We start from the raw sequence: 144,179 nt of genomic DNA, 5'->3' as shown, positions 1-144,179 counted from the left end.
GCATATGGTAGGGCCATCAGAATGCTGGCATACCCCTGGTTGGGGAGACTGAGGCAACAGAGTGTGTCTTTTGTGTTATGATTGGGAAAATCAAACCCATCAAGAATAGTGATGAAATTCTAATGTTTAACATATAGGCATGAATTTATCAGTGTTTGTTTTAAAGTTTCAGTGAAACATATATATATATATATATATATATATATATATATATATATATATATATATTTGTGAGGGAGCCAAAAGTCTCACTGAGTTTTCACGTCATTTATTGAAGATCTTTGTGTAATACTAAGCAGAAAAATACAATAACTGAAATGGCTAATATAAAATTTCAGAAACTCTTGTTTCTTATTTGCAAGGACTGGGGAGTTTCCAAACCATCTATATTTGCCAAGGGATTTATACTGGTGAATGAAAAGGGAAATTGTCCTTGTCCTCATAAAGAGATTTATAAGGGCATTTTCTCTCAAGATTTATATGTAAGTTATACATATAACAACAGTTCAGGTTTAATTTAAAAGAAAGAACAATGAACTCATATTAGTTTAATAAGTTGTCCATTGGCTCTTGCTATGTGTATGACCTTCATCTACGTTTTTTGAGGAGTGAAAAATTTGAGAGGCTGTTTTGTACTCTCACAGAACTGAGGATACTGGACGAGGCTATAAACTGGTCTGAGACCACCAGGTCCTGACTGATGAGTAGTCAGATGATCAAGGCTAAAGGAACTCCATGGTGCACGTTACACTGACCTACCATTCCTGACTCTCTGTCAACTCACTGCAATAAGTTGATCTCAAATGAAGTACCTCCCCATCCTAATGTTCTTTCTCCAGTCAGTCACCTTCTTCAGATGGGAAATCAAGACTCTCCCATGTGACTCCCAAGGCACTTTACCATCTGCACCATCTCCCAGTGTCCTCCTGGCAGCATTAAACTGACTTGTGATTTTGAATAATTGACTTAGACTCCTCAGTTTAATTATCTAAACAGTGAGGGTAAAAACAGTCCACTATTGTTAGTGATGAGACAGTTACAATGTATCTGCTATATGGTTACTAAACAGTCCACTCTTATTGGTGATAAGTCATCCACAATGTATCTACTGTGTGGTTACTAAACAGTCTACTCTTGTTGGTGACAAGTCACCCACAATTTATCTACTGTGTGGTTACTTGTGCCCTCCATTCAGTAGCCAATTAATTATTTCTATCTGACTTTATTGACCCTTCTCCTGCCCGTACCAAGACTGCAAAGCATAACTCCAGATAAGAAAACCAAGAGGAATAAAAACACTAGGAGGAATCCACCCTTGACGAAACAAAGCAGATGACCAAAATGAACTAAGGGAACAAGATAGAGGCTGACTTCTGAGCTAACACTGAGTAGCAATGTGTAAGATTATGTTAAGCCCCAGGGCCTGCTTCCCTACTTCTCTGGCCTATTTCTCCTTCCTTTCCCTTCTTCTTCTTCCTTCTCTCCCTCTTGGCCCTTCCTCTCCCCCTTACTCCTCTTCTTCCTCTCCCTCTTGCCCATTTTGGTTCTTCTCCTCCTCTACTCTCTCCTCCTTTACACATGGGGTCATTTAAGGCTTCTCAGACTAGACTTACACAGTGAACCATGATTCAGATCTTGACTCATTGACACTTGACTCGTACATGATTTCATAACAGTTATTTGACCCCAGAGGCATTTGCAAGGCGTAGCTACTTGAGTACTATCAGGCCCAGACCAGCACAGTGCAAACGTTTCCACCCACTCCTTGATACTATGAGTCTGCAGGTAAGAGGCAGAAAGGCTGAAGGTCTGACAGGTTGAGCAGACATAAGCAATGGCAGCGATATCTGCTGAGTGGTTTCTGTGCTTGGAGAATGTATCCATTTCCCCCTCATACCCCCATATCCACCACTGGTCCCATCACCATGTATTCCATGAACAACAGTCAGACATCAAAACATTCTGGGTAGCTTCTTTCTGTGGTCTGACCTCCCAAGCCCTCTTTATTGAAATGGCCAACACACACTCAGACTCAAGATTCTTCTTTTTATATGACAAAGGCTACAAATAAATAACTGAACCCTGGAGAACAGTGGCACCTGCCTCTAGTTGGATAAGATGCCTGGATTTGGATTGATAGCGAGAGGATTGAGTGTGAGTAGTGAGTGTGTGTGTGTATTGTTTGTATGGAGACATGTGCACATATGTACATGTGTGAGAGATTAGAGGTCAATCTCAGATGTTCTTCTTCAGGCATCTCCTATCTTTTGTTTGGGACAGGATCTCTCAAAGCCTCACCACAGAGGCTAGACAAGCTGGCTAGCAAGCTCTAGAGATCCATCAGTCTCTGCCTCCCATCTCACCATCTCTGGAATTACAAGTGTTCACCACTGCACACTGCTTTTTATGCGGGTTTCTGGGATCAAGCTGAGGTACTCATTCTTATAAGGCAAGCATGTCACCTAATGAGCTAGCTCTTCAGTCTCAAGGGAGTCTGTGTTATAGAAGGAACCACAGTTCTGTGGGCCTCAGTCTTCTTGCTCCCCTTTCGAAGTTATTTTCATCTCACATGGGGTCCAGTCACTCTGTGGAAATTACAAGAGTGGAGTAGGCTTTGTTCAGTGGGCAGCATCTTTTATTTTTATCTAGTCCGTATTTCAACAAGGACCCTGTCTTCAGAGATTGTCTTCTTTAAAATAATAAGTGTCTTTCTACAGTAAACACCACAGCTGCCATTTTTTCAAGAATCTAGCATGTGTCATGTCTAGAACTAAGAAGCTTAAATGATGGTATTTAAGGTCAAGGGCAGGATAATTAATTATATTGATATGATATTAATATTTATTATGTTACATATTTTTAATTAATTTATTTTTATTTTATATGCATTGGTATGACAGTGTCGGATCCCAGAGTTACAGACAACTTTGAGCTGCCATGCTGGGAATTGAACCTGAGTTCTCTAGAAGAACAATCAGTGCTCTTAACTACTGAGCCATATCTCTAGTCCCTTATCATGTTATATTAATATCAACATTTTACAAATGACAAAGCCAAGTTAATAGATATAAAGAACAGCTATCTGGGAGGAGTAGAGAACTCTAATAATTCTATTAGCTCCCTTCAAAGATTTATTCTGAGAACACCCATGCTCTTGCAAAACATACAAGGCCTGGTTTCCCCAACCAGGCATTTCTGCAGCTGTCATATGCCCCCTCATATGACGTATGAAGATCTCTAGGTTGCCAGGTCATGCATCACTTGATTCCCCCACTTCTGCCTTTTGTTATGTGAGGTAATATATCTACAAAGGTTCATTATGAAGAGTCAAAGGTAGGGGTGTCTTTGGAGCATGGTTTCAAGACTGCCTATCACAGTGAGATTATACTTGCTCTTAAACCAGTTTCAGAAAACAAATTCCTGAACATGTCTCTTAAATTGATGTCTGTGCCTTAATGGCCTACAGGTTTCTAGTATCTCATGAATGCACAAGAGGGACAGAGAGACGGGAGGGGAGAGGCTCACTGAGTCACTGGCCTGTGGTATATGCATAGAGAGTATCAAATCAGGATAGAGCTCCAAGATGTGTGTCCTGGAGAAATGAAAGCAGCTCTTGGAAGGGACTGCTGTGCTAATTCCAGAACCAATACTGGATTCTCTCGTTGGAAGAACAGGGAGACAGAATGGTTTGCTTGATGCTGTAAGGCCTTCTACTTTCCCTGCCCTACTGCATCTGCTGTGTCTATTCTGTTCTGCTGCATCCCTTCTACTTGCCTTGATGTACTGGAAACGGAGCCATGGGCCTCTGCCTCTCTCATCAGCCTCTCCTCAATGCTCACTTCCTAGTGCCTGTTGGGTCTCACGGATCTGCATAGCCTTTTGGTACCAGCCTCTAGATTCATTCCTTGGATTTTTTTATTTGCAGAACCCCTCCTGAGAGTCAGACCATTCCTCAGTTCAGGTGCCTGGATCGTTTGCGACATGACCACTCTGTAATTGTGATGTGCCTGGGCTTGTGCTTTCTGTATGATTAATCGAGTTATGACCTCAGCAGCACAGACCTATTCCAAATTTTATAAGATGCCTGGGAGTTTCATGATATTCAAGGGGAAGGTATAAATAGGAATTGTAAATTTAAAACTTGTCCCAGGTGTTGAAAAGCAATCACCCAAAACACCAAGGCACTGTATTAACATTTTTGCCAGAAAGGCTCTATTTCTACTTGCAGAGTTACAGAGCTCATGTTTTATAAGGCTGGATGGAAATCTTCATACATCCATCAACACTTATCTTTCAAACAGCCTCTGGACCTGGATCAGTGGAAAATTAATTTCATAATAGAGCCACCACTTTCTTCTTGGGAATCTGAGATGTTTGTCCATTGCCAAGATCATGGGGCTATAAAAGCTACTCCTTCAATATTACAGATCCTACTTCATAAATGTGAGCTTTGGGTAATCCTGTGGAATATGGGGAGACATTTCCAAAGCAATAAGGCTAAGAGCCACCTGATGTTCTCTTTCTTTGGGTGATCGTATGGGCACCTTGGCAATGACCCCTTCAGCATCTGTTCACAGTTGACCCTTCCCATCTATCCATCACTAGATGACTGGTAGGTTCTTTCTTTCAATATATTGAGAGCCTCTGATATGCTCAAGCTGCCCAAGCAACTGGTCAGCAGTGGCTTTTGCTCCAGAAACTGATGGTGTTTTCCTCTCTAGCCTCCTACCTGGTCTTCTTGTCAGGCAGCTTCAGTATCTCTTTTAAGTCCAACCTTCCAGCCCTTGGGAGCGACAGTCAGCTTAATATCTTGTTTCCCAGGTGCCTCTCTGATAACATCTAAACTCCTAAGATCAGGAACTTTGGCAGAGCATAGAGCATGTACTTGCCCCAGTCATATGGCTTGTGTGTGGCGGACCTTGTCAGATTCAGATCAAGCAGGGATGTAACCACTCCATCCCACTCTCCTCGCTGCTGGGCTAATGAATGTTTTCCTCCTCAGCACTTCCATAGCCTAGGCCTTTCATGATGGGTCACAGCAGCCCATCTGTCAGGTTTTCCCTTCTGGTCCCTCCAGGAAAGCTTCCTTAATTTTTTTTTTTCTGTCCCAACCCCACTATAGGCACTGGGTCCATTCATAATTAAAGTTGACTAGAGTAGAAGTGCTCAGCCTCACTGTCTCCACAAAAATAATGAAACCATGAAAGGCCTCAAAGCATGGTGTCACTGGGTTTCTGAGAGCCCACGTGCATATAGAGCAAACGAGTTGATCTCTAATATGGACTTTATCGAAGTCATTGCTGGCTATTCAGTTGCGCTTTGAAAATGGAACCTAGTGACTTGGGAAAACAATGGAGCACTTATATTGAGCGGAAGTCCCTCTTTAAATGCAACACTGTGTAATACACATCGCCAATTAGACCTGTTGAAAACAGACTTACAGTCATCAATTGAGCTGCCTTCCCAAGCAGCTGCCAGGTTTCATGCTGCCAATTTCTAATGTTCTCTTGCAGACTGTAATTAACATTAAAGCAGTCCTAAATTACCATAATTTATACGGGGTGAGTTAGTGAGTAAACCTGAGAGTGGACTCACCACAAGCATCAGGTTGAACAACTTTTATAGTAGCCACCGCCTAAGGTACCCATGGGAGAGACTTGAGAGACATGGTGCCCTGACATTTGCTGCTCTGCAGCAAGCACAGCAGCAGGCCTGCCTGCAGGTTGAATGCTCAGGTCAGGACCCTGAGCACTGCAAGCTTCTTTGTGATGGCCCATGCCTAACTGAAGGTGTCAGCTAAATCCTTTCTCCGTCAGAACAAGAAACTGTGTGATCTTGGTTTCTGGTTCTTCCAGGGTACTTTTGTGCATTTCTCTCTCCTGATATCGCACTGCTCTTGTGTTATTGCCTACAACGATGCTAAAATAATAGTTTTCATGGGCAAAGCCAAGCAGAGCTCTTTGACTACATGACCCACCTCACACTAGAGTCACTTGTCAGAAAGAGGAGGAAGGAAGGAAGACGCAGGGGTGTTTGATGACCTGCTGGGATGGTACTATTGTTCATCAGTGGCCTCGGGCACAGCTCCCTTTGGTGCCCTCATGTCATTGTGCAGAAGAGACTTTGAACACTTCAGCAAAGTGTCATCATGCTGGCAGCTGTTGACTCTAAAAGAAGCGCTGAACTGATTGTTTCCTTTCTTCTTACTCTGTTTCACTCTAAAGAAAAAGCAGAGGATAATGAGGAAGTGATTGGGTCACAGGATGGCTCTGTCATGGGTGGGATTAATGCCCAGATGTCAGGCAAGGTGGTCAAGGTGTTTGCTGTTAAATCTGACAACATAGCTTTGATTTCAGGGACCCACAATGTAAAGAGAGAACCAATTCCTACAGATTATCCTCTGATGTCCACATGTATGTGCAACATAGACAACCATGCCCTACACACACACACACACACACACACACACACACACACATGTATACACAAATGTATGTAATTAATTTTTTAAAAAAGAGACCACAGGGAGCTCTTTTTCTCTCTTTCAGCCATTCTTGCCAACTGGAAGACATGAGTCCTTGGAACCAAGTTCTGGTCCTCTGCAAGGGCAGCAAGTGCTCTTAACTACTGAGCAGCCCAGACCTTTCAGCCCTTTCTTTTTGTTTAGAATAAAACAAAGATTCAACAATAGGAACCAGAAAACCTTGGCCCCTCATTCAAATCATGTATTAGAAGGTTAATAGGTAGTGAAGGCTTGTTGAGGTTTTACAAGCTACCTTCTGACAACATTCACCATGGACAGCAGTGAGCTGTGGCACTCTAAACAGGTCAATGAAAGTCACTAAGTTCCCTTTTATTTTTCTTGCTGACAAGTTGGGTTGTCATGGGGATAAGGGTTAACGCAGGCAAAGTGCTCAGCCCTGTGTCAACTCATGGCAAGTGCTCAACTCATAAATGATTTTACTTAATATTGATATTAACAACAAAGTAACAAAGTATACAGTTCTCAAAGTATCACTCAGGTAAAATATTAATTTTTGAGCTACTTTAGTCAACTTTAATTATTCCAGCACCTGGGAGGTAGATCTCTGAGTATGAGGGTAGCTTGGTCTACAGAGCAAGTTCTAGGACAGACATAGGAGATTCTCTCTGTCTCTGTCTCTCTCTCGTATGTGTGTCTGTCTGTCTGTCTCTCACATACACACACACAAAACCATACATTTTTGTTGTAAGTCTTTTTGTTAATGAAGAAAACAACACTAAAGCTCAATAAAATCTTGTCACAAAGCATGTAACAATAGTCTATGCAGGGCTCTAAGCAAGCAGATAGTATGCATTATCTAAAGTCATCTCTTCCCAGTTTAGGGAGATATCTCTTGAAGAACTCTTCTGTGCTTTTGCTGATCAGGATGAGCAAAGGAGGTCAAATGAGTTTAGACATCTTGCACATGTGCACATGTGTATGTGTGTGCAGGCAGACATGTCCTTGTACCCCTATGTATGTGTGCATGGGTTTCTTTTGTCTGCCACTAATATGATGAACAGAGCTGAGTTTACTCTGCCCCGTAGTTGGTTTTCTCTCCCAAGAAACTTGGAGTGGCGACTGAGAGAAGGGAGCAGGAGCCTCCAGGATGGAGGAAATGAATCAGGAAGGGGTACATTGTTTCACTTCTCTTCAGATTAGTCTCAATTAAGTAGCTTGGCTTGAGGAGGGGCTGGGCTTGAGCGGAGTGGGGGGCAACCTGATACCGAAACTAGGATCTCAGTCTATCAGTGTACTAAATTGATGGCAATGAAAAAGATCCTCCAGAGACACAAAAGTACACTTGTTTTCAGATTAATGTACCCTGAATGTAAGCTTTTCAGGCCTGCCCTGAAGGAGTTAACATGTGCCTGCTCCAGGGCAGCTTCGGAGCCTGGTGGTATTACTTTGTGAAGTATTCACTTGCAGGGGTGACCTGGCCACTTGCTCATGAATACACTGAAGGGTTGTTCTTTCCTAACATCTCACAGTGCACACTCACAGGGACACTAAAGGGTTTGTTTAAGTCAGTGTCGACAGAGGGACAACCCAGAATGTGTGCTGGGTGGACCTTACACGCTTCCCCAGGCCAAGTCCAAGTCACGTTGACAGAGCTCTGTTTCCTCCTTCCCTGGCAGCACGGCATCTCAGTTACCTGCTGTTAAGCATCTTGGCCTTATCTTCATGTAACCAATGCCTGTTTCTCTTTTCAAAAATGACTTAACAGGAATTCAGGGTATTGTGTTGAATCTTAATGGCTTATTTTGTCTCTTGTGTGCTGGTTTCTAAAGGCCCCACAGTGGCTTCCTCTCTCTCTCCTGCTCCTTTAAAAATACGAACAGGAATCTTCCTGTCAGGTGATGGTCTGAGTCAGTATCTTCTTAACTGCTAGGGAGGCTCAGTGGTTTAAGACTCTGGGCTAAAATCATATTGTAATCAGTACTTTAGGTTCTTTGAAGTTTTGATCTGGAATTTACTTTAGTTAGGAGGTTGGCAAGGAACCATCCTGTACTTCTAATTAAAGCAGCCTCCAAACTTGAAAATGCTGGTAGAAGACAGATATGGCTTATAGACATGCAGGAGCCAAAGGTGCCTCCCTCCCGTCTTCTTTTTTCTTCCCTCCCTCACTCCCTCCTTCCTCCCCTCCTTCCCTCTCTTACTGCTCCCTGCCCTCTTATCCCCCTCTGTCCTTCCCATCTCTTCTTTTTGCTCCCCTTCCTCTCTTCCCTTTTCTTCCTTCTCTCCTCCATCTCTCCTCCTCCATCATTCCCATCTCTTCTTTTTCCTTCCCTCTCTCCCTCCTCCCCTCCCTCCCCTTTTTCTTTCTTCTCTCCCTCCCTCCTACCTGTCTTACACCTCCCTTCCCTCCTCCCCTCCTCCATCCCTCCATCCTTCCCATCTCTTCTTTTTCCCTCCCCCTCTCCCTCTTCCCCTCCCTCCTGTCCTCCCTCTCCTCTCCTATATCCATTCTTTTTCCTTTCCCCTTTTCTCTTTCTCCCTCTCTTCTTTCTCCTATTCCTTCTATGTCATTTTTTTCTTAATAATATAATTTTTACACACTTGCTTTTAAATTTCAACAATCATTTATATTCTGTGTTAGGAGAGAAATTCTACATTTGGTGGCCTTGGCTTATATGGAACTTCCTTTGAGCATGCCAATATGTCCAAGTTCAAAGGCCAGCTGTCTCCTTATTGCAAGAAGGGAATATGATCTGTGTGTGCACACACTAAGCACTTTTTCTTTCCACAGAAATTGGTCTTGTCTCAAAAGTAGACTTCTTCAAGTTTTAAAGGTGTGCTGTGAGTCTTGCTTGGAAAGGCAGGGGTTAATAGAGTTGACTCTACACTCAGAGCTTTTTGAGGCTTTGTCATAATTGGTACATATCATAAAATGAATTTGTGGTGGGCCCCTTTGTTTTTATAGACAGCAGATTCATATGATTTCCAAGGCAACGTCCATAAAGGCAGAGAGGCCTGACAGCCCAGCAAGGCTGAGCAATCACATCTTAAGCTTACAAACAGGAAACAATAACAATTAGTGAAAAACAAGGCAGTGAATTGGAAGGAGGTGACATGGAAAGGTTTATAGGGAGGAAAAGAAATGGAGAAGTATAGTAATTACATTACAATTTCAAAAATGTAAAAAAGAAAAGTAAATTTCCTATCAAGTGGGGAGAGGCTATAAAACTCAAAGCCCAGCCCCAGTAACAAGCTTCCTCCAGTAAGATTTCACCTCTCATCATCTCCCCCAGACAGTGCCACCACTGAGGCTAAATGTTCAAATACCCAAGCCTAGGGGAGAAATTATCATTCCAACAACCCCAAATACTTATTTATAAGCTGTCTTTTCATTTCCTATTGTGTGTGTATTTGTGGGACAGAGACAGATACACCCAGAGTCAGAGATAGAGAGACAGAGATGAACACACACAAAGAGAGAGAGATGAAGACAAAGACATACATGCACACACAAAGATAAGACAGACAGGCCGGCAGAGAGACGGAGAGAGACAGACAGAGACACAGAGAGAGCCAGACACCAAATACAGAGACAGTCAAACAGACAGACACACTAAACACACACACACACACACACACACACACACACACACAGAGAGAGAGAGAGAGAGAGAGAGAGAGAGAGAGAGAGAGAGAGAGTTGATCTCTGCTTCTCATCCTTATTCAACTATTTAATTGGAATACTGGGGAGTGGCCAAGCCTACCCTGACAGGAAACACTGGAATGAGAGAATAGATGGAAGCCATTCTTTCCCTAAGCCTTTGCATACATTATAGTATTAATTGTAAGGTCTCTGAACCTTTATATTTATTTATGTTTTTTAAATGTGCAGTAATGCCATTTAGCTACAAACACTTCCTTTCCTGTTGCTCCAAACCTTGTGTGGATAAGTACTTTGGACAAATACAAATATATTTTAAGAAACATTTTTTTCATTCATTCAAATTATGATCAGGGACATTAAGTCCCAAGTCCTGTCTATAATTCTTTCTCCTCCCCCACAAAATTGTCCTGAGTCTGCATCCATCATGAGAAGGCTGCTCACCTCAGGAATCCACTTCCGGAACTGTGTCAGTTCCACTTGCCAAGTAGAGAATATGACCTAATCCTTTTTTTTTTTTTTTTTTTTTTTGGTCAAAAATAGTCAACATGTTTAATCTATTCCTAGAAAATTAACTATTGAGACTTGGCTATTTGCCATTCACAACATTTGTAATTTGGTCCAAAGCGCCCTTTCTACCCATACTCCCTTTCTTTCTCTGTGACTGGAATGCTAGTCATGCTTTAGACAATTTTACAATGTTTTTCCCCCCACCAAAGGTCTCCTCTCCAGGTCTCTCTTCTGTTTTCTAGAATCCTCCTAGCCATTGTGCATACCCCACTGGTCCATAAAAACTTACCAGCTCTTCAAACAAATGCCACTTTCCCTCATTTTATCCCTTCAGTGAGTCTCACAACAGGATACAAATCCCATAGGATTTGAGAGTGATACCACTCCTATGAATCACACGCTTGGAAAAAAAAAGGCAAAGTGGCCATCAGCTTTGTAGTCCAGGAATGCTTTCTACCTGATAAACACTCTGTCTTGGTCACATTGACCTAAAGAACATTTTAGGACCACACTTGCCAAATGCTAGACTTACAGACATAAACATCTGACGAGACCCTAGGTTAGTCCAATTAGACATCTGATGAGACCATAGGTTAGCCCAGTGGTTGATATTCCTATTCGATCAGAATCACCAGGGTGTTATTCAAACTTCAGCATCTCGGCCTAGCTTCCTTCAACATAACTCTATTGAGATAGAGAAGTCAGAGGGAAAAAAAGGTGCCAGTGGGGACCAGGGAAGAAGTCTTGGTTATCACAATACGAGATAGAAAAGAACCTTAATATCCCATAACTACTGACCCACAGTTTGCCCCCTAGAAAATTCCTCCATCTGTCTTAGCTTCTTCACTTAAAAGGTTTATCAGACATCTTAAATATTATATATTACATGTTATATAACAGTTATTATATAAAATGGATGAGAGAATGGGTGGAAATCATCTGACAGCAGAGGGAGACTTTTAGGTCTTCCTTCCTCTCTCCTGCTTGTTACTTCACAGCAGTACCTGACCTCAATACTCTGCCACAATACTCAACTGAATAAAATTGGCAGTGATTCATAAAAATGTATGGAGATTTTCTATGAATCAGGCACATTATTAAGCCTTAGAATGTCCTACTTAAACACCAGCATTGACAGAGTATATTTTAAATAATTACATACTATGTCACTTTCTGGAAATGAATGTTGGGCTCAGTATTTATCAAACACTATGAGAAATGTCAATAAATATCACTGTGACCCACACCACAAGGGAATAGAGAAGCACAGTTGGTTTCTTTCAGCTCTCCATGCTCTTGCCAATATCATGATCCACTGTAATGTTAATAATAGCTTTGAAAACAGGAATAAAAGCAAGGTATAAATTCTGTTTCAGGGAACTACGAGTTTGCTTCTTTCCGTGAGTTGCAACTCAAAGTGAGCTTTTCAGTTGAGCATCTCTCCTTTTCTCCTCCGTCTGATGTTTAATAAAAGGCTTATACATTTCTGGTTTTCTTAGTTGGGAGACCAGGATAAGACTAAAACTACCATGTCTCCTTAATCCACTGTGGCATATGTGAATAGCTTCCAAACGTGACGACGTGGTGTGTTAAATAAGCAATATTTTTCACTGCTCTGTTATGGTTTGAATCTAAGATGCCTCGGTAGACTCATGTTCTTGTATATTTGATCCTCAGCTAGTGGTATTATTGTAGGGGGGGTATAATGGTGGAAACTTTAGGAGGTGGGAGCCTAATTGGAGGAAGTAGGGAGCTAGAGGTAGGCTTCAAGAGTTATGGCAGGCCTTATTCTTGCCCTGTTCTCTGCTTCCTGATTTGGAGTGTTGTAAGAGCTCTTTAGCACACACTCTAACAGCCTTTCCTACTACAGTGGAATGCAGGGAGAGCTTCCCTAATTGTTTCCCTGATTTTTGTTGGTGAAATAAAGATCGAGGAAGCCAAGAAGGCAGGATTTCTGGGCAGGACAGGAATAGAAGGATGGGGAGAAGATGGGAATCTGACAGTTAAGAGATGCAGACATGTATGTTTCTCGGGGCACAGGTAGTTTGTGGCCTCTTCAGGCAACTGAGAAGGCCAAGAAAGATGGGGCAGGATATTCTTTGCCCAGCCTTTGAGTTATCTGATCAGTTTTAAAATATAAAAGTGTCCAGTGTTTTCCTCTCATGGGGTTAAAGGGAGCTGGGTGAGACCAGAGCAGTCATTGGTGGTCTGCAGGGCTAGCCACGGGGTGGTGGGGCTGGGGCATGGGGTGAGGTGGAGGCTGGCTGGTCAGTCAGTAGAGCATGAGCTATGACTCTGGGTGTTCGCAGGAGGGGCAGCACTGAGTGGCTTGGCTTGGCAGGGACAGCTGGAATAGTGGGCAGTGAGGGAACCATGGCCGGCAACATGGCAGAGGCTGCCCTTGGAGCATAACTGGGAGGGTGATCTTGGTGTTTGTGGGAAAGGTGTTGGCTAGCAGGCAGGCAGCTGCTGGTCCCAGGGCCTAGCTGGACCAAGCATGGGTGTTTGTTTGTTTGTTTAATTATACACAACAGTGGAACAACAACAACAACAACAAAAAACCCTTAACTTCCCTTAACCATTTTCTTTCAGGTATGAGACCCCATGGTGAGGAAGTAACTAATATACTAAAGAACCTGGATGCATTCCTCCCAGGAACGTATATTATAGTTACAAGTCCAACCATGCTGAGGCCGTCCCTCAGTTGTAAGGCAATTGCAGACCAAGCATCAGGACCCAAGTTCAGATCCCTGGTAAATACATAAAAGCAAAGCAATAGCAGCACACGACGGCGATCCCAGCACTTCAGAAATAGGCAAACAATGGTAAATTCTGGACAGATAATGGAGAGGAAAGCAGGAAAGCGGGGGAAGGAAGGGACTCTGCCCTCATGAAGCCTAGTGTGGGTGAAATCAACCAACCACTCATCAGCAAAGCCCCACATAAGGACGGTCACCAATGTTCAATCAAGCCACAGGAGGAACCTGGTTGAAGACTGACATCTTGTCCAACAGAGACGTAAGCTAAAGACATCAACGAAGGAAGCTTCAACCAGAAGTCAGGCTCTAAGCAAAAATCACAAACCATGAGGCACAGATCTGAAATGATACAACTTTCAAAAGAAAACAATTTGATTTAGGATTGGGTAAAGTGTTCTCAGACATGTTCTTAAGTCTATTCTCCATTAAAAAAAAAAAAGATAAACCAAGTTAAGCAAGTTTCCTATGAAAAATACCACCTAAGATTTTTTTTTTTTTTAAGGAAAATTGTAGACTGGGACAATATGGTAGAAGACCTGGATTCAGACCACCTCAGGAGTATTCCATGGATTAAGTAGACAACACTGTTAGAAACCTAACAAGAACTTTCTTCTTATTTATTGTTTATTTAGTGTGTGATAGAGAGAAAAAAGGAGACATAGGGGGAAGGGAAGGGGGGGAGAGAGAGAGAGAGAGAGAGCACAAGCGCATGTGGGTGGAGAGTCTGAGAACAATTTTATGGAGTTGCTCTCTCCTTCCACCTCTATATGATTTCCACGGATGGAACTAAGCTTGCCAAGCCTGTGTGACAAGCGCCTGTACCCACTGGCCCATCTCACTAACCTCATAAAGCTGGCAAGATTTAAGTAGACACTCTGTAAGAGAGAGAAAGAAGGAAGGAAGGAAAGAAGGAAGGAAGGAAGGAAGGAAGGAAGGAAGGAAGGAAGGAAGGAAGGAAGGAAGGAAAGGGAGGGGAGGGGGAAGGGGGAGGGGGGAGGGGGAGGGGGAGGGGGAGGGGGAAGGGGGAGGGAGGAGGGGGGAGGGGGAAGGAAAAGGAAAAGGAAAAGGAAAAGGAAAAGGAAAAGGAAAAGGAAAAGGAAAAGGAAAAGGAAAAGGAAAAGGAGCACGTCAAATAAAAGCAGGAAAACCACACAGCACTGTCAGGTGTTAACACAAATCAAAGGTGTGGATATTATTGTGCTCTTCCGGAAACAACTCACAGGGTAAAGGACCAAGTGTAAGTGTCTCCATGCTGCTGCTGAAAGTGGAAAGCAATGCTGTCATGCCACAAAGCAGTTGGTTTTTTTTTTCCCTCTCATTACACACTACATAACCCAACAATCACACTTAATGTTTATCTAAGAAAAGAATATACATAAAACTTGTATGTGGATGCTTGTGGGGCCTGTATTTGTAGTAGACCCAAACTGGAAAAAACAAATATTCTCTAACAAGTGAATGAATAAGGAGCTAGGATCTGCCCAGACAGAGAATACTGCTGAGACATAAGAGAGACACAGACAACTGATTGATTCCTACAAACATCGTGGGTGAGTCCCCCCCGCCCCCCAAAAAATGATAAGAGCTTAACACCCACTGGCAGAGGCTGACATTTTAGGATTCTGCTTGCATAGCATTCCCAAATGCACCACATTATAGAGATGGAGAGCAGAGCAGGGTTCACCACGAGTAAGGGCTGAGGAGGGAAGGCCCCTTCGGGGAAGGAAAGGTTCTGTATCCCACTTTCGATAACTGCTACCAGACTTCCAGTCTCCTAAAACAACATCCATGTGCATTTATGTAAACTTCTAGGTTTTTAGCATTTTTACTAGAATCAAACGTAACATAACAATATTTGTGTGCAAATACTTGTGCTCCTGTGCATATTCATGTTGGCACAAATACATGTACACATGGAGGCCAGAATACCTTGGATGTCATTCACCAGGGCATATTCACTATGGAATGTTTCTGAGATAGAACATCTCACTGACCTGGAATTCACCCAGCAGGCTAGGCTGGCTGTCCAACTATCCCCATGGGTACACTCATCCCTACCTCCCCAGTGCTGGGATTATAAGCCCTCTGCTTTTCCTCACATAGGCTCTGGGGACCAAACCCAGATTCTCATGAGTTCATGGAAGCCAAATAGTTTAGAGACGGAGATATCTCCCTGTAGTTTATAGACTGAGCTATCTACCTCCCAGGCACCTGCACCAGTGTTTTGACATCATACTGTGGTTATGGCCAACGAGTCTAGGGTAGGAATCCGAGTCATGGCCACACAAGCTTTGGAGTTCTAATGTTCCCATGAATCTTAACTATTTCAAAATTAAAGGTTGTATTAGAAATAGAACATGAATGCACATAAAGGCACAGTTCTGTTCGGTCCCATGAGAACCATACATGAGGCACCAATACCTCTGACACAGGGATGGACCTGGTCTTACAGATCAGCAGAGGCTTAAAAAGTAACTAAGACCTGAGGAAAGGGTGAAGAGAGTGAGCAGAGAGCCAGAGGGCAACATCGATCCCTGGACTTACACAAAGTTCAATCAAGCAATACAACGAACCCCGAACCTTCAGAGTTGGACACACATGAAGATGCAAACAAGCCAAGGTGGCCTTATCAAAGATGGGCTTCAACCAAAAGACGCCAAGATCTCAACTCCCCCTAAGCTGCTGAGTAAATTAGAGTGAGCTTTCCTCTAATGCAGTGGTTCTCAACCTGTGAGTCACAATGCCCATGGGGTGGGGGGGTCTAATGACCCTTTAAAGGAGTCACCTAAGACCAGATATTTACATTGTGATTCATAAGGTAGCAAAATTACAGTTATGAAGCAGCAACAAGAATAATTTTGTGGTTGGGGGTCGTCACAACATGAGGAACTAAATTAAAGGGTCGCAGTGTTAGGAAGGTTGAGGACCAGTGTTTTTAATGCCATTCTGTGCACCATGGTTTCCAGTGATGGTTGAGTTAAAGGTATACTCTCAAAATGACCTTGATAGGTCAAGTAAGTACAAAAAGTGTTTCATTCACAATGGAAATGAAGAATTAAGTACCAAGATCCAGCCTTCCAACTGAGTGAGTGAGAACTTAAACTTCTTAATAGTGGTCTGACTGAGCTAATATTTATACATTTAACACAAATTTCAACATTTTAGTTAAAATGTCCTTTTTACAACAGTTCTCTGAAGAGAAAGATTGAAATTATAGTCATTAATAATATGTTCAACAACTGAGGAGGCAGTAGAATATATCCAGCTGATGGGCCAAAATATATTTGCTTTAAAACCACACACATACACACACATACACACACACACACACACACACACACACACACACACACACACACAGAGAGAAATGTAGCCAAGAGCAAAAAGGTCCCTCCTCCTCCCCTCCCCCTCCATTTGATCTCCCCTCCTCCTTCCATTTCCATTTCTTTTCTTTCTTTCTCTTTCTCTTTCTCATTTTCTCTCTTTTCTTACAGCTCTCATTTCTACACTGACCTTCCTTCCTCCCAAGGGCACCACTATCCCTTACGTTTCCATCCTGTCTAATAAAATAATCACAAATATTTTGAATGCCCACATTGACAGATGGAATTAGAGCATTCCATGCTCACAATGGCCCGGTCTAAGGGTGAAGAGCAGTGTTGCCTGCTTCCCTGCTTCCATTTTTAACTCCCAACCAACCAAAACATGAGTGTTTATCTTTTAAGCCTGAAGGGCTGGGGCATCTGATTGATCCCACTTGGGAGACAGACTGTGGAGAATGAATGGGCCATTCTATTTTGACTGAGACACAATTGCCTTGAACTTGTGAGGAGTTCAGGTGTGGGGTTCCAGCTACCTGGGGCAGCTGCTGGAATGTGATGGTCTGCACCCTCCAGATCACGCATCTGCCAGGCCACAGCCCTTGTAGGGCCCAGCTCCATTTCACGGGAATAGCTTACCTATTCATGAACAATGAGGGTCAGATTGTACTTTTCCTTAACACAACATTAACTCTCAAAGAGCTGGAAATTCAGCCCCGGTCCTGTGAGCTTAGACTCCAAATCAGTCACTGAGAACATTATATGAGCGGTAATCCCATTAAATATATCATCTTGCAAATATCTAAATCCAGTTAATTAACTTGTATTGCAAAAAAGGCTCAGCAATAGAGTTTTCAGAGAACAACCACACATTTTAGGGGCCTAATTATACTTAAAAACAAATTTGGGGCTCTACATTTTTGCATGAAGTAGGAGGGGAACTATCTGTTTGGGGAGTAAATGAGTGTGTTAGATTTAGCTTATGGGACTTGCATGGCAGACAAGATATTCAAAGATCTCAAAAATGAACTGCTGTCTTACACGTACTTTTTTACTTGCATTGTGGGAGATTTTTTTCTTTAATAAAAGGATTAAACAAAGTCTGCTATTTTAATTAAAATTCATAGCAATACAATGTCATCTTTACAATGGTCACAGAAATTAAGCAGCTCCTGGATTTAGCTACCTTCAGAGTTCAAAATCAAGTGACTTTAGCATGCTCCAACCCCCCTCTCCATGTATGGATTGTAAATTCATCATAGAAGGGCTTAAAAATAAAAATAATGACTCTACTTAATAAAAATCCCCACTAATGGATTAGAAATGTTGCATAGTGGTTTGATTAGAGAGCTGTAAAACCAAATCTTTACTTAGGATGTGATGTGACTAGTGTGTATTTTGGAGAGAGGGAGACAGAGAGAGGGGAGATGTGGGTTTGGAGGCAAACTGCAGACAATTCCCTGGCTACACTTGCCTCACCCCACAGTGACACTGGATCTTCATTCTTATTTGTTAGCAATATCAATCCCCTCAATACAATCTTTTCGTTATGCCTCACAAAAAAATCCACACCCTTGAAGTGTGAAATTCAAGACCGATTTATTTTACAATAGTTGAAATTGTGGTTTCTCTAGGCTATTGTTCAACACAGACCAAAAAGAATCACCATAAAGAATAAGAATAGTTTAAATATAAATAGTGCTATTCTTTCAAATAGTTCACATTCTTCTCTTACATGTAAATCCATTTATATGTATGAAGAGAATATGTGAAATAAAATCTTTTTTTTTGAAATCTCAGTGCCAACTGAAGTCTGGGGCAGATACAGTTTTTCAAAGATGTCAACAGGATTGGATTTATTCTCGCTGAAATCCATGACCCCATTTGGCGCATTGTGGTTCATTGTTCTGAAGAATAAAGTCCTGAAAATATTCTGAGACTTTTTCTAACATTATCATTTGAGCTCTCCAAATGTCACCAACACAAAACATACTACCCTTATTAGAAAAATGTGTCTTATTGGGCATTTATACCAAAACAGTTTTGAGGAGCTTGTACTTAGAAGCAGACAGGCAGGCTTGGAGAACAAAGAATTCCACTGATATCCAGTCTTCTTCAGATACATTTATCTAGAGTCCACAGAAATTACAAAAATCCAACTCCAGACATACAGGCTTGGTCAGGAGGTTCTGCATATCATAGGCAGGAATGGCTGAGTGTCTAGTAATTTCAGGAATGTGTACACTCACCTTACTGAGACTTCAGCTTGGGGGTTGGGGGAAATGGTTCAGTGGGTAAACTGCTTACTATGTGAACTTGAGGACTTGAGTTCAGAATCTCCAATGCCCATGTAAAGGCCAGGCAGATATAGCAGTCTGCTTTACATAAGTCTGCTTTATGTAAGACAGGACCCTTAGCTGGCTAGCTGAACCAGCCAGCTTTGAATTCAATGAGAGACCTGGCTTCAGTATATAAGATGGACTGAGGTGAGGAAGAGTCCTTGCGTCAAGTCTCAGGCCTCAATATGCAAGTGCACACACATGTGTAATATGGATGTGCACACAAAAGACTTAGCAACTACGTCATCAATCGTTTCCCAAAGCTTGCAGTGCACTTTGTGATATCTAACATTAGAAACGAATCAGCAAATACCTACTTTGCCTCCTAACAGCTCTGTGCACTGAGACACAACTATTTGTTTCCTTTATTGGTGGCGGGGGAGCAATTGTTTGCTTGTTTGAGACAGAATCTCTCTATGTAGTCCTGGAACTCAGGACTCAGGACCATGTAGACCAGGATGGTGTCAAATGCAGAGAGAGCCACCATCTCTGCTTCCCAAATGCTGGGATTAAAGGCCTACACCACCAAGTCCAGCCATAAAGGCCTGAGCCACAGTGACCCTCCAATCATTTCTGCCATTTAACAGCTAAGAAACACAGAGCTTAAACATGTTCACTCAAAGCCATGGATATAATGAGTTATGAAGCTGGGATTCAACTCCAGGCTATCAGACTCCCAAATCCAAGTTTTCCATCAAAACTCCACTGTTTTGCGAACACTGTTTTGCGAACACATTGCCCTATAGCCAGTGCCTTAGTTCTTGTACCCTCACCCTGTGAAGTCCTGCTGGTTGGTCACAGGTCTCCTAGAGGCTGACATATCCTATGAAACAGTATGCCCCCTGGCATTGAACTAGTACTCAACTCTGAACAGGAATGGTCCAAATGACTCTTCTGGTTGATGTAGGATGCACTAACAGTTTGTCAGTAGCAAGTGCTTAAGTTATACTCTGGGGACTTAGGTTGGACTAAGTCTGGTGAAAGGGTTAACCATCTCCCAGGCTTCCTTTCTTCCCTATCCTGGGTCATGTTGTCTAAAAGCAAGGCTCCCTGCACCACTGCTAACCCAGGATGTATCCTAATGACAGTATAATTAGAAGTATCATTGTGGTAATGATTCTTTTCATCTGAAACACAGGCTCACAAAATCGGGTTCTCATTCAGCTAATCCCCCCCACCCCCACCCATCCTTGAGTTTTCCTGACTGAAGGTCAGCAGCACAGGGTTAATACCAGGTGTTTGACAAGTCCTCAGACTCAGGACTCATCAGACTAATTAAAGAGAAACACATCCAAAGTCTAGTGAATTATTTTACCTTTTAAATGCTTCCCATTCATCGGCATGGTGGGTTTGCTTAATGAAGACGACAATGGGCCCCTTGTTCCTGTGACCTATAGCCACTTGGTTCGGGTTCAGTGGGCCCAGGGAGAGGCATCTAGGCCTTAATCTGGTCTTTCTTTCCTACTTAAAAATCCAAAGAGCAGAGAAGCTTCTGATTTTTATCAGACCCGTCAAGGCAGGAAAAGAAAGACAGAAACCAACTCCATGCACTGAGTTGATGTAGCCAGAACTTATTTGTTAGACTTAAAATGCTCTCGGTGACGTCCATTGTTCATTCGCCACATATAGAATAATACGAGATATTAGGGAAGCAACCCAGACACCAATACACTTTCCAATCCCTAAAACCAAGAAAGTCCAGAAACCTGTCCCTTTGAGAAAGCTTTTGTAGTACACTGAAGCTCAGGGCTCTCCCAGGGTGTCCCTATCTCAGCCCCTCCCCTAGTATCCCCCTTGGAAATGAAGGAGGATATTGAGAATATCTGGGGCTGGATGTGAAAAAGAAATTAGAGTTTTGGATTCTTTACAGGAGTGATTATTTTCTTAAGTAAAAAAAAAAATTTCTTTATCAAGTGCCAAGTACATCTTAGATGGAGCTGCTCTCTGCAAGAGCAAAATGACACATACGTATAATTAACTAGGTAAATTTGGAGGAAAAATTGAGCATTTAGGACAAACTTAGATTAAAATGTGTGTGCTCCTGACATGTTAAAAAGAAAATCCAATAGACAACGGTACTAACAAAGTTAATATTTTTAACAAACCACAGCTGTTTAAAACCAAAAAAAAAAAGATGTGGCTTTTTTAATAATGTTAACCAAATTCATCGTGAGATTACAGTTTTAAAACTCATAAGCCATAAAGAAATACCACCTCTAAGGCTCAAAATCTTAAAATCCAAATTATTCAATGTAATATCTTCTCATTTGGTATAGAGATATTAAATGACATCTTAGTCCTACAGTTCAAATTATCGAAGCATTTGAACATCACACTGAAGAACCACCATTGTTTATTAGACTAAAATTTAAATGAGCTAGTTTCTTTCAGAAAGTTTCTCTCACATTTTTAAACTTATGTTTATGGGCTCAAAGTGTTGGTACTTTAAACTTTCCGGAAACTGCCCCTCCCCCCCCTTTTTTTGCCTCCTCTTTGCAGGCTAAATGTTGATCAGGTCTGGGCAGTACCACCTCACCAACTCTTTGTACCTGTGACAGTTTATTGTTTCCAGGCTGAAAGTTATTTGATTTCATAAGAAAGTCCACATTCAAATGATTTTCTTGTTTATCAGAATAGAAGAGAAGCTGAATAGCCAGTTAAGTAGGGTCCCTTCAGGAATTACTTCCTTCAGTGTATTAAGACACACTAACTCCATGACAGACGAAAAAGGTGGTATTGTTGTTGTTAACCCATTATCACAAACATTTAAGAAGTATACATTGTAGCAGAGTAAACAGCATTCAGCAAATTCCCTAGCCTCCAGGTAAATAAAGCTGGCAGTTTTCTACACACTAGGACGTTTTCCCTATGTCAACCTGCCCTGTTTGCCTAAGAAAACAGAAAGTGCACTCTGTTATAAACTAACTAATTCGCAGCATCTTTCATTTTTGCTGGCCCAATGGCATCTTTTTAAAAATGAAGTTTATGACAAACGTGGAGCCCCTCATTTCTCTGAAATCTCATTTGTGCCAAATAAGAAAGATATTTTGGGAAAAAAAATCATGATTTCCAAATTCACCAATATGTGTAAGGCTCACAGTATCAAAAGAACAAGGGCTGTTCTGAAAACCAGCTGAATCTCAGGCATTAATTCTCATGCAGTTGGTTTTAGCATCATTAATCAATGCACAGGGGCTGTTCTGAAAACCAGATGAATCTGAAACTGGAAAGAAAATAACCCAAGTTAATAAAGGTCTTTCTTTAAAAGAAAAAAACAAACAAAAAACCCAAAAACCCCGACTACTATCTTAGAAAGTCCACTAAAGAAGGTGAAATATAGCAGGTAGACTTTTTCAATTTAATGTGAACACTGATGTAGAGCTGACCTGAGGGCTCCAGGTTCGCCTGGAGTTACTCTGAAATCCTTGCTTATTTCTTGCTCAACAGGATAGACACAAGTCATGTGAAATGTCAAGTTCTGTGTGGCTGCATTTTCGTGCTTATTATTTAAGGTCAAGAACTAGATTTAATGCATGGGCTTTCACATGGTAATATTGAAATTAAATTCATTTGTGAGTGGGGTTTAAGACACAATAGGAAGGCCATTATTAAAAAGCAGCCACAAACTTTTTTTTTAAATGGCTTCTTTTGTTTGTCTTCTTCCTATACTCCCAAATGTGCACAAATTCTCTGCCTACAACAGCTCTTAAAGAAATAACTAATAAGTTAAAATGTAAAGCTATATTATATTTTTCTCTCATTTCTATCCCAAAATAACTCCCCTCCCTGATTCAGGATCTTCCCCCCCCCCAACCCCCCACCTAGGGAATTAAATCCCAGCCATGGATTTGAAATGACAGATTTTGTGGGTTTTACTTCTCAGCGATGATGTCATTTGCTGGGAATTGTTGGGTAAACCATACACTCTTTTCAGAAACCTGCAATTACCTCTCTGAATAAAGAGATCAATGTCATGTTTCTAGAAATAATGGCTAATGATACGTCTCCCGAAAGGAAGTGGCGTTATTAATTACCTCATTGTGAACACACAGTTTATAGACAGCTCAGAGGGCCACTTGCCCAATTAAGTATAATGACTAGAGCTTCGGTTAGTCCAACTGCATCTAGATTAACAAGTCCACAGCTTTACAGGCAAGGGAGGTAGGCATGTGCATTAGGAGTGCTGCCGGACCATACCAGGCAATATGCAGTTAGGAGTGCTGCCGGGCCATACCAGGCAATATGCAGTTAGGAGTGCTCTCGGGCCATGCTAGGCAATGGAGGTAGACATGCGCACTTAGGAGTGCTCCTGGGCCATACCATCCAGTGGAGGTAGACATAGGCACTTAGGAGGGTTGCCGGGCCATACCAGCCACTGGAGGTAGACATGTGCAGTCAGGAGTGTTCCCAGGCCATATCTGCATGGCCAGAAGTGGCAATGAGAAGGAAAAGCTTTCAACTATTATTTTATGATCAACTCCTTTGTTTCTTACATCAGCTGCCTCAGTACTGACCCTATCCCCCAATGTCATTTACACTGTATAGTTCACCTTATATGCTTAACTACATTCCTATATGTGAAAATATTTTAAATGAGTTCAGATATAAATTTTTAATAATGCATTTAAATTATATTTGAAGTGTATTCATTTCTGTATATAGTCATAAAATGTATAAGATTTATATATGATCATTTATGTGTATGTATATAATACACTTACATGCAAAATATATGGGTAATTACAGAACTATATATTTATATAAAATACAGTATTTAAAGATATACTATAAAACTTAAGACATTAAAATTGACAAAAGAAAATGAACCATGACCCAAGGGGCTACAGTTACCGACTAGAATTTAGCTCCGTCAAGAATAAAGTCCTGATGTTGGGTGTGGTGACATATTCTGTAATCTTAGTATTCTGGGACTATGTTCAAGACCACCACAGGACTGAAATCTAAAACAGAACCCCCCCCCCCCGTGTGTGTCTGTCTCTGTCTCTCTCTCTGTCTCTCTCTCTCTCACACACACATATATACACACACACTGCTGTGCTGTGATTAAATGTTCATATTCTTTTAAGTTGCAGAAGAGTCTGGCTGGGGAGATCCTTGCACAAAGGCCCATGTGCTAAGATCAGTCTTCTTGCAGATGACGTCATCTTGCTCTTTCAGATGAGGTCATCCTGCTCTTTCAAGTGATGTCATCCTGTTCTCTCAGATAATGTCATCCTGCTTTCCATCAATGGATTACCCCAGCAGTCCTGTGATGTTTGTTTCTCTTAATTTTCTAATTGTTATAGGGGCTCCATGTTAAGTTCTGGGGAATGACCTGGGTCATTTATCATGTGTTCTGTTTGTCTCATTATCAAAGATTAGTCAAAGTACAGAGGCACCAAGGAAGGACATATCACACTCCTACTCTGGACACACTCCTTGACCCCAGAGGACCAGAGAGGATTCCTCTCTTGTGTATGCTTTGGTGTCACAGAAGAGGAGCTATGGATGCTGAATGTCCACATGCCAGCTGTATTGTCTGTCTGAACATACACATCAGGGAATCATGAAGTTGACTCCCATATTGTCCATAACAGACTGTGTATAATTAAATTGCCACATTTAACATATATGACAGAAGCATGCCTAAGTTCACTCTGAGAGAAATCTGGACATATGGATACCAGGAACATAAACAAGATGTTCACAAAAATTATAAACAGTGTACTATACAGCAAGGAAGATCAAGGGCATGTGTGTATTTATACATGCTTAAAATGTGTATGAAGAAATGTCAGGCACAAAATTCAGGAGAAGAGACTAAGTCTGGAGAGAGAGAGGCCAAGATGAAGAGTCAGGAAGGTCAGGAAAAGGCAGGAGTGCTCTGCAAGAATTGACAGTCACTGGGTTCACAAGTGCCAACTTTACAACCACCTTTGCCCATTCAGATATTTAATTTATAAGCATAAATATTATATATCTTATAGAAAATATTTTTATGTTTTCTGTTAGATCTGAGTTCTGGAAGCCAAATATCCTTGAGAAACAATACATATGGGGATGTTCCAAGAAATGCCATTTGTAGAAGGGACAAAACAACAACAAACATAAAAAACAGAAAACAAAACAAAAAAAACCAAAGCAGTATCCAGATTTTGCAACATGACAGTGATTAAGTCTGTCGTGGAGTGGTCATTATCCAGAAAAAGTTCCCAGCTATTGGCTTATAAGAGAAAGCTAGAACTTGCAGAGGCTGAGCAGTCAGAGCTCATAAGGTGGGATTCCTTTCTGCACTATTTGTTGGTCAGAAATAATCACTGAGACTTGAATTTCACTGGCCTTCTAGATAGTAAGTGGTAGTGGTGTCACATTTTCTATTAATATGGCTTGTAATTCAAAGAGAGCCTGGAGGGCTACACTTTCTGGATAATGACCATATACATGACTATGTGTGCACTTATTAATGTTGGTCTCATGTGTGGCTGTGTGTATAGGACCGGGAGTCAGTGCTGGGTATTTTTCTCAATAGCTCTCCCACCTTATTGTATGTAGTTGTGAAACAAAGTCTGAATTCAACTAGATTGGCTGGCCAGAGCTCTGAGGGACTGCCTGACCCTCCCCCATCCAACACTCTCCCTATCCCAGCACTCCCCCCACCCCAGCACTCCCCCACTCCAGCACTCCCCCCACTCTAGCACTCCCCCCACCCCAGCACTCCCCCCACCCCAGCACTCCCTCCCCCCACCCCCAATCCATCACCCTCCCCAGCACTCCTCCCACCCCAGGACTTCCCCCACCCCAGCACACACACACACACACACACACACACACACACACAGCACCACGCCTGGCAAGCACTGGGATAACAAGAGGAGCCCTGAGTCCTCATGCTTTCACCCCAAGCACTTTACTAATGGAGCTCTCACACCAGGAACTGAAAGAGATTTTTCTAAAAGATTTTCTTGGAAAATATAGGAAAGAACTATTAGGGTTTTAATTAAGCTTCTTTAGCAAGAAAGATAGCAGCTAATAATCCCATCAAGGGCAAGGTGGTTAGGAACCCCAATAGGGGAGAACCACATCTATATAGGCACCTTTACTCTACCCCTGTACCTCCTTGGGGTATTCAATGTGGCTGTTAGGCTTGGGCCCCTCAGAGCTCTTGGCATTCAAGTGTCCATTGAGGCTGAGGTGGGAGCCCCTGATAGACAGGCTGTCTCCATTGTGACACTCTGTCTGCCATGGTCATCAATGATTTTCTTCTAACTGCACAGCTCAGTTTTCAATTTCCTTCTCTCTCTCTCTCTCTCTCTCTCTCTCTCTCTCTCTCTCTCTGGAAGAGATGCTAGAATGAATTGGTCCAATAACCACTTATAGTCAGCAAACCTGAATGAGCACTTCTCCTGTTCCCAGCATGCCCTTCTCTCTAGAACTTCTTTCAGAAGTCTAGCCATACCCTCATCCAGAGTTTGTGTTCTACTGCTCACAGCTACTGCTGTGGCTTGGGATTTGACTCAGAGACTTAATGTTCTCTGAGGCAAAATGGTAGAGAGCCTTTGAGAGGGTGCTCCCTATACACACACACTTACACACACACACATGGATGCACACCTGGACACCCACCTGGAAAAACACCTGCACACACACACCTGCACACAAACTTGGACACCCACCTGGATACACATCTGTCTGCACACCTGCACACACTTCTGGACACACTTGCACACACACCTACCTACACACACACACACACACACACACACACTTGCACTTTTATACCCCACAGGCACGCATACACACACTACCCATTGGAAGCCAGATGGTGTCTGAAGCCTTTAGCTGGGGATCAGATAACTCCAGCAAAGCTGAGCTGTAAACAGAGGTTAATAAAGGGATCTGTCTGGCCCTTGGAGAAAGTAATGGTTTTGCCCTCACACTCAGACTGCTCTGGCCTCTGGGATGTAGTTAAACCCCAGCAGGCATCTGAGATCACTTGAACCACAAGCTGGCATTTCTGATGATGAGATGCACATAAACACTCACAAGAAGTTCCATTTTCTAAGATGCCATTCCATTTTATATGGACACATATAAAATCATCCTGTGAAATAAAATGCAAGAGGAACTTTCAAACCACTGGTAATTCACTACCCCCCGGCATAAATATTTCTTGTGTATATATTTACTTCTATTTTTGCCTGTTCCTGAATTTACATAGTTCTTGACATGTGTGTGCATATTTACTTGTCTTTCTAAATTTTATATCATGTACAACTTTCCCTACTCTTCATAGTTTATATAGCCAATACTTTACTCTTGATATCATTATACCACCAGTCTAATAAACTGTAATTTATCTAGTCAATTCCTCTCATTGGGGCATTCAGATGATTCTCTATTATCTTACTATTGTGGATAAACCTAATTGCTATCATATGCAAACCCTTTTTCCTTCTCATCTTCTCATGAGTTTGATATTAATCATCATTGTATTTGTTACTAATCTCATTGCTGTGGTCAAAATACCTAACAAGCAACTGGAGGACGGAAAGGTTTATTTTAACTTACTTACAGTTGTAGGGGTTGAACTCCTTGCCCAATCTCCTGGTATTAAAGGTGTGTACTACCTTGCCTACGCTTTTCATGGTCACAATGCCTAAAGATCTCCACACCAAGATCCAGGTCAGAAACTTGTATCTCCCAGCCTCAAGATCTGGATCACAGGTGAGCTTTCCAATTCTAGATTGTAGTTCATTCCAGATACAGTCAAGTTGACAACCAGGAGTAGCCATTACAACAGTGGTGGTTAGTTTTCATTGTTGATTGACCAGCTTTAGCATCTCCTAGGAGACACAGGTCTGGGTCTGCATATGAAGATCATTCAAATTGTGTTATCCCAAAGACATCCCTAAATGTGAGTGATACTATCTCATGGGCTGTGGCCCCAGAGTAAATAAAGAAGAGAGATTGAGCTGATCATTCCTCTCCTGCTTCCTGCTGCAATGGTTGTGATGTGGCATGTGCCTTTCACTCCCGCAGTGTTTCCTTCTCCTCCACGATGGACTGTCACCCCTACAACCGTAAGTTAAAATAAACCTTTCCGTCCTCCAGTTGCTTGTTAGGTATTTTGACCACAGCAATGAGATTTAGTAACAAATACAATGATCAATATCAAACTCATGAGACGATGAGAAGGAGTCACTTGTGGGACTGAGCAACTATTTGATTCTTAGATTTCCTGTTTACAACTGACCATTGTTGGGTATTGAACTACAGACTGTATGTCATCATAACAAATTCCCTTACTGGGCTGGTGAGATGGCTCAGTGGGTAAGAGCAGCTCTTCCAAAGGTCCGGAGTTCAAATCCCAGCAACCACATGGTGGCTCACAACCATCCATAAGATCTGACTCCCTCTTCTGGAGTGTCTGAAGACAGCGACAATGTACTTACATTAAAAAAACAACAACAAAACAAAAAACAAAAAAAAAAAAAACTTAACAAATCCCCTTACTAAATAGGGACTATCCATAAGTTCTGTGACTCTAGAGAACCCTGACTAATATAATAGTCATTTGGACACATTTGCTCATGGCTATGATTCCATTTGGCCTTTCACCTATCCAGTATTTTTCTTAGAATCACTTCTGAACATCTGTGATGCCCTGTTCTTTCACCCCAGGGAAGACACCCTCTGACAAAGGCCCTATCCAGGCTCAGTTTTTGCAACAATATCTCTCTCTCCCACCTCTCTTCCACCTATGTGTATGTATATGTGTGTGATCTGTGTATGTGTGTATATATATATATATATATAATATATATATGCATGTGTATGTATGTGTTGTGTCTCAGTTAGGGTTTTATTGCTATGAAGAGACACTATGACCAAAGTAACTCTTATAAAGGCAAACATTTAATTGGGGCTAGCTTCAGAGTTTTAGCCCATTATCATCATGGCAAAAAACATGGCAGTATGCAAGCAGATATGGTGCTGAACAGGCCTAAAGTTCTACATATTGATCAGAAGGCAGACAAGAGAAGACTGTGTGCCACATTGGTCATAGCTTGAGCATAGGTGACCTCAAAGCTTGCCCTGACAGTGGCATACTACTTCCAACATCCAACAAAGCCACACCTCCTAATAGGCCAAGCATTCAAACACTTGAGTATATGGGGGCCATATACCTATTCAAACCACCACAGTATGTGTATGTGCCTATGTGTATGTATATGTATTTCTCATACACACACACACACACACACACACACACACACACACACACATCCTATTTATCCTACCTCTTCTTTATTTGAAGTTTTATGGAAGGAAAACACGGGATAGCAGTCTTTTGAGAAAGAGGCCTTTCCTTACACAATACCCTGATGAAAGGGCCCAGTGAGGAATGGTTTGGCAGATAGAGACTAGAAGTCCCTTCAGCAAGCCTTGTGTAGTCATGTGTCTCCGTCTCATTTGGGTGGGAAAAACAAAATACCATTAACTGGATGACTTCTAAATTAGAGAAATGTGCTTCTTACAGTTACGGAGGCTGAGTGAAACTTAAGATCAAGGTCAAGGCACAGTGTACAGCATGGGTGCACTTCTGACTTGCAAGTGATACCATCTTCTTGTGTCTTCACATAGTGGAGGGACAGGGAAGCTCATAAGACCTCTTTCTGAGATACAACTGCTATTCATGAAAGCTCTGCCCCCATCATTTCCCCAAAGCCTCTCCTTCAATATGTTACCTTGGCAGCTAACTGTTCAAAATATCAGTTTTGGAGACCAAAAAAATCAGACCCCATATTTTCTCTATCTTGCTATACTGGAGTGGTCCCCCAATATAGAATCAGACAACAAGTTGGAAGCTTAAATATGCATTTAACTAACCTTGGTATGAGCCAGCAAGGACATCGAAGTATCTCTTCAGGGGATCCAGATGAGGCGAAGCTTCTCTCTTGTTGTTATCTTCCCTTTTTTTTGTTTTCTTTGGGAAGACACTTTTAAAGGGGGGATGAGGCAGTAGTTAAGGGGCATAAAGTACTGGCCTTATGAGTCTCACCTTTGACAAATTCATTAAGATTGCCTATAACAGCTTCTACCTCTGCTAAGCATAGTAATGTAAGACTTCCCAGCTGTGGTTACTGATCAATTTGAAGATTGTCATTTTTGAGAATGATTTTTATCAATCCAGCCATAACTATCGATAGAGAATTCATGTGACTATGAAATACGAAATGCCAAGGAATTTAATTCTTTGCTGTTGGATTGAGATTTGATGGAAGAAACAGCCAGGCAATTAATTCTATTTAGGAACCATGCATCTTGGCTTTGAAGTGAAATGGATTTCCCTGTGGCTTTATATTGGTTACAGCTTTTATTAAATTCAATTACTTTTCCCTCTGGTCTGCTCCATAAAGGTACATTCATAGGGTAGGATGACTCTTAACAGAACTATTTCCACTGGAAAAGATGGTGACCGACTGGACTTGCCACTAAAAAAGTTGGCTCTTTATAAGCAAAATAACAGAAGAGTGCCTGTGTTTGTTACTGATGGTCCTTAAGTCTCAGCACGTTCTCATCAGCTAGCAAAGCAATGAAGAAGCAAAAATAGATTTCACTTCCCATTTGCCTCTTTCTTGCCTATATCCAGATTCAACACCTTTGTCTCTTAACTGTCTCTAAAAAGATGAGACCAGGGGACTCTTCTCTGGAGACTTCTGGAGGTTCAGATTGTTGGCATGGGGAAAGGTCAGAATAAATTATCTGGAAAGATCACTGGAAAGCAGGGTCACCAGCCCTAGTGTCTCTGTCTCTAGCCACTGGAGACTGGTCATATCTATTCATGATCCCTGTCTTCATATGACCAAAAGGCAGGCCTGATAATTCTAAGTTTCCCTGACATGTCTGGTTGTTGTGTGACTCAAACAGGAGAGTGATTTAAAAGTTATCATAGATATTGGGAGGGTTGTTCATTGTAATCTATGAACTAGAAAATTGCTGTTTTAATGTTACTTTATGCAAACCATGGCTTGCTTGAATAATATTCCCTTCCAAATGTGCTAGGATGTATCTCACCATATGGAAAGAGTGACCTTCTCTCCCTAAAATGCACGCTCAGAGATATTTCTAAAATCTAATATTTGGCTAGAAAGAGACTGCAAACATTGACTGCATCATCAGCCAATCAGGTGGCAGCTCCCAACGAGGGCATTTTCTGACTGCAAGTCCAATGTATTTCTCTAATAAAATGACCAATTTTACAAGTCCCGGGCACTGCTTAAAAATGGTTGTATTAGGATCAAAAGCTCTGGTGCCACCTGGGACCAATAAGTGGTCTGTTTCTTCCAGAAACATCACCTACTTCAGCCCCAATCCTGGCTCCATGAAATTAAGAAGCATGAAAAACATCAGGCAAGCTCAAAGAGGTTGTTGAATTATGTAGGTAAAATTCAATATTATGAGCTGGTAATTTTCCTCCAGGTTTGTCACCAAAAGGAGCCAAGTCTAATCTGCAATCAGCATGCCTTCCGCCAGTAAAATACTTCCCAAGTGAGAGTCAAACTCAGCCGCAAAATCTGCAAGAAGTAGGCGAACTGCGTTGAACTTGTTTAATATCTACACTGCCTTCCCTCACTTCTCATTTTGAAGTTGTAATGGACCTGAGTTCCAGGCAGAGCTGGTTTCATCGGATGTATCCATCACAGCTGCCTTAGAGAGAGCATCCTTGATACAAAAGATTGTTATGTGCCTCATCTGAACTTCACACGGGAAGGATTCTGAGTTCTGGTACTTTGAGTGTCTCATGTTTGGCAATTCTGTTGACTTATAATAAGTGGAGGTGTTAGAATCCTGATGTGTTAACATTAAATCACTGAAGTTCCCTACACTGATTTAGACAGCAGGGTTAATGTGGGGGGCATTGGATGTAGTTCTGAGCTTAATGGACTCTAAATGTAGTTTGACCAACATGTAAAGACAGTTGCATAGATTCAATCTTATCAAACGACACATTGATTGTCTACTAGAAGGGCACGGTATATCTGCTCAGACAATGGGCCCAAAGGTAAGTCTTGGAAAAATTGCTGAAATTACTAGACATCTACATGTGTTCAAAGATCTACTTAGATGAGACCTAGACTTATCACAAAAAAATTAACACAATGAAAAAAACTAAAATTTGCAACACAAAATTATTAAATTATTTTTACTAAATACAAAGGAGGAAAAGTTAGATGTTACAGCTACGGTGAGAACTTAAAAATCACAGTAAAGATGCTGTCTATGAGAAAAATGACTGATATGATGAATTTCACTAAAATTGGAATTTTATGGTTCACAAAAGACACTATAAACAGAATAATGTGTGTTTTCAAAACAACAAACGGAAGGAATAAAGACATGAAGTTGGGAGGATCTGGGGAGAATTAGAGAGGAAAGTGTGGCGTGGACATGATCATATTTCACTATACATGCACTGAAATTCTCAAAAAATAAATAAAAAGAATAAGATTAGAAATAAGTTTACAAAAGATATACTTTGTAAATAAAGATATATTCCCCCCGCCCCCCCCCCCATTATACAAAACACTCTTAAAACTGGCCAGTAAGAAAGCTAATTCCTTAATTAAAATGTAGCAAAAGAGGGATTACAGAAATGCCTCAGTCAGTAAAGTGCCTGTTTTGGAAACACAGGGTCCTGATTTCAGATTCCCAAAACCCAAGTAAAGAGTCAGGCATAATAGTGAGACCTTGTTTGTTTTTGTTTTTGATTTTGTTTTTGTGGATTTTTTTTGTTTTTGTTTTTTGTTTTGTTTCATTTGTTGTTTGTTGTTTTTTGGGTTTTTTTTTTTGCATTTATAAGATTCATATTTATTCCATCCATCAGAACTTTTTATTCTCCCTAGAAACAACTGCTAATGTTTATTGTAAGTTTGTGATTGAAGCACTAGGGATGTGGGGACTGGCCAGTCCCTGGAACTCATTACCCAGATACTCTAGGTTCAGTGGGAGACCCTGTCTCAAAACATAAAGTAGAGAGTGATTATATATAACTTCCATAAACATACCTACCTAGGAAGAAGCCAGTGAGCATCTGAATGGCCCTCATCTGTGCTCAATTTCCTCTCAGGAGAGTCCTTCTGCTTTAACTGAAACTCAGCCACCACCTTGACAAACACAAGTGTGGGAGAAGGAGTGAAACCCCTTCCTGTGAGCCATTCTGATGGGAGGCTCTGGCACGGCTGCCTTTCTTTACATGGTGTTGCTTGCTTTCTACTGATACCATTCTTTAAAGTCCTTCTGAATTACATACCAAATTCAGATCACATGACATCAGTGACTGTTTATCATGCTTATGTGATTACTATCTTATGTGAGAACATGTAATCTTTCACGATTCCTCTTTTTGGAATGTGTGCAAAATCATTCAAAGACAATTGTTCAAGCAAACATAATTGTACTTCAGAGAAATTTTTTTCTGTTTAGAAGAAAGAGGGGTGGTGATAAAAAGAAAATTTGATAGCAGAGTTTTAGACAGGCAAAGGCCCAGATGATGTAATCAATCATACTCTTATGCTTCAAGAATTTGGAAAATTATATTATTATATGTGTAATAATGAGTCAGAACATAGATATGAATGCCATCTAACAAGGCCTCCTAGGTCTTTATTATTGGTCTGCAACCTAACAGAATCTATTGATGTTCATGAATTATGAGTCAATCAAAACAATCTTGGCAAGGCCCAACAGCAGTGTCAAAGCCCAAGCAAAAGTCTTTAGGTCTTCATCAAATGTTTCTAGCCTTCTCCTTCCAGGCAAGTAAGTGGTAAAGTTTCATTTCCCAACCCTCTTCCTTTGGTATAGAGATGGTTTATTAGTACTAGTCAGTAATTTGTGGTCAGAGATAATTTGCTACTTCTCAGCAGAGGATTTAACTAGGTCTCCTCAGAGATCTCTTTCTTAATACCAACAAGATTCTAAAGAGTATCAGCTCTACTCCCTAAGGCACTAGAGATGTCTCAGAGAAGAGTATCCAAGCCGCACTGCAGTGCATATGCAACATGAGAAATAAGACTATTTCAAACTACTGAGATTTTGAAGACAGTTATATTTGAAGCAAAAATCTTGCTAATTCTGACAGATACAATACCCATCTCCCCAGGTCAGAGTCCTCCAGCTTAAGGACTTCATTTGTACTTAGATTCTATTTGGATTCAGGAATAAAACCTAAAAACTTAAAGATACCTAAATGAGGAGGCTAAGTGGTTAGGAGTCCATTCAGATCTTTTAGAGGACCAGAGTTCCTAGCACTAACATTGCGTGTTCCACAACTGCCTATAACTCTAGCTCCAAGGGATCCACAGCCCTCTGTGGATCCATGAGCACCCACACCCACATCCACACATCCACATAAAAAGAATAAAGTAATTTAGAAAAACTTACCTAAATGCTATTGAACATACAGCTCATAAATAACCCCATGGTTCTGATCTTAGACTTGTTCACTAACATTCTAGAATTCCAATTTAATTTCCATTTCTCCTGTCTATTAGCTACGTCCCTTATGCAGTAGTGGTGAACACTGACAGACACTGTATGTCACTCACTCTCTGATATCACATATGAGTTTTCTCTAGGGTTTATGAGGTTGTCTAGGATGAGATAGATTTTCCCTCAGGAGTCAAAATATTTGACCTCTAAATCCAGAAGAAGCTAGATAGTGGAAGAAAAAGAATAAAACAACTGGCTCAAAGTGTTTAAATAAGAAAGGGATTTATTGTTCCCATGACTGAAGTAGTTCAAAGCCAGCCTCGAACAGTTTGTTCCAAGGCGTCATGGTGTTCTCCAAGAATGATCTATGTTTATTCAAAGATTTCTACCTCTGTTCTCCTGGGTGTGATAATTTCCTTCAACCTGGCTATCCTCATGACTAGAAATATGGCTACCTCTACCAGTGGTCTAGAAGGGGAAAAAAAGTTTTATTCCAGAACCACGAAGCAAACTTAAGGTTAACTCATTGAACTAGCTTGGCTCACACGGTTATTTCAGGATGGAGCCTTACAGGAAGAGTAGAGGTGGGTGGAAGGCGTTGAAGTTTTTCTAAGTCACAGTTCTGTCTAGGGTTGGCAGCCAGAATCAGCTTCTCTGAAATCCCAAGAAATCCTTCCCCCAAGTGTGGGCTACTAGTAAGTACTATAGAATAATGTCATAATGAGGGAGGAAACGAGGTGGAGAGAGTCCAGTAGATCATTTGGAAACACGAAAGGGGTCAGTGAACAGTCCTGGCTTTGAACCCTGGTCTCTTGATACCAAATCTCATAACACTGCCCACTAACTTGAGGAAAGGCTGCATTTTGGACTTTTGGTCAGGCATCTAGGTCAACAGGGAGTCACCGTCCCTCATGTATAATCTGTTTGTTGCCTATAACCTCAGGAGTTCATAACACTTGGCAAAAGGCCCCTGGTTATCCAACATGTCCTTAAACAAATACATCAAATGCATATCTTATTTATGCATTTGTCCGGTATATGTTGGCATGCAGAAGACTTGACATCGGTTGATCTAAGAAAATATGCAACCTTGAACCAGTTTCAAGACCAAATGTCAATCCTCAGTCAGCACAAATTATCGAGGTCCAAGCAAGATGGGAAGACAATCCTTATTGGGCTCAAGGCTGACAGTTCCATCAGGAATGGGTCAGTTACACAGCATCAAGGTTAAGCTCTCTGCCCGTCCTAGTGTTTGTGGTGGCCTCGTGCTTGGTATACTCTCAGCCCTTCTGATTTGGAACTCTTGTTGACTGTGCTCTTCAATCTCCTTCCTGCTCTTTTCCTCCTCACATCAGGAACAGCTCTTCTCACTGTGATTCTGATTGAAAAAAAAAAAAACCAACAAAAACCAAGCCATTCTGGGTGTTGGTCTTTCTCCCTTATGGTTTTCCATCTGTAAGATGCAAGTGAGTGAGGATAGACACTCCTATCTCATGCTGACAGCTGTATCCCTCCCCTGCAGTCCCCATCTTGTCTCTCCCCACTTCCTCTCCAATCTCTTCTCCACAGTATGACTAGAAACATGATATTTTTAGCATTAAAATTTTATCTCCCTTTTTTTTTTTTTTTTTGTATCTTGAGGCTAGGTCTCACTATGTGGTCCAGATTGGCCTTAACTCACAGTGATCCTCCTGCTTCAGCCTCCCAAGTATTAAGATTACAGATGTGATCCACCAGATCTGGCTTCTATGAGCCGCTTGCCTTATTATGTTTCAAATGTTTTGCAATATATAGATACCTTACCAAATTACAGTGGCTCAATTTTGTATCTTTTCTTTTTCTTTTTCTTTTGATTTTATGATAACACAAACATACCAATGAAATGGAAACTTACTGAAGTTCCATTTAAGAAGTGAACTGATGTCCCATGGATACAACTGTCAGGATGCCCGTGAGAAAGTTCTGGGAGATGACTGTGTTTTCAGGACCTGTTTGCTTTGTGCATTATAGCAGGAAGACTAGCACAGACAGTCAATGGCACCAATTTCTCATGGTGCCAGTGTACACAACCCACCAGTAGAGAGGAAAAATGGGCCAGCAAGATGGCTCAACAGGTAGAGGCACTTTCTGCCTAGCCTGAGGACCCAATCTTGGTCCCTGGGAACTACAGGGTCAAAGGTGATAACTGCTTTCCACAAATGGATCTCTGACCACCATACTACATTGTGTCACACACACACACACACACACACACACACACACACAATGTGGAGAGAGGAAGGGAGGGAGGCAGAGGGGCGAGGAGAGAGAAGGGAGGGAGCGGGAGGGAGGGGAGAGAGAGAGGGACGGAGGGAGGGAGAGAGAGAGAGACAGAGAGAGAGAGAGAATGTGTGTGTGTGTGTGTGTGTGTGTGTACGTTTGAGATTTACTGTGGCTTTTAAGGCAGGGCAAACAATACCTCACAAAAGCAGGGAGGCTACAGTTTTTGTGCCAAATATTTCAAAATGCATTTTTAAAATAGCACTTGCTGGTAGGTAGGAGTTGTTTCTGGGATACTGAGATGATTTGTGGAAAGCTGTGAATAATATAGCCAACGTGGATTTGTGCCCACTTATCTCTAGGACAGAATTCTCTAGAAGTCTTCTGGATTGGTTCTTGCATAAACAAGAGCCAGCTCTTCCTTCTGCCATCCCTGAGGAGTTTGACTCCATTAAGCTTCTTTTCTTCATTGGTTCCTTGTTGCTTCATTAAAAGCAGTCAACAGTCCTGTGGCGTTGCCTGAAGAGCATCTAGAAGTGACTTTGCAAAGCAGTGTGCTCCATAAGAAGCTGTGGGCCAGATCAGTGTAACCCACACCTTTCCTCCCCACCTCCTGAGGCTGTCTGTGCACTTACCATCTAGTCAGCATGAAGATCAGGCAGGACTCTGACAAAAGCACACCCATGGAAAAGGAGTCGGGATGGTGGGGTTAACAGAGGGAATTCAGCTCATCCACTACAGTAATTTGGAAAGTGGCGATGTACCCACCTGATCTGTCCAACAGGAGCTTTGGCTATCATCTTGTCAACTTTGTGTTATCCTTTATCAGTCTCTACCAGGTATTATGAATCTCCCTGAACCCCTTACCTTATCAAGAGAAAAAATATATATGCAAGCTCGTGTATATGTGTGTGTGTGTGTTACATGAGTAAGAGAGAGAGAGAGAGAGAGAGAGAGAGAGAGAGAGAGAGAGAGAGAGAGAGAGAGAGTGAGTTGGGGGAGGTAGCCACATTTGAATTTGCTTTGTCTGGTTCTTGGCATACTGTTGTTTTTCCATTCATGGCTCTTCCTCATATTCTTATATCACATATATATTCATTCCCTAATATCCTCATTTCTGTCCACTCTCACTTACTCCCATCCTATGCAACCACTGAGGCATGTCTGGGTTATCTTCCATTGTGTTTGTGTTCTAGGAAAATGCAGAGTTTTATTTGATATCATGGTTCATTTATATACCCAGTGCTGCTGCATAGATATTATCCTATTCCATGCTGGGAAAGGGTTGTGCTTATGTTTTCTCATAAGTCCATCTTACTGTATGTGTATCTGACCTGTGGCCATCAGACAGGACAAAGCATTTATGACACATGCACTCTATATTTCATCTGACAGTGAACCCTGCTGTAGCAGTCCTGGATACTGTCAGAGATTCCCATGGACACATCGTGAAAGATACAGTTGCCAACCTCAAAGGCATTCTCACTAGATTCATCACTGTGTATACACAGTATATACACAGTGTATACATAGTATACGCTGTCCCTCGGCTCTCTAGTACTGAAGAAGGTCCCTTGACTCCTACATGCCACCAACACTGGACATCACCTGGCTTTCACTCTACAAATCTAACCTAGTACCCTCCTGGAATTTCACAACTGTCTTTCTTGAAACCCTCAGATTTTAAGATTTTGTTGTGCTTATCCTCAGATCTGCAAAGTACTTGGAGTACTCACTGCATAAATGACTCATTACACCAAAAGGCAGAGCCAACATCTGCTTCTTCCCAGTGGTGCTTGGGGGAAATCAAGCCACTGATTCTTATGACTTCCACCTATAGACTGTCGAGGAAGGAAGGAGGGGATCTGTCTTTCACTGTAGTCCTTTATAGATTCAACTTACTGTTCTAATCATTAGACTACATTTCCTGATAGGGGATAGGAAAACATACTTATCAGCAGAGTGTTTTGTCAAGTACAGAAATGAAAGCTACATAAAGAGAAATCACAGTTCATAGAGTGAAATTTCCCAAATGACCTCTCTCTCGTGTGTGTGTGTGTGTGTGTGTGTGTGTGTGTGTGTGTGTGTGTATGTAGAAGTACTGTGAACATCACTGGCTACCTTCAGTATGTCTTCCTCAATTCTTCTGAACCTTATTTTTTGAAATAGTTTCTCATCGCTATTGAACCTGCAACTTGCCATTTTGGCTAGACCAGCTAGCTATTGAGTTCCAGAGAGGATCTTTCTCTGACTCCTCAGTCCTGGAGTTAGAGATACTCACAGCCATGCATAGCGTTCTACATGGGTGTTAGGATATGAACTCAAGTAGGCATACTGGCCCAAAACAACATTTTTTTTTTTTAAAGAAAACACCACTGCTCCAGTTTGAGACAAAGAACAATGAGGACTCAGACAAGTTACTCTAATTTAACAAAAGAATAAATTAGATTATCTGGACCAGAGTCTTGACAAACGCTGCTGTATCACCCCAAAAGTTCCTTCCTCCTTTTCAGCACACCATAATTAATCCTCCGAATACTTAGGTGCTTAGAAAAATTTCTCCCTGAAGCAGCAGAAGTGATTATCATGAATGATAAGTAAATGTGTCAGCATTAGTGCACTAAAGTAAGTCCCATCAATCTATACAGAGACATGCCTCGGGCTGGGTGGACACAGCAGCTGCTCTGGAGTGGCCTGGGTGTGTGTCATCCTCTTTTCTCTGCTAACATTACAAGTATATTATGTGTAATCTAATATTTGCCAAGTATGGAAAACTGCTTTTGATTGAATGAATTTACTGAAAAGCTTCATGGATGTAAACAGTCATTGGTGAGAAAAGATTGATTTCTATAATAGGATCCAGCTGTAACTTGCCTTGAGCATGGTCCAAATTCTTTAGGGGAACCTTTGGCTTTTTTTTTTCCCCTGCCAGTGTAGTTGAAAATGATATGCTATAGGCCTTTTTCTTTTTTTTTTTGGTGGGGAAAACTTGTTTAAACACATTCAGAATGCCGCTCCTGTTTTTATTGAAGCTAATCCTCCTGTTTTCCCTTGTTAAGAAAGCTTAAATATAAACACAATCAAATTTGTTCTGTGTGAGCTGGTAAAGCCCACTGCCTGACGATAATAGAAAGTGGACTAAAATAGCTTTCCCTAAACTTATACCAGAGAGGTAGTGCTATTTATTTGTAAGGCAGAATAATGACACTGCAGACATCAAAGGATTCTGTGCACAATTAAAATTAATAACATTAATTGCAGATGCCTACATTCCATGTTCCCAGGACAGAGACCTAGTGGTACCTACTCCACAGATGGTCTCCTTTCCACTGAATGGAATAAATAGGGCTTCCTGGGGGCCAATATTGATTGCTTATTATTATGAAAATTTTGCAGCCACATTGAATAACATCCCATTCTTCCCATTCTGGGAGGATCAACTGGTTGAAAGCAAAACTATCTACTTTATTAAAGGTAAAACCAAATTAGTGGGCATTGACACCTCATGCACTAGAAATGGGCTTCTCCAATCCTTTTCCCTAAGTTAGAGGGAACTAAACTGGTCTCCACAGTCATCCACAGCTCTAGCCAACTAGAAAAGCCCTCACACAAGTCTTTGCAACTCACAGTGTTGCCAAGGCATCTCAGAATACAGAATGCAGAAACACCTCCCTCAAAGAGGATCAAGTGTTTTAGAGTTAAGGTCCCAGCCTGCCAATCCAGTGAGCTGCACCCACTGAGGCTGGGCAGAGCTAGATTGTCCCCAGAGCTTTCTTTCTCTTCTGGAAAACAGAAAGGAAACTGATGGTCTTCTATGGAAATACACAGCCACAGAATTAAGTATCAGAGGAGAGGGATGTGATTTCAAAATCATATTTTACTGTCGTATTGTGCCTTACTAGAGTTAGAATTTGCAAATTTATTCTTGGCGTAGTAATCAGAGGAAAAACTGAGGGTAAATACCTAACACTGGTATTCATCACACAGCTTAGCGCCAGGTCTCAAGTGTGCCTTCTATGAAAACTGTCATTGTCCAAGTAATTGCTGGCTCATACTTTATATGTCTGCATTTTTGGTCTTTTCACAATCATCTGATGTGCCTTCTTAGTAAATGGTTGCTAGGGAGACTCATTCTCTACTTGGGCAACTATTTAAATTGGAAAACTTCTTGAATGACCTTAATTGGTTAGAGAGAGAAATCCCTGTTGTAATGTGCCTCCTCTTCTGTGTTAGCTTCAGAATCACCCGGATGTGTGACAAACATTAAACAAACCATCACTTTGATTTGGTGATCCGCACTCACATCAAAGGTACCATCATCAAACACTTACCAGAGGGAGGTGATGAAACCCAATGTGCCTCTGCAGTGCACAAGGTGGACAGCGGGTAGGGTGTCCTGGGGTGTCTGCACAAGGCTCCTTAGAGAGATAAAGGAGGAAAACTCTGGGTGCTGCTGCATGGCAGTTGATAACCAGTGGAGGTCTTGGGTTCAGATCAGTTTTCTCAGCTCAAAACTGAAACTACTAGAATTGGGAAACATGGAAAAACCTGTTTTTATGATTGATGGACTACTAGAATTGGGAAACATGGAAAAACCTGTTTTGATAATTGATGGTTTTGATTTATTTTATTTTGAGGCAGGGTATCATGGCCCTGGGATGGCTTCTATCCTGTTAAGTAGTTGAGAATGACCTGTGACTTCTGATTCTTTTGCCTCTGCTCTCATGGGCTGGTGATTACCACTACATTGGGTATATGCAATGCTGGGTGTTGAACCCAGGAATTCTTGCATCCTAGGCAAACACTGCCAAGTGAGTTACATCCCCAGTCCCAGTACATCCCCAGTACTTTTTAAAAAGTACTTTTTTAAAAAATGCAAATGAATACTATAAAGCCCTAGACCACTGTATTTTGTAATGTGTTTTAAGGCTATGGGAGAGTCCAGCTGACTTTCCCTTTCTATCAAATCAGGAAACAGATGCAAAAAAAAATGTTTAGTGATTGAATCAAACTCATGTATGTAGTCCCCTCTGCCTCTCAAACTCTGGAAAATTATGGAGAACATGCAAGATTAAAAGAGGAGTGAGTGTATTGGCTGGTTTTGTGTGTCAACCTAACACAAGCTGGAATTATCACAGAGAAAGGAGCTTCCCTTGAGGAAATGCCTCCATGAGATCCAGCTGTAAGGCATTTTCTCAATTAGTGATCAAGGAGGAAGGGCCCAGGCCATTGTAGGTGGTGCCATCCCTGGGCAGTAGTCCTGGGTTCTATAAGAAAGCTAGCTGAGAAAGCCAGGGGAAGCAATCCAGCCAGCAGCACTCCTCCATAGCCTCTGTATCAGCTCCCACCTCCAAGTTCCTGCCCTGTGTGAGTTCCTGTCCTGACTTCCTTTGGTGATGAACAGCAATGTGAAAGTGTAAGCTGAATAAACCCTTTCCTCCCCGACTTGCTTCTTGGTCATGATGTTTTGTGCAAGAATACAAACCCTGACTAAGACAAGGAGGTTAGTGGGGATGCCACTTAGTGGCCTGCCCTTTGCACACCGGTCACCTGGAGGAGGGACCATGTTCTGTAATCAGCTGAAGACACAGTTCCTCCCACGCCACTTCTGCATCGTGAAGTCAACCAACGTTGGATTGAAATTTTTCTTTATCTGCACTGCACATCTAGATGTTCTTTTTTTCCTTCTCATCATTATTCCCTTCATAATGTAGGACAGCAACCATATATACAACAGTTGCAGCTGACATGGCAAGGATCTGAAGTGATTTAAATGGGCAATGTCTGCAGACTGTGTATGCAAATTGCTATAGTGTTGGATATCAGGGACATAAGCATTGCATATTTTGGAACACAAGGGAAATATGGCATTGATTTCCTAGAGACATTAAGGAATAACTATAGTATGTTACAGAACAAAATTAGATGGATGGGGCAATTTTCCTGATAGATTTCTTCTTAATATATTTGGGACTAGAATCACTTTTTTCCTGTTCAATGTTCAGTGGGCAAGCCATGATTTCTATCTGGGGAAACCAAGCAAGAGCCAATTCCTACAGGCTTTTGTTTTGTTTTGTTTTTGTTTTCTTTCTACTTGATTGAACAGAGAACAAAAATCACACCTTCCATAGTTAACAGTCTGTGCGTTGTTTGGCAGGGCCTGGGTTAAGGAGGAATGACAGGGGTATGTTGTGGCATTAACTCTCAAGTGAGACTATGAAGAGTCAAAGCAAGGGTGGGAATGAGTGTGGTGGCAAGAGCCCCTACTTGGCATTCAGGCTGTGAGGGGCAAGGAAGATCCACCTATCTGTCAGGGCATCTGTGAAGAGACCAGCGCCTGGAGGAGCAGGCCTTCCTGCTTGCTTCAAAGGCCATCACCCACTCCAATGACAGCTGAAGACTGGACACCTGGAGACCCACAGGCACCCTCAGAAAAGGGAGGGCAGGCAAGGGCAGAGATAGAAGGAACCTGGGGAAAGAGACCAGACTGAGAGGCCCAACAAGGAAGGAAAAGGCCAGGTGGCACCACTTGGGTTTAATTAGATGGGGGAGGGAAGCTTGAAGCTGAGAGCAGACACACCTGGGGAGTCAAAGATATAGGCCAGGGGCAAAGGTTGAGCAAAACAAGTCACCTGGGATCCCTGATGGAAGCAATCTCTAGAGGAACTTGTGAAGCAGCACAGGGGGTGGCAGGGTGGGATTTCTGGCAAAAGAAGGGAAGAAAGGGAAACTGGGAGGAAGGGGGGGAGGGAGGGAGCTGCAGGTGCTGACAGAGGTCTCAAGGCCTAGGAAACACTGAAGGGATGAGCCTGTTAACTGGATAGGAGATGGGGGTAAACGCCAAGCCAGGTGGGTTGGTAGAAAGGTCTAGCATGCAGCCTAATGAATCTTTCTCTTCTTTTAGATCAGTGGCTCTCAACCTTCCCTAATGTTGTTACCCTTTAACACACAGTTCCTCATATTGTGGTGACCCCCAACCATAAAGTTACTTTCATTACTTCTTCATAACTGTAATTTTGCTACTGTTATGAATCATAATGTAAATATCTGGCAAGTGACCCCTGTGAAAGGGGTGTTTGACCCCTGAAGGGGTGTTTAACAGGAAGGTTGAGAACCACTGTTTTCGACTGTTTTGCTCGCCACTGGATAACCCTGTGTCTCTGTGAAGATCAAATCAGATGTTCTCTTTTCTCGTCTATTTTGAAAATGTTAAAACTTACAGAAGAAGTAAAACAAAAATGCCCTCTATACTCATGAATTCTTTACACCATGATTGCAAACAGAGGCCATTTTGCTTTTGTGTTTCAGCTTCACACTCTGTTTTGACCCACTTGAATATCAATTGCATACTTCAGTTTTCAATGATGGGTCATCCAATACACCCTGTTTCTAAGAATGAGGCCACTGAATTCCATAAGTATCAACATACCTTGGGAAATTTTCATTCATGTATTAAGTAGCTCATAGTCAATTTTCAGGTGTCACTTACCAGATATTTACCCTTTAGAATCTGAAAGCCAGAGATGTCTGTGCAATGCATTTATGTCTTCATTTAAATTTACAAATTATTTTGGTTACAAACAGATAGTTAAAATAGTTAATAGCTATCCGGGGACATACTGGTCACTGAACTGGATGCTCAGATTCAAGGCAAGGAAAACAATTTGGTAAGGAAACTGAATTCTAGAAGGTTGCTGCCCAAGTGATAGACAAGACTGCAGAAAACATTCCTGGCCTGGACTCCATGGGGTGTTTGTCTGAGAAGCCTAAGAAACAGTACTCTGTCTGTGGTCTTCCCATGGCGAGGACATCAGCATGAATCTTGAAGAAGAACCTGAAACAGAACATTCCATACCTTGGCCAGAAGACCCAAGTTCTAGATGCCACATTGCTGCAGAGAAGCCAACCCCCTCCTTGTGATGTCCTCTTTCCTGTTTTTTTTTTTATTCTGAAATGAGGGTCTTGTGTATCCCAGATTGCCCTCAAAGGTGAGGTACTTTACCTCCAAGGTACTAGGAAAGCAACCCAGTGCCATTACACCCTGCTGTAGTCAAGATCCTTGGCCATGTGTGAGTCTGGTACTTCTGTGGAACAGTGGTTTCTAGATATTATTTTACAAATATAGAGTCTATATTATATACAAAACACACATACTTCTAAAACCATAAAATATAGATCCTGCATATCTACATAATATGAATATATGTTATATAAGAAATATATAGTCAGGTAATAGTGAAATTGTTTTGAAATTGGTCAATTTTACTTAAATTTTAATTTAAATTAAGTATAATTAAATAACATAATAATTATTTTAATAAAATAATAAATAAAACAAATGAACAAATAATTATTTTATATAATAAAATATCAAAATAAATACACTAAATAAAGTAATAATGAAAGTAAATTAGTATCTGCATATTAAAAAAAACTTGAAACAAAGCAAATGGATGTTGAGAAAATTGATGTCTTCCATGTAAAGAGGTAGCCATTTTCTTCAGAAATAAATTCCACCAGTGTCTTCTATTCTTGTAGGAATGTTATAGCTGGTGTATCCTTGCACAACAATATACACCATAGACTCACTGCCTTTCCCCTTTCCTTTATCGAGGTATCCGAAAGATCTGAGTAATCTCATGGTTTCTGTTTATTTTGTAATATTCAATTGGATAGCACTTGACTAGCTGTTTTCTTCTGTTATTTAATTATTATATTATTTATTGTACTAGTTATTTTAAAATGCATTTTTGTATAAATACTCAAGGATATTTTAAGATGAGAAATGACAATAAAGTTACCATGTCCAGACAAGGTAAGGAAATATATTAACAGACATTGTCCTCTGAAAAAAGTTTTCTTCCATTTATTCTCCAAATAAAAGTTTATTTTCCTTTATCATGACAAGGATGTGCATACTTGTAGCTAACTGGTGAACTCTTTGCTTGTGCTAATTAGCCAATGTCCCTAAGGTGATTTGTAACTTTTCTTCTTGGGATTATATTGTGAATATTTTCATTATAGTTTCTCTCTCTCCCTCTCTCTCTCCACACACACACACACACACACTTTTATGTAAAAAAAGGAAAAAACAGCTTTAACAATCCCCCCCCACATTCTGTCATTTGCCTGCTGACATTGATATTACTATTTTTTAAGGTTTAAAGCATTTAAAAATTGTGTTGTTGAATGTACAGATGTACATTCTCCTTATTAAAATGTACATTTCTTGCCTTGACAGGTTTCAACTGTTCTGAATCCATTAAGAGACAAAACAGAAGATCCCACTTTTTGTTTGGTGCTCTATATATTATGTTTAAAATTTGAATCTCTATAGAACTACTTTGGTACAAGGACTGAGGTGGGAATTTGAATTTATATGTTTTCCAAGTGACATCCAGTAGCCTCAAGACTCTTGATGAATGCATCTTTCCCCACTAATTTGTTGTCAGTTTTTCATTTCCCAAAGGTAAATGGGCTTGTGGCAGAAAGATCAATAACTAGTTTACTCTCAATAAATACATAGACTAAGGCCTTGTTAGTTCCTGTGCATGAAACTTTTCCATTGGTGTTTCTGACTTTGGAAGCAACGTTTAGAGAATTTCTCTTTCTACTACGTCACTGAATCTACTCAACCACTTGATATTTGTTTCGCTGTTTATTTGTTTGCTTGTTTTGTCCAAACAAAAGAACTCATGTGTTACAAATGTTGATGTTTTCTTACACAAACTATCCTTTCATTCATTTTTTTTTCCCTGAAAGATATGGTTCAATTCTAAACTCAGTGAGTTCTCTGCCTTACAGAAAAATCACAAGCCAATGAATGTCGCTGAAATTTAGCTTAATTGGTGCCTTTTAAGTCTTGCCTAGAAATACCTTCTAGGGTTCAACTTTACACCTTAAAAAAATTAAAGATGCAGCTAATTAAGAGCCATGGAAAAACTGCAAGTGAGCTCGCCATGCTGAGAATGTCCTATCATGAACTCCCTGTAGAGACAGCATGGAGTGTCGGCCTCTCATGACGGAACACTCAACTTCCAGGAACTAGGGCTGCCATAAGAATATACTACCTGGTTATTTTAAATGGAGTTGTCCTTACAAGATTAAAAGCTGCTCCCGAGGAGATGGTTCAATGGATAAAGTGTCTGCCATGAAAGAATTAGGACATGAGTCCAGATTCCCAGGACCCGTGTGAAGCTTGATGCGGTAGTCGTCCTAGCACCTTAGAATGGGATGGGAGAGAGAACAAAGGAGAATCCCCAGGCACTGGCAGGACAGCTAACCCAGGGCAGATAGCTGTATAAAACAAAGATACTTCCTCTCACACAAGGCAGAAAGCAAAGACTGACACTCAAGGTTGACTTGTGAGCTGCACATGGGCTTTCACACTCATGTGCATGAATACACACACACACACACACACACACACACACGGAGAGGAGAAATGGTGCTGGCACACTTTCCTCTTCCCATTCTTCCATTCTGCATTGTGAAGTATTACAAAAAGTGCCTTGCACAAAGCAACTTCTCAGTACATACTGCTGAGTGGAGGGAAAGACAGGAAAAGGAAGAACAGATGGACACTGGAAGAGACTGATGCATGGAGAGAAAAGATAAATAAACGCTCATCACCTTTCTTGGCACAACAGTAACTGCTGACTGATCATTCACACTAAAAGCACAATATATTTGCCATATCAAGCTGTTTTATCTGAGCACATTCTTCCTACCTTGTCAAGGAAAGACACATATATTAAATAAGATAGTTCAATCACAAAGTCTAGGTTGCCTGGAATTCTCACCAAAGTGACAAGTTTATTTGTATCATGATATAATTCCAAATTTTTCTACTTAGCGTTTCTGTGAGGGCTCTTCAAAAGAGTGCATCCATGTTCTTCCTGTTTCAATTGGGGACCCCTCAAGACTTCTTTCTTTCTCCTTGATTTCAAATATAAACCCAACTAGAACAGGGGCTCCTCCCTTCATCAAGGACAATGGAAATGCTTTATAATAACCATGGCTTCAGTATTTTAAAATGCAGACAATTAAAATCCTAGTACACAACCATCCAAATCACATACAAAAACCAAGCAGACAACAAACAGACCAAAAAAAAACAAAATCCACCTTCCTTTACTGTGCTCCAAAGAACAAGCCACTTTACCCTTCCATCCTCTCTCTTCTCAAACATGCATTTACCAAGTATCAGGGATGCAACTTGCAGTCATTGAGCATGGTGGCAAAGGTGAGCATGAGTCTCCTGTTCAGGATGTCAGGGAGCAGGATGCAGACATACAAGCCTCTGCTGTGGGCCAGTCATCAAAACATGGGCCACATGCCCATCAAAGTCTGGCACCCTGGGACAGGAGTCTGAATTGAGTATTTCTGCCTGTTCACAGTTCACCCTGGCAATGCTTTCACACCAATCATTTGCCTTCTTGTGTGAATCCACACTCCCTCTTATTTTTACTCATTGCAGAGGGTGTTCCATTATAACAAAACTATTTTAAAACAGACTCATAGCAGCCATAGGAATCTTAATAACTGTCATTCATCCAGCAAGTCTTTAAATATGGACCCACGCTAGGAGTTCATGTTAGAAATCCAAAGACTAAACTCAACTCCCCCCCACTGGCCAAGAATTCCTCACGAGTTTCAAAAGAATCATATTAAACCCAAATAAGCATATAAAATTTGACTTTGCTGGAGATGAACTAAGTCTGGGATTCTAAATGTTAGTTCCAGGGAGCCAAAGGCTTGAAACTCAAAATGTTGCTAGTTCAAAACGATGACATAAATTAATGGGAACACGTGTGTGGAAATACAAAAAGTTGGTAAAACAACAAATATAAAAACTTGTCGTTCAGACTTGCAGATAGGGAAGCTCATTCAGTCACCAGGAAATGTAAACATAAAACCAGGGTGAAGACTTGGGTGACTTTGATTCAACTCAACGTATCACACACCTCTACGAGGAGGAAGGCCTTAGGGTGAGGTTGATTCAATGACAAAATGATCAATCTAGGGGAATCAAGAGAAGGGAGAACTGCCCATTATCTTGGGTAGGAAGTAATAAGTACTTATAGGGTCTTTGATAATACTGATAAAAAAAATTGAAGGGAAGGGTAAGATTTGAATTAATCCTAGCACAACGATAGGTCTGGAACAGCCAGCAGCAGGTTAACATATCATAAACTACTGTGATCTTGCTAGAGTTTTTGACAAGAAAATGTGCTTTGTGTAACACCTATGAGTGGTCACAGTGCTACTGTAGGTAGTAGCCATTGTAAACAAAACAAAACAAAACACTGGGCACTAGAATAGAGGATTAAAAGCACTTCAGAGATGACTCGGGGGTTAAGAGTGTTTGTTGCTCTTACAGAGGACCTGATCTGTTCCCAGCACCTATATGCTGGCTCACAGTCATGCATAACCCCAGTTCCAGATCCTATGCCTTCTGTTGGCCTTCTTATTGCATGCATTTGGTACATATACATGAATGTAGGCAAAACACTCATATACATAAGCCAAGATAATCTAAAACATGTAAAGAGGAATCCAGGAAGGCAGTGCTGATGGCAATTGTGTGGCAGAGACTACAGTCCTCCAGGAGCCCTAGGGTTTACTGGAGACCAAACTGGATCTGTGCATATACCATCCTGGTAGAAGTTACCCTGATAGCTTACAGCTCATCAAGGTGAGGAAGTGAGTCCATGCGGGTGGGGCAGGACTTCTTAGAACTACTCCTGGCTGGAAGGGGTGAATACAGGAGCTTCTTGTGGCTTAGAAAACATCAGTTTTCAGGGTAGTGTAGATGACTCAAGTTGGTAATGTGTGTGTGTTTGGCCTGTGTGGACAATCCCTACGCTGAGGCAGCAGAGACCTCAATGGGGAGGTTGCTGAGTCAGTTTAGCTGAACCGGTGAGTTCCAGGTTCACTGAAAGACCCTGTCTCAAAACATAAGGTGGAAGTGAATTGAGGAAGACCCCTGATGTCAACCTCTGGCCTCACCCACTCACATATGGATACACACATGGACACTGAGAGAGGAGGAGGAGTGGGAGGGGGAGGGGAAAGGAGGATGGAGGAGAAGGGAGGGAGAGAGGGAGAGAGAGAGAGAGAGAGAGAGAGAGAGAGAGAGAGAGAGAGAGAGAGAGAGAGAGAGAGAGAGAGAGAAATACCAGTTTTTTTTCACAAGGTTACTCCATGAAATCCATGGAGTTACTCCATGGTGTTAACTTTCCTGTTTTCTTAATTCAGAGCAAAGACATAGCTCATCCTGTCTGTCTGCAACAGAGCTAAAGTAACCTTTGAGGCCCATGATCCCATAGTGAGTCATGGTATGTAGGCAGAAAACTCATACATAAAACTTCCACCAGGATGGTATATACACAGGTCCAGTTTGGTCTCCAGTAAACCATAGGGCTCCTGGAGGACTGCAGTTTCTGCCACAAAATCGCCGTCAGCATCACCTTCCTGGATTCCGCCCATGTTTTATAGATTATCTTGTTTTATGTATATGAGTGTTTTGCCCAGATCAGCATTTGCGAGACCACAAAGGACACATGGTGCTTTGCCTCCCAGGATGACACCCCTCACTCACCACAGCCTCTCTCTTGGCTTCACAGCAGCAACTTCTCAAGAGAGCCCCATGCGACAGTTAACTATTCTGAAACACAAACTCTCAGAAGCATAATTCTAGTTCATATTATGCCAATATTTTTACTTCAGATCAGTTAAAATGAGCCTCTCCCATGTGTGTGCAAGAGGCCAGAGAAGGACACTGGGTCCTTCAGTCTCCACTCTTCACAGCACAGGTCTGTGCATGGCCATACTTACATCCGCACTGGGGATTTGAACTCAGTTCTTCATGTTGTGCATCAAGAACATTTATCTACAAAGTCATCTCCCCGGCTTCTAAAATGTCAGTTTGACATTTGCCTGAAATTAGAAAAGTGCTTTACTCTGGGAAGCTGCTTTGTCAAAATTCAGACTGCAATGTTTTCAAACTTAAAATACATGGTTTTTTTTTTCCCTCCATCACAAACACGGCCTGAATATTTCATGTTTTGTTTCTCGTTTGCTGTATACATCTTCACGATGTGCACCAAAGTCTTCAAATGTTCCTAACAGATGGTTTCAAGTGCTACATATTATATAGAATTAAGTGGTTGGCTTTGTAAACAAATGCATCACAGATTAAAATATTTTACAGCTTTTAAATCATGAAAGATGTTCAATAGCAGCACATTAATGAAAATCTAAATGTAAACATGGAAACACTAAATGATACTAAAGGATTAGCTAACTGCTTGTGAAGTGAGTTATTCCTTTAAAAGAGGTGCCTTTTGGAGGGTATAGGGGACTTTTGGGATAGCATTTGAAATGTAAATGAAGAAAATAATCTAATAAAAATATTTAAAAAAAAAGAGGAGCCTTTTGGTAGGGTTCCCTGTAATATAACCTTTATTAATCTAAGGTTGACAATCAATTTTACCTTGAGTTGGGCCCAGTTTTTCTCCATTCAACTCCCAGGACTTTATCTGTATTCTCCATAAGACCTCCTTCTAAACTAGGAAGGTAATAAACTGGACCCAAGCCCACTGTGTTCTCTTAGTGTTATCTTAAGCAAAAGATTTCTGAAAGAAGCTGCAGCTCCAGGTCCAAATGGAACTTTCTAAAATACCTGCACTCTCTAGTACAGACCCCCTAATATTAGGTTCCCATGAGGGATGAGTCTGATGAGGACACCAAGGTTGTCATCCAAGGGTGAGCTTACCTGAAGTGAACACAGGAACTCTCTGAGTATATTTCAGTTAATGTCATCAACATTATTGTGATGAATAAATCCACAAAGGCATTTTCTGTCAGATGTGGCTTCATATTACCCTTATTTAAGACAGTACATAGCAGCTACCTTTTCTTCTGACAAGACTTAAAACTTCATTCTGTATATCTAACAAAAGAGATTTAAACTCAGTTTTAACCTTTGACTTTATCTAACTAACTTGTATGGGTGTGTGCATGCACACCACAGCACATCTGTGAAAGCCAGAGGGCAACCTGTAGGAGACAGATCTCTCCTTCAACCTGTGCACCCTGGAGATTGAATTCAGGTCATCGGGCCTAGTGGCAAGTACTTTTACCTGCTAAGCCATCTCTCTGGCTCTCAACTCAGTTTTGATGACAAAAAGAGCAGAATTTTTTTAATGAACAGTTTTTTTGTTTTTTTTTTTTTTTGACAAAATATAGTGACCACCACAAAGTTGGAAAGTGGCTGTTAAGGAAAATTCTCACCTAAATGTACCAGCTAGCTAGTCATTCACCTTGGTGCATTTTGGATTTAGGTATATATGTAACACATGTTTCTACCACACTGTCTTTCCTATGGCAGTGTCTTTGATTTCACATAGGACCCTTTTTGAGACTTGGGAAGGGTCTGGTAATCCATCCTATTAGGTGCTGCTCTGGGGACAGTCTGTGAACATCAATGATGTAATCCAGCCATCTTTGCTCATCTGAGTAGATCCAAAAGTAGGGTAGAATTTTAAATAGCTATCACATTTAAAAAAGATTAAATGGACAGGTGGCTTAGCTCTTAAGTAGAGGTCCTGAGTTTCACCACCTACATATGCTAGGAGGCTCACAAGCACCTGTAACTCCAGCCAAGGGATCTAACACCTCTGCAGGTACCTGTGCTCTGGAGCTGGTTTCTGGAAAGGGGTTTCAGTCTCTGTGATCTTTCAGCTCTTCTAGTTGCCATGCATCATAGCTGCATGGCCCTAATGTGTGTGGGGAGAGACACTGTACTCCTGCTCAAGGCACCCGTGAGAAGGTTGGGTGAGCCTGCAGTCTCCTGCTCCTCTACTGTAACAAGAGTAAGGAAGAATTTGAGTAAAATAACAGCAGCCAGCCAAATCTTTGTTACGATTTTCAAAAGAGAATCACCGATTTTGGTATTGAGAGTATTAACCAGACATTATCTTGAATTTGACCACCATGCATCAGAGTTGAAAACCCCTAAGAAATCTGTGATCTTGTTTTCTGCCATGAATCCAAGCATGTGGTGGGACTATCAAGTGATACAAGCAATGGACACTTAGGCATGAAATTTTACTATGTAAGAAGTATTAGAAAAGTAAGCACCTTGGGTTCAAATAATTAATTGTAAGCAACTGCATATCCACAGAAAGATAAGTGTGAACATTTGTTATGCAAGATTACTTGAGAAAAGTACAAAATGCGAGGCATTTGGATCATAAATAAACCCATGTGAACAAATACATTTCTGGGATAGGAACTATCCTGACAAATGACCACCTTTATGCCCCTTGGCTTTTGGCTCCCAAACTGCCCTCAAATGCCTTTGTCTCTGCAGAAGGAGAGTAAGACTACTCTAGGGTTAGCTAGTTAGCAGGCAAACAGATTAGAGAGGACACTCTCCAGAAGGGAAGAGGCAGGTTAAAGACCCTGCAAAACCAAGAACCATTAGAAGGTAGGAGGATATGCGGCTCTGTAGAGAAAGCTCTTACTCCAGACAGACTGACTGATATCTAGGAACACACATGGACTGCATCTCTGAGTCTGGACTCTAGGTTCTGTAGCAACAGAAGTGCTGGATGTACTGCCATCTGTATGTTCAGACACACATGTGCAGTTGCCGGTATGAGAGCCAGTCCTTCTCAGACAGAACCTCAGATGAACAGGTATCTGTTTGGATGGCCATGTTGAGGGCTGTGGACTTGTGTGGCATCAGCCATGAGTGGAAGATAAGTAGTTAGAAACTCCATCTTACTCTTCCCTGGCTACAATCCCCACCCAGAAGCTTCTGTCCTTTCTGCCTGAGTTGTGAACAGTGAAGTGGCACAGAAGAAAGCTCTTGCCATGGCCTCCCCTGAGTGCCAGCACTCATAAGGCATTTTCCACCTCATTTTAGATCCTGGTCCTCTGGCAGCAAGTCTCATGGCAGAGCTTATGTATCTCCACACGTGCTGAAGAAAGCTTCCCTTAAGTTCTTAGAAATTTTCCTGGGGCTAGGTAGATGGCTCAGGGATAAAAAGGATTGCTATACAAGTCTGAGTCTGATGCCCAGATTCCATGTAAAAGCTGGACATGGCAGTGTAAGGGTCTTTAACATGCCCTGTGCACACGTGCATGTGCTTTCACTCTCTCCCCCTTATGCACACACACATTAACAGAAAAGATACTTCACTTCTGCATGACTCTTCAGAACCATATTCTCTACAAGGCAGGTTTAGAGGCCTTATTGAACACATGCTCCAACATAATCGGTCTCACTATCAAGAGACAATAAAGACGTCTATAGAAATGCATGGTGGGAACAGATTTATCTATAATAAGAGATTCTGATGACTGAATTAAGTTTAAACACTTTAATCAACTATAACAAATCAATTATCATATATAAAAATTCTGACTCATGCATCAGAGTACATAAATTATACAACTGTCACATTATACAATGTTTATATACTTTTGTACCTGCAAAAATGTATATGAGTTACTAAGCATTTACTTAAGAACATAGGGGTCGCACGCTTCAATGGTAAATAATGCTTACATCATTCAAACACTTGCTAAGAACATACATTCCTAGATCTGCAGCATTTTTTTTTTGTACCTCACAATACAAACAATCTAGAAGCTTCAGAAATTAAAAGGCCCAAATACCATTAGGTAACAGACTTCAATTCTATTGTAAGTGGTTGATATTCTTTGACAGCAAAAAGTCAATGAAATAAAACGTCAACTTTAGTTTAATGCTTGAAGAGCTTCTACACATCTTATTAAATACATCAGGAAACCCTTCATATGCAGATTAATTAGTAAAGGTGCTACCTATTGCATATTAAATACCTCCAAGGACAGCATCTGGATTATTAAAGTTATAAATCTGTGAAAATGGGGGCTTTCAGTATGTGCTGACAGACCCTCTCCAGTAGCACCATGAGCTTGCAGTGCAGTCCTTCCCTCTGAGAAGAGATCACATGACTGGGCATGCTCACACTTCACCCACGCGCACCAGTGACACCTACTGCACCTAGAGACAGATGATGGCACAGACAGCAAGGAGTCTCAGCCTGCTTCTCCAATCCAGGGTAAGCTGCTTTTTTGGGGGGAGGGGAAACAAAAGCTTAGTGTAAAAGTTATTACAGCTACTTAGAGATAGCAGGTCTTTCTTTTTTATTTCTCATTTTTAAAGATTCTCCTTGTTAAGAATAAGCACTCACATCGGGGTGGGAAGCAGGATGCAGGAGGAGTGGTGAGATGGGAAAGGGGGACATGAAGAAGCAGGTCTGTCACTAATGAGCTTATTTACTTAGGTTTCCACTCTTGAAACCATTTTAAATACAAGGCAACATTTTCACAGCTGGAAAATTACAACTAGAACTTGATTTACTGCCAAAAGCAATACATGTAGTTATGTATAATCTATGAATAATACTACATTCATGGGAGGAGGGCAAAACTGGGGTCAATGCAGAACAGAGCAGCAAAAGGCAATGCTTCCAACACTTACCATGAGTGGGTTACATGGTATCTTATATACAACTCTAAGCAATGACCTTGGTGTTTAAGGAATGACACTTGAAGTTCCAGAGGCAGGGAGGTGTAGCAATACTGTCAAGCTGAGCTTAGAACTGACAAGAGACTGCTTGTAAAATACTGTTGTTGTTGTTGTTAAGAAATAGTTTAATTATGTAACAGAAGTGTGTGAAATTAAATCAGTCTTGATTCTGTGATTTTAAGTCTTGTTGGTAGAAGTGTTTTTGAGTATGTATTTTTAGGCTAAAATCAGAAATAAAATGTTCTTAAAAATCTATTGCACATGCACTGTTTACTGAAATATACATTTTTATGTCCACCTCTAAGATAATACAAAAATGAATCGCTGGAATACTCCAGGTTCCACTTGGAAGATAAAGCAAGTGTCTCTCTGGCCTTCTTTCTACAGTGCCCAGCTCACACATGTACTTAGACACTGCCACATGCTATGTTCTCTGGAACTTGTTTTACTTGTAAGTTTGTTATGTTGATTAATGATAACATTAAGTTCATGAGTGAAACTCTTACCACTAGAACACAACATTTTCCAGAGTGTAAATGCAGACTTTTCATTTGTTTCAAATTTTTGTTTTTATTTAGCAACAAGAATTATGCCTCAGATAAATCTCACTGCCTACCAGACCTGAACAAAGCTTCACTTCAGATTCTAAGAAACAAATACTCATTCAGTCTGGCCAGTCAGTGAGGGCTGTTGAATCCACGTGCATACATTCTAATGGAGGCAAAACTGTGCCTTATGACTTACATCTCATAAAAAGGAACAAAGGCATTTGAACCATGCTTTTTAGATGAGATTTATGGGAAGCTTATTCTAAGGACAAAAGCAACAGACAGCTCAAGTCTCTACTGGACTGAGACTCTAGAAAGGACACACTTGCCTAACACATGTTATTGTACCTGCAGACAGCTGTCATAATACTGAATACATGGATTTGGGTGCTTTATAAAGTTGTGGAGTCTCAGCAATGCCATGATCAAAATATGCTAAGAATTTGATGTCATCTAATAAATGTTAATTTTTAATGGCACCATTTAAAAACTAATATTTACCAAGATCTCATATGGAAAATCAAGTCTACCTTAGATTTTGAAGTTTATTACAGAATCACTTCAATTATTAATTAAATGGAAGAAAAACTGATTGTAAAAATCCATTTTTCCTCCTCTATTTTAATTTTAGAAAAGTACTGAAGTTTATATTTGGGGAAAAATTCACTTCAAAACCCATGTTTTCTAGAAAACCACAGAAACTCAGAAAATATAGATAAGGGATTTTATGACTAAAAAATATGGAAATCAGCAAAACTATAATCTCTGCTTTCATTTGACTTTCAGTGAAGTCTTACTAGAGATAAAAATCAGGAAAATGCAACTGACTACAGGGCTACAGAATGTACCCGGCCCCAGCCTGTATACAGCCAGTCTTCCTATCCTCAATTCAGAAAGACTGTCTACTTCAGAGTGTTTAGATCTGAAAGGTTGAAATACCAGCAGAAGACCTGCAATATTTTTATCTCATCGCTGTTCTCTTTAAATTTTAGAATAATTTTATACAAATACAGAAAGCTAATCCACAGAAAACTACCATTCTAGGGAGACAGGTTTAAACAAAGACCCCATAGTGTGTGACATCAATCCTCAAGGGTAGATGTGGGCTGCCTCATGCTGTACGTTGGTAGAGACCTGCTCTCAACACCCACGGTTGCGATGAGTCTTTGGTTCAGGGCTCAAAGGCAACCATCTGTTCTATTAATGATGAAATTGAAACCAAGCCCAACCTTCATTCCTGGAACTTGCTGTTGCCTTGGGTTATCAGGCAACAGACAATCACCCCACCCCACCCCAGCTCATTTTCAGATGTAACTTTGCACAGTTGTCTTTGCTCAGGATACACAGTAGAATAAACCACACTACCCTATCTCCTGCTTATACTTCCCATAAACTCAAACACCAGGAGAACACTGGCTGAAGAAATCCTTTCTTCTACAAAAAGAATAAAGAGCTCTAAATTTTGTCATTCCTTGAAAAGAAACTTGAGATCATCAATTTTTGGGACAGTGGTTGGGAATAAAGTTAGAAGCTGGAGTTGAATGTAGTGAATCCCTTCACAATCAGAGTTCAGAGAATCAGGAGTGGGGTGAAGTAGCTTCTCCACAGAGGTGGGGTGGCCCGGGTGACAAGTGATCCTGGGTATATACTGTAAAAGTACATTTTAAACTATGAGATTGATATCCTAACCTTAGAGGCAACTGCTTGTTTTTAAATGTCTTTAAAACACACGTGTATATGAGGTATATGCATGTACTTTTTATGTACAGAAACACATGAACACACATAGTCATGTATGAGGAACTGGTTTTTCAGTAGTGTTTATAATGAGCAGTGTTCTGACACTTGAATGTGTCTGTTTATAATGAGCAGTGTTCCTGATACTGAGTGTGTCTACAGACTGACTACTGAGAATCCAACCATAGTTTCGATTCTGCTTTATGGAATCTATTCCTGAGGAATAACTCATGGGCTGCTGAAGATAGTTCCAGGCCTATGGCAGACAGGGGTCCAGCACCCAAGTGATGCCAGAGAACTGCTCAGTCATCAAGGCATGGCTCATTTTCAGTTTAAGAGTTTAGAGTATTTTACCCACTCCAAAGGTTACTCTTGATAATACCTGTGAGTATGAACAGGGCTGACAACTGTCCCCAATGACTGAGGGGAGGAGGTGAAGCTTGACTGTGCAGTCTTTTCCAGTAACACATCCTTCTTTCCTTTCTGCTCCCCCCCCGCTCCCTTCCCAGTTATAAACAGTCCTCTTGACTCCCACTAGCTATTGGTGAACTTGCCAGCTCTCCTGGATGGCTCGTAGGGCACTCGCAGGATGCTGGGTGTCTCTTCCATCACCCTGACGAGGAGGTTGTCAATGTAGTCCTCTAGCTCCCGGATGTGGGTGTCCTTCCTCCGAAGGAGTTCTTTGTGCTTCACCAGCTCCTGCAGCACCTCTTCGTAGGTCAGACTCCGGTACCCAGCCGTGGCATCGAAAGGATTGTTGTCCTGGGAATGAGATGCAGACTTGCTTTAGCAGGCAGGACACAGACACATACATTAAGAGCTATTCAGAATTCTACCTTCTGGTTTTTCTGAAGCTGATAAAGTTTCTCTCTAGTTGTAGCTAGAATCATGGTGACAATTGCTGAGTGCTACTCAGTCCCTGGCAAGAAGGAGGGCAGACAGACCAAATGCCTGATTCAATCCATACCTGAAACTCCTTCTTACATGGGAACAACTTCCTAGAGCCAGAGACAGTCTGTATCAGTGAGAACTAAATCCCAGCATGAGTGTTGAGGGTATGGCTCAGTGGCAGAGCATTTGCTTAGCATGGAGAAGGCCCTGGGTTCCATGCCCAGCATACTTGAGTGGGCTGGATAAGACATACTCTATAGTTTCAAACAAGTTAGTCAATATAATGAAAATAGATGAAAACTGAACGCCTGTAGGAATCTAGTCAAAGGACGGCCAAGAAGCTATAGAAAACTGCACATATGGACACTGTTCTCACAGAACGTGCACTCACACTTCCATCTGGGCTTTTCTTGATGATAGCTGTGAGAAACAGAAATGCCAGGCTGATTCTCTAACTTCTGAGAAATGATGAAAGGCTCCTGGAGCTAAACCAAGGAGCACTATTCACAGGTATGGCTTCTGCCTTAGATGACCACATGTGAGCTGAGTCTTCCAGAGTAGTGGACGTTTTAACTTCCCACAAATAACATCCTTTGTTTGATGTTGTTTCCCTCTTTGCCCTGTTATCAGGAAGCTCAGAGATCAGCTACAGCCACATTAGTACTTATGGTCAGGACAGCAACATGTCCTCTCATCTGACTTATTTACCTAGCTTATGATATTCAAGTAGTTAAAAAAAATATCAAACAAAAGCATAAATGCAACCAAAAGAGGACCTTGCTTCAACTTGTTTGATTCTATCAGTGTTGTGACACTGAAATCTAAAAAAAAAAAAAAAAAAAAAAACACCTTGTGATGATGAAGATGGGCCATTAATATTTCCCTAGCTTTCAATGCCCTGGGATTTATATTTCTAATCTGTAAATGTCTAGATACAAAATGGCATATTTTATGCCTTTAAAACATAGTTATATCCCTAAACCCAGTAATTTAGGATGATTTGCATCACTTCCCCTCAAACACTTCTGTTTTGCTTTAAGAAAAATTAACTGAAGTATTAAGGAACCTGGTTCATCTGTCCAGCAGAGGATTAGTGAGGCCAGAGAAATGCAGAAGGACTCTTGTTCCCGTAGAAACTATGTCTCTCCCCTCATCATCATCTACTTTGACTGTGTTGTGTGTCTAGCTCTTCATTATATGCTCCTACTGCAAGACCCCAGGGCAGAAACTAGAGTGACACCCCATTCCTTCCTATGTTCCTTCCTCCTGGATGTACAAACTTTAGGCTGAAAACTGTCTCCCATACTCCAGGCTTCAGAGTTTGGGTAGTAACAGCTTACAACAGGTTTCATAATCTCCAGGCAGAAATTGGCAGTGGGGTGATAATTATCAAACCAGGGCTCGTGGTCCAGTGGCCTGTCACAGGCCAGGGAAGCATGACTAGAAAACAAGTCTGAGAGGAGCCGCTCTGTGACTCCTGCTGTACCATCAAGCATAGGCAGGTCACCTTTGAGGATATGAGCCTTGTCCTAAGGAAAATAAGCCATTGAAGGTTTCTAAGCAGAAAGGAATCACGTCTTAGCTTTTCTTTAAGCACAAGTATTTCTGAGGCAATACTCTAACCTGGCAACTAGGAAAATATCACTTGGAAGAGCAGAGGTCCTTCCAGAGCTACTTAAATACTGAAAATGTCAGTTTGGATGCTTTAAAAACCTTAACAGCCTCTATAGTGCCACAATAACAATATGCAAATGATTTTTAACATTTAATAAATGTTAATTTAAAATGGTACCATTTTAAAACAATTTTAACACAATACTTCCCAAGACCTCAAACAAGAAAATCAAAGTCTTTAATAGATTTTGAAGTTTATTATAAGCATAATTTAGGTGAGTAAACACAGTATTTAAGAAAGTGAATTTAAATTCTCTGAGATATACTTTAAACAACTTAGTTTTCCAATTAGCAAATAGGAAAAGTTGAAAATTTCTGAGTTACTTGTGTCCCAACATTTCAAATGTTGCTATGAACATTGCCATATGGACAGTTTTAGAGCTAAGTTCTGGCTTCTACCTTCCCTCGTGGATCAGTTAAGCCTATAAAATAATGCACTGGTCACTGGTTGTTCAGAGATATATTATAAATTAATTATACTCTCATAAAATATACATTGTACTATGCATTGTTCTAGAGTAAAGACAAGACAAACTATAGAGATTTTTTAGTTTGTCAGAAGTAAGCTAACCTTTGTACTTTAGCACAAGTAAGTTTGTCTAAGAATGAGGCAAGAATCAGGCTGAGTGTTGCATCCCTTATCTGATGAGACATGTCCTCCTACCCTTTCAATCCTGTTATCTATTGAGTGATTTTTTTTTCTCAACTGCATTTTTAAAATAATAAAGTCCAACTAATGTGATTTCACTTTTCTAACAAAATGTTTACTGGAAAAAAAATCTAAGAATCATGGGGGTCATGAAAGTTAACTAAATGGGTTATGTTACTTCCAGGTTGTCTGTAATTTTAGTTCTTTAATGAACTTAACATAATAACATCTGTTCAGACTCTCTAATTTTAATCAAATTATATGTAAATGCAATGATTTTTCAAATTTCAAAATATAAGATGGCATACATTTAAAAATCACTTACATAGTTAATATTCTATCAATCACACAGGTTAATAATGTAGGTAATATTTTAACATTTATCTTAAAACAATGAAGATAAATAACATGCCCCAAAAATTCCATATGACATAAGTAGTCTAAATGCCATGGGGAATCACTTCAGTCCTGCAAGATTACCTAGTATTTTAGAACACTGTTTAACACTTTATAGCCAAATGAACAAGATACAACATACTCTTTACCTTTCTCACCCCAGCCTCCTTCCTAGAAAGACATTTCTAATCTTAGTAAAGTGCCATCTTTTTTATAGGTGAAAATTTTACCCAAAATTCAGCATCTGATTTCTGAACAGGAAAACATCTTAAAGACACATGTACCACAAACTATACTTTACTCTGGGGAAAAAAAAAACCCTAAAATTAATTAATACAGCTCAGACTTGGCTCCAGATTTTACTTAATTTTTTTGAGAATTATATACCTAATTTTAGGTATATAATTCTTAAGCCAATATATTACTATACTCACACACATTTATAATGTCAAAGGAAATGATAAAAATAATATTAACTAATATAAATGATGTTAAAATGTTTCCTAGTTATAAAAATTAGTTTGTTTTTTCTCAAGGAAATTCTCAAGAACATGCAAAAATTGTTTTTCAAAAGGTATATTCAGGGAAAACTGAAAACTCCAACCTCAGAACAGAGAGCAAATATAGCCCACAATGGGGCTGCCATAAATTCAATATTTTGTCCTCATGCTTCACAGACAGCGTACATTTTAAAGATGTTTTCCTGTTTTGAAATTTAATATAAATTTTTCCTGTCTCGTTTCTTTCACAACTAATCCTTCTTCTCTACTTCACATCTGCTAAAAGTAAAGTCCCTTATACAGATACAAAGATGGAGGACTGGGTAAGAAACAGCCCTCTATGAAGTTTTAAACCAGAATTTTAAATAACAAGACTCATGTGGAAGATTCTCAGATGTATTAGCTATTTTTACCTTATATACAATCTAGCCTTTTAAACTAGGAAATACACACACACACATATATATACATATATATTATTACAATATTTAAATTCAGACAAAAGCAAATTATCAAGACTCAAAATAACTGAAGATTTAAAGAAAGGTTACCCTGGTAACCAAATATTGGTGGGGTCCTAACTGACATCCAAGGCAACTGGAGGAGAGAGGGAGGAGATGAAGGCTGGCGTTCTCAGATCATCTCATTATGGTGTAATGAGGACTCTGCTCTGGGAACATCATCTCAGCTACTTTCACATCCTTTGTCTTCCTCTCTTCATCTCCCTTTCAGTTCTTAATTAGGCCTTAAAGAGCTCACACTGCCCTTTCAACTGGCTACTGCTCCTGCCTAAACACCGCGCCTCCACAGACAGGTGTTGGCACCAGCATAGCCGACATACAAACCTAATTACACAATACTCCCTCCAGAAGGAGAGAAAAATAACTTGCTGGATGTCTATTACTGGGGAACTTCATGTAAATTACTTCAAACATCTTGTAATCTTCAACATAAAAATTGTTCAAATAACTTCTTCTGAAAACTCGTCTGTAAGGACTCTTTCTCCTCTTAATTGTATCTTGCAGTACATTAGCAACACCTAGTAATCTTTTAACTGTCATTTAGAATAGTTAGATTCCAGAGAAAAACAATCACACATCAAGGATTCTGTTATCACCTTTAAATCCTTGAACTAAAACAATTTTCACATTTTATTTCTTTAAAGATTTCTAAGGATGTTTTAACACTGATAAATTACAAGATTTGGAAAAGTACATCTACAAGCACAGGGAAATTGTAATTAAGGTTACCTAATAAACAATAGCTACATATTAAATCAATTTTTGATGTTGCATTTTGTTTGAGATTAAGTAACAGCTGGTAGAATTCATTTCACTATCTGATCAAACGCTGACTTCATATCATCTGACATTGCTTAGAGACTGCCACATTATGAAGACAAATACTTATAAAGCATCAAAACTTAGAAATAATTTACATAGAACAGCAGAGTCATTATCTAAAGTCCCGTGCATCCACAGTCTTCTACAATTCTTTAGACAGACAACTGTTCTTAAAATGGTTTATAAGATAGACTATAACTCCACTTTGACTTCTTTTAGATAAACATATACTAGAAATTGTGATATACAATTGCTAGAAAAAATTTAAATACATCTGGATCACACATATTAAGGATAGATAGTTGAAACAGCAGCCTCTGGCCTCTTTCTTTTATTCAGTGAGAATGTAGTTTTCCCCCAAGAACGTCTGCCTATATTTTTAGAAAGTGATTTATTCTCCAGGTCAACAAATTTAAGAGGACTTAGATGTAACTGAAAACTCCTATACAATCCCAAACTTCAGGTAACAATGAAACAAAGTTAAGCTATCTCAGCAATTCTTGCAAACTACACACATCCATTTAGCTAACTGACTGCTGCCAATCCTGAGAAAGATCTGGCTTTGGTCTGACTTGGAAGATAGGTATCCTGAGGCTTTTGTCTTTCCAAAGCCTTTCCTGATAAACTCTGGTCTCTCACCATGCTGCTTTCCTACTGAATATTAGCAAGCAGCTTTGCTCTTTATTCAACCCCTGCCCCAAAAACAAATGCTAGCTACTTTTACAACTGTAATGTTGACTCTGACATACAGCTTTCACATTAAAGTCACAAGTTATAAACAAACATGTAGACCCTAGATAGATGTTCAATTATAACTACATTGGCTCGGGCTGTCTCTGAGCACATACAGAAGCCACATTGAGGCAAAGTCTCAATTTGACTTTCTTCTTTCTCCCCAAACCACCACACAGACCAATGTTGTTTCTGCCACTGAGGTGTTTAAGGAGACAGAGGCATGAGAGGAATATGCTAGAGAGAAGCCAGGCTTGCTCTCTGGTGATCGTGTCACTCCTTGGTAACTTACCGGGATTTTCCTGAGGTCTTCACTGCTTGTTGGATTCATATGAAAACTAAGTAATAAAGCATAAAATAAAGGTTAAATTTGGCACAGTATGTATGGTAAGAAACAGAAAAATAGAAACATTTTAAGCCACACTGCAACATGTCTGTCTAATGTCCTCACTTAGGTAAGGGAATTCAATTCAAGAAGTAGAAGCAAACCAGTATTTCCTCAACATCCTTAAAGCATTTGCAGGTTTAAGCCCTGAAAGAAAATCCTCCAGTATTCAGAATCAAGGAACCATAAATTTTAAATACACAGTTTCTAAATACCTTTAAGCATCATGACCTTACCAGTAAGGTACTTCATTAAAGTAGTTCTTATAATATACTCACACACACACACACACACACACACACACACACACACACACCTCAACCCTTTTGACATATTACTGTAGAAAGCTAAGAAAATTTATGTTTGGAAAGGTTATAGAGTAAGAGAAAACAGGCACCCATTGTTTAAAATGTCAAGTATATTGGAAAAATTAACTTTCAGACCTTACCCTGTCAATGGGAATGAGTCCAGAGTAGCAGAAATAATTTCTGTCATTAATGTGATTTCTAAGTAGCTAGCTTTCAAACGGTCCATTTGGAGACATCACCACAGAGTGCCACAGCCACTTTCTTCTTTGAAACATGCCCATTAGGAAGGAGACTACAGCCACCCCAGAGAAGCTCAACTTCAAAGCCATCTGATGAGTAAATGTTTCATCACTGCTGTTCCACTGCAAATTGTACCCAGCATTTAAGGCACTTATCCTCAGAACAGATATGAAGCAGATTAAGGTCCTGGGAGTCTTTTTATTCCACATATATACATTAAAAAGAAGACTTAACTATCAGAAATATTTTCCACTGTCTGCATACTACATAAAAAAATAGACTCCTAAGACTTAAGGAACCAACTTTTAAAATCTTGTCCATGTGATAGAAATTGTGGATACTGGAAATCTTTTTATGAAACATAGCCCTGGTTACAGGTACACATCATATCCCACAGTGCAAACCCTAAAAGGCACAATACATGTAGGGCCACACATCCAAAGAATGTGCTATGTATCCAGGGCACACTCAAGTTTTCACAAGCACTGGCTGTGGACCTTTCCCAGGAGGAGAGCCTGTGGAAGCAGTTTAATATTGGGATGAGGCTGGGTTACTATGCAGACAAGCATGAGACATGTGCTGAGACCTGCAGTACATCATTGTAGGCTTATGTAGCTGCCACATTTCCCTATCCCTGTATGCCATCTGCATGGTGTTCTGCAAGGTCCTATACTAGTGTCAGAGAACCAGCCATGCCTCAAAACCCTGACAAGACACAAAATGATAAGAACAAAGTGCCAAAGGCCATCAATCATTAGAGTTGCCTTGTACCTGCAGTCTTATACCTGCAGCCCTGCATCTACAGCCCTGTACCTGCCCTGCACCTGCAGTCATGTACCTGCAACCCTGCACCTGTGGCCTTCTACCTGTAGCCCTGTACCTGCAGCATTGTATCTGCAGCTCAGTACTGGCAGCCCTGCATCTGCAACCCTGCACCTGCGGTGTTCTACTGTGGCAGCAATTGCTGATGGTTTCTACCTTCCCCATCTCTCAATCCAAGCCAGTGTAAGAGGCCAGTGAGAGACAGTAGTATCCCCTTGCTTTATGTCCTCATGGCATGCTTTGTGATAAGGAACACACTCCACTCCACCCACCTCCACTGGTGGACAGTCCCATGTGTAACATGATTTACATGCAGGGGTGTCAGAACACCAATGTGCTCAAGAGCAGAGGAGTGAAGGGCCCTGCAGCTGTGGGAGATGAATTCACTGTGTTCTACCCTAGTATCTGCGGCTTCATGACCTTTAACAAGTCAGTTTGACTACATCTTGGTTCCTTCATCTGCAAAACCATACTGTCAAAAGCATTTCCCAAACAGGACTGCTGTGGAGAGAGAAAATGAACAGAGTAATGCAGAAAACAAAGAGCAGGAAGAGCCTGCCCAGTGCGCACAATCTCAGGTCATTTGAGGTGTGTTCTTCTAAACTTTTTCAAAAATAATTTTCATGACAATTAAGAGGATTAGGTGGTACCAAATTCTATCCTCCATAACCTCATTTAAAATATAAGGGATGTTAGGTAACATTATAACATTAGTTATAAATTCTTCCACTGCTGACTGGTGGAATCTGGCTCTGAGACCTGTCCTAGCTGCGACGCCAGCTCTGTGCCTTGTTTCTCTTGACAAATCTTTGTGAGTGCTGACTGTAATGCTGGAGCCCCAGCATAAGCACTCTGATTCAACCTCATTTCATTATGGGATAAAACCTCCTTCACAGGATGGAGAGGTAGGGCATCCCAAAATTCTTAGAGCAAATGTGTGAAAGTCATGCACTCACAGAATTCACTGAAGAAGGCCTTTTTCCTGGGACAAGTAGGATTTGAGACTCCATGAAAGACAGAGAGACTTGGCTGTTTAAAGGACAGCTCTGTGGACACTGGGGAGAGTGAAGAGTGCAAGGCAGTAGCGTCAGTACAGGACGCTGAGCACAGCATGCAAGGCAGTGGCATCAGTACAGGACGCTGGAACACAACTTGTAGGCTAAGATGCCCTGAAGGCTTCTAGAGACAAACTCAAGGACCTCAGACCTTATCCACAGGCAACAAGCATGTTCCTCAATAACGTTAGTCTCCTCTCAATAACCTATGAACATTCCACATTTGGGGTTCTGATCTATTCTGTTCATCCCTAGGAATAAAATATCATGACTACATCCACTCAGCATCCTGTGTCAGAGAGAAATTGTTGAACTGAGAAATAACAGAAGCATGGGTGTTATATTATCAGAAGGATTTTTAAGGAGCACATTTAGGTCAAAGATTTTTATCAAAATCACAAAGTACTATGCAATGTGGAGTAAGGTAAAATAAAACTCAAGGACCTGAGAAGGGGCTAATGATCACTGGGATTCTCTACACTGCCAGGGCTGTGCAGGGCAGTGCACTCACTCAGGCAGCAGCCCAGCCCCTTCCCTCTCTGTACCTGAGCATGCGCATGGGTGTGAGCTTGCCAGTGAGCTCAGGTCCCCACTCCACACCATGTGCTAACTGAGTCCCCCCACCCCCACTGGTATTGTCTGAGAGCCAAAGGCTGAACCCTCCATTATGGTCTGCTTTGTATACATACACTGACCACTGACGTGTCAAACACATGACCAACTCAGTCATTCATGGCTGCCTTTTTTCATCTGTCCTTACATGGGGGAAAAAAAGAGTTAACTGAACTGGATTGAATTAGTGTGGTGCAAAATAAAATGTCTCTATTTATTGAAGTGTGGCACCAATTTGTGATATCTCTTTCTTTGGACTGGTGTCCTCATGTCAGACAAGATATTGAATAATACAATTTGACTGCTCAACTGAGCTGCTGACAAGTTAGGGGCTGGTGTTTTCAATCAGGTAGAAAATAAACCTGGATGTTCTCTTGGTGAAGAGGGAGTCTGTACAACTAAGTTCCAGAATTTATGTTTATTCTTAGAAAAAGACTTGAGGAAGTTTGATAAAGCCAAAGGAGCCTAAAGTAATTTTTAAACAGATAAGAATTTTAATGTATATGCTTAAACATATTTTAAACAGATAAAATGTCTTAACCTTACCATAGTCAAGTTTTCAGGTAAAAACATTAGTATTTTTTATTTGCAAATTCATTTAAAAATTCTGAAAAAATGTAAGTAAACTTGAAATATAAACTACTGTGCACTTTAAGTATTGTTTTTCTAGAAATCATAAACTTTCCTATATCATTTATTAATTTATCTTAAGGTTAGAGTAGCAAGTAAAGAAATAATTGATAGAAACTGAAACCTGTGTTACACTAGGCTGTCTATAGGTACTAAAATAAGCCTGTCTCAAAGAAGTGATGGGCCCAGTTGCTACAGTAATAACTTGGGCTTCTGGCCATGCTCAAAATGTTTCTCCTTTTTAAGCAAGCGCTTTCTTTGGAGCAGAAAGCTCTAAGACAGGGGAAGACCTATATAGAATGTTAAGCTTAAAATGCTTGACTTGTCAAGATAATAGAACGCATGAGACCAGAGGGAACTATTCAACCTCTATGCTTGAAGCAGAAGGCTATCACTGCAAAGGGCTGCTACTCTTTCCAAGCCATTCAAAGTCAAGTCTTATATCTCCTACTTCTCTTTCCAAACACCATCACTGCTCAAATGACAAAGTCACTTTAGCCTACAGCTTGATGCATTTTCCTTTAATATGTGAATCCAAATAATTGACAAAGTCCAGAGATGTGCCACCTGGCAGGGAGAGGGGCCAGTTTCCTCAAACACTGGCCAATACCTTACTATGTGAAGGAAGCAAATGTAACTCTAAACCATCAAAGAAGAACTTCTGACAGTAATTACTTTCCAAGGTCAGCATCCTATTGATCTTGTCCTTTAAGTGAATAGAGAAGGCTTTAGGGACCTGAGCCTCCCTCAGTGGCAAGTGCAGGTGGGAGGAGGCTCTACAAGAGGCTGTTATGCATCATTAAATTTGTATCACATGAGAGTAAGATAGAAACTCTCACTTCGCAGCACTGGACTGGTATATCCTAGAGAGTGGAATAAAGATGCCAGCCCTCATGCAGAAGGAACTTACCCATCCACACTGTAATCCCCACACCCCATCACTACTTCTTTGATGACAAACTCCTTTTACCAGGGCAACTTGCCTCACTTCCAACCTTTCCTTCAATTTCACCAAGGGCTACTTTGCCTTTTTGAGGCTGTTTTCTGTATAGTATGCCAGCCTAATTCCTGCATCCCCAATGCCCCTTTCACTGCTGCCTTCCTCTTTTTGTGCTCGTATGGGGAATACAGCTATTTCCTAAGACATTGCCAGACCTTTCTCTACTTTGCTTTGATGGCTATGCTTCTCTTGATACTTTAGCTGTCACCACATCATGGATGAATGACTCTAATCTTTTCTTTCCAACCACAACATCTTTACCTTCCAGCATACTGGGCTTACAAGTTGTCTGGCTACATATTCATATCAAAAATCCTACTTGCACTTCCAAGTGAATGCACCCAAACTCATCACCTTTCCCTTTTCTACCAACCATCTTCTGGGTACCTCCCCCCCTGAAGCAGCAGTCTTTAGCAGGCATGTCCCATAAATCCATCCTCCTTGGAACTTAGCCCAAACCTCTCATCTTCTTGCTGCTCTCATGCATGCTCCTTTCTGATCACAGGACCACAATCACACCTCTATTCACTCCATCTTACTCAATCTAGCCAAGACTCTGTTGGCCATGGCAGAATCTCAGGAGCAAGTCTGACCTCATGATTTATCTGGAAATTCTGCTTGAATATGACAAATTCTTTAAACAACTTTTTAATCCCACCATATTTTGCTCAGCTATTTTTTCCATCCGGATGGCCCACTATTCAGTGCCAAAGTACAAGCCACCTAACTGTTCATTTCACATTTTTAAATTTCAAAGAATTAACGTTAGAAGAACACTAAAAGAAACGAGCATGATAATTTTTCTTTAACAGCAAATTGTGGCTCAATAGCTATTTTCTCTCAATCTAGCCTCAATCTAGAGCTTTCCATGCCAGTTTGCTGGAAGCCACTTAAAGAAATCATATCTCATTAACCTTTCCAGTCTTACCTCTGTCACAGCACCTATAGCATAGTAGGACCATTAAACATGGATGCTGAATGCCTTGCTTCTTAGTGCTTGATAGTAATTGTGAGAGCCAGGATGGTTGACTGAATGTCTATCAACAAGACAAGTCTCCAGGGAACAGAGAAAACCCTTTCCTAAATTGCCAACATCACTTATATTCATATCTAAGAGGACACTAGTAGATTGTTTTCAGTTCCATTTAAGATGGGAAGAGATATTGCAGCATTTGCAGCTCTGTCCTGGTTGGTTTGATACAAGCTAGAATCATCCGAGAAGAGGGAACTTCAAATGAGAAAATGCCTCTATCAGAGTGGCCTATGGGCAAGCCTATGAGGCACCTTCTTGATAAATGATTGTTTTCAGAGGGTAGGAGTGAGCCCTGCCCACTGTAGATGGTACTGCCCCATGGGCAGGTGGTACTGGAGTATACAAGAAAGCAGGCTGAGAAAGCCACAGGGAGCAAGTCAGTAAACAGTTCCTGCCTCCAGGTTCCTACTTTGGGTTCCTTCCCAGTCTTCCCTTCATGAGGGACTATAAGCTGTAAGCCAAAATAAATAAACCCTTTCCTCCTCAAATGGTGTTTGGCTATGGTTTCTATCATTGCAATAGAGAAACAAATTAAGACAAACTGCCCATAAGAATTGAAATAAGTTTCAAACCAAAAGACTTTCAATAAAATTAACTCAAAGTTAGCTTATGAGCACACAACCTGCCATTACTTTAGCTGTCTGACCATAAAACAAAGTCATTAAAGAACCCTCTGGTAAGTCCTAAAAACAGCTCCTGCCCTGCTTCTTATTTCATGTTCCAGAGAGGTTACACACTAAAGAAATCCTAAAAAATTGTTAATAATCCTCTTCTCAAAGCACAACAAAAAAAATTTAATTGACATAGCCAAAGAGATTTCTTCAGTAAATACAATTCAACTATAATTATGCTTGTTACACAGGCAAATAAGGCTGAGAAGACAAGATGAAATAACTTGCTTGTTTGCTTGCTTGCTCTCATTCTTTCTTTATTTCCTTTTAGGAAAAAAAAGCAAGGAACAAAGGACTAAGTCAGATTAATGACAGAGCAGCCTGAGGTACTACATGCTCTCCCCTGGGACTGGGCACACTAAATACCCTGGTGACAAAACAGAACTAATGCAGAAGTGTCTGTGGGGATTAACAGCAATTTGCTTATTAATATTCTCATGGGGTATCTTTTAAGAGATCTCAGAGGCAAGACAATTAAAAAACGTGGTCAGTGACAGCAAAGGTCATGGACAGTAAATTTTGTCGTGCAGTTCTTCTCTAATGAATACTAGCTGCTGCTGCTAGAGAAAGGGCTAGAACACAAGGACTTATGGATATCTATCAAGAAAGGCATGCTCTGAGACTTAATATTCAATCAAGTTTATTAACTAATTACTTTCTCCTGCTGAAGAAAAGTAACACAAGTTATTTTAAAGACAGTCCACCAACTTACTGATTTCCATATATAAGCCCCGTGGATGCCAAATCCCACTCCTTTAAAGCTAAGCCTCTCAAACAGTTTTCTCTTAAGTACCCTTAATACATGAGAAGAATAAATCCAGCAACACGCACACAACTTCCCTGACATGTCAAGATGAACTTGAAAATTCAGGCAGTTTACTCCATAATTCTATCATGCCTCTCTTGATGTAAGAAGACCCTTCTGTCACTGGGGAAACTGCATTGCTTATCTTTGTACTCTGAGGAGACCTTGGCCGATGACTGATGGTGCCACACATCCGTGATTAGTAGTGGCTGAGGGAGGGAAGGTAGTCCCTTTTGATTCAGCAGTAAAACAGGGAATTAGAAAGGAGTCATGAAAGCAAGGTACCAGCAATCCCCTCACTGAACCAGTACTAGCACTATCTCCATGTGCCTATGGGGTCAAAGACAGCCCAGCCTCCCTAACTTGCCTGACCCTCGGGGGTGGGGGAGGGTCTGACAAGAACCTGAACTGAGGGGGAGAAAGAAGCATCCTATCACCCTCTAAACTAGGTTAGAAAGGGCAATAGGTTCTACACCACTCTTTGCCAAGACAAAAATTTGTGGCCATGGCTGAAACAAGCTCTATCTAAGAGAAGCTGTGGTAGCCTCTGGTTTAACTAGGAAGGCTTCAAGTGTTCAAGAACAGCCTGTAACAAGGGTACTGGCCCACAAGCACTCAAGGCTCTAGCCATCCCTGCAAAGCCTTCAAGCAAGGTTGTTCAACGTATAATTCTCAGAGCCTTTTTCTTGGTGACAAAAACCAGAGGCTCCTTTGCTAACCCTGCAGAAGCACAGCTATGAGAGCAATAGGTGAGTTCTACATGCTAAGTTCCCAGGCTGAAAAAAACAACCCTCAGGCATGCACAGTGACCAAGTTTGCCTCAACAGGATTATAGAACTTCATGTCTGTCTGAAGAGAATATAGTTTCCTATGGAAATACACACAGACATATGAACACTCTCGCTACAGACTATACATTATTCTATCCTGTTCAGCTTTTTCTTCTGCTTTTATATTATATGTATTGGTATTTTGCCTGCATGTATGTCTGTAAGGGTGTTAAATCACATGGAACTGGATTACAGACAGTTGAGCTGCCATGTGGTTGCTGGGAATTGAACCTGAGTCCTCTAGAAGAGCAGCTAGTGCTCTTAATCACTAAGCCAGTCTCTGGCCCAGTCGGCTTTTTCTAAATGTTTCATTTAGAAAACAGTGAAAATGCTGGTTCCTATGAGTCTAAAGACAACCACTAAAACCAATGCTAACATCTAAGTTTCTTATGCTACAATAACTTTGACACTTTTGAGTTTCTGTAAGTTTTATATTGAAAATTATACCACATGATGTTTTTTGTTCTGCTTTTTGTTTTCCCAGAATCTAGCATTTCACTTGAAATGTGCCTCACTGGTATCTTTGAGTTCCTTTGTCACTTCCTACTCAGGCCCAGGTGGCAATTTCCTGAGTTTTCCTAAATGGGATTTGAGCACTTCACTCCTGTCCTGACAAATACTCTCTAGAGAACTAGGTGCTAAAATCAAACTATGACATAAGTTCCCAGTGAGCCAGGCCCACCCCACCTCTAACCTCTGATAGTTTTAGACACAGTAGGTCCCTGAGAACCTTTAATGAGTTTTTCCCTCATCAAAGCCCTTTCCTATCCATTTTCATACAGCCATCCTTTGAGGCTGTTAAATCCCCCTTTCCATTATCCCCAGACTGACTAACTCTGCTCATTTAAACTTCTGTACTTTCTGTTGCTGATCTGACACAAGGTCTTGCTATGTAGCCCCAGATGGCCTCAAACTCATGATCCTCCTGTTCTGTCTTTCAAATGCTGAGATTTCACATGTACAGCACAAGGCCTCATCTAACCTGTAGCTTTTAATTCCAATAGCACTTCCCAACTGCGGACACTTCCACAGTTTTTTAATCTGCCTGCCTCACAGACAGACTCTGCCTTTTATGTAGCTGTTGTATCTCAGTAGCAATGAAGAGAGAACCATCATAACCAAATGATGAGCCAAGTAAGAATTTTTACCATCAAGTGTGAACAAAAGCACCTTTCTTTTGGAATTCTGCCTTGTGGTACTGTCTAAAGAAGCAGACCCACGGGGATAACATTTGAGACTTTGCTGATTCCTGTAAAATTTCTACCCATAAAAAAAGCATATTTCACATTCAATTTCTCATTTGATTTTTTTCTGTTCAATGAGAAATGCTTATTAATTCTAAAAACACAACAATGGCAGAACATAAAAATGTGTCATTTCTGTCACACTAGGAGATGGAGGGTCCTGAAAGAGTGAGCAGTACCTCACACTTCAGATCTGAGTGATAGGGCACACTGGGATTGCCATGGATTTTTTTAAGACAGGGGCTCTTTCCAAAGGGACTCTGGAATGTTGCAAATTCTTAATAAACATCCTTTATCCTTATTATTATGACAGCTAGAGCTGCCTTCTTTAATAAACTCTAATATGCCTTTCTTTTTTTTTTAAGTTTCGTTTTTTTAAACAATTTTGTATTAGATAGTTTCTTCATTTACATTTCAAATGCTATCTCCAAAGTCCCCCTGCCCTGCTCCCCAACCCACCCACTCCTGCTTCCTGGCCCTGGCATTCCCCCGTACTGGGGCATATAATCTTTGCAAGACCAAGGGCATCTCCTCCCAATGATGGCCAACTAGATTCTGTTACCTATGCAGCTAGAGACACGAGCTCTGGAAGTACTGGTTAGTTCATATTGTTGTTCTTCCTATAGGGCTGCAGACCCTTGGGTACTTTCTCTAGCTCCTCCATTCGGGGCCCTGTGTTCCATCCAACAGATGACTGTGAGCATCCACTTCTGTATTTGCCAGGCACTGGCTTAGCCTCACAAGAGACAGCTGTATCAGGGTCCTGTCAGCAATCTAATATGTCTTTTAAGCAAGGGGTATAGTCTACTAGAAGTACCTCTATCTGACTGGTTAGCACTGCTGTTTAGTGTTCTGTACGTCTGTAAGGTGAGATCATAGGCCGAGTGACCATTGCTGGGTCATGAGTCAGTACTGCCCTCAGCACTCTGCGTACCATGTTAATCTTGTACAATCAGGTTACCCTATTTGACAGTGAAAGGCTAATGTGAAAGGCCCAACAGCTTCTTACTAAAGATGTAAACCCAAACCTGAATCATAATTCTGAACTTGTACCTATCCCATATTCCATTTAAAATATTCTATGTTCATAGTACATTGTGAAACTCTTCACTGAAGAATCAAGTTATAACACTGAATCAAAGCATAAGTCATGTTCAGTGTGATTTTCATTTTTCATACTTTTAGACAATTCATTTCTCTGAAGATTAAAAAAGAAGAAACAATATAGAAAACCACATTTGTATGTCTCTGATAAACAAAATACATGACTGGCTAGACACTTTCTTTTTAGACCAAACTCCCTAACAACGTGTTCATTATGCCTAATGCTGAGCTGCAGCAGGGCACCTATTAAGTGTGTCTCTGGAAGCCTACAGTAGCAGGCATAGTTCCTCAGAAACCTACCAGGCAGAGAATGGCAGGCATGGAGTACAGCTCCCTAACTCTTGATAGAAAATAAATGGTGTGACCCCCCTCAGTTTTTAATAAACAACTAATAATATTATAAAACCACTATTTGGAAATTATTCCTTTGGAACCTATCAAATAACCCTTCTCCTATTTGCTTTACTTGTTTTGTTGTTTTTGAGACAAGGTCTCGTTTGGTAGCAGGCTGACCTTGAACTCATCATATCTTTGTGCCTCAGCTTCTTGAGTGTTAGAATATCAGGTGTGTACCATCACACATGGCTCTCTAACCACTTCCTATATGACCTTTATTACTGTTTACTAACACAGAGGTTTTTATGAACTAATTTCCAAACTTGCAAAGTCTATGTTCAGTGGTCAAATTCAAGGACAGAGACATTTCCCTTGAGGAAGCCTTTCCCCAGTTTTCAATATACTAAATTTCTCCTCTCCCTACCTTTGCAAATTTCCTGTACTTCTATAGAGCATACACTACTCTGTCTTGGTAACAGGTCATTTATTTTAGGTCCCATCCCAATGTTGGAGAACTGGGACCTTGGCACTGTGTAAACTACACTCTCAAACCTCCATTCCTAGCCTTACTGAAGCTTTATACATGCTTGAGAAACCATACAGAAAATCTGATCATCTAAACTTTAAGAAGACCAAACAATGGCTATTTAAATGGTATTAGTTTCTTCATCAGAAAGATATTGAAATGTAAAACAAGTATATAAAACACATTAAGACATTATTCAACATATAATTAACACTTAGCTACTTATTAATAATTATATAATAACATCAATATAATTCATCACTAAACAGTAGGTTCAAGGACACCTATGTCAAATGTTCAGACCATTTTACTAGAAATGGGTTAAATGAATACAGTAACAGTTTATTTATTTATTTTATATGTCACCACTGGATATTTAGACAATCTGGCTATAGTAGTTACTGCCATGAATTCATAATACATAAATACACTGCTGCAATTCAAAAAGAAAAGCTTTACCATCAATAAAGGAGAGCAGTACCAGACAGCCCACCTAGAAATGCCCTAGGCACAAAACCCAGAGGCCTGGAAAGGAGGCCTGCATAGAAGCCAATGAGGGCCATACAAACAAGAAGCAAGGTGATTCCCACAATGAAAGACTTACAGAAGTTTGAGAAGAAATCTGGAAAAGCCAGAAAAACCTTTTTATGTGCATAGTCATTATAATGGTAAGATGAAGACACTTTAAATGCACAAGTCTTTAAAGTTACTGAAATTTGCATTTTATGTTCAAAGAAGCCAGAGTATTCAAGTGTTGGAAAATAAATTTGTAAGAACTGTTACTGTGCCCATACTAGCTTGCTAGATTTAATTAAAAACACATAGTCCCTATCCTGAGAACAAACCTTAAACAGACAAGGAAACAGCTCATGATTAAAAAACAACAACAACAACAACAAAAAAAAAAAAAAAAAAAAAAAAAAACCCTAAAGCTAAAATCTCAAACCTCTCCTTCAAGACTAACACATTAAATCTGATTCAGAAACCACAGACCTAACATTGTTCTAGAAAACAAAACACTCACAGAAGATGAAAGAGTCTCAGCATGCATACCTGTGCATGTGTGTGTGTGTGTGTGTGTGTGCACCCATGGGTGTTGAAGGTCAACACTGGGTATCTTTCTCAATCTCCACTTTTATTTTTGAGATAAGATCTCTCACTGAATTGGCTAGACTGGCTTGCCCTCAAGTCCTGGGCATCTGTATCTGTTCCCAAGTGCTGGGCTCACAGGTGTGCATGCTGGGACTCTTTCATCTTCTGTGGGTGTGCTGGGGGTCTGAACCCAGTCCCTCACACTTGCATGGCAAATACTTTACCACCTGAACTATCTCCCTGGGCCAGGATGTATCTTAAATTTGACAAGATACAGCATCTTTTTAAAAAGCTGTTTTGTTTTCTATGCATGCACACACACATCATGACTTTGACTTCCACATGTATGCACACACACTTGGGAGATGTCATTAGACTTGTTCCTTTTCTTCTTTTTCCAATCCTTGGTCACTGTCTCACTCAAAGGCTGAAGAATACACAGAAGTGTTTCTCAAAGGATGCTCCCTTCTCCCGACCCTCAGCATCAAACCAACAGCAATAAAGCAGCTAATGTTCACAGCCTAACTGTGAACTAGTTATAACTAACTACTTATCCCCAGTCTCAGCTACCCTCTGCCCATTTCTCCCCACAGGCACTCCATGTTAGCTCCAGACTATTGTGTGGGTTAGCCTCTTGTCTCAGTATTAGGTTACAGGCATAGGCCAAAATATTCAACCTTCTAATGTTTTCTGGTCATGCTAGGGAATGAATCCCAGCACTTCCCACAGATTAGTCAAATATTCTGTCGTGGAGCTATACCCCAGTTACTGACTGTACCTATTCATACAACAATTTTCCTTAAATAATTCTTCCCCTTTAAGAGCAGCCAGTGCTCCTAACTAGTGAGCCATCTTTCCTGTCCCTTACCACATTCATTTCAAAATTAAAGAAAAGCCCTGGACATCTTACTGTAATACCAGCTATCAGAGACATCATACCACAAGACACCTTAAAATGCTCTGGAAGCCCAAGTACATTCACCTTTGCAGCAAGACAGCAAGTCACACCGCAGCAGCAGTAGCAGCAGCAGTGGGAAGCTATGAGCTCGCATCTGAACCACTAGCACAAAGCAGAGAAAGTGAAATGGAGTAGGGTGAGGCTTTAAGCTTTGAAATCCTGCCCCCAGTTACATATTTACTCCAATAATGCCTCACCACTGGAACTTCCCCCAAATAATATCATCAACAAAAGACTAAGTATTTAAGTATTTTAGCTGATGGGACATATTCTCACTTAAAACACCACTCTCCCTCACATAGAAAAATACTGAAAAAAAATGAAAATGATTCCAAAGCTAAAATTTAGAAACATATTCAGCTTGATGGCCTGCAGGAGCCATACTGAGACAGGTCATGCAATGTTAGAAACTCGTTAGATTTTAACCTTTGCCGGTACATTCAAGCTTTTCACACTGGGACACAAAGCCATCTACCAAGGACATGCTAAAGAACCACACAGTCTGTTAGAAACAACTCAAGAGCTTTTTACCTTTATGGGTTTGTGTCGGGCCACACTCACTGCTGTCCTCGGCCTATGTGACCTATGGCTACTAGTTGGATATACCTACCAGAATACAACAGTACTGTAAGAAAATGCTTGACTGGGAGTTTTCTGAATCAAAACTAGAGACAGTAATATCCAAGTTACACAGGAAATAACCAGACCAAGTCTTTGCAACTGGGAATGTCAGCTCTCAAATGTGAAATTGGCAGAGAGTTGAATGAAGAACCCTGGCTAGGATGTCCCCAGTGCAGTCTCCTCTGTGGCCAAAAGTCTGATATTTTAAAGTCAACAGAGGAGCAAGATGATCTAGAATAGGCAGCTTTAGACAAGAGGCCACAAATGAAAAGCATGCTTCACTGGTGGTGTTTAAAGTAACTGAGGCATACATAGTCTGTTCTTCTGAAGAATTTCCCTCTAACTACACAGCTCAGAACCCACATCAGCAAACATCATCCACCTGCATCCATAAGCTCTTCTACTTCCTGTTTACAAACAAATAATTCTCTCAATGTTACCTTAAACCCCAAAGCTTATGTACTGATTTATAAAAGTTAGCATGCTGGGATCACTGGAATAGAACCGTAACACTTTCCTCCTGGAGAGCTTCAGAGGACTTACAGGCTCTATCATGCATTTGGTCATATCGTAACGACCTGCTCTCTTTAACTATCAGACTCACCACGTGTTATCCTGTGTCCAGTGCTTAAGAGCTCGTTAATTACCTAAACTATATCTCGATAGGTCTTGTTAATTACCCGTCTCCTGTCTCAGAGGACCTTGTTAATAACTTGTACAGTCTCTCTAAAGAGGTCCTAACAACACATTAAAATTAAAGATGCTTTTCTTTTAGCACCTGTCAAGTGCTGTAAATTGAGAAATTTTCACATCAGTTTATTAGCCTACAGTAGTTTTTGTGGGTTTGTGGTAGGTATGTTTTCTTCCTTTTCTCTCACACATACTCTCTTTATAGCTTAATCTCTCATCTTACAAAAATAAAAACAACAAAAAAGACAAAACTTAGCAAAGTTTGTCTTTTTGTTACAGAGCTTTTTTTTTGTTTTCAATTTTAAAAACCATAAATATCAATTTGCATTAGAGAGTTAGCAAAGAATGGCATGGCTGGTATCTGCAAATTAACCCAATGGGAGATGCACCAATTAATGAGACCATAATAACGAGTCTAGGATGACGAAGGATAGAGAAGTTTCAAGTCGTCTCTGGGGAGTCATACACAAGTTCTCGTCAGTGCTGTGGGAACTAACCACACCCACACTCTCCCTCCCAGTCACTGTCACATGGGAACCCCACAAATCCCGGGCCACTCATGGAGTAAGGACTCCAAAAGTTTATATTCTCTATCTCATCAATGAGGCTACAGGTATTCTGCTACAGATAGCAAGCCATCTTTAGATGTACATGACAAATGCTAAATATCCCTACCAAAACAGACCTTATGCACAGTAGTAATTACAATGCTAAGGACTGCTTTAAATCTCTCTCTCTCTCTCTCTCTCTCTCACACACACACACACACACACACACACACACACACGTACATGCATGCGCGTACACACATCCACAGAAGGCATTGTAAAGGAAGATGTAACAACAAGGAACAACTAGGAATAAGATTATTTCTTTAGGACTACTGTTGTTTCTTTTTTTTTTTTTCAAATAAAAAATGTAATCTTACATTAACAGTCTTTTTACAGGCATATTATAGCTTTCTGATAATGGGTACAAGCAACAGTTTATGGTGATTTTTGGACAGTGTGAATTAGGCACACATTCAGGGTAACTAATTTTTGGTAGTTCCTAAGACTGATGTGACTCGATCATACACAGGAAGTAACTAGTTCCCCAAAAGGAAAAGGTATACTGTCAACTGAAACTGGAAAATATTAGTGATAAATATGTCTTCATCTTAGATAATATTTCTATACTATCCTAAAAAATATCTGGTCTAAGCTTATTGGCTAGGTAGATCACGGGAAGGCTAGAAGACACAGGAAAGGCTAGAAGGACCTTTGATGACCAAATACATGTGAAATATCTGACCTAATAAAATAAAAGATCCTAGGAGTAAAACATAAAGCTCACTACCAAGTTTCTGTACAGCAACAGATCAAGGGCTTCTAGTGCTTAGAGCTGCAATAAAGCAGAAAGGAAGGAAAACACGTTTTCTGTGCCAGTCACTGTTTCCAAGACAAACACAAAATGCCTTGAGTTATTTCTTGTGCTCGGACTTCAACAGCTCTTCACATGAAAGAGGTTTTTATTATTTTTAAAAGCTTAAAGTGCCATCCTGGTGGTATAGGTCCATAAATTCAAGGTCCAGCCTGGTCTGCAGTGAGTTCAATGCCACCCTGAGCAACCTAGTGAGACTTCTCTGTCTCACAATGAAAAGGAGAAAGAGGGCTGAGGACAGTGTTCTGTGGTAGAACACCTGCCTAGGATGTGAGAAGAGACAGGTCTGCTGGTTTATTTTGATTTTTAAGCAAGACAGACATTAACTTTCTTCATGTGGTTAAAGACTTCCCATAACTGGATGGAGGTATGACACTTTCCAGACCTCCTTAGGAAAACGCACATCATGAGGTATACGCACCACTGCTTTAATGGACTAAGCATGCTTTTTGAATCACTCATTACAACTGTTGCCATGGCCAACAATTCACCCATATACCATAAACACCAGTCACAGCTCAGCCTTGTCCTCATACACCAACATAGGGAATCTCCTATTGTCTGTTTTAGCCAAGCTGTTTTCCCTGCTGTGTTATCTATCTTAGGGGTCCATTTAAATCTGAGTTTATCAGCTTAACTCTTGACTCCCAGTTGTTAAAAACTGACTATGTATGACTACAGAGATACAATTTAGATCAGTAAGTTTTAAACCAAACTAGTCATCAATGGGGAGTTTTGAAACACTGATTTTCTTCAAGGCATGCTGATGAAAAGCTTTACACTTCATCTGACGGGAGGTCCAACAAACCACAGCTTAAAAATAAAACAAAATAGGAACCAATGCTGACCAACCAGGAACAAGCATCTGATGGCAATTCCAACTTATCTATCAGAACAAATCCAATGGAGGGAAACACCAGGACTCTACGACAGAGAGCATGAGTTCTTGGTATTCTGACACTCCCTCCTGCCTGATCCCAGTAAAGGAAGATGGCATATGGTTTACAGCACCTTGGGTAGAGGCAGAGAAACTCACTAATGAAATGTCCCAAGATGAGTAGGGAGCCTCAGCAAAAAGAGAAGTTGGGTAGTAAGAAAAGGCTAAAATATGACAAACCTTAGCATTTACAACATGTCTAATTCAGAGTTGCTGTCTGGACCCACACTTCATAAGCATTTCTGACCTGAACTTTCTTCAACTGAACAAAAGGTATTTTAACCCACATGGGAACACCTTAGTCACTTAGTTCTGGGAGCATCTATCTTTCCAACTGGTTGTTTCAGGTTTCTTGCTCTTCTGAGAGCCAGGCTAATCTCCACTCAGCCAGTGTGAAGGTGAGCTCACTGTTTCTGGAAAACATCAAGTCTGGTGTAGTACCTGTAACCCCACAATGATGAGGCTGAGATTGAAGCAATAGAATCTTTAGTTTGAGGATATGGGGAAAGTATGGAGGAAAAATTGGCTCTGTAGGTCATCAGTTGCTGACACTATTCAACTTATTCATTCTAGAACCAAACATCCACCTGAAGATGAGAATGGTGGTAATCCAACCAAGTGTCATTTGAAGAAACAGTCAACAAGCCATAAGGCTTCTTTGGACAATCCCTTGTCTAAGCGTGGAGGAAGAGGCAATGGGGGCAAGCACAAGAGCAGAGAGGAAGCTCACACCAGCTCTGTACTGAGCCACAGTCCCATGCTCTACTACAGAAAGCACAAAAAAATGGAGGCTATGAAAGTGGTCAGGTATAATCTCAATGCTTAGAACACTCAGAGAGAGGAGCTCAAACCCAGCCAGTCCTATAACACCCAGTGAGACGCTTTCTAAACAGCACTGACAGGATGAATATATCTGCCCATTTCCACTCTTCAGATCATTTATAATCTGCTTTTTAAAAGCAATTATTCTAAATAGCCTTTAAAAAAAAATCCTAACCCTGAAGGCATGTCTGCTTCTAGAAAATGGTATTCTGCCAGTACAGAAAAGCGTTGCTTTACAATTAAGAAGACATAACACAAATTAGTATTTGAGCCTGTTGATAAAAAATAAAATATATACATGTCTCTGACTTTTGTCAACAAAAGGCAAGAGGAACAATTCTGAAGCACAAACAATACCATCTGACATTTTCCTATAAACGACATGAGTTCCAACTATAGTTTCATGCTCAGGAGCAGTGGGACACTGAGAGAGAGCAAGAGCTACATGGTGTCCAGAGTGTCAGGAGACACTCGACTGGTGTCTTTCACTTACACAATGCTGTATACCAAACCAACTCAGTTTCCTTCTGAGCACACACAACTAAACCCAATTTCTTAACAGTTTGCAGTAAGGATGAAACCTGATTGAACTCTGGCCAAAGAGACATATGTAGACACCTGACTCCAGCCCTGGCACGTGACAAACGATCTATGCCAGATGATCCTCACCTCTCCCTGTGTGAAATAACAGTGGTGCCAGTGTAAGAAGGAAAAGGCCTGGTTCCAGAGAAACTGTGTGAGGCTGAGCACCTATTTACTCTGTTCCTCTCTCAATGAGGTCTTGTACAAAGCCATTGAGACCTAGAGTCACTGCAAGTTGATAACCTAGCTTACCTGCCATGTAGACACTAGAAATGGCTGCTTATGTCAAAATCTTAAGTATCAGTGTAAAACTCAGCTTTTTAAATTAGTACTGGAAACTTGCACACACTAGACAAGTACCTTTACCAATGAAGTACATCCTTGCTCATTTATTTAACATTTTCAATTATGAAATAGGATCTTAAAAGTTGCCCAGGCTGCCACAAGCTCCCGAGTGCTGGCTAACAGGTGTATATTGACTCACCTGATCACTCTCTCAGATTTTAAAATAAAAATGTACATATCAACATTCTTGGATCTATTTTCAATATATCAGGGAGATCTGCACTGTTAACACTGGGCTGAAAGCAGGAGACAGGCATAATGAGAAGAACATTGTTATCTTGTTTATGTTCAAGATCTGTAATGTGGTCTGCCTTTCAAAAAGCATGCAGGAGATTAAGGTAAAAAAGATGAATGAAATTACTCATGACAGTGGAAGGAAAAGGTAACTAAGCTGCTGGTGCACAATGCATGCTCCTTCAGAGGATTAGACTGTATCAGAAAGCACACTGAGCTTGGGAAGCCACTACTCTCTAGCAGAGTGGGAAAGGCTTCAAGGAAGCAGAGCAGGTCAGCAGGAAGAATACTGTTAGAGTGAAACTCAGAGAGGAGCCATGCATCCTGCTGATGCAGGCAGCCTGACTAATTTCCTCATCAGTTTCCCACAAGACTATAGGAATGACTCCAAGATGCAAAATAAAGTGTATTTTGTAGTTTCCAATGTGCCTTTTCCTTGGGCAGATGATACATATACAAACGCTAAAAACTTTAACTTCTAATAATTTTGTTCTTAGTGACAGAAAATAGAGGAATATAAAGAAAATTCTCCAGTTCTAGTGACATGCTTAGTTACTTAGAGGCCAGACATGGTTCCTGTGCTCCTGCAATCACAGGCATGTCAACTCACACACCAGCTTCTCGGCAATGGACTGTGCTTTAAGTTGACACCGTAGTCTCAAAACCATGGGTCACAAGAGTCCAGGAGCTCTCTAAGTAGGTTTTACTTAACATACTGGGAAAAAATTCTGTTCTGCGTCTTAACTGGAGACACCCATTAACTACAAATGTTCTAGTTTACCAGAAAGATGACTTGTGACAGAAACTTCCAGGAATGCACGTTCTGTCCCCATACCTGGAGCTTCATAAATACAAAGAAAAAGTCTTAAGTTCTAAAAAAAGTTTCTTATATACTTGTAACCATAGGATTTATAATACAACCTTGATTTTGATAGTAGTGTTAATATTAAAGTGGAACAAAATGAAGCTGAAATCTAGTGCAGGCCATCTCCCTGTTAAAGCCACAGAGGCCCACAGCTTGAGGACAGTTATTTTTCATATTATTTGTATTGTATTATTTTAAAACTAGTTCCCTTTTTTTCCTGCTTTTCACTGACTCTAAAATTACCTAGTTTAGCCAATCTCTAAGTTACCTTGAACAGTTGTTTTCAGTAATCTCCTGCAAAAAAATGAAAGTGTTCAGAAAGGGAGGGGCACGCTCTTATTTAGCTTGTACTTGAGAGCTGATGAAATAGAGACACATGAAGAAGTACCTCTGTGTCAGGACAGCACAAAATAAATTTTATTTCTCTGAAGTATAGTCTATAGACAAAACTGAATGAATTTTTTTCTAAAACTACAGCAAATTCCCATCTAATAATAAAGAAAACAAACAGAAAATGAGCATTTCCCTCTGGAAATTTTAAGAGTATTTTTAAACATAGCATAGAAGATAAACATTCAAGGGTGGGCACTACATTCATGATGGAGAGGCCTAAGAGAAAAGTGTACCCAGGTGGCTGTTAATGCTCCATCTTCTGTCTGTACTGGGACAAAACAAAAAGCCCCAATTTTAAAGAAAAGGATATATAAGACATCAATTGGTCACCTGTCCCTTACCCAGTATTTCTGGGACCCAAGGTGGTTCAGTTTGGTTTTAGAATTTTAGAATATCAGCATTGACTTTCCATGTAAAAATTCCAAATCTGAAAAATTCCAAATCTGAAGTTCAAGGTTCTACCCACGATGAAAGCATTAATAATGAGACACTACTTCTACATAAAAGTGGATCGGGTTTCAAGTGAAGGATACTCAGCCTGAAGCAGTGACCATCTATTGGATCCCCGCTTGGTGCCTGGCTTTGTACTGTGTGCTTCATGTGTGTGTCACTTAGCCTCACTACATCCTACAAACTACGTATATCCTCTTTGCTTCAGAGATGTAGATGCTGAGGTCTAGAGAGGTCACAGTACTCCACAGTCAGGATTCCCACCCAGGTCTGTATATTACACAGGACACTCAGCCTCTACTGTATTTCTCTACAATTACTTAAAAACTTCATGGTCATCTTCATCTTTGCTTGAGGTTCCTTAAGCAGGTCCTCTATCACTCACAACTGCAGAAACTCTGATTTTAATGCTGTGAAGTAAGCAGCCATATACACAGAAGGACCCAAAGCTTCAAAACTCCAACTTTCATCAGCTGATTGTACCCATGGCTACTTGTCACCCAGGGCTCTGGTTAGGGTACAGACAGTACCCCCAAGGGTCACTGGATTCAAGAAGACATTCATGTATTCATGAATAAAAGTTATTTCTGATCAGCCATCTAATAAAGACAGTTAACATCTTTTATGACAACATTAGTACTTCAGCATTTGCTAAATAGCACCATGCTGACTGCTCCTGGCTCGCTGGCGCTCTCCTGACAAGCCCATGATTTAATCCCTGGGAAGCACCTAGAAATATATTTCTGGATTGAATTCATGCCCATGGTCTATTCACTTTCACTGGGTCTCATCAAATACCATGCTGTTTTCTCCAAGAACTATGGTGGGTTTCTGGCTCCCATAGGTAGGAGCAGACTGGGGTAGAAAGGAAAAAGCCTTTGGTCTTCTAAGGTAAAACATTCAATTCCAAGGGCACATGCAAACAGCAATGTTTAGGTCTATGATGGATTGTTTTATTTAAAAAGATAAAAATAAATAAGTAAATAAAAAGAACATAAAATATTCATGCATCTAAAAGGAATACTTATTACTTTCAAGTACAAGGTCCCCCAAACGGCACATGCTCCTCCTGGTGAGCTTACCTTGAAGATGGCATTATAGTTGAAGCCCTGAATTTTGCTGTAAACGGGTTAGTTGACTCATATTCAAAATAGTCCTGCCGGTTTTCACTAAAAGCACTAGGTGATTTCAAGTCACATGGGCTATCAGATCCACCATTGTTCAGCTTGTCAGATCTCCTGCTATCTCTCTTGCCAGTCACTCTTTCAAAGAGGCTCACCTTCTCCCTTTTCTCTCTCTTACTTTCTTTCCTGACTTCAATTGGTTTTGAGAATAAATTCATGCTGCTGTCCCATGGCTCACTGCTTTCTTCAAATGGATTCTTCTTCCTTGGCAGTGTTGCAAATTTTTGGGGTAATGAAGCAGTCACATTTGTAAATGGGTCACTCTGTCTTCCAAAAGAGTGTTCACCTTCATCCACAATGCTGCCAGGTTGGTTCAATTTAGAAGTATCAAAGCTTAGTGTTCGTCTGTGTGGAGACTTGAGACTTCCTACAAACATTTTTTCCCATTAGTAGGTGATGGGTGACATATGCTGTTACACTATCTGATACATTCTGCTGCTTCAGAATGAGGACAATTAACTAAAGATATCAACCCTCAAAATAATCAAAACAATCTTAAAATTAGGTAAGGGGTATTATAAGTAGATGTGCTATGATAGTATATTTTTAGACAATTATATTACTATCTTCTTTGGCTCAGAACCAATCACATGAGAAAAGTGTAAAATCCATCCAAAGGGCCTGCTCTCACAATCATACTGAAAAGTCTTAAACTTTTCCACCATTAGAATCCAATTTTGTTTCCTCTGAATATAGAAATTTTTCTAGAAACACTTGGATGGAATGGAATATATGCTGCCGGCTTTTTTTCCTCTTTGGTGTGTACATGGATATTTGTAGAGGCCAGAGGCCAACCAACACTGGCATTCCTCAAGAACTACCCATTTGATTTTGAGACAAAATCTCTTACTGGTGTGGAATTTCCCAAGTGGTCTTAGCTGACTGGCCAGGAAGCCCCGGGCAACCACCTGTCTCTACCTCCTCCACTCCTGTCTTACTTTCTCAATGTGCATTTGGGGTATCTAAGGAACTCCTCAGATCCTCATGCTTTCAAGGTAAGCACTTTGCCAACCAATTCCTGCTGCAAGCTTTTGAAATGGAGAAATGATAGCAGAAAAAAAGAGGCCAGGCCAAGAAAGAAAACTAGGATTCATTTCACTACCACATACAACAAAAATATAGATAACAAGCAAGCATGTCTCCAGTGAATTTATCAATTAGGTATTGGGAGGTACTCAATCAATCAATGACTGGCTTTAGAAACACTACTTTTCATTTTCTATCTTTAGAAGTTACACTACATAAACTAGGAGAGAGGAAGAAAGGAAATGAGGCTCCACTTACCACTTTCTGGAACAACTCCAAAGGAATCTATCTGGCGACTGAGAAGATGTGTTGGACCCACAGTGCTGGACTTCAGCTTCTCAGAAGATAAGTGGGACCCAGTTAAATCAGACATCGAATGGGCAGAAGAGAGCCGCTGAGGACCCAAAAGAAAAGGCTTTTTTGGTTTGGATTTCATCTGCATTTCACCACTTGAAAACTCAGGATTGGCATCAGGCATGTGAGTGCTCGGAACGATGGCAGAGGACGTATCAGAAAACACCCCGTCGCTTTTCCTCCCTTTCATCTTATCTTTTAACTTTGCAAAAGGTGATCTCGTCTTGTCCTTCATTGACAAGTCAAACATGCTTGCTGTCATGTTGTTCCTCATAAATTGAATATTGACCTTTATCTCACCCCTGTTTTTTATTCTTTTTCCTTGTTTGGATTCTAATCTAAACCACCTTAAAAAGAAGAAAAAAGTTGGTTGTAACAAATAATGATGGCAGTGAGCATTGTTATATCCAGGCAGCATTTAAGTAAAGTGACCATACATCTGTCTACAAACTGAATGAAAACCAGTCAGCTATAGGCTTCTAGTTTTACTCACTGTTTAAAAAGAAAGCAAATCAAGCCAACAAATGGTCTGATTTCTGCAGAGTGACACACACCACAGGCGTGAGTCTGTGGAGGGGATGGGAAGCATTTTAGATAAACCTTCCCCTCATAATTCAAAATTCATCATCAAAAATTCTTATCAACAATAGCTAATTATGTTTCCATATAGGACAAGTGTTACTAATGGCCTAAGGGCATGCTTAATATTCAAAGATACTGAGCCAGAAACTTTGAAAATAATTTATCACTTCTAATTATTTCTGAGTACCATAAAATGACAAATAATGATCACATTTAAATAAAATATTTAGTCCCCATCCAAAAATATAATTTATATAAGTAATAAAAGAATTTTATTATTTTATTAATTTTATTAATGGGTATAGTACATAGTTTGTTAAATAAGTACCGTTACTTATGTTTATATAAAATGGATCTAACCCTTTTCCTGAATATGTAAAATGAGTAAAATGTAAGAAGTGATAAACAATAAATCTTGTGAAGTTTTCAAAGAATAAAAAGCTCAAATGATTCCTGCCAGAAAGCTATTGACTGTGAAATAAAAAGGACTTTACAAACAAAACCAGATCCCAGCTTTCAGGCACTTCTTGCATCATGTTGCCAATTTTTAAGTGAACTATATAAGAAGCAGGGCTTGTTTTGGTTTTACTTACAGTATTTTTATCCATATGAAATTCTCCAGTTGATGATGCCACAGGTAGTTACTCTACAGGGCAAACAACCCAAACCTGCAGCATGCAGCCATAATGCTTTCACATCATTTAGTGATGGGGTCTGAGCCCTGTTTATGTAGACATGCTGTTATTTAAATACAGATCTAGTTGAGTGTAGAGAGTTATCTTAGCCTCAGGGCAACTCTGACCAGATTTTATATCACTTCTTGTTGTTTGCCAACAGGATAGCTAAAAGATTTACTATACATCAAGCGAAAGAAGGGCATACAAGAGAGATAGACAGCTGGTGCACAATCTATATCAGCTCCATGATGGTGCCTTGTTTCTTTGATAAACTGAAATGATTTGATCAATTAAGACATATCATACTGATACCAAAACAAGCATTTTCTTACCACAGAATATTTTATCAGAGAATGAATATTTTATGACCCTAAACTAAGAAAAAGTTAGGAGATAAATCTAACCAGGCTTATGAGTAAGAAATGACAGTCATGAACTGTGGAATGGAGACCAGCAAGCAATACAAACATGAGCTCTCTGAATACCTCCAAGTGACACAAAGCCACACATCAACTTAGGGATTTGGGAAACAGCCATTTTCAATGGCCTGAGAGATACTTCTGATGGGTGATACCTGAGAAATACTCAAAAATCTATATGAAAAATGAGCAAACGCTCTTTGTATAAATTCACATGCCTCCCCGAACAAGCAACAACAAAAAAGGACATGTAGAGTTTATAACAACTTGATAAAAGCCAATTGGAAGAAAATATATCCCAAAATGGAAGTGGGTGAAGATGGCCAAAATTCAGTATTTGAAATAAGAACCCATGAATTATGTCGTCAACACTCTTACTTTGGTGATGAAGAAACTGAGGCAAGGAGAAGGCAAGCCATTTCCCCAAGTCAGATGGGAGCCAATGAGGAAAGCATCTAAAGCTGATGAGAAACATCTGCAGGGAAATAGAAACCCTTCCTTACTCAGGAAGCACATGTGTTAATAAGGTTGGCCACATGGCTGCCACACACCACAGAACTCTGTACTTAACCAGAAAGCACGGAGGTAGAAAGGGGTGTCCACACTCTCCTCTCCTTCTCTCAGAGAGGGGGTTGGGGGGGAGGAAGAGGGAGAGGGAGAGGAGGAGGAGGGAGAGCACAAACTCCTTTAGGACAGAGTGTTTTACACTAAAAACTCACTTCTTTATTTCTAAACCATCTTCATAAAATCAGCAAGATTCAGCTCCAAACATGAGTGCTCTGTAACATTTTAGTTTTAGTAGGAAACTCTAAACACCTATGCAAGCTTTAAAGAATAAAGCAACAATACATTTGAATCAAAGTGTAAAAAATATTAATTTTCCTCCCCTCCCCCATAAAAACAACAACCAAAACAAAACCCTGCAAAGAACTCTGATAAACACACTGATTTATAGAGTAGCCTGACAAGTAACTTTAGCTGTTCTGTTTTGAAACCGATCTTAATGAGAACGTCAAGAATCCTGAAATAGTGTTTGTTTTCCCAGGCTTCAAAGGGACAAATGAAGACACAGCACTTGGGAGTTGTTGGATTAATGCCGATTCTTTTCCACCTCTGGAGTGCTAGGCTGAAATGGTATATGGCTTCTGTTCAATTTTCAGTGGGCACAGGTCCATGTCCAAACTACCACACATGTGGGAATGATTCCCAAGCAATTGGTGCTGTGTGGTCAGAAATGGGACAAGCCTGGCAATAAGAAGGCCAGAGGCCAGGAGGCAGGTGCAATGCACGCGTTGCACGCACACACACACACACACACACACACATACACAGACACAAACACATCTATAAATGTGCGAGTCTCATCTAACTCTAGATTCTCTATTATTAATTTTTGAGAGCATTGAAAGAAAAAGAACATCACCTATTTGGATTATTAAAACAAAATCAATGGATATTACATAACAGCATCAATGATTTTCCCATTCTATTATTAAACACTGTGTTATTTGCTTAAATCTCATGCCAGAACCAACCCAGACATCTATTAAAGAAGGCTAATGCAAAAGTTCTCTTTGTGCTCAAAGGATTTGGCTTGGGGCCTCCCCATACCCCTCCTTTAAAAAGAAATAATAAAATTATATATATTATACACACACACACACACACTATATATATATATATATATATATATATATATATTCAAAGTAGAAAATAGGTTAAAATAATAGTTTTAAGCACGATACTTTTTGCCTCTTATGACACAACTGGAAGACAAGATGTAAACACTTGTCGTTTTCACTGTCAAAAGTACAAAGCGTCACACCCAGCAGTTTCGTGGGACATCTCAATCAGCTGGTAGCCTTCATCACTCATTCCACTTTTCCAAAAAGCACTTGGGAATATGCTGACAAGGGCTAGCAATGCGCAGAATATTAAATACCTTTCTTTTAATACACTGGTGGCTCAAGTCTGTCTCTTACTGTGCCACATGTGCAGCTGGGTTGGAAAAAGGAAGCTATTAAATATATTAAAAATCTAGAAATATTACCAATAAAGATACCTCATCAAATACACAGTTCCCATTTAGTCACCCGCACAAAACAGTAAGGGTTTAATAACATGAAAATCTCTTTGTGTGCAGTAACATCGCAAACCCTGTTGATAGCATTTCAAAGTATCTCCCCTCCAAAAGCTGTCCTTGATTTTATAGACAGACTACACTGTTAGAGTATTGTTCATGGTCGAGTTTATTGTAACTGCAAAGCTGCCAAAGGCGGAAATAAAACAAGAAATTTTTAAAGGGCTACTTCGTTCTCAGCATCTTTGGATCTACACTTGGGCCTACTTAAATTTGGGAATTTACGTTCGAGTGGTCTGCAGTATATTACCATTAATATTAAAAGTACTTTTTAAAGCACGGCAAAAAAAAAAAAAAAAAAAAAAAAAAAAAAAAAAAACCCTGAAACTGTAGATGCTCAAAACCTCACAGTCAAAACACTTAAAGGTTATACAGTAGATCATTTCATAGTGACAATTTGGGACAAATTATTTGGTTATTATCATTTGTTCATTTTAAATCTGATGAAGAATCCCTCAGAAGAAATAACATGCTGTTAAGTATCAGGAAATTTAAAAATCATTAAATATACAACTTAAACTTCTTCTCCTCCCCCCCATCCTATAATATTTACCTATTTTTTTCTTCTTGCATTTCTAGTATTTTTTTTGTTACATACACTAAATCTTAGGTAAAGACTTTATTCAAAACAAAAACAATTCTTATTAAATGAAGGTTGCTACCAGGTTTTACAAAGGAAATAAAGACAGATAAAAGATCACTATACTTATAAGAAATTAATGTGAGCTTAAAATTATCATTGCAAAAATAGTGCTCTAAAGGGTAGGTAGATGAACATGCATCAGGACTGGGTTTTGTTCTTTATTTTTAAAGGCTACTTGGGAAAAGTGCAGTCCTCTGATGAGTTTCCTCAACCCTCTTTTCACAAACTCCAGCCGTCTCAATGAGCCTTCAGGCCCATTACAGGCTCTGCGTGTAAGGTAAGCGTGGACAAGCATGTAAGCTAAAGGCAGGACAGCAGACCTACCTTTCCAAAGATGCTACTTGTTTCAACTTAGCACATAACATACTAGGGTTGATTTGCATTTTGATTCCTTAAATTAAGTATATCTAACTTAGGCTAGAAAGTTCTACTTCAAAAGCCATGTTTTCATCGAAAAAGTCATTAAATCACTGCATCACAAGACTGTAATCACTGTCTCTGATCTTACACAACAGCTTTGCTGAACTAATTCTTCAGTAAACAATAGCTCCACTATACTGTAAATTCAAAGGGAAAATGTCAGTAGGCTCAAGACTGAAGATGTCTGTGCAGACTTCCAAAACTTTTTTTCTTTTAACAACTTTCTACCCTATCAAGAAGTACTGACCCTGAAAACTGGTAGAGCAAAATTAAAGGCCAACTGTTTCCAATGCTGAAATAAAGAGTTCTAAGCCTAGTAACTTATCTTTTGACACCCTTTACTAGTAATTTATTTTTTAACAGTGCTCAACAAACATAGACCTAATGGTATGCATATATTTAATTTTCTGGTTTTCCAGTTCATGCTCTAGGCCTCTTATAAAAAGTATTAAAACCCAGTGCAAAATATTCCACTGTTTAAGAGCTCTTTACCTCACACAGAAATGAGAAAAAAAATGGTTTATTAATCAATTCATTTAAAAAAAAAAAACAGAGCAAAGACTATTTTCCCTTCAAAGTCATGCAAAGAGAAGTGCTTAATACTGGATCCTATTTCAATTCCAAAGACCAATGCCTCAAATATACTATGTTCAAGAACAGCAAATCCATATATCTTTAAGTACCCAAAATTCAAAATAAATTATATAACTTACTCTGTTTTCCTTCTTTGTTTGTCCTCAAAGATGTCATTGAGATTGATTGCCACCTGCCCTAAAAATTTATCCAGTCCCACCAGGGACCTGTGCATCACTATAAGAAAAAGAATGTATTTCTCCGGACTACCCTGCATGAGCAACCCCGGCAGCTCAAAGGAGGCCTCCTCCTTCCAGACCGGCTCCAGGGTTTTCTCCGCTACGGATGTAGAATACTTCTCTTTGCCCAACTGAATTATGGTGTATGTGTCATTGGTACCACTTTTGCCTTTTGGCTTCAGATCTTTAGCTTGGAGCACTGTGACCTGCACGTGGGTTGGAAACCACTTTTGGGCTTGCTCAGACAGCATCATTCTGGGTTTTTTGTTTTGTTTTGTTTTGTTTATCGGTTTTGGTTTTTTTGTTGTTGTTTTTTTTGTTTTCTCTGCGCAGAGTTCAGAAGCGCAGGCAGCGCCCCTCCCGCGGGGAGAGCCCCGTACCCTGATCACTGCATCCTTAAGGGCACTTCAGTGAGCTGGGCAGTCAGGGCTGCCGCGAGGTCCCTAAAGGCTGCTGTCAGGAGGACCGGTAGGGAGGCCGCCGCCGCTGCTGGGGTCCCTTTCTTCCGTAGAAGCACAGGGGCCCACATCACCTCCGCGCCTTCCGGGCCTCCGCGCGCAGCCCCGCGCCCCGCGTCGCCGCTATCCTGGAACCTGCGCCCCTAGGGCCAGGCCTCCGCCCCGCGCGGCCCGGCTCCTCCTCCGACCCGGCTGATACGAACCGTCGACGGCCGCGGGGCCTGGCTCCCTCCGCCCGCCCGCGCGGCCTCGCCTCGGCTCCTCCCCCCAAGAGTGGCGCAGGCCTGGGCGAGCGGGGCGGAAGCGGCCGACCTGGACCGGTGTCGGAGGGACGCGGAGCGCGGGTGGCAAACCGAGGCCGGGCGGCGGCACCGGGTGAGGCCTGGCCAGCGACCCGCGGCTCCTATCGCCCGGCGCGCGGCGGCCGCGCCACTTCCGGGTTGGCCGTCTCCATGTTGAGCGGGGCTGCGCGAGGGGCGGGGCCGGGCGGGGTTGGGGGTCAGCGCCTCCCTGGTTGCCTTGACGACGGGGCGCGCGGTGCGGGACGCGGAGGCTGGGATGCGCGCGCTGGACCGTGGGTGCTGAGGTTCCAACCTGTCGGTTGCAGCGTTCTGGGGAAACTGTGAGCCCGCAGAGGCCGACAAGGGGTTCTGGGAGGCGGCACTGGGCCCTATACACCGCCCGCACTTGGGAGAGAACCGGTTTCCATCTTAGAAGGCAGGAATCATCAGTTCCAGCTGTGTGTTCAGTCCTAGCTGGGCTCTGGTGTCCTTTAATGGTGGTAGTTCTTCTTGAGTGACAGTTCAGACTTCGTCCAACCGTTCTCCGTCATCTTGAAGAGGAAACCTTCAACTGACTAAAGGGACCTCCTCCTGAGCACAGACCAAAAGTGAAGGATGCAGATAGATTCCAAAGCTTAATAAAGATTCCCTTGCTTAATAAAGATCATAGACGCTTTGGGATGGCGTCAGAAGACCAGGCCCCCATGCCTGCCACCATAATTCTACGGAACTATTTAGTCTTCCCCCCCCCCTTTCTAAATTGTGTGTATGGCGTCCAAGTCAAAAGCATTCGCTGAGGGCTCACTCTCAAGTCCTCCAGGAATCCAAACCCCAACTTCATGGCCAGAGAGGACAGGAGCACTATCTCTGCTTTTCAGTCTCAGGAGATGCATTACTACCTCTGTTGACTTTATTTCCGTCCATGTCTTCCTAGGAAAGTTCTGAAGCTCTTTGGACTGCACTTCCTGGCAGCACATCCAACCTGCGGCCAACAATAGCTATGAATGAGGCCAAACCCAACCTTAAATGCTATGAGAGTATTTAACTGCATTGTGCTTTTCTTCAGGGAGAACTTTGTAGACAGACAACAGCTCTCGAAGCAATGTCAAAAGATTAGACATCCCTGAAGGACTTCAGAGAACTAAGCATTAAGCAGACATGCTAACCAATCTGTTGACTGACTAAATGCTTTTCTCCCTTTATGGGACTAATTTTGAGAATAAATATGATAGATAGGAATGTGCTTTATCCAACTTAAAATGGTCATAAACTATAAGGTATTGTGTTTATTATTATCGGGCAGGTTTTAAAACTTCTGTTATACAAGCTGAGTTTCCATCCCGGGGAGACAGTGTTTGAAAAGGCCATGTGTGCAAAGCAGAACAAAATCATCACACTGCGCGCATAGCATCTGGATCCCAGAGCTGGCAGTTGTCAACTCTAAAGAAAAAATATTTTCAGGGATCTGTAAAGAGTACATTGGAGCAGTCAGTGGTGGAATTTCACCAGCATCTCTAGAGAGAAATAATTTGACACCTGAAACTTGTAGAGAAACAAAATAAGTGTTTTGAAATCCAATTTAAGCCTAGTTTTATAAACTGCATTTCAAAGGTTTCACATTTCTATTAGAGGTTGTAATTAAACAATAGGCAATTATAATAATGGATTGTGTTTTTAAAGCACTTACGGTGTTTGCTAAGCTTTATTAATGGTTATAAACTTGTTTACAAGTATCATTTCCCTCATTGTTGAAATGCAGCCATTTCTAGGGTGGAAGTTGGCTACAGCAGTCCACAGCAACGCAATAACAGGCTCCAACACAATACAGAAAATGCTCTAAATTCAAGAGATGACAATTGATATTGCTATCCTCTCTTTTATCACACCTAAATTTGAGTTTTTTCAAAACTTAGCTAGAGCCAAAATTGTTTAATATTGCTGAGTAGAAAGATAGGAAATCGTGACATAATAGTTTTAAGTCAGAATAAGAAAACAGCATCTTTTTGCTCATGGGAACCAAATGAACACACAAACCATAAGAGCCAAAGAAAGTCTAGAATTGCATTATAAAAAAGAAGTAATTTCCTAGAGTGATTCTTTTTTATTGCATCACTACATTCAGAATATAAAAGCATGTCAGCTAAGCCAAGAATATGATTGGCTCATATGAAAAAAATAATAATATTTATATAAGACCTGAGATCAAAGTACTCTACTAAAGTGTTCAGTTTTTTGTAAGTTTTAAAAATGATTTTTACCACTTTTAAAGTGTATGTGTAGTTATTTTTAAAGTTGGAAAGATCATATGAGTGAATACAGAGAACCCCAAAATGGAAGACAGCTACTTATTTTTAAATTTCTTTTTCTTTTTTGTTATTAGTAATGATATGTCCAGAAATCTTTAATGCAATTCTAAAAACAAGGCGTTGGGGGTAAAGGACATATTTTATAGGAGGAAAAGGTTGAGAATTCTAATTTTATACTGTAAACACTTGATTCAGTGAGAAAAATTTGACCAGAAAGTTAAAGTGATCACCATTGTCCACCACATGCACAGCTCACAAGATTCCACGGATGAAAACAGCAGGTACCGAGCCTTTCAAGACAGCCCCACAAGGGAGTTTATTCCTAGCACGTTGGAAGGCTTTCCCATTGAACATCCACATCTCTAAGCTTACATCTTGTGGCTCTCCTGTAGGACAATTATGAACACTCAGTATTTAAATAGTCCACTGGGTCCAGCGTGTTAATGCTTTAGCATGCATTATGTAATGGGTGGTGTGTTAATTGTTTTCCAGATGGAGATGGAGAAGCTAAAGAGAAGCAAAAACCTTTCCCAGGGTATTGTTAAGACCTTCAAACTTCAGATACAGACACTCACTGAATGTGAGTGCTTTGCTTTAAGTAAGAAATTATTTGGCACATTGAAGCCTAGCAAGGACTAGTGTCGAGGATTTGAGAAGTTGTTTGTTTCATTTTCATCACTGCACTGATTAATCAGTCCTGTGGAGTAGTGAGGACTTAGTCTGTGATACATGAGAGGCAATATGTTATGTAGTGTACAAAGCCTGGGCCAGAAGCCTGGCTTTGAATCCCATGTTTGCGTATTGCTGGCTATGTATCTTTAGGAAGAAAATTTCCTTCTTTTAGCCATCTGTAAAATCAGAGTCTGTCCTAACAAACACCAGGGCATCTCCTCCCAGTCCTGATTCCAACTAGTCCAACTGTAGCACGAAGAAGCAAATTGCATTTTAATTACCTAATTGGGTACAGAAAATATACTAAAGCAGATTTCCTTTTTATGTAATTTATTAATGATGGATCCCCTAATTTGGAAGGAATAGATATGTATATATGTATGTATATATTTCAAGATGTCCTGTGTATTCTCTTCCCCCAAATGAAAGCAATTAATGATCAGAGAAAGGAAGCAAATGTAACTCTAATTAATTGGCCCTGCTTGAGGAAATCGACACCAAACAGCTCAAGATTTGGAAGAAATTACACATAGGGCAAGTGGCTTGAAAGCCTTGAACAGTTCCCTTATAGCCATCAGTATAACTTCTGTTATCAGCAGCTTCTTTGAACTATGAAGAGATGCTGGGGAGGGCAAGAAATTGTGAAGCAGAGCACACATTTGCACATAAGGACGTTTCATGTAAAAGATTTTCCATTTCTTGATTATGGTCTCATAATATTATGTCAGACAACCTTTGTTCCCTCAACCAAATAGATGCATATGAATTCATATAACAGGAATGTATTTATGACAACTGCTATATGGTATTGGACAAGATGAATAAACCCCATTTGATCTTTTGTCCTTCCAAGGAACATTGAAATTGTTTCCAATTTTTAGCTATCATAAACAACGGTTTGTAGATGTACAAATTGTCTCCTTATGAGCATGCACAGAGAGTGGGGGTGTTTTGTAATATTACCTCTCTTTTGAAAATATATTCATTTAGTTATTTAACTAGTTATCAGATGGGGAACATACCACAGCACACAAGTGGAGGTCGGAGGACAACTGATTCTCTTCTTCCTCCACACGGGTCGTGGGGAATGAATTAGATCATCTGTCTTGTGGACAGACACCTTTGCCATCTTCCCATCATACTTGCCCCTAATACCTCTTCTTTAATAATAATGAATTTTGTGAGTGACAATAGGCCAACATATCAGAAGAGCTGAGTCATACTCCTGGTTCTACAAACCCACAAGCTATAGGTAGACCTGGTTTTTTAGTTTTGTTTTTTGTTTTTAAAACAAACAAACAAAAAATTCCACCTAAGCCTTGAAAGCACCTTCTAATCTCAGGATTCTCAAAGTCCTGCTTTCTGAAAAGTAAGAATTATTGTTTTTAAGTTCTCTCTCCTCTAATCTCAGCTGTCCCATGATGACTCATCTTAAAGTGTTCAGTCTTCCCAGTGTTACCTCTCACTTGGTTTAGATAGAGGTCAGCAATGACTGGAATCTCGGTTATTACTGAACGATTATTATTAAAGTGACTTTAACCCACTATCCTCACTGGCAAGGAGGCTCAGTGAGTAAAGCAGTTGCTGTGCATGCCGGATGAGCTAAGGTCAATCCCTGGAACCTAATAACAGTGACAGAAAAGAGCCAACTTCATAAAGTTGTCCTCTGGCCTCCACATGTACAGCACATAAGTGCACACACACACAAATTTGATTCATTTGTCCTTGTGCTTTGTAAAAAAAAAAAAAAAAAAAAAAAAAAAGTAAAGATCTGCATGGAATGTATATTTCTAGACTCTGGGTTAGTCTGGAGAATATTTAACTGTCAGGCTACTCTCAAAAATATATGATGTCTTTGTTTCTCACCCAATAGGTTGTGTCTGCATTTCTATTTACTGAATCTTTAAATGCATTTGTTTTGTTTCATCTTATTTCTTTTATTATTTTTTATGCAAATCCAAGGATGGAGAGATGTTATTTTGAGTCAAACTTTTCTTGTCCCAAGGCCAGATTTTAAACCATCTCTTCTGAAGCAATGTTCAACTAAGCTGAACAATGACCTAGTCCATCTGAATATTTGAAAACATATTTCAGCTTAAGGCATGAACTTATCACCTTTGAAGCACATATTATTAACTGTAATATGGAAAAGGACCATTGAAAACTTCAACTACAGTCATTTTGTATTGATCAGAAGGATCACAGCCGTCTGGATAGCTAAGATTAAGCACAAGACTGTCTGCAGTGTTGTTCATCTCAAGATGTAACAGTGCACTTGGAAAGCAGGCTCTCCATGCCTTTTCAACAACTCTTGTACCTCAATTGGCTGTAAACATTACCTGAGCATCCTCGATGTGATGCCAGGGCCTAACTCTGCTTTAGTGTGAGCACAGAGACAAAGATAAGTGACTGATTTGCAACCTTCGGCGTTCCCCAGAAAGCGGCAATCCATGGTGTTTGTTGTCCATAAATGGCAGAGAGACTCAAGGGTATTAATGGACATTATCTGTGGAAAAAGAGCCATCCAGGCCTTCACTAACCATTTCTGCTCCCGTGACAAAAAAAAAAAAAAAAAAAAAAAATGAAATGCTAACCGGCCCTCTTTTGTAGACAACTGTTGGGTTTTCATTCAGGAGATCAAAGCAGATCCATCACCTCAATCAGCATTAAACATGTGTTACAGAGCTGAGAACAGTGCCAGATGGAAAAGTCTTTTATAAACAAAAAGAATTTATTAACTATGAAATTTTATCACGGTTCAGGTTTGTATCTATTAAGTATGTATGCATTAGTATTCACACATTTTCTTCAAGCGTCAATGTTTGCTTAAAATGATACAAGTTGAACAGATTTAAAAAGCAAGAAAAGCCTAGTTTGCCATCATTCAAACTATATCAAAGCCTACTCAATCTTATAAGGAAAGGCACTTACAGAAGAAAAAATAATTCAGTGGATATGGAGATAAATCTCTGTGATGAGCTGAAACTGATGTCTGTTGCAAAACCAAAGAAAACACTATAAAACGAGGCTAAATTTAAATTTATTCTGGGAGGGCAAACCCAGTGACTTCTTGGAAACACATGCCTTAACAAGCTCATGTGGTTATAAGGTTGGTAATGAGTTGATAACAGCTTTCACCATCTATGCCTTTCTCATTCCTAGTAATTGGCAGTCTCTTGTGACCTTCTGGTTTCAGGCAAGTGTGAGGTGAGCAATGCTTAGATCCTCAGAAAAGGAAAGGGTACGGAAAGCCGATTTGGACAAAAGAGTCAGTTCCCATTCTCCCATTTCAAAGTAGACAATAAGAAAGAGGTAATGGCCAGAGTAATGTGAAGGCCAAGGCAGAAGGACTGTAAACACCATGAGTTCAGCTTGTGCTTAACAGGGTGTGAGTTCAAGGCCAGCCTAGAATTAATGTAAGATCCAGTCTTTTAAAAAGGGGTGGGGCAGAAAATACAATGCATAAAGTCTAGACATTGAAGTGGTTAAAGCTTGCTAATCTGCGTGGCCATATCCAGCAACCACAACCAGGGCCAGGAGTGGCTAATAGCACAAAAGACCTCTGTATGGTGCAGACCACATCAGATCCTTCCCTAGGATCTTTAGTTAATACAGGTAGCCTGTCTTTAGAACTCATCTTCTTGGAAGAAATGACATGTACTCGGAGGTGAGTTTCAATGTTGTTGTGCCTCTTTGTGTACTTAGGATTGCATTGCACCAGGAAACTATTCTTTCAAATTGTACTTAAATTGTGTTTAAATATGCTGGCAGTAAACCTCTGGCATCAGACTCCCAAAGTTTGGTCTGGCATTGACTAAGTTGGGCTGAACTGAATGTTCCTTCTTGTCTCTTTGTGGATCATTTCCCTGCTGGCTATGACACTGGCAAGGACCCCCACAGATTGGCATAAAGGGTACTTCAGGCTGGGACCTGAACAAAGACTATGATGGGATTCCTTTTACCTGTGACTTGGTTTGTCAGGGCAACAATGGGGATGGCATCGGTTGGACTTTTCCCTGAGCCTCCCTCAGCTTCAGCCCTGATGTGAATTTTAGTTTTTGTTCCCTGGAGGATTAGGTGGAGGAAACTGAAACTCCATTTGTATTACTATTTACGATTTAAATCCCAAATGATTAGATGTATCCTAATATGGCATTTTCTGGGTCTTTATAGGAAGAAAAACAGGGGATCATGATAGAAACTATGTCAGCAAATAGTAGGGCAACAGCTACATACCACTTTTTTTTGGGGGGGGATACCTTACATTTTTTATTGGTTTACATTTCAAATGTCCCCCTTCCCAGTTTCCCCTCCACACTTCTTCCCACCTCCCCTCCCCTATGCCTCCCCCCTCACCACCACGCCCCATTCCCACCTCACCACTCTAGTGTCTGTCCCCTTGTGCCTCCACAGGACCAACGGCCTCCCCTCCCATTGATGCCAGATAAGGCCATCCTCTACTACATATGCAGCTGGAGCCATGGGTCCTTCCATGTGTACTCTTTGGTTGGTGGTTTAGTCCCTGGAAGTTCTGGGAGGTCTGGTTGGTTGATAGTGTTGTTCTTCCTGTGGAGTTGCAAACCCCTTCAGCTCCTTTAGTTCTTCCCCTAACTCTTCCCTTGGGGTCCCCATGCTCAGTCCTACGGTTGACTGCGAGCATCCACATCTGTGTATCAGTCAGGCTCTGGAATAGCCTCTCATGGGACAGCTATACTAGGTTCCTGTCAGCAAGCGCTTCTTGGAATCAGCAATAGTGTCTGGGTTTGATGTCTGCAGATGGGATGGATCCCTAGGTGGGGAGTCTCTGTATGGCCTTTCCTTCAGTCTCTGCTCTACTCATTGTCCCTGTATTTTCTTTAGACAGGAACAATTCTGAATTAAAATTTTTGAGATGGGTGGGTGGCCCCATCCCTCAACCGGAGGCCATACCTATCCCGTGGGTATGGTATCTACAGGGGTAGCCACTAGAAAGTCCCAGATGCCAGGGAAACAAGAGGTCCTCAGGACCCAACGGGGATGACATTAGCTACATATTTCTTACCTCGCACCTGAGTGTGACCTGAACTCGTATTTCTGGATAAGAGATACCACGAAGTAGAGTGATGGAGCCCAGGAAGATCTGGGGCTTTCTGTGTTGTCGTAAAGTGATCTCTTGTCCTATCTGTTCCTGGTCACAGGTTAGAATTAAATGTTAGAAATGCATTACTAGAAGCCTGAAGTGATAACATTAGTGAATTTTGTTCTGAGAATTAACCGCATGGAACTGAGTGGAACTCTACCAGCAGAACAGAAAATATCTAGGCTCTTGTTGGATTGCAGCTGTGGTGAGAAGTCGTGTTCAGATGAGGAACCTTACAAAATTAACTTCTGGATTCTAGTGATAGCCATCCATTTTCTGAGAGAACCCTAGCACTCTCCTTGCCTCTCCTCTCTTGTTCTGATGGACACCCGTCTGTGTTCCGGAGGATGGTTTAAGCACACAGGGCTCCGGTCTCATCCTTCCCTACCTTCTCCTCTCCCTTCCTCCCTTCCTCCCTTCTCCCTTCCTCCCTGCCTCCCTGCCTCCCTGCCTCCCTGCCTCCCTTTAGCTGTTGGCAACTGCACTTATCCTTTCCCTTACCTACATCTTTACGGGTTTATTTCTCCATTGCATCAATCTCAGTGATACAAATTGTCTCCAACACTTAGGCCTGTTTATTTATCTAAGAAAGAGGGAGAGGGAGGGAGAGAAGGAGAAGGAAAGTGAGCGAGCACTCTGACAGTAAAATGCTTGCAAACATGAAGTTCTGAGTTCAGTCTAAGAGCTCACACTAAGCAAACAAAAGAAGCCAGACATGGTGGTCATCACCTGTGATTCCAGTACTAGAGAGGTAGAGACAGGTCCATGTGGAACCCCAGGGGTTCCTAGCCTGCCTGCCTTCCTTGACAAGCTCCAGGGCAGTGTGAAACTGTCTCAAAAAGAAAAGAAAAACCGGGCGGTGGTGGCACATGACTTTAATTCCAGCACTTGGGAGGCAGAGGCAGGTGAATTTCTGAGTTCTAGGCCAGCCTGGTCTACAGAGTGAGTTTCAGGACAGCCAGAGCTACACAGAGAAACCCTGTCTCAAAAAACAAAACAAAACAAAACAAAAAAAGAAACAACATTTGGAAAACCACACCTGGCCAACATTGTTTTCTGAACACACACACACACACACACACACACACACACACGTGCGCGCTCTCATGTGCCCCCTTCCTGTGTAGCCACTTCTCCTAAGAGCAAATGTTTCTGACAAACTTGTTCATGCTTGCTGCTTCCCCATTCTCTCCTGATTTTTGTCTTCATCCTACATCTACCTGTCGCCAACACCAGTGTTTGGTCCTCATCTGATTGGAGCCGACCATCCTCACTGGACAATTCCCATCAATGGACAAAATTGGTGTTCATATTTGCAAAGCAAAGGCACCACAGAGGTCCAAGGTTCAGAGCTGCGGTCCTCTCTGGTGTAATATATGGTGCGTCACTGTGTTGTGTTATGGTGATGGTGCAAAGTCATGAGGACAGAAACCAAACAGTGCTGCACTGCACTCATTTACATATGTCTTCGATTACACTTGAAATATGTTCCATGTTCACCCAGCGCACTCACCCCTAAACTCCTTGGACTAAAATCTTGAATTTGTTGCATCTCTAAGAAAGCATGAGGAGCAAAGAGAACCTTAAAGTAACAACTACTATAAGAGACTCTAATTCTGCCTTTCAGCTATAGAAGTTTGTGCCTTTGGGACCTTTCTCTGATCTGGTGACTTATGTGAGAACCTCTTATTTTATAAACATAGTGTATAATATAAAACATACATACTATGTGTAATTTCTACACATTCACTATATCATACAATTTTATAAATATTCCACAGGATGCTACCGTGTCATAATTCGTGAATGTATCCTATATAATTACATAATCTATTGTTATGTTTTGTATAGGCTATGTATAATTAACACATATGTACATAATTAGAGGTTCTTTAGCTGCAGGAACCAGATAATTATGGCAACTAATTTGTTTAGAATGGTTTTATTATATTGATATAAGTGGAGCAAAATCAGACATGAGAAATTTCATGGTTGCTTAAGCCAAATTGCAAATCCTGGGCTACACATTTTGGAGACCTGAGCTGGAGTGTGGGGATCTCAGCAGATGTCATGACTGCACTGATGCGGAGGCAGCTCAGGCTCATCTCCGCCTGTCACCTGGAGCCTCCACTCTTACAGCTCTCTCCACTGTTTCTGACCTGTGCCTCATCTTGATAGTCATCAGATCTGCCAGGACTCCCCCAGCATTGACTTTTGGCTTTCGGCTTTCATCCATGGCTGAGAGGGAGTCACATGAACCCAGCTCTCTTTCTTGGGGTGGGCCATCCTAATAGTCCTGATTCTGTGACCTGTGGCTGTGTCTGGGTAGAACTGGGGCTCTGAGCAAGCAGAGGCACTGGTTTCCTAGCCGAGTTGGGATGGAAAGGGGAGCCAGTTCTTCTGGTGCACTGTTGGCAGGCAGATGCTTTGATTGATAAATATATAAAACACATTAAAACACAGACTTCTAAGGCTTTTGGTGTGGTTCAAATTTCAGGGTCAAGCTTCATTTAGGAACAAAAATGCACTCCCCTTCTCTGCTTAAGTGAAATAGAGTTCAGACTATGGTACATTCTCAGTGCCATTGAAGTTTACAACAGAAACTAGCTTTACTCCAAGTATTTAGATCCCTGCTAGTAGGTTTCCTCTTTTCAACTGTTGGACAAGTATTAACTTTGCAAATTCTAAACATTAGTGTTCTCCAGTGAAGTGAGCTTTCTTTCTTTCTTTCTTTCTTTCTTTCTTTCTTTCTTTCTTTCTTTCTTTCTTTCAATCACCTTCCAGCCTTAGTATCCATTTAACTTTTTTGTTTTTTTAAAGCCAACTTGCATTTGGAATTTCAGGATTCTTCCGTTTGTCATGCAAATATTCAGTTCTGTGCTTTTTACGATAATACAAAATAGAGTAGTTTCTCATAGCAACCTTGTAAATCATTTACTCTCTATTACATGCAGCTGGTTTTGTTACGACAATGGTTTTCTGTGAGTATACACTGCTGCACATATAAACGCCAGCATGGTCATCCTCTATCTGGAATTTCTATGCAATTATTGTTTGCCCCAAAATAATAAGATAATTTGGGAATATAGAAACTTATTGTAATACATTTCTTTTTAATATGTAGCTATATTGAGGGGGAAATCTAAATTTCTAAAAATGACATCCCATCTCTTTTTGTTATAGAGACTAGAGTTTTCATCTTGCAAGAAACTCAGAGTCAAAATCAAAACCAGCTGAGGTAGTTACTCGGGTGCCTTCCTTCAGCTCATTCAAAAGAATATGGGATGAACGGTAAGAATTAAGTAAACCACAAATTATTTTGGAGTATCTGGTTTGTATTATAAATAAATTTTTACTGCTGGTTTTTTTCTCAAAAATATTGCCTGTATTTTTGATATTCATTCTTATGATCTAATGTAAACTATGTCCTACCAGTTTAGTGTACTTTTGGTTTGTGATTACTTTTTTTTTCATTACTGTCATACGCTATAAATATTTTTTTCACTCTGCCCTTTGTATCCCTCCCAATATGGCTATGGTCTTTAAGACGTGTCACTGAAAGTGTTAAGAGAAATAACCCCCTTTCATGCTGACATATATAAACTTCACACCGTAAATGGTATCCGACCAGATCAATAGTTAAGCATCTCGTTTTAAGGCACCAAATTAAAAAACATTAAAAGGCAACAACAACCAAAAATGTGTCAACACAGAGGGATCTCTGGATGCGGCATTTCATCCCTTATTGGTCTTGGCTAGAACTTTGAAAGATGTGATGATAAATTATATTACTTTGTTATTTAATAAATTCACAATTGGTTAGTTCTTTGTTTTGGTTTATAAATGAAGGCTTGGGTGTAGCTCTGAGGTAAAGTCCTTGCCTACCATGTATAAGACCCTGAACTTAATTCTCAGCACTGCAAAAATAAAAGTATACAGTATATATCTTTGTTGAACTTTCTTATATTTTTAAAAATAGTACACTATACAATAGCATGGCATTAATATTCTTATTAAAAAGTACTGTTATCCACACAGTATATTACATGTAAGAGGAAAAATGAAAATGACCAGTTACATCAAAAGTCCCTCCCTTTGAGTGAGAGTCACCTCCCATGTCTCTGGTACATTTTGGAGGATCCTCCCCCCCCCCCCCACCTCCTGAGGTTGCCTGCTTCCATTCCTACTTCTGGGCTTCAGCAGAACAGGGCTTCAGTCCTTTCTCCCTAACTGATCATGTTCCCCTCTTCCCATCCTTGTCCTCTTTCCCACCCAGATCCTTCCTTCCTTCCACTCCACCCCCCACAAACCTCCGTGTGATTGCTTTCTTCTCCATCCCAAATGGGATTGAGCCATCCATACTTGGGCCCTTTAGCTTGTTGAACTTTTTGAGTTCTGTGGACTGTATCTTGGGTATTCTGGGTTTTTTTTGTTTTTTTGTTTTTTTGCTAATATCCACTTATTAGTGAGTACATATCATGCATGTCCTTTTGGTTCTGAGTTACCTCACTCAGGATGACATTTTCTAGTTCCATTCATTTTCCTGCAAAACTCAAGATGTCCTCATTCTTAATAGCTGAGTAGTATTCCAGTGTGTAAATGAACCACATTTTCTGTATCCATTCTGTCCTGGGACATCTGGGTTGTTTCCAGATTCTGGCTATCACAAACAAAGCTGCTATGAACATAGTGGAACACGTGCCTCTGTGCCCTGGCGGGCATCTTTTGGGTATAATCCCAAGAGTGGTATAGCTGGGTCTTTAGGTAGATCTATTTCCAATTTTCTGAGGAACTTCCAGATTAATTTCCAGAGTAGTTGTACCAGTTTGCAATTCCACCAGCAATGGTTTCTCCACATCCTCTCCAACATGTGTTGTCATCTGAGGTTTTGATCTTAGCCATTTTGACTGTTGTAAGGTAGAATCTCAGGGTCATTTTGATTTGTATTTCCCTGATCACTAAGGACTTTGAACATTCCTTTAGGTGCTTCTCAGCCATTTGAGATTCCTCTGTTGTGAATTTTCTGTTTAGTTCTATACCCCATTTTTTGATTGGGTTGTTTGATTTGGGGGGGGGGGGTGATTAGCTTCTTGAGTTCTTTTATAGCCATCTATCAGATGTGGGATTAGTGAAAACTTTTTCCCAATCTGTAAGTTGCCGATTTGTTCTATTGGCCCACTTCCAGCAGAAAGGCAGGGCATCAAGTGAGGGATTGGGGTTGCCATCCTACAGTCAAAACTCTGACCCATAATTGTTCTTGTCTGAAAGAACTGCAGGACAAAAATGGAGAAGAGCCCGAAGAAAAGGAGGTTCAGTGACAGGCCCAAAGTGGGATCCAGTTCGAGGGGAGACCCAAAGGCCTGACACTATTACGAAGGTTATGGAGTGTTCTCAAAAAGGGACCTATCATGACTGGCCTCCAAAAGACCCAATGAGCAGCTGAAAGGGTCAGATGCAGATATTTACAACTAACCAATGGGCAGAAGCTGCTGACCCCAGTGGTTGAATTAGGGAAAAGCTGGAAGAAGCTGAGGAGGAGGTCCTCCTATTGGAGGACCAGCAGTCTCAATTAACCTGGACCCCCGAGATCTCACAGACACTGGACCACCAACCAGGCAGCATACTACACCAGCTGATATGAGGTCCCCAACACATATGCAGCAGAGGATGGCTGGGTCTGGGTTCAGTCAGAGAATATGCACCTAACCCTCAAGAGGCTGGCGTCCCCAGGGAGTGGAGAGGTCTGGTCGGATGGGGAGTGAGGGGTTGAGAAAACCTTGTGGAGACAGAGAGTGGGGAGGAGGTATGGGATAAAGTACAGTCAGAGGGTGGATCGGGAGAGGGATAAAATCTGCAGTGTAAAAAAAAAAAAAAAAAAGAACAAGAAGAAAGAGAGAGAAAGAGAGAGAGAGAGAGAGAGAGAGAGAGAGAGAGAGAAAAGAAAAAGAAAATAACCAGTTACTTAACATATGATTTGTATTTTAGTGGTGTTTCTCATTCCCACTACAAAGTTGTGGTAGACTCCTCAGTAGTCCCTGAAGCTCCATAAAGAAGCCAGCACAGTTTGTAAGAGGAAGCAGAACATGATAGTCTTATACCAAGTAAGGGGTTTGAATGTAAAGACTGATGGAGAGGTTGAGTCTCTAGGAGCCAAACATCATTGACAGCTGAGATTAACATCCACCAACGAAAGGAGGACCACACACTGTTGGATATAAGAACATAGTCAGCCATCTAAAGCAGCAACATGACAAAAACCCCTTACACTGTTACCATTAGTAAATCTTCCAAAGAGATACGGATATTTCAAGCAACAAGCCTATTTAAGAAAACTCACACGTCCATGATGAGCTAAGGTTGTATGAGTGCTTTGAGGAGGTTATAATAGACTTCTGTAAGTCACAAGGACAAACATGCTGTAATTCCAGTCTCCAGAATACTGCAACGCATGCTGAAGATGAGGTCAAGGCATGTATTGTTAATTCTCTTTAAACCCCCAGAATTTGACTGGTCAAAACAAGAAATTTTTCTTAGACCTGCTGCAACCAGAGAGAACTACCATTTCAGAGTTTCAGCAGAGTCTCAAAGTGGGAGGATTTGGAAAGGGACTGAGGCAGAGGCTGGTGACTTAAGAATATCCATTGCAAGGCAGAGGTGGAGTCAGTGGGTGAGACTAGGCCCATTGGGTAAGTACAAATCAAGGCTAAGGTCGTCAAGCAGATTCTTCGAGTGAGTTGCCAGTTAATCAGCTAGTAGTTTGGTGGATCAGCTTATTGTCTAGAACACATCTTTTCGGTTCGTTATTCCTAAAGCCAACTCTTTTTCTGAACTAAGCTTCCCAGTTACTTTGCTTGTTTTGTTCTCTCTCTGTCTGAAAACAGGGAGAAAATAGTTCCAAGTCCCTGAGTTGCTTAAACTGGGAGACAAAACATTATGAAAGCTTTAGCTGTGTTCCCTCCAAATGTTTCTAGAAGTAACAACCAGACAGAAACAAAAGCCATTCCCGTAGGTATGTTGGTATTCCCGGGTGACTGAGGCTTTGAAGTAAGTGTCATATCATTGTCCTCATTTGGAATGGGATACTCACAGGGGAAAAGACAAAACAAAACAAAAACAACAATAACAACAAAAAACCAACTCATCCCAAGGTTACAAAATTAATGAGTGGAGGAGATGGAGTTCAAGCAGGGGTCTAAGTAAAGATGAGCTATTTGTAACCCTCTGACTGATGGATTGGTGTTTTGTCATGTTTTTTTTTTTTTTTCTCCTTCCACAGCAAGGAACTTTCCAAATAAGCTAAAGAAAATTTACTTTTCTCAGCAGAGTTGAAAACAAAGTGTCTTTTGCCACTCCACGCTTTTGCGTTCAGTTACATACTGTCTTGATGAGTCTGTATTTCTACCTCTTCTCCGGGAAGCATTGGGAGGACGGAAGTGTTTCTTACACTTTCAGTATAATTCCAAACTCAATGCTGCATTGAAATGTGCTATTTACAGCTTGCCTCTCCAATACTTCCATGCCGGTTTTACTATTTTAGACTTAGTGGCTGTGCCAAATATTTGTTGTGAGGAATAAGCAAATATTTCCCAAAATGTTCGCGCAAGCACATTACCACTGCAAACAGACTTTTCACTGGCAAGCTTTTCTGTATAAGTCTTCGCCAAAGGGGGGAGAGAGGATTATGGTTTTTCATCTGCCTCAGAGACACAGAGAGGTCTCCAGAGCCATCTGTAAAACACAGATCAACTAGCACTTTAATTCCCAAACCTAGGATGCATTTTTCTTTCTAAGTGTTAATCAAAGACCCTTAACAGCTTCAGATCCTTAACTTATGGTGCTCAAACAGTACCATAGGATGGTGGGTATGGTTCAGCTATATGTTTATAAGATAAAATCTTATACCACGGGGAGTGAAGTTGAGAGAAAGACAGGGCAGGGCATTTAGTCGTCTGAGAACATTCTCATTAACTCCAGTTTGTCACCGTTTCCTTCCTTGACCTCCATCCCTTCCACAGACCATCTCTGTAATAATTTTCTTCAAGTCTTTAGAGTTCCCACAAAGAACCACACACAATACTTGATTTTTTTCACCTGAATTAAAATGCTGGTAATGGGGGCCCTTTTTGTAGAGTTGTCTGTGAGGGTAGCCTTCGCTTTGACGGCATTGCCATGATTTTGATTAGAACGGCTTGTTCTCTATAAGATGCTGAGTTGTTAGAGAATGGAAGAAATAAACCTAAGGTCACTGGGAACTTATGAGTGTTTTCCATGGTTTATTTTGAAGATGAGTAAGACAAAGACAAATATAGACTCCACTGCCACCATTCTGAGGCTGCTGGTGGGTGAGCTGTGTTCTCACGAGAAAGAAGCTGGTGCGATTAGACCCTAACCATTCATATTTTATGAGAACTGAAGCAATCCCTTGAGGTGCTCAGCAAACAGCTTTAATCATTTGATTCTGTCTTTCTGAATGGATACCATATCCAGACAATTTAGAAAATGTCCGACCTTGTATAAGGATAATCTGCAAACCTCTGCAATAGAGAAAGGCTTCCTCAGTCATGTGCTGAGTGGGGCACATGCCCTCGTTTCTAGAGGAGTTCTTCTGAATCGTGCCTCCCTCCACACCCCATTGCTCTTCTTTGTTATCCCCTCCCCCCACCCCCTTTGAGTCAGGGCCTCTTTTATTTTTGAAACCCATATGCAGTTAAGGATGGCCTTGAACTGTCCACATGCTGAGAAATTATGAATGTGCACCAACATGTTCTACTTCATGCTGTGGAGTGAACCCTGAGCCTCACCCATGCTGGTAGGCAAGCACTGGGCCAACTGGGTACACACTTAGCCTTCTTTAGTTTCTCTTTTTCTTTCTTTCTTTATTACTATTGTGTGTGTGTGTGTGCACATGATGTCTGACTGAGAGCACATGTGCCATAGCACACAAGTGACCAACTTTGAGTGTTCTTTCCTTTTACCTTTACCTGGGTTCTAGGAAGTGAATGTGTGCAGCAAGCAAGTGCCTTTATCCACTGAATCATCTTGAAGGCCATTTCCTGATTTTTTTTTCTCTTCTCCACTTACTTTCCATGTAAACTTCCCGTATTGCTGCTCCAGATCACAATGCTCTGAATTGTGCAGCCAAAAATCTATCATCATTGATCTAAAATTTCTATTTTTATCTAAGAGCACTTTCTAGTTATACATATAAAATTATGATACTTCTTCTTTACATGTTTAACCACTTGGAAGTTTGTTTCCAAGCCTTTTAAAAAAACAAGCAAAAAACAGTAAACTAAAATTATTATTCCCAGTACATTCTAGAGAAGTAAGATCGTGTCAGACTTGTTACTGCAACGTGTTCTGGGGTTGTGTACAATATTAAACCCCTTTCCCAGGATTAGATGGGTCCAAAGCAAAATGTTCTGCAGAGAAAACACCCTCTAGCCTTGTGCTGGCTGGGCAAGAACAAACACCTCCACAGGGAACAATGTCACCCATTCCCACACCCCTTAACTTTTATCTCTGTTTGGTTTACAGACAGAGTTGGCCTCCAGCTTGATAACAGTCCTTGCCCTTGCCTGGTGACCCAGCCTTCTGGCATCAGGTCCCTGTTGTATGCCTTCTCAGTACCCAATCTCTCTCTCTGTCTTCTTGCTGTGACCTTGAAGTATTAACCTCATTAACTCCAGCTACACAGAACTTCAGCAGAGACCAGTGGTACCCCCAGGCACGAGGCGGCCTCCCCTGATTCTGAATACTGCTGGCCTGGTCTAGCTAACCGGGAACAGACACCTTCACTTGCCTGCATCTTCCCTCAGGGAGCCAGTGTGGAGTTCAAATAGGTTAAAGCATTACATTTGTAAATTTGTGAAGGATCAGGTTGTGAAAAGAAGGGCAACTCTTGTTCTCTGAGACTTTATTAGGCAGTAAATGCAACGTGATACATTTATAGGAGGGAAGACCCGGATCTTCTGAACTTCATTGAGCCTGAAAGATGGGTTTTATTTCATAGAGTTTATGGAATGAATGACTACTGCATGGGTATGCTTTTACAAGGCTCTATGCTGATTCAAGGTAATCATAAACTAAAAATGAGCAAGCAGTACCTTCAGGTCAAAGGTGTAATTTATACACACATTTACCCAATCAAATGTGAGGCCCAGACAGAGCCACATGTTTTTAATTTTCAGTTTAATATTTAAGTTTTAGGCTGCCTTTTTTAAAAACATAAAAGAAGTATAATTATGGTCTTTTTAAAGAAAATTCTGCTTGTTGCTGTCCACAAAGTTGGTATCCAAAACACACCAGTAACACCAGCAAATACTCCTGATGCACCAAGAGACATAAGGTAGCATTAAATAAATCATAATGGGAGAGCAGACTCCTTAAAGTGGGGAAAACAGAGCCACTGGCATCTTTCCTAGAAGGAAACCGAACATGGGCAGGACAGGCTTTCTGTATGCTACTTAGTCCTAAGCACAATCCCACACTGGTCTCCTGTTTCTTTTTATATAGTGGACTTTAAAAAGACACACTCTGACAGCAAAAGGTAGAGGTTAGGTATAAAATGAGAAGCAGTGTAAATGACTGAAGACAATAGAAAGTGTAGCAAGCAGGGATGGAGAAATGCTACAGAAAGAAAAAGTTCTTATTTACATTTATCACCAGCCAGGTAACTGACTCAGAAAGCAATTTGCAAGAAAAGACATTACATTTAGGGTGTTTGGTTTTTAAATATTCATTTAAAAAAGTGTGCATGCATGTGTATGTATAGCATGTGTGTGCATATGTGTGTTTGCATGCCTTTATCTCCCTCACCCCTCTCTCTCTCTCTCTGTGCATGTGTGCATGTGTATGCATGTATGTGTGCATGCTTCTCTCCCCTTCCCCCCCCTCTGTGCATGTGTGCATGTGTATGCATGCATGTGTGTGTGCATGCCTCTCTCTCCTCTCTCTGTGTGCATGTATGTGTGCATGTGTATGCATATGTGTGTGTATATGCCTGTGTGTGTGCAGACACTAATGTCAGGGCACTCCTGTGGAGGTCAGAGCAGAACATCAGGTGATGATGTTCCCTCCTCCCACTTTGTTTAAGGCAGGATCTCTCTGTTGCTCACTGATGCTTATGCCAGGCTATCTGGCCATCCAGCTTTTTGGGATGTCCCTGTGTCTACTGCCCACCTCACTATAGGAACTATGGCTACCTATAGTGGCTTCATGTGGGTTCTGGGGATTTGAACTGAGATTCTTTATGCATTGAGCCATCTCTCCAGTCTCTGGTTTCTATTATTGTGGTTCAAGTGATGAAGAAAAAGTGGTGGTATTTGATACATGTGTAGTGTGTATCTCCCATGTATGAGAGCCAAAGTAGGTCATTCAATACATAACAAGATCAACTCTCACCTTCCCCTTGCCCTCCTCTCCATCCTCCTCCTCTTCTTCCTCTTTCTCTTCCTCCTCCTCCTCCCCTCCCCCTCCCCCTCCTCCTCCTCCTCCTCCTCTTCCTTTTGTTCTTCTCCCAAAGCTGAGTAGTTGATGGTATCATGTCTCAGTCTTTTCCATGTCTCCACAGGTCTTGTTTACATAGAGATCACAATTTATCCATTGTGCCTCCAAGATTTTTTAAACAAGTATGCAAAAGACAACTTCATATGTTCTATTGGCTCACAGAATTTCAAGGCGCTCTTATGTCATATTAAAATTCTCCATTCTAGTTCACTGAAGATCTTTTCAGTGTTTCATTGCTATAAAAATGTTACACTCTGTACGTTATGTTGAAGAGAAAGGGGGGAGATTTTGTTCCCTAGAAATGGGATTGCTGGGTCAAATAGAAAGTATTTAAGAAGCACTTTAGATTTTGTGAAACTGACTTCCATGAAGCTTGTTTCTCTTGTCTTTTTTTTTTCTAGCATAAAAGTTTTTATTAAAATATATATCATGAAAGAAAAGAGAAACAGTTGTACTTTTTCAAGAAGAAAGTATTCCCCCCCCCCAATACACAGGACCATGGGTCCCTTTTATCATAGAGATGACTTAGCTCCTGGGACATTTGTGTGGATTATCACCACAATTTCAGCATCAAGACTCCACCAGCAGAAATTCAGTGAGTATACTATCTTCAACTTGATAGAGATTTCCATCTCTCCAAGCTGTATTTGTTCCCATCTGCTACAGAAGGAAGCTTCTCTGATGATGGCTGAGCCAGGCATTAATCTATAACTGTAGCACAATGTGTTTAGAACTAATTTTATTGTTATGGTTTGTTTGTTTGTTTGTTTGTTTGTTTAGAACAGTAGTGTTTGCTGGTTTTACCCTAGAACCCTGGGCTATCTAGTCTCAGGTTCTCGGCTACCCAAGGAGTGCTGGATATGTGTTCCATCTCACAGACTGAGCTTTAAGTCAAATCAAACATTGGTTGGCTGCTCCCACAAGTTCTGTGCCACCATTGCCCATATCTTGCAGACAGGACACCATTGTAGTTCAAAGGATCTGTGGACTTGGTTAGTGTTTACATTTCTTCTTTGGTAGCATATAGAATACCTTCCTGAACCAAAGACACTAAAACATAGAAGTGAAGGAGGGCGAGAAGAAAGGAGGGAAGGAGGAGGGGGGAAAGGAAGGGGAGGCAGAAGAAATGTGAAAGGAAGAAAGGAGGGAGAAGCTGTAAAGTGTGTCACCCTGCACATAAGTGATAACAGATTCTCACCCCCATGAAGCAGCCTTGAGATATCCTTATTATGTTATTAATATAACAAAGGAAGCTATTAGAACCTAGGAGGGTACTAATGGATCAAGGTTTAAAGTTCCTGGAAATGTATGGAAATACTCTTGATTCGATGCTAAACACAGCAACAACAGTGTCTCTTATCATTGATGCTCTGCAAGTGTAGGAAACCTCCAGACACATAGTCACACATTTCATGAGCAACGACTTGTCAGCAAGAAGCCCAGCCACCCCTACACTTACCTGTCTCTGTCCCTACCTTGCCTATCTCTGCTCTTCCCTCCTAGGCTTTGCAGTCACTTGTGTGCTTGTTTTTTCTTTTACATTCACCTTTTATATTTTTGGGGTTGTCATGTTTGGTTTTGACCTTAGCCATACTGAACCCTATAAGATGAAATCTCAGAGAAGTTGTGATTTGGGCTTCTATGATGGTCAAAGATGTTGAACATTTCTTTGTTTCTTTTCTCTTTTTTGTTAGATATTTTCTTTATTTACATTTAAAATGTTATCCCCTTTCCTACTTTCCTCTCCAAAAATCCCCTATCCCCTCTCCACTCCCCCTGCCTCCCAACCCACCCACTCCTGATTCCTGGCCCTGGCATTCCCCTATACTGGGGCATAGAACCTTCACAGGACCAAGGACCTCTCCTCCCATTGATGACCAACTAGGCCATCCTCTGCTACATATGCAGTCAGAGCCATGAGTCCCACCATGTGTTTTCTTTGATTGGTTGTCTAGTCCCAGGGAGCTCTGGAGCTACTGGTTAGTTCATATTGTTGTTCCTCCTATGGAGCTGCAAATCCATTCAGCTCCTTGGGTACTTTCTCTAGCTCCTTCATTGGGGACCCTGTGCTCCATCCAATGGATGGCTGTGAGCATCCACTTCTGTATTTGCATTCACCTTCTATTACTTTTTAAATTTTTATGCATCATTTATATCATCTATGTATTGATATTATTATTATTTACTTACGAGCATGTGTAGTGTGTGTGTGTGTGTGTGTGTGTGTGTGTGTGTGTGTGTGTGTGTTTGTACATGGGCATGCAGACAGCCATGGAGGTCATATCCCCTGTGGCTTATAACCCCATGTGAGTGCTGGAAACTAAACTCACGATCTCTGGAAGAGTAACAATCCCTCTTAACTACATTTCTCCAGCCCCTAGCCTTACTGATACAACCTTTAATAATCTGTTAATATCAGATTCTGTATTCAACTCAGAATGTTTTGTTTTCAGATTCAACATGGAAAACTCTTTCACTGTTGACCTGCTCAAAAACTGATGAATGACCATTTTCTGTATGCTCTCAAGAGTCCCCGCAGAGGAGTGTTCTGCTTCATGGCGTGTCCCTTTACACTTGGTCAAGCTTGGGGCAGGTTTATTTCAGGTTTAGCAGAGTTTGACTTTCTTTTGTCAACCCCCACACAGCTCCTTCTTGATGGAAAGGCCCAGCCATGGCTTTCCAGCCCCTTGACACCTCTATTTTCACCTTTTCCAGCCTTGCCTGTGTTTATAGCTGTCAGAATAAATTCCCAGTTCATCTTCCCAACTCCACAGAACACTTTTCACCTTCCATGTTACATTATTATTTCTGTACCTTATCCTCCACCCAGATACCTAGGATGGTGCCTTACAAACAGGAGGTTTTGAATAAATGACTGAGCTGATGGACAGTTGTTAGAATGTAAATGGCTTAAAGATGTGTGATATGATACTATTCAAGCTAATGGACTCAGAAGGAAAAATGAGACGTGTAGTTTCAAATTGCCAAAAAAGCTTAGACAGTTATCTCTCACTACTGTGAAAGGGTACAAATATCTATATGAACATATACATATAATAAAATACATAATAAAAATAATAGTAAGACAGGGTTTATAAAGTTTAGCATGCATAGACAGAATTCAAAGTATATCAGAAGGAATGATTAGTCCTTTCCTCAAAGGGATAGACCAATATTAAAACGGTTCATGGCCTTTACTATCTCTGTTTGTCTCCACAACAGCAATCCTCACACTTGGCCTAGTGCAATCTGTGCATTTCAGAATCACAAAGCTATTTTGAACTTCCACTCAATGACTGCAGCCTTTTAAAAATGCCTTGGACAAAGTGTGCTCACTGCACACCCAGCCTTTGGGAAGCACCCTGACTCATGCCTGGGATTAGTAATAGATGAAAAGGAAAATAGGATTGTAGCAAGATATCACACTTGAAAGTCTGTCTTCCACCTTTATTGTGTTTAGGGAAAAAAGCCAAATGTGTAAAATGCTAAGGATATTTTTATTCTTGTGCATTCACATGCACCAGAATTGTGCATGGTGATATATCTTAGACATTATATATAAAAATGAATTCTCATTACAAGCTGGGACTATCCAAACTTTTTCTTGTCTCAGCTTCTGTTTTTGTTTTGTTTTGTTCTGTTTTTCAGCTTCTGTTTTTGGAAGAGGATAGTCATTTTAATGGAGTGGGAATCAGTGTGTGTGTATGTATTGTATGTGTGTGTGTGTGTGTGTGTGTGCATGTGTGTGTGTGTGTGTTATGTGCACATGTGTGTGCAGTATGTGTATCTATGCAAAAGCCAGGAGGATGTTAGGTCCCTGCTCGATTGCTCTTCACACTATTCCATTGAGACATGATCTCTCACTGAACCTGGAGCTAAGCTGGCAGTCACCAGGCCCTAGAAATCCTCTTGACTCCATCTGTACACCATACACACACACACACACACACACACACACACACACACACATGCATGCACTTGGGTGCATACACACTGCATACTACACACACACATACACTCTCCACGCCCACACCTACTCTGCACACCACACACACCGCAGACCTAACACACATGTGCACATAACACATACACACACCCTAGCACCATATACACTGCAGACCTAATACTCACTGCATACCACACACACACTCTACACACCACACACACACCATACATACATACACTACACACTATCATACACTCTCCATACCCACATCCATACATACTCTGCATATCACACATACACTGCACACCACACATGCACATATAGTCTTCACACTCCACACACACTCTGCACACCACACCCACACTCTCCACACCACAACACACACACACACACACACAGACACTGTACAACACACACACAAATACACTCTGCACAACACATGCACACCCTCCACACCCTCCACAACATACATATACATGTGCACACACACTACATACAACACACACACATTGCTGGGGTTATAGGCATGCACAGTTCTGGGAACCTTGTTGTTTGTGCATCCAATATTCCTGTCCACTAATCTGTCTCTCCAGTGATTGCTGCTAGTTAGCTAGTTATGCCAACTAAGTTCAGACTTGGGAAAGCTGATTAAAATGAAGGTATACATAATTACACACACACACACACACACACGTTTTGGAAAAAAAAGAGTCCTAAGAATTTGCAAATATTCTAAACAGTTTTGTATTGCTTGCCCTTCTCAATCTTCCTTCATTGGTTATAACCTGTAAATGATGTCACTTTATGAAAATGACATTGGTACAGTAGTTCTTACTATATCCCATTGAACCTACATTCTGTTGTAGTCATGTGACTACAGGACACTCGTTGTCCTATACAGAGATGTTCTACCATATAATTCCTGAGCTACCCACTTTATATCACATATTTAAAATAATCCCTTATTAAACTGGTTGATTGTGCCATAGACCATCTAACAAAGATCCCAGTAATTAATGTAAGAAACTGCCATCTGTGTTGTTGATCAGGGAAGTCCAGGAAACTCCCAAACAATGTAAGCCATTGCTATTGCTCTAGGTTGCCTCACAGAGGTAAATCTCTATTGCTGAAGACACAGTGTACATTGGAAGGATTTAAGCTGGATATGAGTTGAAAGCTTTCGTTCTGAAGGCTAGCTTTCATAGTACCAGAAGATGCTGGGCAAGTTAACAAGAGAGGGAAGCAATTCATAGTTCTACCCAGATGCGATGCCTATTAACCAAAACAATGACCAGCATTGCAAGATATCCCTAAGGATGCAGTAGTGACTCTCATATCTTGTCAGTTTACAGTGACATTCTAATTGGGCTTAAGGCCCACTCAACATGAGAGAAATTATGAAGTGGAAATGTCTGGGTTCATTGGAGATCCAGTTGTGTCATGTGATGTTTTAATGGAAGCTGTCTTATGAGAGGATGCTTTGCTGAGCACAGACATGTGGTGCTTTTCTGAAAGCTGCCTGCCGAAGGCACATGTGATGTTTTCCTGGAGCAGATGCTTGAGAGGACTCGTGATGTTTGGAAAGAGTGTAAGTACAACCCAACAGACAGTGGATGACACTCTGGCATTAGTTTGCCTTGCTGGTCTTCAATGGCCTTCACTGATGCTGATCTTCACTGATAATGTTATGGCATTGGTTTGGCTTGCTTTCCTCTCTGATCTTTGCTTGCCGTAACTTCCTTGAGTGAAATGCACCAAAGAACTTCTGGTGGTGTTCTTGGTGTTTCTTGCTACTTTGGTGAAGTCAGTGGAGCCTTGTGGTTTCTTCTGGATGGAGCTGCTGCTGGTTCATGTTTGGTTTTTAGCTAGTGGATTGGACTGCTGACAATGAAGATTAGATTTGCCTCAAAGAGCTACTTCTAAGTCCACATCCCCCTTATCCTATTAGTGATCTTCCTCCCTCACCTTTGGTTTGTGGCTATAAGAGAGGTTGAAGTGTGGTTTTTTTTTTTTTTTCTTCCTTTTTTTTATTAGATATTTTCTTTACTTACATTTCAAATGTTATCCCCTTTCCTGGTTTCCCCTCCAAAAACCCCCTATCCCATCCCTCCTCCCCCTGCTCACCAACCCACCCACTCCCACTTTTGTGTCCTGGCATTCCCCTACATTGAGCCATCTCAGGACCAAGTATCTCTCCTCCCACTGATGTCTAATAAGTCTATCCTCTGCTACATATGCAGCTGGAGCCATGGGTCCCTCCATGTGTGCTCTTTGGTTGGTAGTTTAGTCCCTGGGAGCTCTGGGGCGGGGGGGGGGGGGAGTGCTGGTTGGTTCATATTGTTGTTCCTCCTATGAGGCTGCAAGCTCCTTCAGCTCCTTCGGTCCTTTCTCTAGCTTCTCCATTGGGGAGAACCTTGTGCTCAGTCCAATGGTTGGCTGAGTGCATCCACCTTTGTATTTGTCAGGCACTGTCAGAGCCTCTCAGGAGAGAGCTATATCAGGCACCTGACAGCAAGCTCTTGTTGGCATCCACAATACTGTCTGTGATTGGTGACTGTATGTGGGATGGATCCCCAGGTGGGGCAGTCTCTGGATGGTCTTTCCTTCAGTCTCTGATCCACACTTTGTCTCTGTATGGATTAAAGTGTTTAAGAACCCTTATTAAAGTAGGTTTTGAAAAGCCTCAGCCAACAAAATTATGTCTGGTACTGAAAACCTAGCTAATTCCCTAGGGCTAGTGGGAGGGGCTGGTGAGGTCATTGATCTAAGAGAAGAATCTACTGCCATCATTTTATTAAACCAGCATAACTGCTAACTGAATCCTAAATACTTATCCTTTCATAGACACAGACAAGAGTATTCTTCAACCTTCATCAAAGATGCTTATCTTTGCAGTAGACAGAGACTGCTATAGAAAACCACAACTGGTCAAATATAGGGAAAAACTAAATATGAGGTGTCCAGCCCCATTGGATACATTTAAAACACAATTCCTACACCTGACACTCAACATGGTAGAAGAAGGAAGAGAAAGAATGTAAAGGCCAGATGACAAAAACATCCTCTTTGAGATTCTATCTTCTAGAAATAACAAGGAAACTACACCCGTGGTACTTCAAAAACAGAGCTGCACAAACAAGACCTGAACAATGGCAAAACCAACAGGCATTCTAGCAGAGAAGGGGATTAAAATTAGCTGAGAAATAGAGAATTTGTTTTCTCTATGGTAAGCCCCCTAACTGTGCATTCAACACCAAGTTGGCAAAGAACACTAAACTCAGCAGATTGTATTAATATTTTATGCATATATCAATAATTATTAAAGAAAAATAAGTTGGAAATATGTCAGGAACTTGAGAAGGAACAAAATGGTTGGGGGGGGTTGAAGAATGAAGAGGGAAATGATATAATTACATGTTGATTTTTTAAAATATTAAGAAATTTATCAGAAAACCAAAACAAAAGTTTGCAATATATTAACAGGCCACTAACTAGCTATGTGTCAAAAGTTATGGATATCATCAGTTAATATCTAAAATCAATAGCATGTTTTCCCAATGAGCAGTAATTCATTTTATTAATGGTCTCATCAATATATTTGAAAAATATGTTGGTTTGTGTGGTGGTTTGAATATGCTTAGCCCAAGGAGTGGCACTATTAGGAGGTGTGGCCCAGTTGGGGGAATTGTGTCACTGTGGGCATGGGCTTTCAGACCCTCCTCCTAGTTGCCTGGAAACCAGTCTTCTAGATATAGAACTCTCAGCTCTTCCTGTACCATGCCTGCCTGGGTGCTGCCATGCTTACACTTTGATAATAATAGAGTAAACCTCTGAACCTGTAAATCAGCCCCAATTAAATGTTGTCCTTTATAAGAGTTGCCTTGGTTATGGTGTCTTTCTATAGCAATGGAAACCCTAACTAAGACAATCTGTGACTTTCTTTTGTTCTGTGGCTGTGAAAAAGCTCCTATCATCACTTTCATGTCAGAATATATCACTTGAACCAACCTGAATCCATTTTCCACACCATGGTCACTCACATATGGCTCAGGATAAATAATCTTATTTCCTTTAAGGTTGTAGCTGTGTTTTCCAATGACATTATTCTCATTAATGTCATTATGGTCTCCTAACTAGTTTTTACCAGTCAATAGCAACCTCTCAATCTGAGGTAATGTATATTCTTTTCTGTATCATGATTAAGTGACTTCTTGTGGAAGAAGGGAAAATATGAATATACTGATTGCCTTTGTGATTGTCTTGATTGACATAAGAAAACAAAGACAAACTGTCTTGTGACTGTAGGCTGATACATCTGCAGAGCTGTACCATGCAATCCTTCAAACAAATGACAGAAGACCACCTCATTAGGCAAGATTCTTTAGAGAAGCTAAAGTGATAGAAGATATATAACTTCTATGCCTGTTTCTATGCCTACATCTATGCCTATATCATCTATGTCATCCATATCTGTTTCTAACATATACCTGTACCAATATCATCTATACCATCTATATCTGTATCTGTACCTGTACCTACATCATCTATATCTGTACCTATACCTATATCATATCGTCTGTATCTGTATCTATATCATCTATATCTACCCCTGTACCTACATCATACATATCTGTATCTGTACCTATACCTATATCATATCATTTGTATCTGTATCTATATCTGTATCTATATCATCTATAGCTGTCCCTGTACCTATATCATCTATATCTGTATCCATATCTGGACCTATATCATCTATATCTGTGTCCTTACCTTTACCTATATCATCTATATCTGTATATGTACCTGTAACTAAGCTCCAGGAACAAGCCCTGCTACCATCCCCAACCCAGCTTCTAACCCAGTGTCCCTTGAATCCATGGAGAGAAGACAAGCACACAGGTCGCCCATTTTTAACTTGCCTTCTGACACAATTGCTGGTGTTACTATCTCCTGCCTGGAAAAGCATGCCCTTATTAATATTCCTATCTCCACACCTCCCACCTGCCCTAAACTTAGTTGCTTGGTGACATTTCCTACTACCTGCCTATAGAAGAGGTCACAGGCCACAGCTCTGCATGTGACCTCAATGTCTGGTCAACTTTTCTCCATCAGAAACCTGGCAAACTCTCTTCTTCTCCCTTGCAGCTGTTTCCTTTCCACCAGGGACCCAGAAGTCTCACATATTCCTTCCACCCAGTAATTGGTCTACAGCCTCTTTACTGACAGGTCAAGAACCAATTGGAGAACAAGACAGCATCAGAACCACCCCTACATGTACCTGTATCTGTATGTATCTGTATCTCTATCATGTATGTCTATGTATCTTCTTCCTTGCCTTAACTCATGATCATCCTCCCCTTCCTCAAAGTTGGTTTGCCCTTAAGGAGCCACCCAAACTCAAAGATAATGCACAGGTCTCTCAAGAAACCCTCCCTCACCCCTGAAATGTGTACTTTCCCTCTGGGTTACACTTTCTTCAATCCCTTTCTTTGTGCACTTTCTGAATTCTTCCTTGGGCGGTGATAGGAACCTGGAATCATTGACATATGCGGCATCTGGGCTCTGTTTTTGAGACCTCTCCAGCCCTCTTCACTGGTAACACCTCCGTTCCTTAAGACTTCTCTTTGGCCTTAGCATCAGATATATGGAAGAAAGGCACACCAACCAGTCAACCCCTTTCCCATTTAATATCTTTTCTCCAGATTTTTTATTCAATAAGCCATTAATTGACACTATTTTTCCACTATATACTTAAGTGCTGGGAACAAAAAGATGGAGAAATAGGTCTCTGCCTCCCAGTTTCCAACCAAGCAGTGAAACTGACCTTTGTACACATAGTCAAGTTTAAGGCTGCCGCAGACCCTCTGGGCCCCTTTGTCTGTGTGGAACGGGTCTCTAGTCGCTGGTGGGCAAAGCGTCAGATGGAATGACAGACAGATGCACACAGGAGAAGTTGTGTAGAATCTGAATGTAATTTGTCAAATCGAGCATCAAACTTTTTATACAGAAGAAAATAAGGAAGTTTGGGTGACACACCAGCAAGGTACAAAGAGGTTACTGGATTCTTACACAAAACAGAGGAATACAAACACAGAAGGTCTAACAGGAACCACCTGGGATAGAATTCATTGTTAACAACTGGGGTCAAAAAGAGCTCCACCTAAGATCCTCTTAATCTTAGAAGCCAGGGTCAAGGGCTTCGTGCCCTTGCCATAGTTCCTATTTTAGTCTATTGTATAGTCCACCTTTCCCTTAGGCCATTGTAAATACGTGTGTATGGGTGTAACTCAGCTATCTATAGTTCTAAGTATCTATTCTGGTTCCTCTTTAGGTCTCAAACTTCCTTCTTCCTAAAAGATGGTAAATTCCTGTGTAGGGCAGTGACCTAGCTTTTATTCAAAGTGATAGTGTAATGCCAGAGGCAATTCTGAATGTCACTGAATAGGCAACATTCTTCCTGAATTCCAAGCCCATGGTCTGCTCAAGGACTTTCTAGGACATTGGAACACTGGCGAAGGTTTTACTACGTCAGAATTCAATCTTAAAAGGCACTTATAATAGGATAATACTAAAAGAGAGCACGTGGATCCATACACCAGACTAACTCGGGAATGGAATATTAATATATGGGTTAGAGAGGACGCCAGACTCCAGGAGGTGAGTTTCTGTGAAACTCTTTGCCTCGTGAGTAGCTTCCAAGCCTCTCAGCCTGTCAAGCTGACTCGACCAAAGTGCATGGCATAAGGCAAGGGATCCAATGGCAAGGAAGTATCCAGAAAGCAATTGATTATGACAGGATAGTTTGTATACTTGAGAGTGACATTAGAGTTTAGTGCTTTTTATTCTTTCTTTCTTTTTTTAGAAGAGAAGAAACAAGCTGGGCATGGTGGTGCACGCCTTTTAATCCCAGCACTTGGGAGGCAGAGACAGGCGGATTTCTGAGTTCGAGTCCAGCCTGGTCTACAGAGTGAGTTCCAGGACAGCCAGGACTACACAGAGAAACCCTGTCTTGAAAAATAAACAACAAACAAAGAAGAAGAAGAAGAAGAAGAAGAAGAAGAAGAAGAAGAAGAAGAAGAAGAAGAAGAGAAGAAACAAGGGGGAAAGGGGAAACATTGGAAAAGAGAGCCCAGAGCATGCTTCCAGCATGGTCAGTCATCAGTGCATGCCTCCAGCATGGCCGGTTACCCCTGTGCAGGAACAACCACTCTTGGAAGCCAGGAAGACTGAGCCTCACTACAGACCCAGGACAAGGGAGTTACAGCCCATCAAACCGCTTTCTCCCTAAATGTAAAACCATTTTGGTGTTAGTGTGGAGAACAGATTTTAGAGGGGTGAGAGACAGGAAACTGGAAGGTCACCTAACAGGCAGTCTCTTACAAAAGTATCTTCTCTCCAGGAAATAAACCCATCTACCTCCTGGTGAGGTCCAAATTAGGAATAAAAGGGGTGAGTTCATTTTTCTTATGATAAACTAAAGATGAAAGTGGAGATGCCTCCCTACCCGCAGGCCTTTGATTGGAATTTCTTGCAGAAAAGGCCATTCGAAAACCTTCATGTTTCCTACATTTGTTTCTTTTTTTCCACTCAGATAACTTTGCTGGGACCTCTCAAATGCAGACATCTTCATGAGCACTTGAGGAAAAATATTCAACAAATACTATGTGAGAATCAAATGAAATTAATCTTTTTTTGGCAACATAAATATCACTTCACTGATGTGCTGAAAGAATGATTATTTTTAAGTAGAAGGAGAAAAAAGTCTTAGAATTTAACTTTAAATTCTACAGTTTCTATTGAGAGGCTTGACCATTTTCTGCTAGTTGGTGAGATGGTTTTTTTTTTTTTTCCAATTTATTTGTTTCTGTCTTTCAGACTGAGACATTTAAAAGGAAAAAAAAAAAAAAACTACCTCAAATACCTAGGACTAATGGCTTAATTTGACAATTTGTAGATGGTATTTTTATATTACCCTTTAGGACCTTAATAATTAGTTTTTCTTTAGTGCGGTATTAAAGCATTAAAGTTCATAAATTCCAGAGTCACCTGTATCCATTTATTGCTAATTTATTATAGAATATCATAAAACTTTCCTTGACATAGAGGCCTCTTCATAACTATAAATCTCTTTTCAACTGTTTAGATAGCTTACACTCGAGTTCAAGAAGAGACCTCTAGGATCAAGTATTTAAAGTATCTATTTATTACACTTCAGTGGTACAGGGTAGATAACCACGCGAAGTCACCATGAGGTGTCCATTTACATTCGGCATATTTATCACTTCAAATCCTGATAAAGATAAATCTGTTTCCAAGGGGGAGAGGTGTTAAATGTCAAGTGGCTGTTTTACTAAGTGCTTTAGAATGTCCCGCTGAATAAAGCCATCTTCCTGGTTAGTACATTATGCCAAACAAAAAAGAAGGGAAAAAAAAGTTTTTGCTGAAATGAAGAGATTAAATTTGTAACCTCGGGAAAACTTAAAAACTTTCAAACTTGAAAGTCATCTCATCAGATGCTGAATGCATCCTCTGATCAGATGGGGCAGAAGGTGTGAGCCCCTGCTTCAGTGTGCCTTAAAATATTCAAGGACCATTGCCCTCCTTAAGCTCCTGCATCCATGCATGTCTGGTATGTATGTATTCACAAAAGGAGAGAAGAGAAGCCAACAAGCTAGAAACCTAATTTGTTCAGTGCAGAACTGGTGTGTGTGTGTGTGTCTATGTGTGTGTGTGTCTAAGTGTGTGTGTGTGTGTCTGTCTGCCTGTCATGGGGTGGGGCAGGGCTAGCATACATCCTAGCATCCGGCCTCTGCATTGTGGTTGGAAGGTGAAAAGCCTACAAACTCATCTATTTGAATCCTTGGTCCCCAGATGCTGGCACTGTTTTGGACGGTTACAGAACTTTGTCTGGAGGAGGTGGGTCACTGGAGGCTATAGTGGGAATTTGAGGGTTGTAGCCTGGGCTGCTTCTAGACTCTGATTCTTGGTTTGACAGCTCATGAAGAGCAGTGCTGACTCCTGCCAACACTGTCTGAGCCACCCCAGCCTTCCAAATCACTGTGCCCCATGCATCACGATGGATTGATATTTCCTGAATAGTGGGTCTAAATAAATTCTCCCTCTTCAAGCCGTTTCCAATACATATTTGGTAACAGCTATGTAAAAGCAGCTAATACACTATGACTCTGGGAAGTAGAAACAAGTTTGTTTGTATTTCGACTTAGAGACATAATGGTCTCAAATGTCTTATGATGTACAAAAGAATGGGACAAACTTTTCGACAGATTTTCAGTCAGTCCTCCAGCCCAGACCAACATGAATGAGCTCACTGCATTCCCTCTAAGCACTGAGAAATGTTTCAGCTTTCAAAAGTTAAAGGCACACAGGCTTAACAACCAATTTCGTGTACAGAAACATGCACTTCGATGGCTGGAGTAAAAGAAACACAGTGAATCAAAACAGAATTAAAATTGAAACATGAAACTATTGGAATGACTGGGCTGGGATGGGGTAGACTCTTTCCAGCCACTTCTCTGCCATGGGAAAATAAAATGCAGAGAAGAGATTACAGAGATTAGGATGGGTCCGCCCACAGGCATGAAATATGTTTGCCCTCAATAATCACACAAGAAAAGTAGAACAAGAAACCCCCACAGACTGTAATAAAAAGAAGCAGAAAGCAACACACCTAATTTAAGAAGGTACAAGCCCCTACTGTGTGGTAAACCAAATTTGGGACACCAATGCATAAAAATGACAATTTGAAGTTGTTTCTGATTTGTAAAACTGGTTAAAACACTCAAAAAAAAAAGGTTAAAAGTCCTGCTTAAAAAAATTGAAATTTGAAATTTATAAATCAGCAGTATGAGCAAATCACCTCCCTGGTTGTTGTTGTTTTGTGTGTGTTTTGTTTTATTGTCTCCTCAGAAAGAAAGATATCCTGAACCTTATAGCTACCATTCCCCTGCTTCTCTGTGTGCTGCTACCCCACCCCCACCCGGGCCTATGTAAGCAGCTTTGTACTTTTCCTGTTCCTAGCTTTCACATGGATAGAATTATGGTGCTGTCCTTTGTCACTCAGGCTCCTCCTCACATTTTTAAGGTTCATCCATGTTAGTGTGTGAATCAGTATTTCATGTTTCTGCTTCATCCAATCTTTGTTTTCCTGCAGTTTGAATATGCTGGGCCTATGTCAGCGGGTTTTGTTTTGTTTTGCTTATTTGTTTTGCTCTGGTAGTGGTAGTGTTTTTAAAGTATTTTATTTTTATTTTTTTACTTAAAAACTTTTTTGCATATTTTCTTTATTTACATTTCAAATGTTATCCCCTTTCCTGGTTTCCCCTCAGGAAGCCCCCAACCCATTCCCCCTTCCCTGATTCTATGAGGGTGCTCCCCCACCCACTCATCCACTCCTGCCTCCCTGTCCTGGCATTCCCTTACAATGGGTCATCGAGCCCTCACAGGACCAAGGGCCTCTCCTCCTGTGATGCCCGACAAGGCTATCCTCGCTACATATATGGCTGGAGCCATGGGTTCCTCTATGTGTACTTTTTGTTTGGTGGTTTCAAAGTATTTTTAATGAAGTAAGTAATTCAAACTAATTCCTTGCAGTTCTCTGAGTTCTGAATTCTGAGGTTGGGTGTCTGACCTTGATTTGTGTCAAGTAGACAGCCATTGTTGTTCCTGGTGTTTCTTTCTCAGAGTCGGATTGACACCTGTGACATCATGACAATATCATGGTCAGGATATTCCTTTCCATCTTTGTTTCTGTCGTCTTCCTTCCTGTTTTGCACTTTTGGAAGTTTCTACCGGCACACCTCCAGCTCAGAGATTATTTCCTCAGCTGTGGGCAATCTGCTTTTGAGCCTAGACTCATCTCTGTACGGTGTGTTGAGGTCTAGCATTTCTTCCGGTTCTTGTTCAAAATCTACCCTATCTGCTCAGAGTGTCCATTCAGAATGGTCCTATCCACTCAGGTTGACCATTTAGAATCTACCCTATCTGCTCAGGGTGACCATTCAGAATGGTCCTACCCATTCAGGGTGTCCACTCAGAATCTACCCTATCCACTCATGGAGTCCATTCCTTCATGCACAACATCGGTTCTTTCCATTAGAACCCTTCACATTGTAATAACAGTGGTTCTAAATTCCGAGGTGGAAAGTCTTTGTCATCTCATTGGCCCATGCCTCTGGGTTGCGCGCTGAATGGTTGTCAGTGTTTGTCTCCCACTCTTGCACAGTCCCTTCCTTTGGGCTGACTGTATCAGTATATCTTTTTTTTCCTGTAAAGACTAGAGAGAGGGGTTCTCTCCACCCATGGTGGCTAGGTCTGGTGAAACACTTGCTCGTCAAGGCAGTCCTTGTTATGAGCTAAGTTCTCTTACTTCACTATCAATCTTCCCAGATCCTGGAATTATCTGGGCTCCTCCTCTTCCTCTTCTCTTCCTCCTCCTCTTCCTCCTCCTGTTTTTCCTGCTCCTCCTCTTATTTTATTTATTTATTTATTTGTTTGTTTATTTATTTATTAGCTAAAACAAAGCTCCTAGAGCAAAGCCCACAGAAGTGTGAGGCATCCTCTCAAGACTGGGTGCCTGGAAGGATTTAATTATCATGCTTTCTGCTCAGGACCCTAGCAGTCAATCTCATCAATCATGGCTCAGGTTTTTATGACCCCAGTATGGATTCCTATGGAAGTCTTTGCTCCAGTAAGCTTTGATTCTCTCCATCTGCCTGTCTTTCTTGAGGGCAATAGTTTGTCCTGAGACTGCAGCTCCCTCACAGATCTCCATCCTAGATTTTAACTTCATACAGGTAATGTGATGGTTTCCTTCTTGCCTGCTGACCAGAAACTGCAAGCTCCTTGAGTTCCAGGGCTGAATAATACTAAATTCTATTGTGTGGATAGCATATTACATGTTTTCATCCTTTTGGGTTGATAAATATTGGAGTGTACCTTTCAGTGATTCTGAATAAAATTATAATGTGATCTTGTGCATAAATTTCTGTGTGGACATCTGTTTTCATTTCTGCTGGATATATAGCAGAATAGAATGGTTAGGCTGTAAGTTAGTCCTATAATCATTTGAGAAACCATTGAGCTGTTTTCCAAGGCAGTGGCACCACTTGCCTTCTTTATAAATATTGCCCTTTCTTGTTCACATTCCCATTGGTGTGGTAAAGTTTGTTATTATTAAACTTGCTTTACATTCTTATTCTAATGTTTCAGTTGTGGTAAAATCAATACTGCTTTGGCCATATTCATCATTTAAAGCTCTGTACGGATGAAATATTTCTGTTTGTTCCCTTTGTTTGCGGCTTCGGGAAACTTCCATTTTATTTTATGTTTCTATGAATTTGGACATTTTAAGGGGATTTTACAATGTTTGAGGTGGGATTTATTTTGTTGTTGTTGTTGTATTTTGATTGGCTTATTCAGTCTCCACCATCCACTCTCACTATAGCATGTGCTAAAATTCCTTCATCGCTAAGGTGAAGAGAGTTCCACATTTTGTGTCTCCATTCATTGATAGGCAACTGGGCTCCTCACACCTTTTAGCTACTGTGAATAATGTTCCTATGAACATAGAGGAGCAGAGATTTCATTAAGGTCCCGCTTTCTGTTCTTTTGAATATCTATCCAGAAGTTAACTAAGCAATAATCCTACTTTTAAGTTTTTAAGGAATTGACGTACTGTTTTCCACAGCAGCTATTCCATTTTACATTCACAAATGGTTCTACTGTCTCCCATATTTCCCTGATGATCAATGAATTACTTTCAGTTTCAGGTTTAGAAGCCCAGGGAATTTCACACACAGCACAAGAGTCAAGGAGACACATAGCAATTTTGATAGTGTCATCCTGTCAGGAATCTCTCAACACAAGTGACTAAAGTCTACTGGGATGGAAAGAGAATTTCTCTATGGGTAAGACTTGGCTCTGAGGAGACTTAATTATGAAATTATCATGATAATTAAAATTTTAGTATTGTTATTTGAGGCCTAGGAAAGATTTATGTTTTGGATATTAAGATAATTCCTTCATCCACGACCATCTTCTGTTTGGGAAGGCTTGTTATCATTTTACATAAACTTCAGATTTTAAATATGAAATGTTATTAAATGTGTAGAACCTTGGACCATTTAAAATAACTTCAGCATCACTGCGGTTTTAAGTTCACTAAGTACACCAAAAGCTATGTAAGTACATACTAGGATTTTTATAATCCAACTGTCTAAAGAACTTGAAAACAAACATAAAATAGTCTAAATTTACAAACAAAGCTATTTAAAAGGTATTTAAATATAAAGCCAAATATTAATCAAAACCTTATTAACAACAATTTGCATTTGCCATTCCAAGACTGAAAAGATTCATGAACAGGACATAAAGACATAAAGATGAAAGATCTGAGAGATAATAACCCTTTTTCATTTTTTGACAAGTTTAAGGTTCTCTTTACAGAAACAGAATTTCAAATGTCTAAACCAAAACTAAAAAGAGAAGCAGAAGTATGGAGACTACCCGAAAGGACATCGAATACTGACCTGTAAGTTGTACTGCAAGCTTGATAGTCTGATCTCATATCCTTTCATTAGGCCTCAATGACTCACAGTGGTTTTTATTGTATTTTATTTCTCTAACAAAAATGATCTTTGAGAATGTAGTTCATCCTGCAAGCTTGACGAGATCAGGGCTTTCAGCAAAAAGACCAGAGAACCACTGAGTTTCCTACTGTAGTATTGATGGGCACTCAGAACCACTTCCACACAGGGAAGGATATCTAATTTTGAATGTGCACTTAGACTATCATGACCAGTCAGAACGGCCTCTAGCCTGTCTTCTTCTTCCATTCTTTGTAGTATTTATGGCCACTGGCTTATTGATTTTGTGATTGTCTTTTTGGTTGCAACCTGGCATTCCATGCTCATATGTCTTTTGTGGACTTGCAGAGTAGCTGGCAAATGTCACAGGTTACAACTGATTGCTGCTTGCTTCCCCATGGAGGAGGCTGATTGATGACTCCCAAGACAAAATATCTTGTTTTATTTTGTGTTGTCCAAAACCTAATCCTATGTAGGAGATGCTAAGAAAAAAAAATGTTCTATGACATATTTACTGTTGTTGTAACAGACATGCTTACATCACAATGAAGCAACTGTGGCCTCCTAATTCACCCTCAGGCAGTTTAAACCTGTAGTGGTTTCAGCAAAATGACCAAATCAATGATACGAAGACATTTTATCAGCAGGAATCTGAAATGTTTTTGAAACCCTTCCCATGTAGTTTATTACAAAGGACAGAATTTTCTCAGAGATTAGTATTTACTTTTAAAAGGAATGATTTCCTAAATTATAGTTTTGAAACATTAATAACTGCCAGTGGTCCCCAACAGGCTTCTCTTTATTGAAGAGCTGGAAACTTTAAGCCCACTAGACTTCCTTGATCTTAGTCCATATGAATTGTTTAGTTTCATTTGGTGCCACAGGGACTCTTCCATACTTATCAGAAGCTTCAGTTTAATGCAGAAAAAAGAGAGGCTCTGACATGTCAATATAATACTGTTAATGTTTTCCACATTTGCAATCCCAGGGTCAAAGTCAAACCTCTTATTGTATTAATAATAGCAAAGCAAACATAAGCTTTGTAGTTGTGAATTCATGGTTTTAAGGAATAATTTCCCGACGAGTTTATTAATTCAAGCCATTCATTGACCCACTCGGAATTCTGTTATGTGTTCAGTTGTTTTATCTCACGTTGTACCTTCAACTCTGAAAGACCATGAGAATGGATACCTGGATGATGCCTTACAGTCACCAACATGGACCATTTCCTTGTCTAGAAGTTGTGTCAATTTGTAATATTGAAACTCATGTTCAGTAAATGTTAGAACCTAAAAGTGAAATCATGAAGTCTGCTTCGCTCTCTGCATCCAGAAAATGCAGATTTGGCAGTGTGGTTCAGATGCTGGGAATTACAAAGCATGGGTGCTTGTTTCTGGATTCTGTTAGCCTCTGACTCATAGACTAACAATAATCAGAATTTTAATGAGACAGCCACCAAAGAAACCCCAGACAGCCCCAGCTCAGCAATTCTTCTTTCTGTGAGTTTATATGGAACCTGTGTCTCACTCAGCACTGTCTAACAGTAAAGTTAAACCAAAGCCACCAGAATGTTCCAGGGGCATTTTCTCAGCCCATGCTCTTGCTCAGGATGAAGGTGGTATTGACAATGTGTGACAATGCCTCTCTTTCTACCTGTAGGTCTTGGTGCTCTACCATTCCCCTCCCCACCATCCTTTTAAACTTCGAATTTGTTCTTGATGGGTGGAAGTGGAAATTCACAGTGCAGCTAAAGATTATATGAGCTCCATGCTCTGCAGGACAAATTGGAACTAAGTGGGTGCCTCACAGAGGAACAAGCTTGTCTTCTCTGCTCTCCTATATGTGTGGCTGGGAATACATCTCAGTTGGTACAGTTCTTGTCTAGCATGTACAAAGTCCTGGATCCATTCCCTAGCACCACCTAAACTAGCCATGGTGGTGCACAGTCCTTCGGGGTACAGGCAGTAGGATTAGAAATTTAAGGTCATCCCAGAATTTGTAGGTATATATAGTGAGTCTGAGGCCAGCCTAGTCTATATGAGACCCTGCCTCAAGAGGAAAAGAAAGCAAGAGAAAAGTAGGGCTGTAAGGAACAAGGAAGGGAGGGGGAGGGGAAGGGAGGCAGGGAAGCAGGGAGAGAGGGAGGAGTGGAGGGTGGGAGGTTGGAAGGAAGAGAGGGAGAAAGGTCAACAGGCAGGCCAGTCTAATTTTCTCTACTAGAGGTCACTCACAGACTTGCACCATAAAATAGCATTATAACATTAGATTTTAATACTAGGTCCAGTTAAATCCAGATGGTGGTTTTGCATTAGTTAGCAGAGACAGGGAGGGTCTTCTCTCCTCTCCTCATTTGATAGGGAAGTTATAGGACACACAGAAACTGACAACTCACATTAAGTTATAGGACACACAGAGACTGACAACTCACACTCCCTGTTTACAAGATCACGCACTCGACTGGAAGAACCAAGGAAGCGATGTGTTTCTGTGTTTGCCGCACTGTGCTCTAGAGCTACCAATAGGTGCACTGTAGTTAAGTGGGTTAGGAAGCACTGGGCTAACTGGAGCACACAGTGCTGCTCTCCTGAGTCACAACAGGACTCCAGAGTCCTCAGTAGTATGCAGCTGGAGTCCATTCCGACTCTACCTGACTGAGGGCGTAGTGCTGGGCAGGTCACTCACATTTTCTACAGTTCAATTTTCTCATCTGCAAGATGAAGCCAGAGCACATCAGCTCTCACAGTAATTATGATAATCTTGAGGACAGAAACCAAATAGGTACCTTGTAGGGATGCATATATGTTTGTACAGATGGCCACTGTCATCCTTTTTAATTTAAAGCTTTTTGAGAATTTTGTATATGAGAACCACATTTCTATCATTTCCACTCCCCCTCTCCCTCTAATTCCTTCCATGTCTCCCTACCCTGTCTCAACTTACTAACCTCCTCCTCTCTCATTTTTATCATTATCTGTGTGTAAATGTGTCTGTGTGAGAGAGATGTGTGTATGTGTGAGTGTGTACATGAGTGTGTGCATGAGTGTATGAGTGTGTGAGTGTATGTATGAGTGTGTATGTATGTGCACAAGTATGTCTATATGAGTGTGTAAGTGTGTGTATGAGTATGTGTGAGTGTATGTATGAGTGCATGTGTGTGTGAGTATGTGTGTGTATGAGTGTATGTGAGTAGCAGTGTGTGAGTATATGTTTATGGGTAAGTATATGTGTGTATGAGTGTGTGTTGATTTTTGTGTTGTGTGTACATGTGAGTGTGGGCATGAGTGTGTGTATGAATGTGTGTGAGTGTATGTATGAGTGTATGTGTGTATGTATTTGTGTGATTGTATGTGCATATGAGTGAGTGTGAGTGCATGAATGTGTGTAAGTGTGTTGTGTGAGTGCATGTGTGTGTACAGAACTACCTTTGTGTGGTGTAGGATATTTTCTCACAGGAACAGAAATGAAACTAAAAATAAAAACACTCAGAGACACACAGTCTAATCTTTTTACCTACACTAGAAACATACACACAACGTACTGAATCTATTTGGTGGTGTTCTTATGTACATGTGTTAGGGGTGACCACTTGTGATAAGTAACCTATCAGGGGATCAGTCTTGAAGACTTATTCTCCCTCTCTTGGCATCAGTGCCTTGTGAGATTTCCTCTATTCACATTGGCATGTCAGCTGGTATTGTCATTGTGTGGGTCTTGTTTAGGCTGCCATATTGTTGAGATCTCATAGAATTCACAAAAGGAAGATAAATCAGTTGGCCTTTCCCAATCTTGTTCGTTCATTCATTCATTCATTCATTCATTCTCTTTTGTCACTCATTCATTCTCTTTGTCATTCACTCATTCATTCCTTCATTCATTATAACTGGAATAGATATCTGACATGAGATGGAATTTGAGACCTAATAGTAAAGTTGGAGACTTGGGGGTGGGGTGGGGTGGGGGTGCTTCATGTGTTTGGTTAATCTTCACTAGTTTTCTGTTTGCTAGTTTAAAGAATGGATCAGAACATACCTGAAATATATCCCCTAGAAAAGCCAAAAACTTATATTGTTCATGGTCAATTCCTGGGGATTCCCTGAATGCATCTTGAGGACACAGATTCATAAATATACTAGTTTCTTTTATCTGTTTCTTTGATAGATTTTTTTTTTTTGTCTGTTAGATGTTGGACAGTGGCAGTGACTACTCCAGTCACTAAGAATCAGACAAACTACTTTCAGCTCCCACAAGCTCAGACTGTGGTGACCAATCACAGAACCACCTCTGTCCAGAAGCCAGCAATGAAGCCATGACCCAGTTACTTTTATTTCTCAAGACATCAGAATGTGTGGTTAAGAACCAAGTACAAAACAGAGCCAAGTGTATGGTGGCATGAGCTTAGGAAGTAAGGGCAGGAAGATTCAGGGTCCAAGACCAGCCTTGACTATATAGAGAGCTTGAGGCAAGCCTAGACTACATGATACTCTGTCCCCAAACAGAAGAAAGAGGGAGGGGAGGAGGAGGAAAAGGGATAGTAAGGGCAGACTTTACTTTTTATACTTTAGCATACTTCAAATTGTGTTCTAAAAATGTTGCTTAATAAAATACACAGTATATCTAATCTCTTTTTAAAACAATCTCAAAGGAGAACCTGTGAAGATTGGGCCACAATAAATTCTCATGGATTTCCTCATAGCCAGTACCTTCTCCATTCTACCCAAGCAGACAGTCAAATAATCTGCCCTTTCTCAGACGAAATGGGGCAGTTTCTTCTTTCACCTAAGCCTTTGTTTAGGACAAACCTCTGTCCTAATGAGTAGTTAGATAGTCACTTGGAAAGAGAATCTTAATGAAGGATTGTCTAGATCAAGTAGGCCTGCAGCTGTATCTGTGGTGGGCTACCTTAATTAAGCGATGTGGGAAAGCCCAGACTACAAGTAGCTGGCACCATCCCAGAGGTTGAGTCTTAGCCTATATTTTCTAAAAGGTGAAGTGAGCCGGCACTAGCTTACTATTCCTTCTCTATCTCTGCTCTTGACTGTGCATGTGACTAGTTACTTCAAGTTCCCTTCAAGTTCACTGCCTTCTTAGCAGTGATGGACTGTAACCTGCAACTATGAGCCATGATAACTCACTCCCACCCCCTTTAAGTTTCTTTTGTCCAGATAATTTTCACAGTAACAGAAATGAAACAAAGAAGCAAACAAAAGACTCAAAGACACATAGTCTAATCTTTTATGTAAGTTAGATTTAATTTTTTTAAAGAACATATACAACAGTGTAGCAACATTAAAGCCTTGTATCAAATCAGAAAGAGTCACACTTGCTATAGTGTGAGTAGCTGCAGCCACATTGCCTTCTCTGTCTCTGTCAAGCACAGAGAAGGACACGGGAGAAGCTGAGCTTGTCCTTATAGCGTGCCATTTTGGTACAGGATTAAAAGTAACAACTTAGTTGGGAGGTCACTTAACTTTGAATCCATTTTAAGACAGGAAAATTATGAACATGCAAATACTTTATATAAAGTCTATAATTAAACAAAGAACCACATAGTTTTCTCAGAATCTCAATTTTCTTTCCACTAATGTGTAATTTTTGATAGCTCAGGAAAACCCAGGATCTCCGAATCATAACGTTTTATGAAGGGGTTTCAGGCCCCTCTTCTCTCACTTCTTTTACAAACTTGAAGAGTGCAGTGAGTGGGTCAGTTGTCTAGATTGAAAACTTCATAAGCAACACATTTTATTTGGGGCTTATATCAAAAGGAGCTGTCATCCTGCTGAAACCCGTAAAAAAAAAATTTTTTTTTTCAAAATTGAACCATTGGTAAACGGGCTAAGTAGATAACAAAATGTTTGAAAATATTTAATTCTTACAACTTTAACTTTACTGGGCTTTAGACTTAGATTTTTCAGCATCTAAGTTAATAAGGGTCTTTAAATGCTTTAGCCTCCCTGCTAGCCCACCACCCACTGGAGGTAGAGGAAAGAAAAGGTTAAAAGGGCAAAGGAGGATGTGGCTCTGTTTAGAAACAGTTCTTTTCAACTCTAATCTTCCTTGTCAGGATATAATCAGTTCAGTTCATATGAATCAGCAGTCAGAGCTCAATCCACTCACAAACACCATTCATGAATCAGCAAGGGCAGCTCAGTCTAGAAGAAACCATGAGGCACTGCCCATGGGCCAGAGAGGAAGCATCAAGAAGATGCCGGATTCTCATGAGAAGTTGTTCAGTGCATTTTTTTTTCTCTGCAAAGTCATGACAAATGATGATCAGCGAAGAAGGCAAGGTGAACCAGTGCCACACAGCATCGTCCATTGTCTGTTGGGTTATATTTACACCCTTTCCAAACATCACATGTTCTCTCAAGCATCCATTACATTACAAAATATTACATTACAAAACATTACATGCCCTATTTCTAGGCAGCTTCCAGAAAAAAAAAAATCACATGTCTGTTCTTAGCAAAACATTCTCCCATGTGTCTTCTTCAGCAAAACACATGACACAACCAGTTGTATGGTCTCCAAAGAAACCAGAAATTTCCACTTCACTGGGCTTTGAAACACCATTGAACTCTAATCTTCACTTTAAAAGCATTAAAACCCAAACAAACGAAGAGCTATTTTTATAATGCAGCTGATATTTAAAAAGAATTTTTTTAAATGAAAGGACATGGTGATACAGAATTTTAATTATTCCTCATGAGCATCTAAATGCAGCTGGAGTTTTCTGAGCACTGGAGTCACCTAAAGTGGGTGGTGACTTGTCAATAGCTGTAGTCCCCTTCACAGTAAGATAAAATTTTTGCTTCAATTCATTTTGCAATAGGATTTCATGCCTCTGGCATTTGGGTGAACCCCAGTTGTTACCAGGAAATTTCAAAGAGGAAGGTGGGCAGGCAAGGTGACTACTTTCAGCAGTGTGAAAAAAAAATTTCAGCTGTTTGCTGTCCCTTGGATATGTAACTATGCTATAGTTGCATTATTATGGGTTTTTATGTTGTTTTGTTTTGTTTTATCTTGGAGATGGGGTCTTACTATGTAGCCTTTCTTGTAAGAGGAAGTAGGTAGTGTGAGAGGGAAGATGGAAAGGGAGAGGGAAGATGGAGAGGGAGGGGGAAGAGGGAAAGGGAGAGAGAAGAGGAAGAGGGAAGAGGGGAGAGTGGGAGAGGGGAGAGAGGGTGAAGGGAGAGAGAGGGGGAAGTGAGAGAGGGGGGAGAGAGGGGAAAGGGGAGAGAGGGGAGGGAGGGGAAAGGGGGAGAGGGGGAGAGAGGGGAGGGAGGGGAGAGAGAAGAAGGAGAGGGAGGAGGGAAGAGGGAGAGGGGAGAGGGAAGAGGCAGAGGAAGAGGGGGGAGAGAGGGGAGAGAGGGGAGAGGGGGGAGAGGGGGGAGAGAGGGGAGAGAGGGGAGGAGGGAAGAGGGAAGAGGGAAAAGAGGGAAGAGGGCATAGGGGGAGAGGGGAGAGAAGGGAGAAGGAAGAAGGAAGAGGGAGAGGGAGAGAGGGAAGAGGGCAGAGGGGGAGAGAGGAGAGAGGGGAGAGGGGGGAGAAGGGAGAGAGGGGAGAGGAAGGAGAAGGGAGGGAGGGGAGAGAGGGGAGAGGGGGAGAGGGAAGAAGGGAAAGAGAGAGGGAGAGGGCAGAGGGCAGAGGGGGAGAGAGGGAAGAGGGGAGAGAGGGGAGAGGGAGAAGAGGGGGAAGAGGGGGGAGAGGGGAGAGGGGAGAGGGGAGAGGGAAGAAAGAAGAGGGACAGAGGGAGAGGGAGAGAGGAGGAGAGAAGCCTAAAGAGTCATTATATGCCTGGCTCCTGTCCCATATGGGGTCATTGCTAAGTAACTGTTGGGCAGAGCCTGGAGGAAATGCTAACAGCCTTGGTTTGCCTGGAACTTCTTACATAGCTCATAGTGGGCTTCAATTCATAGAGATTCACCTGCTTGTCTTCCTAGGGCTAGAGATTAAAAGTGTTCCCCCATCACACCTGACCTGGTACTGTTTTTGAAGTAAGGACTTGCTCTGTCAGCCTGGCTGCCCCATTACTCTATATGTAGTCTGGATACCATTGAGCTCTGTATCTATCATCTTGCCTCTGCCTCTTGTATTCTGGGATTATAGGTGTGAGGCATCAAGTTTTGTTTTTTATGTTTTTTTCTTTTTTTGGTTGTTGTTGTTTCTTCTGTTGGTTGGTTTTTTAGATTTATTTCAGTGTGTGTGTGTGTGTGTGTCTGTGTGTGTGTGTGTGTCTGTGTGTCTGTGAAGACCAGATCCCATAGAGCTTGAGTTACAATAAGCCACTGCATAAGGGTTCTGGTAATAGAACTCAGGTTCTCTGAAGGAGCAGTACGTATCTACTCTCTATCATTTGAGTCATGTGCAATGTTATATGCAATCCCTGTGGGTTGGGTAGAGATCGGATACTGGAGAAGAAAAAAACGTGTCTATAGGAAGAAACACAAGAATGAATCGGAGCAGAAGGGAGCAGAGAAATGGACAGAGGGGCTAAAACAAACAAGCCAGCTTCTGTTAGAAGTATTGCTGGGCAAGTAGGCTGTGTGCCTAGAATGCCAGGCATTTCTACTAAAACAATTCTGCAGTGAAATACTGTATCTCCAATGGAATCTCACTGGGTTTATTAACTATAGCCCAGCAATAGATGAACTACACAAAAACAAACTCACTGCTACTTGCCTTTACTTTTTTGGCTCATATTGCTTTGTTTGACTATGTTTTTTACTTACTGGTCTTTTGCCTGTGTGTTGTGGTTTTTGATTCTACTTTTTTTTTTAATGGGTTATGTTTGTTTTCTAAAGAGAGAGAAAGAAAGAAAGGGCATGAACTTAGGTGAGGAGGTAGAACAGATCTGGGAGGAGTTAGGGAAGGAGAGAGGCAGTAATAAGAATATGTTGTATGAATTTTTTTCAATAAAAAAACAGTGCTTTGCTTTTTTAGGTAGAATTTCTATGTGATATCTATCTACCTATCTTAATATATAATGATTTAGAATACTGGTTTTTGCATAAATTCAAGAAAATCAAACTGTAAGAGTTTTATATCCACATATTGCCATTATGGATTAGTAAATACATGTTATAATTTGGATGTAAAAGAACCCTATGGGTCATGTGTTTTACACTTGGGTCCCCAGTTGTTGGCACTATTTGGGGGGGGGGGGTTATAGAAGCTCTGGGAGGTGGACCTAGCTAGAGGGATTGAATCTTTTAAGATGTTGGCTCAAAGATTATACCCCAACCTACTTCTCTGTCTGTTTGCTGTGACTTCCAGCTCTGGTAAGAACACCACTTTGGTCCTGCCTGCCAGTGTGGAGTTGTTTGCTGTCAAACCTTCTTCTATAATAGCCAGCACCCTCTGAAAACCCCCCAAACCCTCCTTTAACTTGCTTCTTGTCAGGTGCTTGGTCAAGGTGACCAGAAAAATAAGTATATCTTTAAAATATAGAGTTGACAACTTTATCCTTACATCCAAGGGGCTAACCAAATACGGATTAAAGTATTTGGGAGTAAAGGTGTCTTTCTAGAATATGGGCCAGTTTCTTTTCTTTTCTTGTCATTATTCCCCCAAATGATACCACTTAGCAACCGTTTCCATACCATGATACTGTATTAGGTAATAAAAGTTGTCACTAGAATTTTTTTTTTTCCTGAGCAGGCCTTTATAGACTCTACTTAACCCTCTCTGTCTAAACTCTCTGTCAAACCTAAGTTTGTGTTTGCCAGAGTTTCTCCTTGGAAACCAGCGAGTTTATTGGACTTAATGACAAGAGACTGTGAGGGCTTAGAGAAAGGAACATAGGTGACCCTAAAGCAGCCACACTAGAAGGTATACACCCAGAGGGGATGATCGTTCCCCCATGCATGCACAAGTAGAGCCCTCCTAATTACTCCCACCATATACCAGTTCTTCCTGCAGTCTAGAAGACCACATGCATACAACTGGTTGGGAGGAATGGCTGGATTCTCAAGTGAAGGTCCAATGACCCTCAACACCTCCTCCTTATCTGATAGAGTGTCACCAGTTAGCTAGCCAGCTATGAGGATCATCTGCAAGCAGACACAGCTGGGATTATGTAGATGGTGGCTGTTCTGCTAAGAGGATAGGGCTGTACAACACAAGTATTTAGGACAATTACTATATGTAGATACCAAGCCATTTTATATAGGCTCTTGATCATCCTTGAGTTTTGTGTTTTGTATTCATGGCATACTGAGTGCCCTGAAATTAATCCTTCATGGATAGCAAGGGACACACAGATACAGACACACACACACACAACACACACACCAACACACACACACACACCACATCTGGTGTGCACACACAGGTAAAGATATTCCTAGCACATACTGGCAGTATACCCACACAGCTCACATGCAGAAACACATATGCTGTAGCACACGAAATAATTTTAAGGTTTGGGGGTCACCACAATACAAAGAAGTATGCCGAGGAACCACTAGGGAGAACCACTGCATTATATTATGTCTTTTCAGATGAAGTAGGAGAAATATTCATCTTGAGAGCATCACACCTGCTAAGAAACACACATGAGTGTTTCTGTCATACAATAGGGTGACCATGAGCAACCACTGAGTACAGGATATTTCACAAAGCTTGAGGCAAGGTGTCCGAGTGGATGCACCTCAAAGGCATGATATTGTTTGAATCTGATGCTGAACCTGAGGTACAGCCTACACAACATGTTTATGAATTGCATGGCACTCCACTAACATACATTTTTATGTTTCTGTAAGTGTATTCAAAGGGAATTTTTAAGCTTCAAATAAAAACATTTTACTCAGTTGATTGATTCTGTGGTCCTACATTTTTTGAACGATAGATCCCAAAGTATGGCATATAGTGTATTTTCATGTAGAAACTAATGCTTCAAGGAGGTAAGTGGCTTTTAAGAAGTGTCCACACAATGAAACAGGTTCACTTTGAGAGGAAAAAAAAAAACACTCCTGGACATTTGTTAATGTTGTATTTAAGGTTGTTGAGTTGAAAAGCAGCTTGAAGACCACATTGCCCTGATTCCTAGGAGTCGGGTATTGAAATAAACTTTGAAAGGCCTTCCAGTCTGTGCTGTGTGTCCCTGTCTCCAAATCCTTCCCATCTATGCTGTCTGTCCCTGTCTTGGAATCTCCAAAGCATTTGTTTTGTAAAATTCTAAATAGAAACACATTTTGGTGCCACAATTTCAAACAAACTGTCCCTTTTGAACTCTGAAGAAGCCTTGAAGCATTAACACAATAGCATATCAACTTCACATTTCAGATAAACCATGTTCAAGCTATATGACTTTTTTAAAGGCTGGAAACTTTCCCCATATCTTATCTCCTTTCTCACAGAACCACGGGACTCCAGGAAACTCTCAGTGCTGCAGGCTCTCACCCCCTATTCCACTTTTTCTTTTTTTTTAAGATTTATTTATTTATTATATGTAAGAACACTGTAGCTGTCTTCAGACACTCCAGAAGAGGGCGCCAGGTCTCGTTGCGGATGGTTGTGAGCCACCATGTGGTTGCTGGGATTTGAACTCTGGACCTATAGAGGAGCAATCGGGTGCTCTTACCCACTGAGCCATCTCACCAGCCCTATTCCACTTTTTCTCCCTCCCCCAAATTCTGCCAGGTGCTGGTGGTGACAGGTCTAAATGGCTTTCAAGTTCAGAACTGAGGGTCCAGAACAAAATTATTTTGACCACATTTGCCTGCCTGTGAGGCTCAGTTAATACCAGCTAGTAACCAAATACTCTACATTCCTAGTTGAAAATTGGTGCCCTTGGCTAAGATCATTCCCCTAAGAACTGTCCCACCAATGTAATTTTTTTGCATGTGTTGTCTTGATATATAAATAACAATAAAGATGTGAAAATATCAGTTATGAGATATTTGTTCCTCTTGAGTGGGTGTGTTTAAAACAGCTGCACAGTACTACCTCATTTCTTTGCAAATATAGTGGAAAATATCCCAGTTTCAGAAAGTTATCTCCTGTGATTCCTGTCTGATTTATTCAGATAAAGATGGCCATCTTCATTTATTTTTTTAAGATTATACAAAATAAATTAAGCTTGATGAAAGACCAAAATAAACAAAATAGTGGCCAAATAGCCTGATAATCACAAGAAAGAACTAGAGTGTCTTCCAGCATGGACTAAACATTCCATAAACACACATAATTTATAGTTACATTATAGTGGTCTAAATTTTAAGAAATATACACGCAATGGTTAGGGGTGAAAGGTGCAAATCTCAAGAAGGTAGAAAAGAAAAACATGATTTATTCTGTTTTCCTGACCCTGCTAGCTGCCAGGTGTTCCCCTTTGATCCAGCCCCACTGGCAGTGATTTTCTGAAGTGGTTTCCGACAGTGCCTGACATCATTTATAGTGTTCTTGAACAATCTTGTAATGTGCTAAACTAGACCAAATTAAGTGAGTTAGTGGCCCAAAAAAGGAGTACAGTGGGCCCAGGGGTATCATGAGGGTTTTGCTACTTGCTGCCTGTTGTATTTACGGCTCAGTGGGAAGAAATGAAATGTTTAGATTCTCTAAGACCTAGTGTGGTAGATTTGTAGAAAGCCACAGCAAAGCTGCGATGAAAAGGGATGGATTCCACAATCTTGGGCACGTGGACATTTCCACATTGCTCATGTAAAGTAACTCATAAGCTTCTTTTAAAAAGCCATGCAATAATGTATTCATTCATCCCATCACTCACCGAATATCTACTGACTCCCTATAACAGGTGGTTAAATGTGTCACATGGGAAATAAAGATGAGAGATAATCCTAACCTTGTGTTGGAAGAGATTATTATGGCCAATAGCAGAGATGATATGTTGAAATATATGTGCTCAAAGGCAGAATAACGTGTTGACTAGAAAATGATGCTGTACTTAAATTCAGAGGAAGGAGAGATTCCTTCCAGCTGGGGTGATCAAGAATATATTCAATTGCTCAATTATCCATCCATTGGTTTATCACACACAAATAGTCAGGGATTTGGTCAGTCTTTAGTATTTGTAAGGAGATAAGTAAAATACACTCATCCAATCAGCAAATAGTGAGAAATCACTGCACACAAGATAATATCCGAACTCCAGGTTGTTGATGATGAAATTGAGC

The 144,179-nt window shown here is 40.8% G+C and overlaps 1 protein-coding gene across 3 annotated transcripts; it reads right to left on the bottom strand.

Annotated features, from left to right (window-relative positions):
• Positions 1-54,187: 54,187 nt before the first annotated feature.
• Positions 54,188-94,024, bottom strand: Rab11fip2 (RAB11 family interacting protein 2). 3 transcript variants are annotated; one of them, XM_021152505.3, is made up of 6 exons: positions 93,051-94,024; positions 87,361-87,803; positions 85,975-86,443; positions 64,173-64,218; positions 58,250-58,457; positions 54,188-57,606 (listed from the first exon to the last, which is right to left on the bottom strand). In XM_021152505.3, exons 1-6 carry the CDS (start codon positions 93,401-93,403, stop codon positions 57,536-57,538), a joined length of 1,590 nt encoding a protein of 529 aa, XP_021008164.2. In that variant the 5' UTR covers positions 93,404-94,024; the 3' UTR covers positions 54,188-57,535. The 3 variants fall into 3 exon arrangements, with proteins under 3 accessions (XP_021008164.2, XP_021008163.2, XP_085690341.1); XM_021152504.3 differs by lacking the exon at positions 54,188-57,606 and having other exon boundaries at positions 57,751-58,457; positions 93,051-94,023; XM_085834215.1 differs by lacking the exons at positions 54,188-57,606; positions 93,051-94,024 and adding an exon at positions 88,632-90,693 and having other exon boundaries at positions 57,751-58,457.
• Between the last annotated feature and the right edge of the window lie 50,155 nt (positions 94,025-144,179).

This window comes from Mus caroli, unplaced genomic scaffold (genome assembly GCF_978045245.1).
Source record: "Mus caroli unplaced genomic scaffold, Mus_caroli_1 scaffold_20, whole genome shotgun sequence".
Taxonomy (NCBI): Eukaryota; Metazoa; Chordata; class Mammalia; order Rodentia; family Muridae; genus Mus; species Mus caroli.
This window is presented reverse-complemented; position numbering and strand designations above follow the sequence as displayed.

Excerpts from the sequence above, each read along its gene's own strand:
- Rab11fip2 (XM_021152505.3), bottom strand. The coding sequence starts at position 93,403 with ATGATGCTGTCTGAGCAAGCCCAAAAGTGGTTTCCAACCCACGTGCAG. Across the intron at positions 87,804-93,050 it reads AAACAAAGAAGGAAAACAGA|GTGGTTTAGATTAGAATCCA; the intron begins GTAAGTTATATA and ends CTTCTTTTTAAG. Across the intron at positions 64,219-85,974 it reads ACTATAATGCCATCTTCAAG|TTTTCATATGAATCCAACAA; the intron begins GTAAGCTCACCA and ends TTTATTACTTAG.